Raw genomic sequence first — 144,179 nt, forward strand, 5'->3', positions numbered from 1 at the left:
TGGGTTTTTTTTTTTTTTTGTGTGTGTGTGTGTGGTACTGGGGTTCCTGGAAGCCCTTCTACCTCCGGGCTACACTCCCAGACCTATTTTTACATTTTTATTTGGAAACAGGGTCTCCTAAGCCCGTGTGCGGCTGGCTTCGAACCTGCGTGATCCTCCTGTCTCTGCCTCCCAAGCGCGGGGATTACAAGCATGCGCCACCACACCCGGCCTAGTTGATGATCTTAACTTGAGGTTATAATCAGGACTTCTGAGTCCTGCCCAGCTGCTACTGCAGAAGGGACACTCTAGGTAAAAGAGCCCTGGTCTAGAACCATGTACCTCCATTCCTCTACCCCATCAATGCAGACATCTTTTCTCCCCCATGCCATTCTTTCTCATGGGTTCTATGTGCAGTCTGAGAATCTCTCCTAGCATGGTGGTTCAGGTAGCTGGTTTCAATTGATCAGGGTTGGAATTATGCCAGGCAAGAACCCGTCCGTCACCCTTGAATTAGAGCTTTGGCCCCCAGTTCAAAAGCTGAGCCAGACTGAGCGGAGCCTTCAGAACTTCTTTTTCCCTTACAGTTGGCTTCAGGAACTTTTCCTAGCTCGTACAGGCAGCTGATCGCAGGCCTGGGACTCAAAGCCATTCAGCCAGGCTCTTAGACACTTGACGGCGGCTTCTCACTTTGACCTCCCTCGTGCCCTTGGCACCCAGGTCACAGCCTGACAGGCAGTGAGTGCTGTCCTCAAATATGTGCTTAAAATTGTTAAACAAAGTCAAATTCTACCAGTAACTTTCTCCCTTTTCCGGTCTCCTTTTCTAGGAACCCTGCCTTGGTTTTTTGGGCCCTCTACTCAAGGCCAACCTTTGACCCAGCTGACCAGCAAAACAGACCAGAGAATGATCCTAGGTAAGTGGCTGTGAATCCAGGCTTTGTTAGTCTCTTTAGAATCTGTGGCACTTACCTCAAAGCATTGGGCTCAGAGCCAATAACTTGGCACACACAGTACATTCATAGTCTTAGCTTTGTTGACTTTAATTGTTCTTATTACAAAACATAGTGAGTGTCAGCAAGGGGAGCGTCCCCATCCCAGAAGCAATCCCTTCGCTCGTCCAAGTTCCCTCCCCTAGCCCAGGGTTCTTTTCTGGAGTCTGGTTCACCTTTAGCTTCTGTCCCTTTCTTCTTCCTGGAGTGAGTGGAAAGAGCACAATCCTTGAGCGCCCTCTAGAGGACAGAAGTGCTCCTAACCTTCAAACTTGCTAGGACATCCCAGGGCCCACAGGCATTTTCTATTGGTTTCTCCAAATGTTCATCAATCTTCCTCTGCTGAGGAGCTTCTGTTTGTCCCTCTGGGTCTACTTTCCACTTTTTACCACTCTGCTCCAGGCTGCTGACCCTTGGAGGCCTGCACTGGTGGGCTCCTTTCCCCTTGAATCTCGGTCTGAATTTAACCAGTGAGTCACCAGTACTGATGAAAGGGAGAGAAGTTGGGACATTCGTTCCCCACGCTGCTCCCAGCCACGCTGCTAAGAATGGGCAGTCACCCTGTACCAAAGCCAACAGCCCCTACCTTGCAGAGCCACAGGCTTCGTGATTTCTGATTCCCTGCGTTGGCTGTGTCACCCCTTCAGACCTTGGGAAGGAATTGGCTCCTGCTCCTGCCAGCATCGTGGCACAGGACCCTACCTGCTTCGTGTCCCTCAATCCTGCCCACACCTTTGTAAATAGCACCTCGATTAAGCTCTCAATTGCCCTGCCTGGCTGTGTTGCCTCATCCTGCTCCTGCCAGGTTCTACTGATACTGTGTCCAAATCCTTAACAATCTTATCTCTCCCCCACCTTCCCAGCACTCTGGGTTCTAACAAACCAACTCCTTATATTTTCCACAATGTAATCACCCCGCTCATGGCGCAGATCCTCCCACGGTTACTTCATTTGCAGAGCCCTTATCGACTCTGTGTCCCCATTGCTTCACAGCCCACGCTGAACTCTGGCCCCTACCCAATCCCAACCCCTTTCCTCTTTTGAGTCCAGTGATAGAGCTCTTACCTAGCATGCACAAAGCCATGGGTCTGATCACCAGCACCAGAAAAAATGGGGAAGGGGGGGCTTTAGCTACGAGGCTGTGTCTTCCATCCTCCGGCCCTTCCTGATGGTTGGCTCTATTACATAGAGAACTATCCAATCATACAAGACGAGTAAAAGGTAACACCCGCTTGCTGCGTGTATCTTCAGTAAAGACTGCACATTTGTGATTATTTAAGGGGCATCTCTGGCCTGGAATTCCGGATCCTCAGCCTGAAGGTTGGGTCTGTCACTGACTAGCTGAATAGAGTTTGGTTAAGTATGTGAGCCTTCATGGACCTCTGCTTTCCCATCTCTACAAGGAGGAATTTGAATAATTCTTAATTAATTTTTTGTTTTGAATATTTACGATAAAGATTAGCATGTGCAGAAATTGACAGTGCAGAGAAGAAAATCCAATTAATTATTATATAACTGATAACATATCAGACAATATATGAATAGATTACTTTTTCATAGCTCCAGGCAATATTTCAAAAATTTCTGGTCTAATACAGAAAATAGAACTCTAGAAGTTTAGAAGAGTGTGTATGCAATATACTACTTCCTTAGGATTTTTTAAAGCCAGAGGGGCACAGTTGCATGCCTGTAGTCCAACACTTGAAAGGCTGAAATGGGAGGAACACTTGAGTTAAGGTACTTTCCAGACCAGCCTGGGCAACATATTATGACTCCATTTTATTTATTTGTTTTTATGTATTAATTTTTTCTGTATGGTAGTGCGGAGGGAACCCAGGGGCATTTTAACTTTGAGTTATACCCCAGCTCTGTTTTATTTCTTTATTTTGAAATAGGGTCTCATTAAGTTGTGGAGAGCCTAAGTTGCTGAGGCCCATTGCGAACCTGCAATGATCCTCCTGTCTCAACTTGCAAAGTATTGAGATTGCAAAAAAAAAAAAAAAAAAAAAAAAAAAAGTATTGAGTGTGCTGTAAGACTCCACTAAAAAAAAAAAAAAAAAAAAAAAAAAAAAAGTTGGATGTGATGGCACACACTTGTACTTGGGAGGCTGAGACAGGGGTTTTTAGGTTCATGACCAACCAGCCTCAGCAACCTAGTGAGGCCCTCTGCAACTTGGTGAGATCCTGTTTTAAAAGAAAATTAGGCTTGGGTATATAGCTCAGAGGTAGAACAGCTTGGGTTCAATTCCCAGTAACACACACACACACACACACACACACACACACACACACACTCATCAACTGATATGAGCCATGATTTGATAATAGCCTTTTAAAAGAAAATACACCAGGCGTGGTGGCGCACGCTTGTAATCCCTGCGCTTGGGAGGTGGAGACAGGAGGATCTCGCTGGTTTGAAGTCAGTCCTAAGCTGGTTTAAGAGACCCAGTTTCCAAATAAAATATAAAATAGGTCTGGGAGTGTAACCTGTAGATAGAAGGGCTTCCAGTAACCCCAGTACCACCAAAAAAAAAAAAAGAAAGAAAGAAAGAAAGAAAATACATAAATGATCACACCTTGTGCCAATCCAAGAAACAGGATACTTTAAAAAAGCTATTTTTAAGAGGTATATCTTTGCAGGGCATGGTAGTATATATATATCTATAATCCTGGTCCTTGGGAGGTTTAGAGAGAAGGATCACAGGTTTGAGACCAGCCTTAGCAAGTTAGAAAGACCCTCAGCAATTTAGTATTCTGTTTCAAAATAAAAAATAAAATAAAATAGGGCTGGGGGTATAACTCAGAGGCTGAATGCCCTTTGGTTCAGCCTTCAGAAACACACACACACAAACACACATACACAGTATGTCTTATAATGAAAAACCCTTGATGTACACTGTGAGTTTAGGGAATTGCCAATTATTTGGACAACCTTATGGACACGAGATCAACCCATGGTTCACTGATATTCAGGGAGCACTTAATGAAAGCCAGGCAACTCCTTAGGCGCTTTCATCTAAATCAGGTTTTCTCAGCCCAGTACCGACATGTGGGGCTGGATGGTTCTTTGCTGGGGGGCTGTCCTGTGGGCTGAGTATGATAACAGCATCTGTGATCTGTATCCACCCGATGCCAGTAGCACCTGTGCCCCTCGTTGTGATAGCTATAAATTTCTCTACTCACTGCCAAATGTCCCTAGGGTGGGAGGTGGTGGTTCTTGATTAAGAGACAGTGAATTGGATAATTCACAACAACCCTACCAGGTAGAGCCTCTGCAGACTTTACCCTGCTGTGAGCTGTGTCGACCTGACAGGGAGGCAGTCCTTTATCACTCTGTTTGCTACTTTGCCTCCTGGATATCCAAGCGGTGTAGCCTGAGCCTAGATGTGTCACTGGCTCCATCATAAACAACAGCTGCTGCTTCTTCCTGTCCCCCCTTTCTCCAAGCGACTCAGACTGAGCTATTGGACTGGAGATCCGCCTTCTCCTTCCTCCGGGCAAGAGTGTTTATTTAAACCTCAAGAGATGAGGAGATAAAGACCTGTCTCTTGTCAAAACAGTCTTTCAGGAAGTCGATGGCAAAGATACCTATATTGTCTCTATGGTGCTGAATTTATTTTATGGAAACGAGTGGAAATTTCCAGGCTACTCTTCAAGGCTTCCCTTCACCCAATTACTTACTCATCTTGACTTGAAAATGCACTAGTACTTTAACAAACATAGGCCAAGTTCTTTACTCATCTTTTACATCTTGGTTGCAAAGTTTTAATTCTGATCTTTAGTTGTTTGTCTGAATCTCTGGTTCCTAGGGAAGCAGTGGGCCTCCAAGCTTGAGGTGATGAGGTCACCTCAGCAGTCTGTCAGAATAGCCTGGGAGGAGAGGCTTTATTTAAAAATAAGAATTCCAGCTGGGCCTGATGGCGCACACTTGCAATCCCAGTACTTGGGAGGCTGAGACAGGAGGATTGCAGTTCACAGGCAGCCTCAGCTACTTAGTGAGGCCCTCTGCAACTCAGTGAGACCCTCTTTCAAAATTAAGAATAAAAAATAGGGCTGGGGATATAGCTCAGAGGTAGAATGCCCTTGGGTTTAATTCCTAGTACTGCAATAATAACTAATAATAATAAATAAAAATAAGAACTCAAGCTTATGCCTCCTGCCTCCAACCTCCAGCCCCCAAAATGAATATGACTCTTCTGTCTCAACTGAAAACCAAAGGTTAATCTTTAGGTGTGTGTGGAGGGGGGGGGGGTGCATAAATATAGTGGAGAAACTGACACACATTTCTTAATTTTCATGTAGGGAAGGTTTTTATAATGTCAAATTAATAAAATGTATTTTTATATATTCAAGAGTCAGTGTAAATTCCTCCAAGCCTATGTTAGACTATCTGACACCAGTAATTTCTCGTTGAAGGAGATTTATGTTTCTTTGCCAGACACAAATTTTTTTAGGTCAATGACACCTTACAAAGCCACCATGGGCCAGGCATGGTGGTGCACTCCTGTAATCCTAGTACTTGGGAGGCTGAGGCAGGAGGATTGCAGATTCAAGGACACCCTCAGCAATTTAGCGAGGCATTCCTCAACTTAGGGTCTGTTTGAAAATAAAAATAAAATAGGGCTTGGGGTAGAGCTCAGAGGTAGAGTACTCCAGGGCTTAATCTCTGGTAAAACACACACACACACACACACACACACACACACACACACACTGAAAGAAGACAAATGCTATCTTTTGTAGTTGCCATTCACCAAAAATGTTCCCAGTTGTGGCTTTCCTGACATCCTTTTTTGTGAAGAAAAGAAGACAAGGCGTGGAGCGGAGCCTCTAGCTGACTTCGTGATGGAGATATAAACAAGAAATGAGCTCTTGTTTTAAGCCACTGAGATTTTGGGTTTATTAGTGACAATGATATAACTTAGATATTCTTGGCTGATACAAAGAGACAGAAATAATTGTTTAAATGTGTGAAAACAGTCCAGGTACAATATTAATAGAGGGTAGTATATTGAGTTGAACTGAATACTTGCTCACCAGAGATATAAGTGTGTATGTGTGTGTGTTCCTGGGGATTGAGCCCGGAGCATTCTCTGTATAAGCTAAACCCTTGGCCCTTTTTATTTTTTATTTTCAAACAGTCTCACTAAATTCCTACGGGTTCACTAAATTGTTGAGGCTGTCCTCAAACCTGTGACCATCTTCTCTCCGCCTCCCAAGCAGTGGGATGTATTACGGTTGTGTGCCACCAGGCCTGGATAAGTGTTTCAACTTTTTAAAAATATTTGAACACTTAACTGCCTAAATAAAATATATCTGTGTGTTTGCCTCAGATAGTGGGCTACCAATTAGAAACCGGGTTATGAAATAAAAATTTTTATAAGAACATGAATATAATGAAAATGGTCTTGTTGTAAGATCATTGATTAGAGTAACTGACAATTGGGAAGAAACCTAGAATGTCCAAGTTTGAATACATTCCTAAAACATATTAGAATCTAAATTCAGGATTTTCTTCTTACATAGGTGAAACAACACTTTAAAAAGACTAGTTTCGCTGGGCGTGGTGGCGCACGCTTGTAATCCCCGCGCTTGGGAGGCTGAGACAGGAGGATCGCGCAGGTTTGAAGCCAGCCTCAGCTGCTTAGTGAGGCTCTCAGCAACTTGGTGAGACCCTGTTTCCAAATAAAACATAAAATAGGTCTGGGAGTATAGCCCAAAGGTAGAAAAGCCTCTGTGTTGCATCCCCAATACTAATAAATAAATAGTTTGTAACTGGTTTGATATTTAACATAAAGCCTGGAACACAGACTAAGAAAGAGAGTCACTAAGTATATACAAGGTCATGTGACACCAAATTAAAAATATGATCATTTAAAATACTGCCAGTACCACAAACAAAAAAAGACTAGTTTCCCTCTACTAAAATTCCAGCTCTATAGTAATACACAGTTTAGACTGAATTTAAAAAAACATTTGGACATGGTGGTACATACTTGTAATCCCAGAATTTGGGAGGCTTAGACAGGAGGATCGTAGTTCATGGGTTGCTTCAGATACTTAGTGAGGCCCTCTACAACATAGTGAGACCCTGTTTCAAAATAAAGAATTAAAAAAATAGGGCCGGGGGTGTAGCTCAGAGGTAGAATGCCCCTGGGTTCTATCCCCAGTACTGCAAAAACCAAACCAAAACAAAACAAAAAAACAACTTCCTAATCCTACACAGAAATCTCCTTCTTTGTCATTTCTTCGCTAAGTAACACAGTTGTATTGGATATCTACTGCGCCCCAGACATTGTTCCTGCATTTGGTGGATGTCTTAGAGTCCATTTTCCGTTGCTGTGACTGTTACCGCAGACTGCGTTATTTATAAAGAATAAAGGTTCATTTGCTTTACAGTTCTAAAGGCTGGGAAGTTTGGATGGATACATCTGACATCTTGCTCATGGGATCTGTGCAGAGTCCCAGGCAGCACGTGGCAAGTCAGAACTTCTTGCTCAAGTGTCTCTTCTTATAAAGCCAAGGTCGCCCACTGAGTAAGGCCTCCCTCTCAGCCTCATGTAACTATAAGTACATCCCAGAGATCCTGTCTCTGAATAGTTTATTCGGATTACGTTTCTACCCCTGACTCTCTCGCTTTGTGGGTTACATTTCAAGGAGGGTTTTGGTGGAGTCAAATCTTAACAATGAATTAACAAAAGAATGCCTTTTCCTCATGAAGTGTACGCCCTGGTGATGGTCCCGCATGTGACTGGCACGCTGTCTCATATTTCCATGCGGATTACCAACAGTGTGTCAGCTTCCTGTCACCGCAACATGCCTGAGACAATCAACTTCTAAAGAAAAATGGTGTATTTTGGAAATTTAAGTCCAAGATCGATTGGCCTTGTGGTTTTGGGGTCTGTGGTGAAGCCACACATTATGGTGGGGATTATGTGGTAAAGCAAGTCATTGATCCCATGGTCTGGAAAGAAAGAGAGAGATAACCAGGATCCCACAGCCCCCTCCGAGGACACGCCCCCAGTGACGCAAGCTGTTCTACCAGGCCCCGCCTCTTAAAGGTTCTGCCACCTCCTGACAGTGTGTTGGGCTGTTGACCAAGCTGTTAATGCATGGCACATGAGCCTTTGGGGGACCTTGCAGATATAAACTAGAGCCACAAATATATATTCTGTTAGAGATAAGTGGCTATTTGTGTTTGTTTGTTTTACAGGAAAATTCTTTTTATTTTATGTGTTGGAATCAGTGGGTTTTGGTATATTCATCAAGTTCTCTAATTCCAGAATGCTTTCATCACCACAAGAAGCCCCTTTCTCAGTATTTACCCTTCCTTCTTTCTTCCTTCCTTCCTTCCTCCTGTCCCTCACAATCACTAATCCATATTCTGTCCCTAGGATTTGCCTGTTCTGAACATTACATATGAAAAGTCTGATACGTTATGTCTGGATCTCGATTCAGCATAATGTTTTCAAGTTTCATCCACATTGTACTACGAATTGGTACTTCATTTATTTTTATTGGCACATAATATCCCACTACATGGATGCACCAAATTTTGTTTATCCATTAATCAATTCATAGACACTTGGGTTGTTTCTACTTTTGGCAAATTAGAGTAATGATGCTGTGGCCATCTATGTCCATGTTTTTGCAAGGATATATGTATTCATTTATCATGGTTATATACCTATGAGTAGAATTACTGGCTTAATAGCAACTCTATTGTTTAAAAAAAATGTTTGAATACTGTAGTGGCCAAAGAAGACATTTGTGTGGATTTCCAAACTGTCCCCACCCCCACATAAAAAAAAAACACATAGAATTACAATAGGGTCCAGGAATTCCATTCCTAAGTATAAAGTAGCTGCATCACTTTACATTCCTACCAGAAACATATGAGGGCTTCAGCTTCTCCATGACCTCACCAATCATTCTTATGATCTCTCATTTTGATTATAGCTATCAGTGTATGGTTTTGATTTACATTCCTCCTGGTGATGGTGGGCATCTTCTTCTTATTTGGCATGTATATATCTTCTTTTATGGAATATCTATCCAAATCATGCATCTGTGTTTTTTTCCAGCTGGGAGGGCCATGCATATGAAGAAAAATAAAAGTGTGGTATGACGGTAAAGAAACACTCACTTTAGAAAAGGCAGCGAGAACCACATGAGGCAAAAGAGAAAAGTCCTTGCAAAGAGTTTGGAGAAGTTGGATGACATTAAATCCCTGAGGCAGAGACAGCAGCAAGGGCTATGAAGAAAATTCCACCTAGCAGTGGCATAGGGAGCAGCTGGAAGGAGGAGGCACTGTATTTTTTGTCTGTGTGTGTGGTATTGGGGGTGGAACCCAGGGGCTTTTCTACCTCTGGGCTATACTTCCAGACCTATTTTATACTTTATTAGTGAGACAGCGTCTCACTAAGTTGCTGAGAGCTTCACTAAGTAGCTGAGCCTGGCTTTGAACCTGTGCGATCCTCCTGTCTCAACCTCCCAAGCACTGGGATTACAAGCGTGCACCACCATGCCCGGCTTGGAGCCACTGTAAAGAGGGTGGCTTGGGAAGCCTCTTTGAGGAATGACAGTTTTAGGAGAGACGGGCAGCCATGCCCCTCGTCTCTTGTACACAGGCACTGGATAGCCTAGTGATGCTGCACATCGGTAGTCTCCCAAGGCATAATCTTATGATTAGGATAGAAAGGGTGGCAGGCATGTTTTCTAGGGGGAAAAGAGAGATAAATTCTTTTAAAGAGAAACCCTAACACAACTGTCAAAATATATGACACTGGCTGGGTGGACTGTGAACTATCATTGTGATTTTATTTTTCTGAAATAGTAAAATCTCCAACATTTTAGTAAAAGGTTTGAAATTAAGTGCTTTAGAAATGAAGTTCTCCATTTCTCAGGATAGGTATGATTACCATTCACCAACAAGTACTATTGGTTCAGGACCAAGGACAGCATTGCTGTTTTCCTGCCCCCTCCCTTCATTTTAAATATGAGTCTCTTGCAGGGCGTGGTGGCACAAGCTTGTAATCCCTATGCTTGGGAGGAATGCAAGTTCCTGAAACAGGAGGAATGCAAGTTCACAGCCTGCCTCAGCTACTTAGTGAGGCTCTTAGCAACTTAGTGAGACCCTGTTTCCTGCCGGAGCCAGCCGGCAAAAGTACGGGTTCTGAAGAGAGGCGTGAGGATGAAGAATTTATCTCTAAGAATTTGATTCTCAGAAAATTTAATTTATTTTAACATGGGGGAGCCGCCAGCCTACTATCTCTACTGGCCGACCCCTGTTCCTGGGTCAATATTTCCTACTGGTCAACGACTACGCCTGGGTCAGTATTCTCTATTGTGCCGACGCTGGGTTTGTTTTTCCAGAGGTATTTATACAGTCACAGGTCAATCGATATCCTCGTGCTACCACCACCAGAATACAATAAAGACCAATCCAAAACACATACATTACAGATAGGTTAATCAGTACCCTCGTGCCATCACCATCTGATCTTCTCCCCAAACCTTGTTGATTCTGGGTGAAGGACAGTCAGCTGAGTCAGAGACACTAATCTAGGGGAAGGCCTCCCCACAGTTTCCATATAAAAAATATAAAATAGGTCTGGGAGTATAGCCCGGAGGTAGAAACCCTCTGGGTTCCACCCCCAGTACCACCAAAAAATGAAAAAAATTAAAAATTAGAGAATAAATATGAGTCTCTTTCTTGACATTCTTACTACTATTGCTCTAATAAAGTCAGACTCCTTCATCCCCACACTGTTCTTCATTGTACTGAAGTTCACCCCATGAAGAACATCTTTATTCATGGGCTTTCTTCCTTTTCAGCATCTCCCCTTACTTTGGTACAATAGTAAAATACACATAATACAACATTTGCCATTTAACCTTCAGTAACATTAAGTATATCCACACTGCTGTGTAACCACCACCACCATCCACCTGCAGGACTTTTTCATCTTCATATTCTGAAGCACCAAACTCACTGAGTGATAAGTTCTTATCCCTTGTCCCAGGCACTAGCAAACGCTATTCTACTTTCTGTACCCCACCCCATACATACTTTTTGTTTAGTCTTCTGGTTGTGATAGATGTTTCACCAGCAGTACGTGTCACACCTAGAAACTTGTATTTGTTATAAACAAATTATTGGATTCTAGTTCAGATCCACTACAACAGAAACTGGGTGGAACGCAGAAATGTGCATTTTTAACGAATCCTTCAGAAGATTCTAATACCCACTAAATCAATGCTTTCACCACATTCATGAAACTGTAAAATTATTACCACTTAATTCAGAATATTTTACCACCCCCAAAAGAAGCCCATTTCTCAATAGCAATCATTCCTTATCCCTTTCTCCCCAGCCCGTGGCAACCACTAATCCTAATATTTAAGAAACTTATTAGACTCAAAGGCCCTTTTTTCTTATAAAAATCTTTCCTAAGAACATCTTCAAAAATGAGACAAATATCTCGAGTGTATTTGACACTATAAAATATAATGATATTGTCACTATACAGATATTTGGGTCTTTTCTACAGTTACTGTGGACTTACTGCTTTACATAACTTTGTTTTCCTACTTATTTGTTTCATTTGTTTCATATACTGAATCCTATTTCCCCAATTCTATTTTTTTTTTTTTTTTTTTTTTTTGGTACTGGGGTTCCTGGAAGCACTTCTACCTCCGGGCTACATTCCCAGACCTATTTTTACATTTTTATTTGGAAACAGGGTCTCCTAAGCCAGCGCGCGGCTGGCTTCGAACCTGCGCGATCCTCCTATCTATGCCTCCCAAGCGCGGGGATTACAAGCGTGAGCCACCACGCCCGGCTCCCCAATTCTATTTTAAACTATTTGAGGACAATGTTCATGTTTTCTGGTTTTTTATTTGTCGGCCTCTTCAGTGGATCTAGAGCTGGCTAGCCATGCTGTAGGTCAGCAATCAATACAGAAAACATTGATTGCACTGCTACTACATGTCAGGGGTTGTGATGGCTGCAGAATGATACCTAAATGAATATGACACAGTACTTGTCTTCCTGCACTGAGGGCTGCTAGATACATAATATAAAAGCAACACCACAACGTCAAACAGTGCTCAACCAACACTGGGTAGCATACTATGGAGACCCAAGGAAGAAACAATAAGTTAGGATACTTTTTGTGGTACTGGGGGTGGAACCCAGGGGCTTTTCTACCTCCGGGCTATACTCCCAGATGTATTTTATACTTTATTTGGAAACAGGGTCTCACTAAGTTGCTGAGAGCCTCACTCAGTAGCTGAGGCTGGCTTCACATCTGTGTGATCCTCCTGTCTCAGCCTCTTAAGTGCTGGGATTACAAGTGTGTGCCACCACACTTGGCTGTAAATTATGATTTTATAAGAATGAATAGGTTCAGAGAAAGAAAATTCCACATTAATATATCTTTTTGAAGCTAGACATAGTGGCATACCCCTATAATCTCAGTACTTGGGAGGCTGAGACAGGAAGATCACAGGTTTGAGGCCAGCCTTGACAATTTAGTTAGGCCCTCAGCAACTTAGTGAGACTCTGTTTTAAAATAAAAAAATAAATTAGGGCTGGGGGTGTAGCTTAGAGGTAGAATGCCCCTGGCTTCAATCCCCAGTAACCCCGTCCCCTGCAACACACACCACAATATATCTATATCTATCTATATATATTGATATATATCATATATATGATATATATGTATATATATGCATAATATATTATATATATCTATATATGTATATAATATATAAATCATATATATGATATATAAATCATATATATATATATATATATATATTCCTGAGATATATGGATCCAAAGTTTCTTTGTGTGGAAGTTGGAGGAAGAGAGGCTTGGACATTCATAGCTATAGGAACAGATCTAAAAAGGCAGCAACGTGTAGCTGTGCATAACTGGCTGTGATGGTTTAAGTACTGGCCCAGGCAGGGTTGTGGGTAGACAGGAAATAAGACTTGGCTTGAGTCAGTCTAAAGTAAACTTAGAGCACATTTTAGACCTGTGGCATGATAGGCCCAGTGGTTCCCAAATACTGATGCCTTTTATAATCACCTAAAAAGCTTGTCTAAAAAAAATACAGATTTTTGGTTTTCACACCAAATTTTCTAAGTCAAACCTCTGGCATAAGGCACAAGAATCTGTACTTTTAGCGAGTTACGTTGTTTGTTGATGGTAGGAAGAGTAGGCGGGCAGGGAGAGTCTGGAAGTCAGAAAGCAGGTTCGGAGTTACTGAAACACTCTAGAATGCAGAGGAAGAGAGTCTGTGGCAAGAGTCATGAGGATGGAAAAAATAGAAGTTAAAAATGTACTATGAAGAGCCGGGCGTGGTGGCGCACGCTTGTGATCCCCGCGCTTGGGAGGCTGAGACAGGAGGATCGTGCAGGTTCGAAGCCAGCCTCCGCTGGCTTAAGAGATCCTATTTCCAAATAAAAAATATAAAATAGGTCTGGAAGTGTAGCCTGGAGGTAAAAGGCCCCTGGGTTCCATCCCCAGTACCACCAAAAAAAAAAAGTACTAAGAGGAGATAGTTGATAGGATTTGGAGACCAATTGAAATAAATTATTTGTACATAAAAATATGATAATCCAAGTGAACGTCTCACTTTTCTTACCTTCACACTCTCCTACACTTGGGAGCCATTGTATGCAGAGTTCACTGTAACCGTGTTACAGGATTCAATCCACATGCCATGTGGCAAGACGAACAGTAGGTGGCACCTTTGAGCTACGCCTGAATTTCCAAATTTGAAGATACTTAATCTAGGAATGATCCGAGCTAACAAAACAAAACAAAAACACTTCAGAGGGGTTCAGGGAGATGAATTCAACGTCTGATTTGAAGGGACCCCGGAGAAGAAGAGCTACTGTTTTTCTTATCTACTTCATAGCCTTCAACGATACCTTGTAGGTTTTCAAATATTGACTGTGCCTTAGCTGCTCACACGTTAATGATTATTTGCAGTTTGGGGAAGTCCAAATTTATCTTGGTAGCAAGTGGAATTACGTGATTTCAAGTAGGTTTGAGGTTGAAAAATACTTCCTCAACTTTGGCCACATTTCCAAAGTCCACCTCTGAGCTTTTGCTGTGTGCGGAGGCAAGGAAAGCCAGAAAAGAACAAAGTCATATGTGAGAAAATAATAAAAGAACTGTAGGAAGGGCAGTTTGGAGTAATAAATGTGATCTGTGGGGTGAACATAAAAGAGGTATTACCCGGGCTACACTCTCAGACCTATTTTATACTTTTTCCTTTTTTCTTTTTAATTTGGAAACAGGGTCTCTTACGCCAGCGCGGCTGGCTTCGAACCTGCACCATCCTCCTTGTCTCAGCCTCCCAAGTGCGGGGATTACAAGCGTGCGCCACCACGCCCGGCAAGAGATATTACTTTTTATTTTTGAAAAACTTAGCCTGGCGTGGTGGCGCACGCTTGTAATCCCCGCGTTTGGGAGGCGGAGACAGGAGGATCGCGCAGGTTCGAAGCCAGCGTCGCTGGCTTTCCAAATAAAAATATAAAAAATAGGTCTGGGAGTGTAGCCCGGAGGTAGAAGGGTTTCCAGGAACCCCAGTACCACCAAAACACAAAACAAAACAAAGAAACCTTATAATTAAAGCCTTGGCTAGGATAGACATAATATATATTTCCAGTACACTTGCGACCATGCCAAAGGCTTCCTGAGAGTTATTTGAGTGAAGTCTGGGGCAGACTGCCGGTGTCTTCATGTTTTCAGCCATTTCCTAGATGTGTATCTTGGGCAGGTCACTTAATGTCTCTGAATATTGTTCTTTTCTTCTTTGAAATGGAAATGGTAATACTATCACCTCTCTGATAAGATTATGAGAACTGTCAAAATGTATAAGTACTTAGAAGAGTGCTTAGTGTGTAGGGAGCGCACCATGGATCTATGATACTTTTTAAGGTTAACTTTAGTTGATGGGACAATAGGTAATCCCCCCATCTATTCAATTAAAAACATGTGTTTTTCCTTACTAATGAGCTAAGCAACTGTTTATTTGTTGTATACTACTGAAGTCTTATGGTTGTTTTTTAGATAGCATTATTGTGGCATGAGACAAGTAATATAACAAGGACTCAATAAAAACCTGTTGGATAAAAACAGTGGAGAGATAAATGCTTTACAGTGAGTGTGTAAATGTTATTTCACAACTGCTCTGCCTCTTGTCTTCATGGTTTGACTATCTTAAACACATGTATTTATTTATTTATTTATTTATTTATTTTTTATTTATTGGTGGTACTGGGGTTCCTGAAAGCCCGTCTACCTCCGGGCTACACTCCCAGACCTATTTTATAGGTTTTATTTGGAAACAGGGTCTCTTAAGCCAGCTCTGTGGCTTCGAACCTGTGCGATCCTCCTGTCTCCGCCTCCCAAGCGCGGGGATTACAAGCGTGTGCCACCACGCCCACAAACACATGTATTTTGGGGGAAAAAAAAAACTTTTGTTAAAACACTTAGAGAAAAAATCTATACTTATATTCTCTTTTGAGATAATTTCTGCATCTCCAAATTTTTCTTCCTTTTTCTCTTAATTTGCTGGGGCAAATATTAGACATAACAAATCCTGAGGTCTTGATCACTCCTCAGATTCCAGCATTGCTTGTATTTTTATTGTAGTAAAACATACATGAGCCGGGCGTGGTGGCGCACGCTTGTAATCCCTGCGCTTGGGAGGTGGAGACAAGAGGATCGCGCTGGTTTGAAGCCAGCCACGCTGGCTTAAGAGACCCTGTTTCCAACTAAAAATATATATATATAAAATAGGTCTGGGGGTGTAGCCTGATAGAAGGGCTTCCAGGAATCCCAGTACCACCAAAAATAAAAAAAACATACATGAAATATAATTTTCCACCTATCAGATTTAAGTTTACAATTCACAGGCATCAAGTTTATGAGCAATGTATAAACATTCCCACTATTTCTAAAACTTCACCTCAAATGGAAACTCTAATAACATCAAATGATAACTCTCTATTATCCCTTACCCCTAGCCCTAATCCCTATTCTACTTTCTGCCTCTATGAATCCACCTCTTCTGAGAACTCATATAAATGGAATTGTATAATCTAAGAGGTTCCTTGGTGTCTGGATTATTCAGTTAACATGGTTTTTTTTTTCCGAGGTACTGGGGATGGAACCTATGAACATTATATCTCCAAGCAACACCCCCAGTTCTAATTTTTAGTCTTTTTTATTTTTGAAACAGCGTCTCACTGAGTTGTGAGGGGCCTCGCTAAATAGTTGAGGCTGTTCAAGAACTGCAGTCCTCTGGTCTCAGCCTCCCAAATGCTGGGATTACAAGTGTGCGCCACTACATCCAGCTCAGTTAACATATTTTTAAAGTCTCTCTATGTGGTGGTATCTATCAGAATTTTATTTTATAGCTGAATAATATTCTCCTGTGTATGTATGTATAATATTTTGTTTACTTGTTCATCTGTTGGAGGCTTGATTGTTTCCATTTGGGGCTGTTGTAACAGCAGTAATACTGCTATGAATGTTGGTAATAGCAATAAGTAATACTGCTATGAATGAAAATACCCATCTGTTTGACTCCCTGCTTTCAAAATTTGTGGGATGTACCTAGTGGTGCAATTGCTGGATCAAGAGTACTCCTATAGTCGGGGGTGGTGGCGCACGCTTGTAATCTCCGTGCTTGGGAGGCAGAGACAGGAGGATCGCGCAGGTTCAAAGCCAGCTGCGCGCGCTGGCTTAGGAGACCCTGTTTCCAAATAAAAATGTAAAAATAGGTCTGGGAGTGTAGCCTGGAGGTAGAAGGGCTTCCAGGAACCCCAGTACCACAAAAAAAAAAAAAGAGTAATTCTATGATTAACTGAGGAACTGCCAAATTGTTTTTCACAGCGGTATGCCATTTTACATTCCCATCAGCATCCAGAATTTTTAAGTATGCCAGGCTATTTTTTAAGAGAAAAAAAAAAAACTGAGAAAAGTAGCTAAGTGTTGGGAGCCATTGAGGCCTTCCCCTAGATTGGTGTCTCTGACTCAGCTGACTGTCCTTCACCCAGAGTCAACAAGGTTTGGGGATATGGAAAGTTCAAAGAGGTCTGAGAGAGGATCAGGTGGTGATGACACGAGGGTACTGATAGGCCTATTTGTAATATGTGTTTTGTATTGGTCTGTATTGTATTCTGGTGGTGGTAGCATGAGAATGTTGATTGACCTGTAGCTGTGTATAAATACCTCTGGAAAAACAAACCCAGCACCGGCACAATAGAGATGAGATTGACCCAGAAGTTGCGTTGGCCAGGAGCGTCGGCGCAATAGAGAATACTGACCCAGGCATAGTCGTCGACCCGTAGGAAATAATGACCCGGGAACAGGGGTCGACCAGTAGAGATGGTAGGCTGGCGGCTCCCCCACATTAGAGTTAAAAACTCTTCATCCTCACGCCTCACTTCAGAACCCGTACTCTTGCCGGCTGGCTCCAGCAGCTAAGACCAGAGTCCTGCCAGTTGGCTGACAGATCGCTTTATTGACAGAACCCAGGGTCTTGTGCATGCTAAGCAGATTCTCTCCCATTGAACTCCATCTCTACCCCTGGTTTTCCTACTCTGAACACATTATCCTCCAGATCAGAGCAATGTTTCTTAACTTCATAGCTGAGACTCCCATAGCAATCAATGATCTGAGTTTGTTATATACGTAGAGTTCTACATCTCACACCATGTATATTCAATCGGCATCTCTGGAGATGGAGCCCCAAAAGTATTAGACATATTAAAGTATCAGACTCGTCAACCTAGATTGCTGAGTTCCTGAGGGCAGGGAAAATATTTCCGTCATCTGTTTTCCTCAAGGATAAACATACAGAAGATATTTAACAAACACTTCAATCAAACTAATACTACATTGCAATCTAAAGTCATTTTCTATCTGTCTGACTGTTGTTTATAATACTCATTAAAACTAAACGCAGGTCCAGCAAGCTCTGTAATCCCAGTGACTAACGCAGAGGCAGAAAGATAGCAAGGTAGAGGCCAGCTAAAGCAATTTAGCAAGTCCATCCCAAAATAAGAAGATAAAAAGGGATGGGGATGTAGCTTAGTCTTAAAGAGAGATGAGTTCTGAGTTCAATCCACAGGACTGAAAAACAAGAATGGCAGCAGCAACAATAAAAACACTTAACCTCAGCCACTTTGCAACTAGTTAGAAAACTAAAGTATGCCTTATACCTTCTATTTGCATAGAACATGTATCTTACAAAAATAACCTACCTGGCCACTTGTTGCTAAGAATCCTTATTCTGTATGGAATTTTTAAATTTTATTTTATTTTTCCCTTTTTTTTTTTTTTTTTTGGCCCTGTGATGGACCCAGGGGAACTCTACCTCTAAGCTACACCACCAGCCCTATTTTTCATTCTTTATTTTGAAGCAGGGTTTCAGTACGTTTCTGAAGGCCTCACTAAATAGTAGAGGCTGGCCTCGAACCTGCAATCCTCCAGTCTCAGCATCCCAAGTCCTGGGCTTGCAAGTGTAGGCCACCATGCCTGGCTCTGTATGGAATTTTCAGCTGTGCCCTTCCGGCTTTAAAATAGGATATGAATTTGCAAGAGCTATCTCTGTGTGGCCTTGAAGATCAGTGTCTAAGAATTAAGTTTTACATTTGCAAAAGTTGATAACACTTTGCAACTGTACCAACTTCATAAAGTTGCTGAAACACAAATAATACTATGTGTAAGGGAGCCTGCAGCAGAAATGGTTATAGTTACCATGTGGTCTAGTAACTTACAACAAAAACACGTTTATAAGTCTTCCAAAAGACTTTAACTATCTGTAAATTTACTACCCCAAAGCATACACAAATGGGATGAGAACAGAAACATACTGCAGAAAGACTAAATAGGTGTTTATTTGAATAAAATGTTTATTCATCACGTGTATCCAGCCTGTCTTTACAAGTAGGGCATGAGTGAGAACAGCAATTAAACACATTCAAATCTGTCCTCTAGGAATTTAGTTCCTATGAATATATGAAAAACTAGCAAGCGTACCCTCTCGGTATCAGATTCCTCTTCATTATAACCAGCAGCAGGGGCAGGCAGAGCCAGACGCCCGTGGGCGCGGTCTCTTTAACGTGTAATAGAACTCCGATTGCATCGATCGCAGGCTCACGCCGCGCCCCCCGCTTCCTCCCATCCTTCTCATTCCTGTCCCGGTTACTATCTTTCCTTGGCCTCGAGCCCCGGGGAACCCCTGCGTGGGTCCACGTTGGCTCTGAGGTGTGTGGTCGCACCTGGCCCGCAGAGGCCGGCGCTGCCCGGCGCGGACGGAGCTCGGGGCTCATCTGGCCACGCCTGGAGCGCGGGGTTTGACTGGGCCGCCGTTGTTGTAGTGACCGGGAGGCGCCGCCGCTCCGGGCGGACGGTTCCGGGAGCCTCACGGTCCCCCCTCCCCTCCCCCGTCGCCCCCTCGGCCGGAGCCGAAAGGCGGCGGCTCCTCATGGCCTCCGCCCCGGTAAGCCCCGGCTGGCGGCCCTCCCCGGCCCCCGGGGGCTGCGGGCGCCTGGCGGGAGATGGAGGCAGGGGTCCGCAGCCGGCGCCGGGGCGGCCCGCTCGGCGACCCGCAGCTCCCGCAGGCTCAGGACGAGCCGGGCCGGCCCTCCAGGGCGTCCTGGGCGCTGTGGAAGCCCGCCCAGCCCCGCGCCCGCCGGGGCCGCACTTTCCCACGCCGCGGGCGGGGCGTGCTCTGCCTGCTCCCGGTTCCCCGCTGGGTGCTCCCAGCCCCATGCTCCCCGCTAGGTGCTCCCCTCCCCATGCTCCCTGCTCCCCGCTAGGTGTTCCCGCCCCATGCCCCTCGCTAGATGCTCCCCGCTCCATACTCCCAGTTAGATACTCCCCCTCTAGGTTCTCCCGGCCCCATCTCCCCGCTAGGTGGGTGCTCCCTGCTCCCAGCTAGGTACTCTCCGCCCCGTGCTCCCCGTTAGGTGTTCCCTGCTCCCCGTCCCATACTCCCCGTTAGGTGCTCCCCGCTCGCCGATCCCCGCTCTCCACCGTGGGCAGCGCGGATGGAGGACTTGGCCGGCTCTGCGGGTCCACCTGTATAGGGGTGCTGGGCGCCGAGTACTCTCGCTCTGCAAACCCCAACCTGGGTGGCGGTGGCCAGACGCCCCCCCACCCCCCCGAGATGCAGCATGGGTCCCTGACTCCCAGAGTTCCCGGTCTACACCCACTTTCAAAACTTGACGTCTTTTCTTCCTTCTCAGGAGGACCCGGTTCTGGAGCGTTATTTTAAAGGCCACAAAGCTGCCATCACCTCTGTGGACTTCAGCCCCAATGGCAAACAACTTGGTAAGATGTCTTCTTTCTCTGTATGTTTTTTTCTTTTCTTTTTTTTTTTTTGTGACGAAACAGCAGCTCGATTGGCCGAAGTTCTTTCCTTCCGTCCTTGCTGGCCCCCAGGGCCCGGGAGGACTGTGTGGGGAGGAGGGCGGCCGGGTCGGGGGCGCAGCCTGGCCGCTCGGCGGAGGGTCGGGGACCAGTCTGGGGCTCGCTGGCAACTTTCGCGAACTAACCACCAGGAGGAGTGAGAGGGAAGGGGAGGGGTTTGTCCTCGGCCCGAGAGGGTGGGGTGCTGGCTGCGGAGTTTGTGAAAAGTTCTGAGTAGAGCAGGAGGAAGTGGGGCGAGAGGCGTCAGGCTGAGCCGGAGGCCGAGGACCCGGGGGTCGCAGGTGACCTCAGGGGAGCCCTGGCGGCTGGAAAGGAGCCGGGCGAGCGCCTGCATGAAAGGAGGGACCTGCTGGGAAGTTCATCCTCCCTGAGCAGGGAGCGCCAGCTGCGGGCTTCCAGCGCCTCCCAGCCTCCCCGGCGTGGCGGTTCGGGGGCCGTCTACACCCTAGCCATGAGGATCCGGATGGCCGCGAGGTGGACCTGGGCAGGCAAGAGCTGCCTGCTACTGACACTTTTAACCGCGGCTTATATCGTGGTTGAACTCTCGTTCTCCACTTTCCCTGCCTTCGGAGGAACCAGCCGAGCCAGAGAGCAGGGGTCAAGAGGGCTCACAAGCCTGGAGAGAAGGGCAGAGGATTTGTCTCGCCCTCTTTACGAGAAGCCTCCTGCGGATTCCCGTGCCCTTGGGGAGTGGGGGAGAGCCAGCAAACTCCAGCTCAGTGAAGGCGAGCTGAAGAAGCAAGAAGAGCTCATTGAGAGATATGCCATCAATATTTACCTCAGCGATAGGATTTCCCTGCACCGCCACATAGAGGATAAAAGAATGTATGAGTGTAAGTCCAAGAAGTTCAACTACAGGACGCTCCCCACCACCTCCGTCATCATCGCCTTCTACAATGAAGCCTGGTCCACTTTGCTCCGCACCATTCACAGTGTTTTAGAAACGTCGCCCGCCGTGCTTTTGAAGGAGATCATCTTGGTGGACGACTTGAGCGACAGAGCTTATTTGAAGTCACAGCTTGAAACTTACATAAGCAATCTCGAGCGAGTCCGCCTGATCAGAACCAGTAAACGAGAGGGGCTGGTGAGGGCCCGCCTGATCGGGGCCACTTTTGCCACGGGGCAGGTCCTCACTTTCCTGGACTGTCACTGCGAGTGCAATTCCGGCTGGCTGGAACCACTTTTGGAGAGGATTGAGAGAGACGAAACCACAGTCGTGTGTCCAGTGATAGACACTATCGATTGGAATACTTTTGAATTCTACATGCAGACCGGGGAGCCCATGATTGGTGGGTTTGACTGGCGTTTGACGTTCCAGTGGCATGCTGTCCCCAAACATGAAAGGGAGAGGCGGGAATCGAGAATCCACCCCATCAGATCGCCCACCATGGCTGGAGGACTGTTTGCAGTCAGCAAGAAATATTTTGAGTACCTAGGAACCTATGACACTGGGATGGAAGTGTGGGGAGGTGAAAACCTGGAGCTGTCTTTCCGGGTTTGGCAGTGTGGTGGCAAACTGGAGATCCACCCGTGTTCTCACGTGGGCCACGTGTTCCCTAAGCGGGCTCCTTATGCTCGCCCCAACTTCCTGCAGAATACTGCCCGGGCAGCAGAAGTGTGGATGGATGAATACAAAGAGCATTTCTACAATCGGAACCCTCCAGCCCGGAAAGAAGCTTACGGTGATATTTCTGAAAGAAAATTACTACGACAGCAACTGAGATGCAAGAGCTTCGACTGGTATTTGAAAAATGTGTTTTCTAATTTGCACGTGCCAGAGGATAGGCCAGGCTGGCACGGGGCTATTCGCAGTTCAGGGATCTCTTCTGAGTGTTTAGATTATAATTCCCCAGACAACAACCCCACGGGGGCTAACCTTTCGCTGTTTGGATGCCACGGTCAAGGAGGCAATCAGTTCTTTGAATATACTTCAAACAAAGAAATAAGGTTTAATTCTGTGACCGAGTTGTGTGCAGAGGTTCCTGAGCAGAAGAATTACGTGGGAATGCAGAATTGTCCTAAAGATGGGTCTCCTGTTCCAGTTAACATGATCTGGCATTTTAAAGAAGATGGAACCATTTTTCATCCTCACTCAGGACTGTGCCTGAGTGCTTATCGCACTCCCGAGGGCCGACCTAATGTACAACTGAGAACTTGTGATGCCCTAGATAAAAACCAAGTCTGGAGTTTTGAGAAATAGAGGAGCACAACAGCACTTTCATCAGGAGCTGACAACAGCTTCAGGAAAGTCAGAGTCTGGGTGGAGATTCTGTTTTAGCAGGATCCGCTGTGAGCGAGGGAGGAAGCGCTGCTTGGTTTGGGGATAGTCCACCAACACGGGGTGCACAGGGTGCTGCTCTTTCGTATTTCAAAGTGCCTTACTTATGGTTTTATGGTTGTCTTATTTAAGAGATTTGTTCATGTGATCTCTTACTTCTCCTTAAAGAAGTTGACTGTGAATTGATAAAGACACTTAAGTGCCAGACTTAATCTTAAAGAATGTAAAAGTCCAAGCAAAATAAGGTGTGATTTATGCTGATGGGTAAGTTCACTGCACATCCTGTGTTTTGGTTTTATCAAAACTTATAAATGTGCAGTTGGAGCTGTTGCTATTTTGGTGACATAGAATTTGAATTTCTTTTAGTTTTTTTTTTTTTTTTTGCCAGCCCATTAAATTTTAGGCTTTTTTATTTTCTTAAGTTAATTTTTCTTTAATCAAATAAAAGTCAAAGAAAGCTGACTTTTAAGAAAAAAAGCTTGATTTAGATATGTGTGTCATTGGAAGAGGGCATTAGTTTAAATGTGAGTTTGGAGGTCTTTTTAGAATGGAGACGTCTCAGAACCCACAATCGCATGAAAGGGGAGATATTTACATTCCACACCCTGTAAACTTCAGCTTTTGGATTTAACTGACCTATGTATTGATACCTCAGATCCTTGCGTTTGTAAACTGTCCTCTCTGTGAACTTGTTGGTGACTCTAGGACTCTAGGGCATTTTCTGATTGCACTTCCTTCAGTTATGAATGTACTAGAAAGGGGCTCATTCAGAATACTGTACCTCCCTTTGTTAATGCTTAATCACTTAGAGTAAACACAATTGAGGCCTCTCTGAAGTTAAACACAACTGTGTTTACTGAAATGTGTGAAACTGAAAGTGGGCCAAGGCCTACAAAGGTTGTGGAACTCTTCTAGGAGTTCCTGATGCTCTGGAAATTGAGGGGTTTATCTCAGGAGCACAAGTTAGAGACCATGGCAACTCTGAAAGCTGCCTCCTAGCTGCTCTCAGCACCTGCAGCCTGGCACTTTGGCAGCCGTCAGCACGTGGGCGAATGAATGACCGAATGAATGAGTGATTCAGCCAAGTCACTTACCAGGCATGGGCCTCTGTTTCCTCATTTTGAGGAAACCCTTTCAGCTCTGAAATGCTGACTGTACATTCTCCCCTTCTCAGACACAGACACGGCGCCATTTCTACAGCACTTTTGATCTCTCCACGTAACATAGGTGATACTGAGCAGCTAAGTAATGTTCAGTGCAGCCGCGAAGCTGGAAAAGGGAAGTGGTTTGAAAAGTTAGGTGAACTGAGCTCACCTGAAAGAGCATATTTCTGGGGAAAGAAAGTTGTTATAACTCATGTTTATAGTTATTTCATTTTGACAGTTGGGGAACCAATTTTGTCTAAAACCTTTGAAATTTGCCTTTTGACTAAGAATATAAATCTTTTTTTTTTTTTTTTTTGGTGGTACTGGGGTTCCTGGAAGCCCTTCAACTTCCGGGCTACACTCCCCAGACCTATTTTATATTTTTATTTGGAAACAGGGTCTCCTAAGCCAGCACGTGGCTGGCTTCGAACCTGCGAGATCCTCCTGTCTCCGCCTCCCAAGCGCGGGGATTACAAGCTTGCGCCACCACGCCTGGCTAAGAATATAAATCTTTGAAAAATTATTTGAGAAATATTCATACTTTTAAAGAAGTATTTTTATTGGTTTTATATAACACTATATCCAGGAATCACTGCCTAAATTTAGAATTAAATCTCATTTACTTCATTTTGGTGTGGATTTGTAAGAAAATGCACGTTCCATAAAGAATTAGTGCACAGTATTCACAGGTGCAGTGGCTTCCAGTGTTCACTTGATGACTTGGCAAGCAGAAACTTTGTTCATCTAAATTTAAGAAAATTATTCAGGGTGACCATTTCAAAATTAAAACTGCCTTGTAATTATGACTATTTTGTTTCTTTTCTGCCTCTTAAAATTAAAATGTGTTAGTAGTTTCTGTAAGTTTTTCAGCAACCTTAAAGTTTGTCAAAGATTTGTCAAGATTTCTTGTGCAATGTGCTTGCTTGCCCCTGCGTTTAATTTAAGTAGGATTTATATAATGCTCTGCTTTATTTTTCAAGAGTCTCTCAAACCCACCCTCTTCCCTTGCCTCGTCTCATTTTAAAATTAATTTTCAATTTAATACTTGATTTTTAAATTTTCTCCTTCTTGTTGTTCTTTCTAGTCCCTTATCTTATAGGAGAACTAAAATGGATATATTCTGAAAGTGCTTATTGGAACTTTTTTTTTTTTTTTAGTATCTTGATGATCCTGTCAGAAGGGAAAAGGAGACTTTTCAAAGTAAATTATTTAATTTTTTATTTATTTTTAACCCCAAATTGGTCAGTATAACCCAGCCATCTTTTGGGAAGAAATTTTAGGCTGGTCATTAATTTATATCAGTAATTCAGAATAGGTAGGTTGTTCATTTCTCACAATATTATGTATAATCAAGAACACAATTTCTTGTTTTTTTTTTATAGGCATGTTCCAATTTAATTCCAAAGATATACTCTAAGGCTACTTATAAAATATATTATGATTCCCTAATTCTAATTTATTAGTACCAAAGCTCTCTTTTGCAGTAGACAATTAAGAATTGGCTTTTAATTTAATTCACATGCTTAATAATAGTTTTATGAAAATATTTAGTGGACAAGGCATTTCCACTTAAAAAGTTCACTCTGTTGTTTAGTGACCAGTTCCATGAATAGGCTATCTAAATAAACACCTTAGCAGTCATCTTTATTTTATTTTAAAAAATGATAGTGTCGTCATTGGAAGGATCTCTGTAACTCAGAATAACTTGTTTATTAAAAAAGATTTGTTTACTCACCCAGCAGAAGGCTTTTGCATATGTATTTTTGTTAGCAAACAAAGTTTTTCTAGTTTGAAGATAAGAAATTATTTTTAAGTTGTAAATTCTTAACTATTTTAGGGTCTCAGTTTTTATTAGTAAGATATTACTTTGTTTTGACTTGTCTTAATGTTTTTGAATGAGCACAAAGAATGTTGAGGTTCAGATTAATTTCTTTGGAACAATGAATTTTCTTCTGTGTGATGAGCAGTTTCTTCTTTTCCTTTTGTTAATGGTATTTGTACTGTTGATTAAGACATAAAATAAAATGTGTGCCTAATTATTTTTACAAATGGATTCTGTTGGTTTAGTCTATCAGATTTCCAGTCTTGTGTGCAAATTTATGATGGTAACAGAGGTAAGTTAACCTTTTTTTTTTTTTTTTGATGGTACTGGGTATTGAACCCAGGGGCATTCTACTTTCGAGTTATACCCCAGCCCTATTTATTTATTTATTTATTTATTTATTTATTTATTTATTTATTTTTAAACAGGTTCTCACTGAGTTGCAGAGGGCCTCACTAAGTAGCTGAGGCTGGCTGTGAACTTAAAATTCTCCTGTCTCAGCCTCCTATGTACTGGGATTACAAGTATGGGCCACAATGCCTGGCTTAAGTTAAGCTTTTAATTCTTTTATTTATTAAAAAATGCAGAGTGGATATAAAAAAAAAAGTCAAGCTTCCTTTATTATTTTGCAAGGTGACCTGACCTGGCAAGTGTTTTAAAGTGTTAAGTACTCATGAACAAACTAGAAGTGATCTCTGGGGTCACTTAGAAGGAAGAAAATGGGCATGTGGCACTTGGGCAAACCCCAGCTGCAAAAAAGTGTCCTAGAAACCACGTAACCTCACCTTTTTTCTGTTCTTAAGTACAACTCCCTTCCACCAGTAGCATCTCTTTCTTTTTCATGATTTTTGACTAACACCCCTGCCTGTCCCTGGGTAGGCACTACCTAGGACTGGTTATCCTAAAGACTCTGCTTTTATCACATGTCTTATAGCCACATTTACTACAAGGGCTAAACATTTTTTGTATTTATACCCCTAAAAGTCACTTTATCCGTGCTATAACCCTGCTCCCTTACTAAGTGGCTCTTGCAACTCTGCAAATTACTTCATTTCTCTTGCAGTTTCATGAAGGTAAAAAAAGACTGGAAAGACCACAAAGACAGTACATGAGTGCTTGCAATGGGCTGGTGAAAGAGAAATAGAGTGAATGTTGAGAAAGATGTTTTTTTGAGGGGAGGGGGAGATGAGAATCTTCTGGAGTTAGTGACAGTGATTGCAGAACTTTGGAAATGACACTGAGTTGTATGCTTTAAAATTACAAATTTTATGGTTGTGAATTATGTCTCAATTTCTAAAAATGCTTTAGGAAAAGAAAAAAGTCTGGGAAGTTTCAGGTATCCCAGAAGATATTTCTCTACGTGTCTCTGTGCATGTTATACTTTAGAACGGCCAGTAGAGCTTATTAGAATTAATATTTGAGTCACTGTAATCTGCAGCATTAAGACAGTTTGATGTATCAGTGAATCTTCCAGCTTATTAACAGATGGATCATGGAAGTCAGTTCATATTAGAGTTTTTCCTAAAATTTCTCAGAAGCCTCCATCAGTCTTCTGGGATAGAAAGTAGAAATAATTGTAAAAGATAAAATGAATACCTGAGTTGCATAGTCCATGGTAGAATGGGAGACTAGAGAAGTCTTTCTAACTTGCTAATAAGCAGGTTCTATTTTTTCCCCAGGCTGGGCTGGGACAGATTAGCTGCTGAAGCTGGTGCTGTCCTTGGTTGTATAGTCAACATTCTAGCCCTTTATTTGCATTTATCTAATCCTACCCCAAAGGGGAAAGGGAGGTACTCTATTTATTTAGCTAACGTTCCTGTGAACCAGAGGCTGTCCTGTGCTCTGGGTATACATACAGAGAGAACAAAATGGATGTGCCTTCTAAGATGGTATGAAGAGTTCATGGTCCAGTGGTGCAAACAAGTTAACCCACAAATCCGTGCGTGACTACAGTGTGATAGAACAAAGGAAAGCAGTCAAATGTGATGAAGGAAAGAAATGGCATTGTGAAGGGTGATAACAATGAAGACATACTTAAATGACGGTGGACACGGAGAAATTCTCTGCCAAAGTTAGATTTAACTGAAGACTTCACGGAGGAGTTAGCCATTTAAGGACTAAAGAGAGAGTCGAACAAGCAGAGACCAAGGGTGGAAGAGAGCTTGTCATGGATCAAAAAAGTTAAGGATGCCAGAAAGGGTAGGCTAATAGTGGAAGGGACAGAGAGAGAAAGTTGCAGGGGTGGGCAGAAGCAGCTTGGGCAGGGCCTGAGAGACTGGTGGGTTGAATAGTGACCCTTCAGAAGATGTGTCTGTGTCCTAATCTCTGCAGCCTGGTTTTTTGTTTTTGTTTTTGGTGATACTGGGGTTCCTGGAAACCTTTCTACCTCCAGGCTACACTCCCAGACCTATTTTATACTTTTTTTTTAATTTGGAAACAGGGTCTCTTAAGCCAGAGAGGCTGGCTTTGAAACTGTGCGATTCTTCTGTCTCCACTTCCCAAGCATGGGGATTTTAACCATGTGCCAGCCACGGCAGGCATAGGGACTGTATTTGAAGAAGAAGAAAAAAAAGGTCTTTGTAATCAGAATTGAGGATTTTTTTTTTTTTTAATTGGGGATGGAACCCAGGATAATTCTACCTCCGAGCTATACCCCTAACCCTATTTTTTATTCTTTATTTGGAAACAGGGTCTCACTAAGTTGCAAAGGATCTCGCTAAGTAGCTGAGGCTGTCCATGAACCACAATCCTCAGGTCTCAGCCCCTGAATGCTGGGATTGCAAGCAAGTGCCACCACATCTGCAGAATTGAGAATCTTGAGATGAGATAATTCCGAATTACCTGGATGGGTTCTAAATCCAATGGCAAGTGTCCTTAAAAGAGGCATAAAAAGGAGATAGGGGAGGCTGTAGGAAGCCAAAGGGAGACAGATTGATTCAGCCAACAAGCCAGGAAGCACCTGGAGGCACAGAAAATAGAAAGTAGCACATACCTGTAATCCTAGTACTTGGGAGGCTGAGATGGAGGATCACAGGCTTGAGGCCAGCCTCAGTAATTTAGCAAGGTTATCAGCAACTTAGACCCTATTTCAAATTAAAAAAAAAAAAAAAAAAAAGGGAGTTGTGGGTATAATTCTGAGGTAGAATGCCCCTGGGTTTCATCTCCAGTACAAAAAAAAAAAAAAAAAGAAGGAGAAGGAGAAGAAAGAAGGAGTAGTGGTAGAGAAAGGAATCTCACCTGGGGCCTTTTCAGGGCATTGTCTCTGACTTCTAGACCTGTGGAAGAAGAAGTTTCTGTTGTTTGGGGATTTTGAGACCTAGGGAAGTTGTTGAAGCATTGTCAAAAACTCTTGGGCCGTGTGGAGACTGAATACACACTAGGATGGTGGACCTCCAACTAGAACCGTGTTCTGGGGCAAGAGAGACATGTGGAAATTGGAAGCAAATAGATGGTATTCAGAGTCATGGGAAAGAGTGAGATCACGGGGGAAGGAGCAGAATAATGAGAGGAAATGGCCCAGGGCTGAGTGCTAATAAAGGAATCTAAGAATAATCAGAAAGATAGGAGAGTGTCATGAAAGCCAAAGTCTGACTAGGGTAGAAATGTTGAAAAGGATATTAAGTAGTCTCAGAGAGTAGTGAGTTGTTGAGGGGAAAAGTGCTGCTGAACTAATGGAGAATTGTACACTGCTTTGCAGTATAGAAGACCCATATGAAGTCAGCAATCATGAATTTATAGTGTTTCTCATCTTTTTTTGGGGGGTGGGGGAGAAGGGGTTTCCAGCAATTCATATTGGGATAACTGTAGTCTCAAAAAAAGGCAGAGTGACTGGGATTTTGCCAGGGGAATTAGAAGAAAGAAAGGAAAGTGAAGGGATTGAATGTATGTGTAAGAGGTGCGTTACAAATGGTTGTGAACCGGAGTTGGCGAGAAGCGAGCCTCAGTGGAGAGCACAGGCCAGTGGACTGGAGTTCTGGGTAAGATGGCAGCTACTGAGCAGGTCATGGAAAAGGAAGGCAAGTTATTAGGGTGAGTTTCAATTAACGTTCATTCTTCTGCTGGCGATAAGGTCCAGGGTATGACTGCAGAACGGGTTGCTGAGGAGGCATGGGAGGAAAGCTCTTTGGGGGATCCTGTTTTTCTCTCTCAAATGGTCATCACCTCATTCTTTGCTTGGCTAACGCCTTGTCCTTCATGCCCCCCTTAAAATACCACTGATGACTATTTAACTATCCCACCACCCCCCAAAATTCTCATGACTTCCTGCTTTATCTTTCACGTCACTTGGTACAATTTAAAATAATAAATAGAATATTTCAAAGTAGCAATAAAACAGATTTTGAATGTTCCCAATACAAAGAAATAAGTCTGAGGTGGTAAGTATGCCACTGTTACACATTGTATACATGTATTGAAATACCTCTAAGTACTTAAAATTACCAGGTATCAATTTGAAATTAAAAAAAAAATACTCTCCAAGCCGGGCGTGGTGGCACACTCTTGTAATCCCAGCATTTAGGAGGGTGAGACTGGAGGATCGTGGTTTACAGACAGCCTCAGCTACTTAGTGAGGCCCTCTGCAACTCAGTGAGACCCAGTTTCAAAATAAAGAATAAAAAATAGGGCTGGGGTTATAGCTTGGAGGTAGAATGCCCCCGGGTTCCATCCCCGTACTGCACACACACGCAGATACTCTCCAAAAACAAGTTAAAAGTTATATATATGTGTGTACTTGCATATGCCCTACTTGTGTGCTTCTCCACTTGAATTTATGTTTCCCATTTAGAGGTTTGCTCTTTTTGGAGACTGAGCACTACCCTTTCTCTCCACAATGTCTTTTACATGTTTTAGAAGTTAGATTCTGTTGAACGAACTGACAATGCTACCAATTAGAACAGAGAGGAAGACAGTGACCTGAAGTAGTGAGGTGTGAGGAGAAAATGCTGCTGAGCAGGTTGCAGGAAAGCGAGTTTCTGCTGTCCCCAAGTAGGGCCAGAGTCTAGATTTAAGTAGTTGAGGAAGAGGAGAAACTTTCAAACAGGAAGATGATGGTGCTTAGGTAAATCATCAGCAGGGTTCCTCTGCCCCGGGGAGCTTTGGGGAAGGAGGGAGGCATGGGGCAAGACTGGCCTTTGTCGGGGGTGCACAACCCTGTGGAGTGCAGGTTTGCATGGCCACAGCGGCTTACCTTAAACTCCTGATTGTGACTGGGAGACAGGAAGCGTGGAGCTTGGTGGATGTTTTCCCCCAGAGCCTCTTGGGAGCTGTGGGCTTTTGGGTTTCCCAGGCTGGGTTAGAGGTGATGAGAGCGAGAGGATGGGAGAAAATGATAGTCTATGAAGTGTCGTCAGCCCTCTTTTTGGATGGAGAATTACAAATTCAGTAGTTTGCCCAACAACCTATGACTGCTTAATAGCAAAGGCTGCTTGTACCAGGTTTGGATTCTGATTCTGGAGCCATACCCTTTTCTATGAGGCCAGTCACTCTTTCCAGAGCTGCATTTAAGTTTAAATGAGCATTAAAAAGGATTAAAAGTATTTTTGCATGATTTGCAGAATCTGACTGAACTGTGCTTTAGATAGATTCAGTTTTAAAGCACATAACTTTAACATTGAATTTTTTCCTTAAAAGTTTTATCATCATTGATGTAATCCCTAATTAATGTATGGGATTTGTAAAATAAATGATGGTAAAGGATAAGTTATTTTCTGTGTGTGTGTGTGTGTGTGTTTTTTTTCCTGGATAGAAGCAGAGTTATATTTAGGATTGTTAAAGTTATTTTCCCTGAGGTGAAAACATAATAAAATTTGTTGAAAATTCTTTTTCAGTTATGGCTCTCAATGGCAACCTAAGTCATGGCTTTGTTGAGCTTCTCCTGTTGTAGCTTTAAAAAAAAAATTAACCTCAAGTGCTAAAGATATGTAATGTATACAGTGAAAGACAGTCGCAGAGCACGGTGTATCTCATATTTCAGTGTAAAGCAGAAAAAGTGAGAAACTTGTAAGAATTCATATTTCTGGTTCTCATCTCAAAGAATGTATCGGTCTTTCTAGAAATATGCATTTTAACAAGGTCTCAATTTTGGTGGAGATAATCCACAAATCCTCCATGCTCTGAGCAGCGGTGGCTTATTGGTGGCTTTGGTGTCTGCTAGAACTCCGTTAAAAACTGAGCGCTGCCACGCTCCTCCGCCCCACCTGGCCTGATTCCTAGCCCCACTAAGTCTCATTTCTTTATATATAAAATAGGGAAAATGCCATTTACCTTCCTTCTTGTGAGGATTAAGTACAAGAATGTATATATTTGAAAGTATAAGGCCTATAATAGAAACTCAGCCAAAGTTTGTTGTTGATAGTGCCATCCTCAATGACGTGGAGAACTTGAAAAGTTCACTTCAATTTATCGAAGTCGTCATTTCTAAAGATTATTTTTTAAAGCATCCACAGCTTCTTTAGACCCCACTTAACAATAGGAAGCTAATTACTTAGTATCAGTGAGAAAGAAAATGTGCTTAATTATTTCCTCATTTAGGGTGGAGGAATTTTAAATTAGTGCCACTAGTTAATCATATTATTATACAGAGCTCGGATAGTTTAAAAAAAAAATAATTCTGATGAATTAAAGTGTTAAAATCTGTGTAGTTCAGATTAGAATATTATCATTTTATTGTGCAACTCTCCCTTACTTCCGCCTAGGTTTACAAATGTGTGTGCCTGGGCATTAAATTTTATTTTCCTTTTCTTAAAAATAATTTGTAGAGCCGGGTGTGGTGGCACACGCTTGTAATCCCAGCATTCGGAAAGCTGAGACAGGAGGATCGCGGTTCGCGGACAGCCTCCGCTACTTAGGCCCTTTGCAACTCAGTGAGACCCTTTTTCAAAATAAAGAATAAAAAAATAGGGCTGGGGGTGTAGCTCAGAGGTAGAATGCCCCTGGGTTCCATCCCCAATACCGAAAAATAAAAATATTTGCAAAGAGCTTTTTCTCATAAATTTCTCTAGATTTCCTTGTGTATTTTCCCCCACAAAGCAGTCCAGTGTGTGTGTGTGTGTAAGGATATCTTTATAGTTCTTTGGTTGAAGGCTGAGCAGCATATGTGTAGGTCAGATTAACAAATCCATGACTTAAGTCATGATCTCTCATGACTCCAAATGCTGCTTTTTTTTTTTTTTTTTTTTTTGTGGTGGTACTGGGGGTGGAACCCAGGGGCTGTTCTACCTCAGGGCTATACTCCAAGACCTATTTTATACTTTTTTTTTTGAAACAGGGTCTCATTAAGTTGCTGAGAACCTCACTAAGTAGCTGAGGCTGGCTTCGAACCCGTGCGATCCTCCTGTCTCAGCCTCCCAAGCGCGGGGATTACAAGTGTGCGCCACCATACCCGGCTCCAAATGCTTCTTAAAAGCCCTCACCACCTTCTCAACATTTGCATTGGTGACCAAGCCACAGTGTGCATATTGGTAGGGACAGGCTACTTAGTAAAATGGCATTATGTTTCTAATTTTACTGCAAATGGTTAAGAAAAATGTGCATATACAAAAGTATATTGCAGATGTAAAAGCATATGGTAAGAAAATGATGGACAAAATGTAAAGAATGGCAAAATCTAGGGTAAAGAATGTATTGACTTTCTTATCCTACATTGTAACTTTTCTGTAAGTTTGAAATTATCAAAATAAAAATTTACAAAAAAATGGGGAGCAGAATAAGGCATCTCTATTTGTTAATAAAACATGACTTCTCCCAAAATATATTCTACTAAGTGGGCTGAGAGAGGGGAGAATGGAGAAGCAAAAGCAAATGAGCAAGGATAGTATATTACTGTATGTATAAAAAGCATATGAAGCCAGGCATGGTGGTGCACGCTTGTAATCCCAGCATTTGGGAGGCTGAGATAAGAGGATCACAGTTCGCAGACAGCCTCAGCTACTTAGCCTCTACTCCACAACTTAGTGAGACCCTGTTACAAAATAAAGAATTAAAAGATAGGGCTGGGGGTTTAGCTCGGAGGTAAAATGCCCCTGGCTTCCATCCTCAGTACTGCTAAATAAATAAATAAGAATGGACACCTGCATTTTTATAAGCATATATGAGTATTCCCAAGAAAATGGTAATGTGGGTTGCCTATATGAAGGGGAACCAGGTGGCCAAGGAGAGTAAGAAGATTTCCTTTATTTCCCTTCTGTGATAGCAAAGTTGTGTATCAGGTACATATTTTATCAATTGAAACAACAAACTAACTTAGCAAAACCCACAAAAACTGAAGGCAGTACCATTTCTTTTTATAAAACAATACTGGAGACAGCAAACCTTTAAGTAACTGCAGTTGATTCTTTTTAAATCAATGAGTGAGAGAGCTTGGGTTGACTAAAGGAAATTTTTCATACTTAAGGTGGCATGAAAACCTCTAGCTTTGGGACAGTATAGAAAGGAACATGTTTCTCATTAGTATGTTCCATGCTGTCACCTCCAGAGACAGAGCAGCAACCTAGGGGGCACCAGCTTTGTTCACTCTACGTCCTAACATACAATGGTTATCATTGGGAAAAAAAAAAAAAAAAAAAAAAATATATATATATATATATATATATATATATATATATATATATATATAGTGTGTGTGTGTGTGTGTGTGTGTGTGTGTGTGTGTGTGTGTGTGTTACTGGGGGTGGAACCCAGGGGCTTTTCTGCCTCCGGGCTATACTCCCAGACCTACTTTATATTTTATTTGGAAACAGGGTCTCACTAAGTTGCTGAGAGCCTCACTAAGTAGCTGAGGGTGACTTCGAACCCGTGCGATCCTCCTGTCTCAGCCTCCCAAGCACGGGGATTGCAAGCGTGCGCCACCACGCCCGGCTGGTTTTATATATTTATAGGTGTATTAGTTAAACCTTTTTTTTTTAACTTCCTTCTTTTGACATTTTATCTCAAAATAGACCAGTTGGATGATGAATGCTACAAGCTTTGACATTTTAAGTTAGGTGGTAATGTTTATACAGGGTGTGGTTTCATGGAACTCTAAAAGTAAATTCCACGTTGACAAAGTATAACATTGACATCAATAACCAAACACCTTTTATTAAAATGGCCTTGAGATTTGGTGCAACAAACAGTTCTTTTATAAGAAGGAAGGATAAGGAACTAAGGAAAATTCAGCATTGGTTTTCATAATTTTTTAGTAGGAATGCATTCATGGAGTTTTTATACATTTAGTAGTGTCTTTCTGTCTCTTCATTTTCCTAAAATGTAGAAGAATGAATGTATCGAGTATTCCCTGGGCTATACTGTGACAATGTATGGCTTGGGTGCCTCTGAAATGCCACCTCTTACAAGCCTAATTCTACAGAGCATTCTTTTTTTTTTTTTTTTTTTTGGTACTAGGGAAGGAACCCAGAGGCATTCTACCTCCGAGCAACACTCCCAGCCCTATTTTTTATTCTAATTTTGAAACAGGATCTCACCAAGTTGCAGAAGGCCTCGCTTAAGTAGCTGAGGCTGTCCGCAAACTACGAAACTCCTGTCTCAGCCTCCCAAATGCTGGGATTACAAGCGTGTGTCACCACGCCCAGTTTACAGAGCATTCTTTTAACCACCTCACTGTGTAGTCAGACTTCTCTCCAGTAGGTGTATACACCTTCCTGCCTGCTGTTTCCACTTGTATGTCTAATTCACATCTCACACTTATTATGTCTGAAATTTAACTCTTCCGCTCCATCCTCCCTCTAGACACTCTTCTCTTGTGTTTTTCCCACATCTTATTAAGTGGCATTAAGATTTGCCTGGGTGCCGGGCGTGGTGGCGCACGCTTGTAATCCCCGCGCTTGGGAGGCAGAGACAGGAGGATCACGCAGGTTCGAAGCCAGCCGCCCACGCTGGCTTAGGAGACCCTGTTTCCAAATATAAAATGTAAAAAGAGGTCTGGGAGTGTAGCCCGGAGGTAGAAGGGCTTCCAGGAACCCCAGTACCACCAAAAAAAAAAAAAAGATTTGCTTGGGTGCTTGATCCAAAAGCCTGGTGACTGTGCTGCTCCTGCTTTTCTTCTTTCTCATCAAATCCATTCACGGGACTCATCATCTCTACCGTTCAAGTGTGCCTTGCTTTTGACTGCTCCTCTTTCCATGGCTTCGGACCTAGTGCAAAACCCTACCTTCTCCTGACTGGAGTACTGTCAGAAGCCCAAGTAATCTTTATGCTTGCTTCTGACTTTATAGATTAGTTTTCCTGCTTCTTACACATCATATAAATGAGCCAGGTATCATGGTATACTCTTGAAATCCCAGTACTTGGGAGGCTGCAACAGGAAGAGCTCAGGTTCATGGCCAGCCTCAGCAACCTTGTGAGGCCCTCTGCAACTTAATCAGACCCTGTTTAAAAAATTAGGTTTGAGGGTATAGCTCAGAGGTAGAATGCCTATGGATTCAATCTCCAGTAACACACAAACACACACACACACACGCACACACGCACACAATCACACAATGAAAATTATACAGGAGGTATACAGCATGAATGTATCCATTTTATTTTGCTAAATAGTTGGCTTTCTAGTTTTGTTCTATTTTGGATAGTATTGTCACAAATATTATTGTACATGCTTTTTGCTAAACATACATATGAATTTTTGTTTTGTCTGTATCTAGGAGTTTTAAGTGTGGAGTCAAATGATAAAATGCATATTTAGCTTCAAAGATATTTCAAAACTGATTCCTAAAGGAGTTACAACCACACTGTTATATGAGAGTCCTAGTCATTCCGTATCACCAAGATTTGCATTTAATTTAATCTTTTTTATTGTAACCATTCTGATGAGCTTGTAATTATACTATATTGTAATTGTTTATTAGCCTGGGGATGGAACCTAGGGGCATTCTACCTCCGAGCTACACTCCCAGCCCTATTTTTTATTCTTTATTTTGAAACAGGATCTCACTGAGTTGCAAAGGATCTCACTAAGTAGTAGCTGATGGTGTCTTTGAACCACTGTCCTCCTGTCTTAACCTCCCAATTGCTGGGATTCCAAGTGTGTGCCACCACACCCAGCCTTCATTGTAATTTTAATTTACATTTTCTTGATGACTAGTGGAATTGAGCACCTTTTTGTATGTTAATTGTCCATTGGGTATCTTCTTTTATGAGGTGCCTAGTGTAAGCCAATTGCCTATTTTCTTGTTGGGCTGAGTACTTTTTATTATTAAATTATAGGATATTCATAGTTTCTGTCTAAGCACACTTCATTATGTGTTGAGTGTATGTATTATAAATATATTTTCCCACTCTGGCTTTTTTCACTTGGTTAGCAGTATCTTTTAATGAACACAATTTTTTAATTATAGTGCAGTACAAATTATCATTCTCTTCTTTTATGATTAGTAATTTTTGTGTCCTTAAGCAGTCTTTGCCTACTCTGAATCATGAAGATATTTTGTTCTCCTCCAAATGTTTATTGTTTTACCTACCACATTTTGATATATAATCCACCTATAATTATCTTTTGTATATAACATAAAATGTAGGCATCAAGATCCATTTTTTTCTTTATGAATATCCAGTTGGCCAAACACAATTTTTTGAGAAGACCATCTCTTCCTCATTGTCAGAAGGACTTTTTTTTTTCAAACCAGATCATGAGATTTTCTTCAGAATCTTCAGTGGCTTCCCATTGCATATAGAACAAATATGCACTTCTCACCATAGCTCCCTGCCTACTCTCTGCTCCCTCCAGACTTCCTCCCCTTCTCCTCTCCTCCCTCCGTCCACTGAGGCACACTGGCCTCCTTGTGTTCCTCAGGCTTCCAGGTGCATTGCTGTCTCAGGCTCCTGCCCTCTCCCAGCCTGAGTCACTTCTCTTTACTCAGCCCTCTGCTCAGATGCCCTTTCCTCAGGACCACCTTATCACCTCAACTAACATTAAAAAGTGAGTAATAATAAAAATCCTCTCTGTGTCTATATTAGTGACATCTCTTCTACTCTACCATGATTCTTTGAGAGAAAGGATTGTGTCTTCTTTGCAATTGTAGATCTTGTTTGCGGCCTAACACCTAGAACTCAGTAGGGGTCTACTATTGCACCTGTGCACAAGTCATTGTTTGCACCGCTTTATCTACCTTAGTCCTGGATAATTTAGACCCTGGTGTAAATATTTTATAATTTGTATGTGCTGTGATGGAACATCAACTCTTTGTAATTTTTAAAAAGGGGGTGCTAAGTAGCATTGTACCTTAAAATTTATACACTCACTGTAACTGTTGTGCATGGAAATAATGCCTAGCCAAGTCCAGATGAATTCTTCGTATTGGCTAAAGAACATAGAAGGCTTCAGTAGTTTTGTAAAGTCAGGCCCTACTGCTCTTCCAGTAGTGATATTAGTTGTATTTCAAGTTTACAAAGTTTCTTTGTTTCCAAACATTCTAGAGTCTAGACTTAGTGTTTCTCATTGATCTGATTCCCATTATTAGGGACATTCTGAGACAAAATGCATATATATAATAAAATGTGAATTTTATTTTGCAAGAATTAGACCTGTCAGGTCACATCCTGTCAATTAGACCTCCCAGTGTATTAAGACATGCTTATGATTGCATTTTAACAAACAATTGTTTTGTTCTTCTATTTTTTGATAGCTACTGCTTCTTGGGATACCTTTCTCATGCTATGGAATTTGAAGCCACAAGCTAGAGCTTTCAGATATGTGGGTCACAAGGATGTGGTAACCAGCGTGCAGTTTTCTCCACATGGAAACTTATTGGCATCTGCCTCACGAGACAGAACTGTTAGACTCTGGATTCCTGATAAGTAAGAGAAATCAACACTTGAAATATTTTGGATTTGGAAATGTGAAGGAATGCTGGAACCTGGCTGCTGCTAATGTCCTGCTTGGGAATGCCTGAACTCCCAATTTCCTGTACTTCATCTGGGTCACATACAAGGGTGTCCCGCCCTTGTAATGGCAAACTATTTCAGAAAACTTTTCCTCATCTTGAACTCATAACTGTCTCCTTTTTGAAAATTGCTCTAATATGAAAATAGGCACAATATGTCTCAAGTGTTTGGGCGGTGGTGGTAGTTAGCAATCTCTTTACAAATCTGATGTAAGCTTTAGATTATCTCCCCAGAAAGATATACATCAGTGTATAAAAAGTTACTAACACCCTAAACCCTAACACTCATTCACAGGTACTTCAGGGCCCTTGGGTCCCTATTGGAAACCCTTGTGCCAGAACTATTCTTCAGTTAGTATCATTCATTTTAGGGCCAGAATTTTCTTGTTAAAGAAAACTTCTGACCAAAGTGTAGACTGTAAATAATTGTGTTCAGTATGGTCACATCCTGTCATACAAAGTATCTCTTTATAGGAGAGACTTTTAAATCATAGCTGATAACACATCTACTTTAGACAGTTGTGGAACTATGGTTTCTTTTTAAAGTTTTCATACTTTTGAGTATATTAATTTTCAAATGTATATGAAAAATGAATATCAGGACTTCGCCATTGTATTTATCAGCCAGTTCCAGACGTTATCAGTATTCTACAGATCTCGTTTAATCTACCTCCCTTCTTTTCTGGGGTATTTTTTAGAACAAATCTCATGTATCATATTATTTCCCTTCACATGATAGGAATTTGAGTATGTTCCTTGAATGTTGTAGCAAGAGTTGATTTGTAGCCTGTGCCTGAATAGGCCCAGGCTCTCCCAGTGGAAGAGAGCTCACGGGGCATTCCCCTGTCCACTGTACTTTTTCCTGCCACCATCCACAGGAAGTTCCGTGCTGATGGTAGTAGAAGATACCGAAGTGCTGTGCTATAATGGTGGTGTGGCTGGCCCTGTAAAAGGGAGAAGAGACTGACTTGCAGTCCAAGAGGAGAAGCATATTCCAGAATCCTTAACCTTTGGGAATTTAGGACAAGTTTTATTATTGCAATTATTTTGTTTGTTTGTTTAGTTTTTGCTGTTTGGGATCAGACTCAAGACGTTGCACATGCTAGGCAAGTGCTCTACCACTGAGCTATATCCCCAGCCCTGTTTTTTTTTCTTTTCTTTAATCTTCAGTACAGCGTAGCCTCAGTCACCCATTACTGATTGAAGGACATCTAAGTAAACAGACTCTGTAAGGTGAATAAGCTAAAAATACATCAGTTCATTGGCTTTTAGTATCTATAACCTAAAAAGAGAAATTATGTTTGTGTAAATGTCTCCAGTTTCTCTCTCTCTCTCTCTTTCTTTCTTTCTTTTTTTTTTTTTTTGGTGGTACTGGGGTTCCAGGAAGCCCTTCTACCTCGAGGCTACACTCCCAGACCTATTTTTTATAGCTTTTTTTAAATTTGGAAACACGTCTCTTAAGCCAACAAGACTGGCTTCGAACCAGCGCGATCCTCCTGTCTCCGCCTCCTAAGCGCGGGTATTACAAGCGTGCGCCACCACGCCCGGCGTCCAGTTTCTCTTTCTAAATCATGTCATGGGTGGATGAGGGCAGCATGGGTCATGGCTGTGGGATGCTGGTATATCAGTGATCAGTTCTCTACATCTGCCTAGTAGTCCCTGAAACACTGTAGAATAACGCAAACACTATCCTTTCTCATGGTACTGTGGGCCATCTGGGCGGTGCTCCTGCACACTGGTGTGGGCCAAGACTGCTCACTGCCTCGCTGGGCTGGCAGCTGGGCCGTTACATGATGGGGCTGGGCCTTGGTGCTGCTGTTGACTGGGTGCCTCGGTTCTCCCTGTGCCCTCCCTCCAGCGGCATAATCTGGGCTCTCTTGTGGAGTGACAGCTGGAACTGGGCCTGGAACTTGCACAGTGTCACTTCTGCCACATTCTGCTGGTCAGAGCAAGTCACAGCACCAGCCCGGGTTCAAGGGGAGGATGAGCCAGTTACATATACAGCAAGCACAATGCAGTCCCATCTTGGCTGCTTGTATGCTTCCTGCTGAGACAGGGCCGGTGGTTAGGCCAGCCTGCAGTTGAGAGCCGGGCCTAGAAAGAAAGGAAGCAGCAGACTGCTGGGTGGAGGGGAACAAAATCGGCAAATTTGATGGCACCGACTGGCTGCCGCATGACTTCCTGGCCGTTGCAGATTTCCAGTCTTGTCTTTGTTTTCTCTAGGATTTATGCTTGAACTCGGGCCAACTGTATTTCTCCTTGGTACTCATAGAAATTACCCTTGATACCTCGCTGAACTGTCCCGGCATGCTCTCTCCTAGTTTTTGTTTTATACTAATTTCAGTTGTCTAGATGAGGTTTATTTGTTTGTTTATTTGTTTGAGGTACTGGGGATGGAACCCAGGGGCATTCTACCTCTGAGCTATACCCAACACTTTATGTTGCTGAGAGCCCTATTTTTAGTTCTTTTATTTTTAAAACAGGGTCTCACTGAGTTGCAAAGGGCCTCACTAAGTAGCTGAGGCTGTCCACAAACCTCACTCGATCTTCCAGTCTCAGCCTCCCAAATGCTGGGATTACAAGCGTGCACCCCCATGCCCAGCTTTGGTGAGTTACTGTATGTCAGCAATGGAGCTTAATGATTAAGTTGTCTTTGCCTTCTACAAGCTACTGCAGGAGCAAGCCAGGTTAGATCTGAGAACCTTTAAGTGTCGATTCTTGCCACTGGAATTCACCAAAACCCAGTGCACTCTTTTGATATGTCTGACACTAGGCTAGGTGCTAGTCTTACAGGGATGAATAAGTCATCATTCCTGTCTTCAGAAAACTTACTGCTGAGCAGGTCTCTTTGTAAAAATAATAATAATAATAATAATAATAATAATAATAATAATAAGTCACTATATAATGGAGTAAATACAGTTGCTGCGGCAGGCTCTCTTGTGGCTCTCTACTCCCTAGAGTGGCTGAGTCTATGTGGCCTGGCCAGGGGACTCGGGATGGGGAGGTAGTGTAGCTCCAGGAGGCCCACATGCAGAGGCAGTGGTGTGTATGAAGTGCTATGACTTCTATGAGTACAAAGTCCAGTGTGGTGAGGGCGCCTTGCCTCAGAGCTGGCGGTGCACTCTATGTTGCAGAGAGCCAGTGCCGTGTTTACACTTGGATTTATATGCTTGGAATTACACTGTTAGCAAGGTAATACACACAGTATATAGGTAACTGGAGATTAGAGCACGGAGACCAGTTAAGAGGCTTTCCAATAATCTAGGTGAAGGATGTTGAGGATGTCTGCAGAGCTAGGATGGAAAGAAGGGGGGTGTTCAGAGGATACTTAGGAGGTGGCAGCAATAGGTTTTGCTGACTTACTGAATATGGGAGAAGGGAAGGGGGAGGAGTTGAGTGCGATTTCCAGGCTTGTGGCTTAGAGACACAACTAAGTTAGCAAATACAGGATGAGGTGCAAGTGAACATTTGAAAACCTAAGACAGATGTATTGGTCTGACTAAATATGTAACCAGGTCTTTTTCAAGTAGTTAGGATAAATTTCCCCATAAGTTATTATCATTAGAAATATGAATTTCTAAATGGAAAAAAATTGATCTACATCCTGGATATGGTGTGAGGGGAAGGTACCTCATGAACTTAGGAACATTGGTACAAAGTAGTTTGTTCCGAATATCATTTCCTAACTCCTATACTACTTAGTCTGCTTCTATTTTGACAGTTTTTTCTGCTTCTCAAAAGAAAGACAGGACAATCACGGCTCTTGGACAGCCTCTGCTACTTAGTGAGGCCATTTGCAACTCAGTGAGACCCTGTTTCAAGATAAAGAGTAAAAAGTAGAGTTGGGGGTGAAGCTTGGGGGTAGAATGCCCTGAGTTCCAGCCCCAGCACCACACACACACACACACACACACACACACACACACACACACACAAAGTACCTGGAATTTCAGAGTGTTGGAGTATGTCATTTATCATTTATTCTTTGCTTTGCCTGTGAGTGCAAGCTTGGAGCTATAAGAGGAGCAAGGCCTTAGGGACACGCCAGTGTCTCCATTTTTGTTACAAGTGGATGGAAGTTGCATGGAAGGGAGAGGCGGGCTTGCCTAAGGAACATGCTGAATAAAGGCAGATGACATAGAGGGTGTCTCCGCTTCCTGTCCCTAGACACCAACACCAAGGACTTCCATGTGACCCAGTTTTATTTTACTTATTTTTTTCAATTTTTATTGGTGCATTATAGTTATACATCTTAATGGGATACAAGATGGTGGAGACATGCATGCACATATCACCCAGTTTAGCCCTTACCCAATTCCCACCCCATTCCCTCCCCTCCCTCCTTCTCATGTGTGGCATGGTGATTGACATTGATATGTTTGTTAATGTACGTCATGTGCATTAGAGAATTTCTTTCTTCCCCCTTCCACCCCCTCAGGTAGGTCTCCTTATTTGCTCATCTATAAAATCTTCTATGTCTAGAGTTCCTCCTACAACCCATTTTCTCCCTAGCTTTCGCATATTAGGGAAAGCATCTAATTTCTTATTTTTTTGTGACTGACTAATCTCACTTTGCATAGTGTCCTCCAGTTCCATCCATTTCCCTGTAAATGACATAATTGTGTTTTTCTTTATGGCTGAGTAAAATTTCAGTGTATACATATCCCATAGTCTTGTAATCTATTCATCTACTGATGGACATCTTGGTTCCATAATTTGGAAGTGGTGAATTGTATAGCTATGAATACAGTTATACATGCACTAGTTTGGTAGTTTGTGACCCAGTTCTAAAATACTGCTTTGCAGCTATTGATTTAATCAATCAATAGCTTTTTCTAGGTTGCAGCTTCTTAAAACTATTGGTTTTTATTTTTAAAGATATAAGAAGAACTTAAAACTCATTGTAGAGGTTTATTCCAAATATTTTTTCTAGCTTCCAACTAAGGGGAAAGCAGCAAATGCATTCTGAGTGTGGGACAGCCGGGGTTTGTCGTGTTAGGCATCAGAAAGGAACCAGAAGGAGACGGTACTGAAGAAGAGACGGTATAGCGCAGTCTTCTCAAACTTGTGTTGAGTTTTACAAGAGTTAAACCACTTTGTATGTCTCCGAGTCTATATGCTGATTACTGATTACAATAAATTGATGTTATTATTATATCAAACATTTTTTTTTCAGGAGAGGGAAATCCTCAGAATTTAAAGCTCATACAGCTCCAGTTCGAAGTGTGGACTTCTCAGCCGATGGCCAGCTTCTAGTTACAGCTTCTGAAGACAAATCCATCAAAATATGGAACATGTTCCGCCAGCGCTTCTTGTATTCCTTGTACCGACACACACACTGGGTACGCTGTGCCAAGTAAGTGCAAAGGTTCCATAGTGAGACTGCTGCTCCTTTTTACTTGTCCTGCCACCCATGTTGCCCCCATTCCCCAGCAGCTCCCAGCCTCCTTCACTCATCAGCAGGCATTTACTGTGTGCCTGCTAAGTACTGCACCCGTAGTGAACACAGCAGCCAAAACCCCCTGCTTTTCTGGAGCTTCCATCCTAGACAGACAGTTAATAGATTCTGTAGGTCAGATGGTGCTCCATATTATGGTAGAAGACAGTGCTGGGATGGAGGAGGGGTGTAATTTGAAACAGGGTATTCAGGGGCTGTGGCACAGAGAGGGGAGGTGCTTTGTGCAGAGACCTAATGGAGAGGAGGGAGGGAGGCTTGAAGACATTTGTGAAAGAGGGTAAGAGCCTGGTAGCTGTGTGCCTGGACCGTGGAGTGGAGTAGGGGAGGCCCAAGGGGGACTGAGGCAGGTCAAGACAGCACTAGCATGTGCTCCAGGGACAGGAGATGCACAACTTGCTCCTCCCTCTGACTTAGGTTTCCATGTGATGGGATCAGCCTGGCTGCTGTGTGGGGAACACACTGCCGGAGTCAGGCCAGAAGCAGGGAAATGCAGTTAGGAGACTACTGCAGCACAGGTCCCACGTGGAGCAAGGCAGGGCAGCGGAGAGTATAAGAAGTAGGGACCCTAGGTAGAGTGTGCAGTCAGAGCCTGTAGTACTTGTTATCTTGCTGGATGTGATGGAGAGTGAAGGACTCCGGAACCTTTGGCAGTAGTCTGTGGGTAGATGGATGCTACTGTAGGCGTTATTACTCCCTGTCAACTAACAGCCAAAGCTCCCTTCCCAATCATAAAATACACTGCCAGAGTACTTCCAGTGCCTATCATATTTTTCCATCAGAATTACCCGAGAAGGAAAGGCTCTTTAATAATTTCCCTGATTTTGCAGGTGAGAAAAATGAATTTCAGAGAATTAAAGTTAGGACATGTCTAGCTAAAAATGTCAGGAACTCAGATAAATTCATTTTCTCCCCCTAAGATAGTTAATTGGCTGGTATGCTCATTGTCCCCGGAGGGGAAGGTGGACATTAGAATTAGGGATTCCCATGCTGTCAAACAGCAGTGCTGAGGCCATCGCCAGCACAGGCTTACATCCTGGCAGCGTGGTGGCTGGAGAGAAGCGCCTCCCTCTTTGCTCCTGGTAGAAAAGTGTCAGGGCTGACCTAGGCCCAGCAAGGGTCCTGTGCCCATTTCTTCACCTGACACTGAGATGCCAAGGTTGCCTTTGTTCAGATAGCTGCCTGGCTGAGATGGTTACCCTGGCAGGAGCACAGGGGACACCCACCATCTGCTGGGTAAGTGATGAAGGACAGTCCTCACAGAAGGGGCATGGCGCAGGCATGGTGGACCCTGTGCCCTCCACTTGTGCCTGCTGTATGAAATAGCGTGCCAGCTGTCCCCTGGGATGTGGTACAGCGGGAGTTGAGCCCAGCCCTGTCTGTCCTGCCTTGCAGCCCTTTCTCGTTACAGTTGTTATGATCTCAGTGGGACATTATTGGCCAGGAAGTGTTGATTATGTCTACGGTAATAGCCTAAGATAGCAGAAAGTCATAGTTTAAGCCATTAGCTTTTTTTTATTCTGAAGATCTCAGACATTTTGGCTCTGGCCATCTTAGCATTATTTCATGTGGTTAAGAATGTGGTAAACATATAGGTTGAAATCCCAGCCCTGCCACTTATCAACTGCACACCCTTTGGGGCAGTTCCCTAACTTCTCAATGTCTCCATTTTCTTTTTTTTTTTTTTTTTTTTTTTATTTGGTGGTACTGGGGTTCCTGGAAGCCCTTCTACCTCCAGGCTACACTCCCAGACCAATTTTTACATTTTTTTATTTGGAAACAGGGTCTCCTAAGCCAGCGTGCGTGGCTGGCTTCGAACCTGCGCGATCCTCCTGTCTCTGCCTCCCAAGCGCAGGGATTACAAGCGTGCGCCACCACGCCCAGCGATGTCTCCGTTTTCTTACCTGCGAAATTAAGATGATATTAGCAACCTGTCACATAGATTCTTATGATATTTAAATGAGCAAATAGATTGCACCTAGAATAGTGCCTCCTACATAGAGATCACTGCATAAACCTTAGCCATTGTTGTCATCACATCTTACTGAGTTCTTAAAAATACTATGCAACTTGAATTGATAACTACTTCCTACCTAAGGAGGTGACTTGTGTGATGGTCTTAAAAGGCTGGTCAAGTCATTTGCATCTATATCTAAAACAATGTTGGGAAAAGAGGAGTACTAAGGAGAAGCATTATTTAGCTCCCCTTGTGAAAGAGCTCAGGCAAAGGAAACATTGCTCATCAGTGAGCCCAGTAGTAAGAAAAAAATTGGATACCAATTCAAGTAAGCAAACGGAATGTTTCATTTACACATTGACTAATAACAATAGCTGTTATTTGTCAGGTGTGTCCCATGTGTTTCTGTGTCTTTCCAGAATGAATAGAGCTGGTTTAAGAGAACTGTCAGGCCTACATATACATCAGTCATTGGAAGGGGTGGGGAGATGGTTTCTGTCCAGAGCCGTGTGCCCTTAGCACAGATTTGGCATGCTGTTTAGCCCGAGTTTCCTGCCTCTAAACTGTTAATGGAATAAAGGGGGATGGTTTTCATTTTCTATAACAAAAAGGGATACTATCAAGTTCATGTAAAGAGAAAGTTTTTATTGGAAGTAAATACTATAAGGTGTATTTTATTCATTGCTCTTGTATTGCATCATTTATAAACAATTATAAATGGAAGAAAAAAAAGGTAATACTAGTATAAAGCAAAAACTTGTGAAAATATTCCTTTAGTCAGCATTGCTTCAGTTTGTAGATGTAAGACAGTCTTGGCCTCAAAGAGCTTATAGTCTAATGGAAGAAAAATGATCCTTAAGATGATGAGGGAGTGTGTGAGTGAGGCATTAAATTCGATTTGTGTGAGAAAAGTTAAAAAAAAAAAGACATTCCAAACCCAGACCTGAAGGAGGGGAAGGAGGAGAGGAAACCACACTCTTTGTCAGGTGGAAAGAAGGTAGAGGTGGGAGGGAATCTAGTGTGCTCAGTAATGTTAATTATTAAGCTGTGGTCAGAATGCAGGAAGTGGAGAGGGACAAGATGGTCTGATATTCACATGCTTACTCACACCACCTTGCTGCCCATGGGCAAGTTGGTTCCCTGCTGTGGGCCCCTGTGGACGTAGGGGTAATAAGTCTTCCCTCCTTGGATCAATGAGATGTTGAACGACACAGATTCACAGTGTTTGGGACTGAGCAGTTCATTCAGACTGCCTTTCCTTTATTCAGACACCATTAATTAGGAAGAAATTCTGGAATCAGGAAAAAGCCATTGAAACTCTTGTTCCTTCTTGTCAGATGGAGAGAAGAAAGCTGCGGTGGAACTCTGAGCTTCCCTCTGAGTGGCCTTTATTCCTATTTCCTAGTAGTGGAAAATACAGTTTTCCCTGAGAAGCCAGCTTCCCCCCTCCCCCCACGTACCCTCGGTATGTTTTAGGCTGAGATGGCTCCACCTCCTTCACCGCAGTGTACGTACAGCTCAGGCTGGCCAGCGGGTACATAGCATCTCCCACCAGTGGGAGGGAGTCTTGTTGGAATAGTAGGTCTTTCTTCTTTGGGCATAGTTAAGTGCTCACTAGCACGTGATCCTGGACATAGGACTTGTCTGGCCTCCGTCTGCTCCTTTATAAAAAGGGTATGCTGAAGGTTCTTCCCTCCTGACGTCATTGTGCAGATTAAAGTTGATGAATGGGAGGTGTCAATTAGTGTGACTATTAGTTGCCCTCATACTCCAGTTCTTTCTCCTAGGGTTTAAGTTACAGTTCCTATAGATAGTGTTCAAAAGTCATTTTACACATTTGCATAGAGTTTTGGGTTTGCTGCTACAGGTGGTTACTATTACCTCTTGAATGCATTTGTGTATTTGACTTTCAGCGAGTAATTTTACTTCTAAGTAGTTGGGTGTCTAATCTCTATCTGTAACCGATGCATTGGAGTTCATAGTCCATTTAAATGTATGTAACTAGTCCTGTGATTGGATTGAAGTCTACCATCCTACTGTTTTCTGTTTGTCCCATTTGTTGTTTCTTTTTTCTCCTTTTCTTTGGATTGAATTTTTCTCAGTATTCAATTTTATCTCCTCTACTGACTTTTTAGCTTTACTCTTTGTCTTATTTTTGTGCTCAATGGTAACCTCTAGAGGTTATAGTATTCATTCTTACCTTATCACAGCCTACTCTTGAGGCAATTTTATGACATTTTATATATCATGTTCAAACTTACAAAAATAGATCTTCACTTACCGACTTCTTCATTTTGCTTATACATATAATCCCATAATACATTAAGCAATCAGTCTTCTCTTAAAACACAAAAGTATCTTTTATATTTCCTCCCATATTTACCAACTCTAACACTCTTTATTCATTCGTGTAGATCCAAGTTTTCATTTGATGTAATTTATTTAGCTTGAAAACTTTATCATTTCTTATAGTGCCAGTCTCCTGGTGATATTGTCTTTCAATTTTTTGTTTAGCTTTTATAAATAATATTTTTATAAGATATAAAATTCTAGGTTGTTGGGTGATTTTTGTTTTAGTGCTTTGAAAATGTCATTTACAGCTGTGTGTGGTGGCACACGCTTATAATCCCAGCATTTGGGAGGCTGAGACTGGAGGGTCATAGTTCACACACAGCCTCAGTTACTTAGCGAGACCCTTCACAATTCAGTGAGACCCTGTTTCAAAAATAAAAAAGAGTAAAAAATAGGGCCAGGGGTGTAGCTCGGAGGTACAATGTCCCTGGGTTCAATCTCCAATACTGGGGGGAAAAAAGTCATTTTCTGTGGTGTATGTATTATTAGCGTTCTCCACTGAGACAGAGCTGGTAGGATATGGATACGCATGTGAGAAGAGATGCATTAGGGAATTGACTCATACAATTATGCTAGCTCTAAAGTCTCATGACAGACCATCTGTGAGCTGGAGACCCTGTGATACTGATTCTGTGGCTCAGTCCAAGTCCAAAGACCTCAGAACCAGGGACGCCAATGGTATAAATTTAGATTTAAAACTGAAATCTCAAGAACCTGAGAAGAGGGCTACTGTTATAAGTCTAAAATCTGAATGCTCTCTGGATTTATGATGTCCAAGCACAAAATGAGTGTGCCTTGCTTTCAGGGGGAGAAATCAGTTTTCATTCTGTACTTGTTCTGTCTGGGTTCGATACTGTCTGCCACATTGAGGGTGGGTCTTCTCTACCTAGTCTACCCAAATTCATATACCAACTTCCTCTGGAAATGCTCTCATAGGCACACTCAAAATACTTTTCCAGATTTCTAGGTATCCCTTAATCTATTCAAATTGATACCTAAAATGCTGTCACAATCTGAATGTTTGTGACATTCTCCCCAAATTCATATTTTGAAGTATTGATCCTCAAGGTGATGGTATTGGGATGTGTTAGGTCTTGAGGGCAGGACCCTCGTGAATGAGATTCATGTCCTTATAAGAGAGGTTCAGGGAGACCCTGTGTCTTCCACCATGTAAGAACACGGGGAGGAGGTGCCGCCTCTGAACCAGGAAGCAGACCTTCACCAGACAACAAATCTGCCAGCGCCTTGAGCTTGGCCTTCTGGCTTTTGGACTGTGAGAAAGACATTTCCATTGTTCATAAGGCACCGGCTGTATGGAATTTTTGTTATAGAGGCCCAAATGACTAAGACATCATTCCATCTTCCTCTAGCTTGCACTCCTATTTTTGTGAAGTTAGCAGTCATTTTTACTGTTATTTTCCTACACGCATCTTTTTTTCTCTGCTGCTCTAAGATCTCTTGTTTTTAAAAAGTTGACCATGATGAACCTAGAAATAGTTTAAATGTTTTTCTTGTTCAGTGGACTATTTAGGTCTGTGGCTTGTTACTCTGCATCATATTTTGAAGGATGTTTTATTTTCTTCCTTAATTTCTCATCTCCTTTTGGGAGTCTAGATGAAATTTTGGCTACTTGATATTATCCCATAGTTAATTGGGATTATGTTCACCTTTTCAAACGTTTTCCCTCTCTCTGTGCTTAGTTTCTCTTGCTTCTCAAGCTCACCAGTCCTTTCTTTTGCAGTGCCCAATCTGCTGTTAGTCTTACCCACTCATTTCTCTAGTAAGATTCCCATTAGTTCACTTATGATGCCCATCTTTTTATTTAAATTCTTGTACATTTTTGTAATATTTGTTTCGTAGTCCTGTCTGCTAATTTCAACATCTATGTAATTTCCAGATGGCATTTTTTTCTTCATATATGCTGTGAGTTTTTTATTGTATGTCCAAACATTACAGAATGTTCAGAAGTTATAGATTCTGCTATCAGTTACCTAAAGAATAATGAGTTTTCAGTGGACTAGAATAGAAAATACAGAAACAAATCCCCCACACTGATAGCCAGCTGATTTTCAACAAAGAAGTCAAAAACATATGCTGGAGAGAAGACAGACTTTTCAACTGTGGTACTGGGAGAAGTGAGTGTCCACATGTAGAAGAATGGCCTTTGACTCTAGTCTCTCACCCTGCACAAGGTAAGCTGTAGACAAATCAAAGACCTAAAATTTAGATCAGAAAATTTACACTTACTAGAAGAGGACATAGGACCAACTCTCTAGCATATAGGTACTAGTATAAACTTTCTCAGTAACACAAACAATCTCTAGAAATAAAACTGGGAACCAATAAGTGGGATGGCATTAAATTGAAAAGCTTCTGCACATCAAAGGAAACCATCAAGAATCTGAAGAGAGAGTCTACAGAACAGGAGAAAACTTTACCAGCAACTCCTCTGAGAAAGGGCTAATGTCTGGAATATATAAAGAACTTTAAAAACTTAACACTGGGAAAAAAACCCTATAAAAATGGGCAATTGAATTGAATTGGAAGAAATATGGGTCCATTAAATATATGAAAAATTAGCAGTCAGAGAAATGCAAATCAAAACAACACTGAGATTTTATCCAACTCCAGTTAGAGTGGCAATCATCGAAAAGACAAATAATAAATGCTGGCAGGGATGTAGGGAAATAGGAACACTTATACGTTATTGGTGAGACTATAAATTAGTACAGCCACTATGGATATTAGTATGGGAGTTCCTCAAAAGACTAGAACTAGAACCACCATATGACCCAGCTATACCAGTCCTCAGTATTTTTTCAAAAGAATTAAAATTATAGCTGGGTGTGATGGTGTACACTTGTAATCCCAGCATTCAGGAGGCTGAGACAGGAGGATCGTGTGTGGACAGCCTCAGCTACTTAGTGACCCTGTCTCAAAAAGAAAGAATAAAAATAAGGCTGGGGGTATAGCTCGACGGTAGAATACCCCTGGGTTCCATCCCCAGTACCACAGAAGAAAAGAAAAAGAATGCTAGAATGATACATGCATATCTGTATCCATCTTATAACAACACAATTCAAAATAGCCAAACCAATGGAACTAATCTAGGTGTCCTTCAACAGATGAATGGATTAAAAAAAATGTGGTATATATACACAATGGAATTTTAGTCAGCTACAGATAAAAACAAAGTTATGTCATTTGCAGGAAAATGGAAGGAAGTTAATATTATGCTGAGATTAGTCAGTCTCAGAAAGTCAAAGGTGGGATGTCCCTCTCATATGTGGAGGCTAAAGAGAAAATCAGAAACAAAATGGTCTTTAGGTAATTGAGAAGGATGACTAGTAGAATAATGGAAGGGGGTGGGAGAAGGAGGTGGGGAGGGGAAAGGGGGAACTGGTAAAAGCAACAGTTCAGATGATGCTCTGCCTTTGTATGAAGGTGTCACTACCAGCCTCACTCTGTGTACACAGAAGGGTGGGTAATGGATGTGACCTAAAGAGAAACACACCAGGACCTGAGTGCATGTTTGCCTGACTTTGAACCTCATTGTGATGTATAATTACAGCATACTCTTTCCTCTACCAAAAAGAGAAAGTATTGAGTTTTGTTCTGAACCAACAGAAAGGAACTCTGTTGAGGCTTGCGTCATCTCACTTTTGTAGGGCAGGTTTAGAGTAGCCTTTACTCGTGGGTTGTGATGTCATTGGCCTTCCTAGGGTTTCGCCTTGAATACCTGGAGTGTTTGGCACTTGTGCACAGGGCTGATGAGGTGTAGCTCAGTGCAGAGTGCTTGCCTAGCATGGTAGGGGCCCTGGGTTCGATCACCAACACCATTTAAAAAGCAAGAATAACAGCAAAAACTTGACATCTCTCAGTACTCTGTAACCCCTGTCCATCTCAGCTTCTTAGTAGTTTCTCCCCATTAAGCTTTATTATCCTGTGTGTGTGTGACTGTATTTAACCAAAAGCTCAAGGAATAATCCTGGAAGAATTGGGGGAGGGGGGTGGATCTATTTTCCAGAGTTTCTCGCTCAGAGCCTGTCCTCAAAATTCCAGGCCTTTAGCAGCCCTGATTTTTTTCTGCCCAGTGAGACCATTGCTTCCTCTGGCTCTACTTCCTTCTTCCATAATTTGGAAAGTGCTTTCAGGGAGAAATTTGGAAAGAATTTTATACTCATCTTAAAAGATTCACAACCTTATGTTAGATCGTGTCCAGTGCCCCCAAACAATTGCTTCATGTATTTTGCCCATTTGTATGATTGTGAAGTAATTCTGATAACCATTACTCCCCGCCCCCACCAATGGCCAGAACTGGAAGTTTGTTAAAAGAATCTAGCAAACCAATTTCAAATTCACATGGATGCAATATATGTGTAAAAATAGTCATGAAAAATATTTACAAGAAAAAGGAGACACTTTTCCAATCAATTCTTAAAATATACTTTAAAATTATAGTAATTAAAATATGATGTAATGTTACGGAATTAGGGAAGTAGGTCACAGGAATCTCAGAAGCAGAGACATGTATGTCTGAGGCATTACTTAATGATAAAAAATGGCATTTCTAATTAGTAGGAAAGTATATGTGGACTATTTTTTTTTCCCCTTGGTGCTGGGGATGGAACCCAGAGGCTTTCTACCTTTGGGCTACAATACCAGACCTATTTTGTATTTTTTATTTGGAAACAGGTTCTCACTAAGTTGCTGAGAGCCTCACTAAGTAGCTGAGGCTGGCTTCGAACCTGCGCAATCCTCCTGTCTCAGCCTCCCAAGTGCGGGAATTACAAGCGTGCGCCACCACGTCCGGCTTGTGTGGACTATTTAATATGTGGTTAAGATCACTGGATTTCTATTTTGAAAATATATAATTGAATATTTTATACTATACATCTTACAAAATTAGAAATGAATTAAGCAACTGAACATTTAAAATTATCCAAGTGACACTGCTATCCTCCCAACACATGGACAGTGCATTTAAAGGAATGTAGAGGATCAGCAGAGCAATTGTTTCTCCATTTAGCATGTGAATTTTAAATGCATGCTATGGAGTTATAGAATTAGGATCCAGTGTCGGGCTCTGTGCCCAGCACTTTCTCTGAGTCTGTTCCTGGAGTGGGACTCATTCCCAAGGCCAGAGATGGTGCCCATTAGTGCCAGAGGACCTGAATAGCTAAGTTCTCAACTGATCATTGTTTCAGACTATGCATCTTAATTTAGAAAAATATTTTAAGATAGGTCATCTACGAAAAAAACTAATCATTTATATCTTAAAAGCATAGACATATTTTTTAGAAATCAGTTTTACAAACATATCAGGAGTTTTTGTTGCAGTCATTACTCAACCAGGAATTTATCCTAAGTAAATACCCTTTTGTATTAAAAGTACTGCTTTCACTATGATTTTTTTCTTTTTGTTTAATTGGTGCATTGTAATCATATATCATAATGGGGTACAAGATGGTGGAGGCATACATGCACACATCACTCATATACATACATACACACACACACACACACACACACACATATGGATAGTGCGGGTTATGGCATGAAAACATGTTTACATAGGGGAAGCAAAATTCACAACTCATGATTATAATGTAAAAGACCTATGCCTGAACTGGGCGTGGTGGCGCACGCTTGTAATCCCAGCGTTTGGGAGGCTGAGACAGGAGGATCACACAGGTTCGAACCCAGCCTCAGCTACTTAGTGAGGCTCTCAGCAACTTACTGAGACCCTGTTTCCAAATAAAATATAAAATAGGTCTGGGAGTATAGCCTGGAGGTAGAAAGCCCCTGGGTTCCACCCCCAATATAAAAAAAAATTATAACCCTATTTATTTTTTTTAAAAATGATATGTTGTGGGAGATACTGCGTTTCTTTATTTTGTTCTTAGTAAAAAAAAAAATAAGTAGAGATTAAGGGTGACAGATCTTTTCCAATGTTGTTGTTGTTGTTGTTGTTGTTGTTGTTGTTATTATTATTATTATTATTATTATTATTATTATTATTATTAGTGGTGGTACTGGGGTTCCTGGAAACCCTTCTACCTCTGGGCTATACTCCCAGACCCAATTTTATTTGGTGGTACTGAGGGTAGAACCCAGAGTCTTTCTACCTCCGGGCTATACTCCCAGACCTTTTTTTTAATATATTATTTGGAAACAGGGTCTCACTAAGTTGTTGCAAGCCTCACTAAGTAGCTGAGGCTGGCTTCAAATCTGTGCGATCCTCCTGTCTCAGCTTCCCAAGCGCGGGGATTACAAGTGTGCGCCACCACACCTGGCTCCAGACCCAATTTTATAGTTTTATTTGGAAACAGGGTCTCTTAAGCCAGCGCGGCTGGCTCTGAACCTGCACAATCCTCCTGTCTTCGCTTCCCAAGATCAGGGATTACAAACGTGCGCCACCATGCCCAGCTTCCAATGTTAATTTTATGGAGGAAATTATCTTTAATTTTCAGTTCATAATATTGCAAGTTATCTTCAAGTACAAAGGTTTTCTTGGGGAGATAGTAAATATATACAAATACTTCTAGACTTATGATGGGGTTACATTCTAACAAACACAGGATGAAAATCTTAAGTCGAAAATATGTCTAATATACTTAACCTATTGAATAGCCTAGCTTAACAACACTGTACTCTAGGATAACATCCTAGCCTAGCAACACAGTATACAGTAGATAACCTATCCTAGTTCCACAATGTGGTATACTATAGATAACCCATCCTAGCTTAGCAGCTCAGTAAACGGCAGCGTGTCAGTTGTTTTTCCCCCTGGTGATCACATGCCTGACAAGGAGCTATAGCTCCCACTGCTGTCCAGCATCGAGAGACTGTTAGACCTCATAACATCAGACCCCAAAGAGGTAAAAATTTGAAGTATTGTTTCTTTCCTTTTTTGTGTGTGTGGTACTGGGGATGGAACCCAGGGCATTGTACTTCTGAGCTACACCCCAGCCCTATTTTTTAGTCTTTTTTTTTTTAAGATTTAAAGAAGTTTATTAGAAAGATAGAAATACAGGAAATAGAAATACAGCCCCATGCCAAGATGGCATGGTGGGGGGATGACTCGAAATGAATACACCCATCTTTTAATTTTGAAACAGGGTCTCATTGATTTGCGAAAGGCCTCACTTAGTAGCTGAGGCTGTCCGCAAACCGCAAACCACAATCTTCCAGTCTCAGCCGCCCGAATGCTGGGATTACAAGCGTGTGCCACCATACCTGGCTTGAAATATTGTTTCTACTGAATTCATATGGCTTTCCTGCTAGTGTACAGTTGAAAACTCCTCCATCATAAGTCAAGGACCATTTGTGTAACATGAAATTTGCTTTCATTACCATTTTTATTCATACCATTCTATAGCATTAAGTAGATTCACATTGTTGTACAATACATTGACAATATTTTAAAATCAACATTCATTGGCTGTATATAATATTAAATTTTGTCTTGATTCCCTTCAAAATTTTTTATTTCCCTAAATGTATATACAGAGGACCTATTTAGTTAGTGCCATCATTATATTGAGATAGAACAGTGAAGAAGATAGATGTGGTTTCTCTCTTCTTAGAACTTACTGTAAGCAAACAGAACTCTTGGTGGTGAGTGTGATATAGGTGTGAACATAAGCTACTGTCAGTCAGACCACATCCCAGGGAGCTGATTTACTCGGGAGGGGGTATTGAGGGAGGCCTTTTTTGAGGAAGTGCCGTTGAAACGGAGAACTTGAATGATACATAAGATCCTTTTATATTTTGAGTAAGATAAAGAGTAGAAGACAGGATTTGAGGCACCAGGGTCGGCACTGAGGAATTACACGTGGCAAAAGCAAGGACTACAAGAAGCTGAGAGCAGAGCCAGCAGGATCAGGGTGAAGAAGACAAGGCCAGGGGCAGGTCCTGCAGGAGCTCCTCTGAGTGGTGGTAAGGGTGTCAGATTTTGCCCAAGGCAAATATAAAGCCACCAAAGAGTTAAGCAGACAAATGACCCAGTTGATGACTGAAGATCACTTTTGTTGCTTATGGTGAATGGAAGAGTGTAGGGCTTATTGTGGATGGAAGAGACAGGACCTGATAATGAACTTAAATGTGGGGAGAGGGAGGGAAAAGAGGAATCAAGCAAAACTCCTAGGTTTCTGGACTAAAAAAATAATTTGCTGGGAGAGAGAAGGCTGGAGGAAAAGTAGTTGGGGCATGCAGCCTTGGACACACTCAGAGGCGTTTGTGGGGTACCTGAGAGAGGGCGCCCCCTAGACATGGATGGAGATCCACCCATGGATGGAGATCCAAGGGGGAAATCTGGGCTTGTACGTGGTACCTGACCCAACAACTAAATAGCACGTTGCCTGTCACACTTGATCTTTTTATAAAATCATTTTCATGTGCATTTGGTCTCTCATAGTTGCAAGAATAAATTCTGTTACTGCAGTTAACAGATGGTTTCTCTTCTAATGCTGACCAGCACTTAAAAAAAACATAAACATTTAGTTTATTGCCTTGAACTTCACCTTCAGTATGTAAACACCATTTCCTATCAAAGCAAACACAGAGACTGCCAATGTTTTTTAATTGCGTATGTAAAAATTTTAGGTCTGAATGCAATCCAAGCTCCCTCATTATACAAATAGGGCCAGTGTGGTTGGGTTTCACAAGGTTACATAGCAGGGCAGCTGTAGAACTAGTCCTAGAAATCTGGATTCTGTAGTTATTAGAAAGTCTCACTTCACTGCTCTGACTGCTGCCCCTCCATTGAAGAGCTGCTGGCTTTAGACTTCCTCATGCCTGAGATTTGTTTCTTAGGGAACATGTAACAGCAACTATCTTATTTGGTCTTAGAACCCTAAGGGAATGTGTTATTTAGAAAATATATTTTGATGATAAGAAATAGCCAAAGAGATCTAGGAGTGTAGCTCAGGGATAGGGATCTAGTCTGGCAGATGGGAGACCCTGGGTTCAATTCTTCAGCAACACCAAAAGGGAAAAAAAATAGAGAAGGAAAACTTGGATTTCTTATGAATGCGTTTTAGAACTTTTTATGGTCGTGTACTCTTTAGCTCCCTAATGAACAAAATCACTCTCTTACTATGCATGTAAGTGAAATTTATAGGCAATTTCAGGAGCTTCATAGACTTCAAATTAAAGAACTCATGTTAAGCTGGTGTGGTGGCACACACCTGTAACCCTAGTACTTGGGAGGCTGAGATACGAGGGTTACAGGTGGGAGGCCAGCACATGGTAACTTGGCAAGACCCTGTTTCAAACTAAATAAAAGGGCTCAGGGTATAGCTCAGAGGTAGAATGCCCCAGATTCATTCCAAGTACCACCTAAATAAAGAGAAAATAGAGAGAGGGAGAGGGAGAGGGAGGGAGGGAGAGAGAGAGAGAGAGAAGAAGAAGAAGAAGAAGAAGAAGAAGAAGAAGAAGAAGAAGAAGAAGAAGAAGAAGAAGAAGAAGAAGAAGAAGAAGAAGAAGAAGAAGAAGAAGAAGGAGGAGGAGGAGGAGGAGGAGGAGAAGAAGAAGGAGAAGAAGAAGGAGGGAGGAGGAGGAGGAGGAGAGAGGGAGGAGGGGAGGGAGGGGGGAGGGAGGGGAGAAGGAACTTCTGTTACATAATCTGGCCTACTCTCAAGGATATATGAACTAGTTTTTCTAGAATGAACCTTAAGAATTTCCTCATTCTCTTGAAGGAGTACCCATAAATATTAAGGGATCAGTAGTAGTTCAATTAACTTTGCAAGTGCCTTTCAGGCAGGTCCTATCTGCTGATCCATTAGTCACCACTGACTAGCATCCACCTCAGTGACATTTTCTCTGAAGTTTTAGATGGTGGTTGGATGGCACTAAATTAGAGTGTCAATTCTATGAATTTTCAGTACAGATGTTATAGCCTCTTAACATTCTTGAAATTAACAGGCTTATTAGACTTTGTTTGAGTCCTGACTATAAAGAAAGGGCTAACTTAAAGTTAGGGCAAAGGGAAGCCCATTCTTAAAAATGTGTATTGGTGCATTGTAGTTATACATCTTAATGGGGTACAAGATGGTGGAGACATACATGCATACTTCACCCAATTAGCCCTTACCCACTTCCCACTCCATTCCCTGCCCCTCCCTCCTTCTCATGTTTGGCTTAGAGAATGACATTGATTTGTTTGCTAAAGTACATCATATGCATTAGAGAATTTCCCTCTTTTCCCCTCCCATTCCCTCAGTTAGGCTGCCTTATTTGCTCATCTATAGTATCTCTTTCTTTGCCTAGAGTTCCTTTTATGACCCATTTTCTCCCTAGCTTCCACATATTAGGAAGAGCATCCAATTACTTATTTTTTGTGACTGTGACTAATCTCAATTAGCATAATGTCCTCTAGTTCTATCCATTATGGAAGCCTATCTCTAATGTTTCTAAATAAAACCAAGAGGAAGAGATACAAACCACCCATGTTTTCTTTCAACCCCTCCAAAGTCAGGAAACACATGTAAGAATTATAATAGAGCCTCTGAAAGAAGGAGGCCTTCACCCCAGGTGTCTCTTTGGTTGTGGTGCATTAGAGGTGGAAACTTCACCTCCCTCCAGCACCCATCTCAAGCTGACTATCCAAGGTACACAACCTCTTCAATTCCTATAGTGCTGGGAAATTGCTACCAGGCTCTGGACCCTTGCTCAAGATGAGTTTTAAGCTGACTAAGATAACCTGCATTTCTTTGCTCACAAGTTCCTTTAAATTTCTTTTATGGAGCTTCTGGTCACAAATTGGAACCTTTTTTTTTTTTTGGTACAAACATTTTTCATATCCACTGTCTATAATTTTATAACTTGTGTGTTCTCTTTCCTTCCTTCTTCCTAGAAGGAAAGCCTCAGGAGGGCAGGGATCTTCTTAATCTCCTTCACAACTGTAGGCCTACTTTCCAAGGTAGAGCAGTGCTGGCTGCTGGCAGATGTGCTATAACCCTGTGAAAGGCTGAGCTCAAAACAGAGGGGCCCTGCTGGTTTCAGTTACAGCTTATGGCAGCACACTGAGGTTTTTACTAAAAGATGGCCCGTGCCAGCTAAGAGCGCCTCCTCATGGTTCCCTCCACCTTAGACCTTTCTGCTTACCCAGAACCCCCCACTTCTGACCACCTTTGGCTCAGGCAGTTGCTGATGCAGTTTCTCCTTACTTGCTTCATCTGTATTCTGAGGTGAGCAACAGTGTCGGTTCATAGGCTTACTTTGAAAATGAAATTATTTACTATAGGTAATATCTTAGGAACCATTCTAAGATCTATGCGCTCAATAAATTTGGGTAAGTGATTTTATACTGTTACCATCTAATCATTACATTTTATTAAGCAAATTTCTTTTCTGCTTTCTCAAAATGTAAAAAATAGGTCATCTCTCAGGAATATTTTTGTCATTTAAAGTATTCACATTAAATGATTTTTTTAAAAGATATGTTGTTAAGAAACACATGTTGACTCTGCATCAGTTGCTTACAGTTCCTCTACTTGGTGCATTTCTGTAACATTATCCTCCATATCATACTCTTCCTCACATATTTTCTGAAGGAAAAAGTTAATAAGGATATTACCTTTTATTATAAAATCAGAAGAAACTACCCAGCACGAATGATTTTAACTTATAAGGTTATTTGCATGAACTTCAAAAATTATCTCATATAGAAGTTAATTATATATTTCTGTGTGTCTTTTTCCACATGATAAGTCCATAAACATCAGCTTCAGAGTTTTTGTCAGGAAGAATTAGTTTTAGTTCAGCTGTAAGAATAGGGTGGTGAGTGTAAAGAGCAAATAGAAAACTTTCAATTATATTCCACACCCTTCATTACTGACAGTAATCCTGGGTGGAGAGGGAAACTACAAAGGAAGTTAAAACATAATTGGCATATGACCTGAATCTGTCTTCTTGTCTTTGGTTATTGCAAAAATGTTAACAATAAATACTATTTATAGTATCCTAATAGTCTAAAATTTGTTTTATTTTCTAGCTAGCCCTCTATTCTTCTATTTTTATTTATTTTTTTAATTAATTTATTTTTTAAATTGGTGCATTGTAGTCATATATCAATCACATTGGAGTACAAGACTTGAGAGGATATACAAGCACACATCATCCAATTAGCCCTCCTCCAGCCCCCATCCCATTCCCTCCCCCTCCCTCCATCCCACACTTCTTTGGTGATTTACTTTGATACATTTGTTTATGTACCTCCTGCGTTTTAAAGAGGCTCCGTCCTCCAGTATTACATACCCTCTGATTGGTCACATTAGTTGCTTCACTATAGGGCCCTTTCTATAGCTCAACCTCTTCCTGTTGCCCTTTTCCTCCTAGTTATTGCTGATTAAGAGAAGCGTCTGATTTATATTTTCTGCGATATTTCTCTGTGCATGCTGCGTTGCAAGTACCAATCCCACTCTTGATGGGGTCCCAGTAGTGGTCTGGCTACTCAATGGACTGATCCAGACCTCGCTGGCTCAAGCAGCGGCCTTGCCTCATGGGAGGCCCCAGTTCTGGTCTCGCTGGCCCCTGAACCGGTCTAACCCCTAAGCTGGCTTTGGTCCCGGCCTTGGAGGCCGCAGGAGTGAACTTGCCTCACGCCAGGCTCCGATGCTGGCCATTGGCCCCTGCACCAGTCTAACCCCTTGGCAGGATTCCAATCCCGGCCTCGGAGGCCCCAGCACCGGCCTAGCCTCATGGCAGGCTCCAATGCCGGCCTCGCTGGCCCCAGCACCGGCCTAACCCCTCGGCAGGCTCTTATCCTGGCCTCGGAGGCCCCAGTACCGGCCTTGCCTCACGGCAGGCTCCGATGCCGGCCTCACTGGCCCCAGCAGCGGCCTAACCCCTCGGCAGGCTCGATCCCGGCCTCGGAAACCCCAGCACTGGTCATGCCTCACGGCAGGCTCCGATGCCGGCCTCGCTGGCCCCAGCACCGGCCTAACCCCTCGGCAGGCTCTTATCCTGGCCTCAGAGGCCCCAGTACCGGCCTTGCCTCAAGGCTGGCTCCGATGCCGGCCTCACTGGCCCCAGCACCGGCCTAACCCCTCGGCAGGCTCTTATCCTGGCCTCGGAGGCCCCAGTACCGGCCTTGCCTCAAGGCAGGCTCCGATGCCGGCCTCACTGGCCCCAGCACTGGCCTAACGCCTTGGCAGGCTCCGATCCCGGCCTCGGAGGCCCCAGCACTGGTCATGCCTCAAGGCAGGCTCCGCTGCCGGCCTCGCTGGCCCCAGCACCGGCCTAACCCCTCGGCAGGCTCTTATCCTGGCCTCGGAGGCCCCAGTACCGGCCTTGCCTCACGGCAGGCTCCGATGCCGGCCTCGCTGGCCCCAGCACTGGCCTAACCCCTCGGCAGGCTCTTATCCTGGCCTCGAGGCCCCTGTACCGGCCTTGCCTCAAGGCAGGCTCCGATGCCGGCCTCACTGGCCCCAGCAGCGGCCTAACTCCTCGGCAGGCTCCGATCCCTGCCTCGGAGGCCCCAGCACTGGTCATGCCTCAAGGCAGGCTCCGATGCCAGCCTCGCTGGCCCCAGCACCGGCCTAACCCCTCGGCAGGCTCTTATCCTGGCCTCGGAGGCCCCAGTACCGGCCTTGCCTCATGGCAGGCTCTGATGCCAGCCTCGCTGGCCCCAGCACCGGCCTAACCCCTCAGCAGGCTCCGGTCCCATCCTCGGGGGCCCCAACACTGGCCTTGCCTCACGGCAAGCTCCGATGGCGGCCTCGCTGGCCCCAGCACCGGCCTAACCCCTCAGCAAGTTCCGGACCCGACCTCGGAGGCCTTAGCACAAGCCTTGCCTCATGGCAGGCTCCAATGCCAGCCTCGCTGGCCCCAGCATCGGTCTAACCCCTCTGCAGGTTCCAATCCCGGCCACGGAGGCCTCAGTAGTGGCCTTGCCTCACAGCAAGCTCCGATGTCGGCCACTGGCCTCGGCGCCCGCCTAACCCCTCAGCAGGTTCCGATCACTGTCTCTGTGGTTATTATTTGAAAGGTTCCAGGTGTAATGTATCAGATCTCTGCCTCCCCTGAGTATTGGCCACTGGCATTGCCACTGCCTCCACCGTTTCAAATCCTTCCCAGGCTCTTTTTCCACTCTGAATGTTGTCCAGTGTTCCTAAGCATGCGTGATGGTAGCATTCGACATTTGGTGTAATTTCTCCAAAAAAATAAAGTTGGTAAGATCCGGTTTCTGCTTCTCCTGAATACAAGTCTCCACCACCATCGCGGAGAACTCTTTCAACACCGCATTTCTCCTTGGTCTCCGCTAAACTCTCTCCTTATATGTGATGTCTGAGATTCTTAACAATATAGAGAAATAGCAGTCCTCTTTCACGGCAAATTTTTCCATAAGTTCCAGTGCATTTAGATAAGTTTTGTCTGCATCTCCAGTGTCCTGGCATCCATAACGGCTTTCTTACCTCCTCTCCGATATTTTTCTTTATCTTTTTCTGTTCTGGGCCTGGTTTCTCCAGGGGTCTGGCGTGCTACGCGCAGTTCGGCCGGGACCCAGAGTCCCGCGACCTGGGCCCCAGCTGGCGTGCCCTGCGCTTGACCCCCGCCCAGAACCCAGCGTCTTACTGGGCCCGGTTTCTCCAGGGGCCTATTCTTCTATTTTTAAAAGGCATTTAGAAGAAGAAAAAGCAAACCTGGAAAGGATCTTAAAGAACAGATGGCAGCAGATGAGGTGTCCTAATAGCAGTAGATGAGGTGTCTGAGACCTTTCTCATTTGTTTTCTAGTGCACCATGTGGATGATAGGTTTGTTCATGAAGAAACTTGTCTAAATGAGTTGTCCTTTTTTTCCAGGAAGTTACAAGCTTGGAAAATTGGGTTCTTTTGTTGGTGATGTGACTTAAAATTTAAGTGTCAACTCTTACAAAAAGCCTCACTATAGGATTGATGAGTAGAAAGGATCTCTCAGGTCATATCGACGGATGGATACTGCTGGAAAATGACAGAGAACAAAGCAATGTAGTACTTTCAAAAGTGCAAGGTGTTTGGCTTGGAAGATGTGTGGAGTGGAACAAAACCCCAAATGCCATAAAACGAAAAATTGTGAATAAAAGAATAAAAACAAATTTGGCTAGTCTTTATAGCAAATTCTGATTTTTTTTTTTTTTTTTTTTTTTTTTTTTTGCGGGTCTGGGGATGGAAACCAGGGACATTCAATCTTGGAGCTACACCCCCTGCCCTATTTTTTATTCTTTATTTGAAACCAGGTCTTCACTGAGTTGCAAAGGGCCTCACTAAGTAGCTGAAGCTGTCCGCGAACCACTATCCTCCAGTCTCAGCCTCCCGAATGCTGGGATTACAAGCGTGCGCCACCATGCCTGGCTAAATTCTGATATTTTAATAGTCTATCAGTGTTGTTTGTCATGATGATGTTGTTTGCAGAACATAACTTTGCTGTGCGGTGTGGTAGCAATAGCATCTGGTATTTAATAGATACAACCTGACTTCTAAGAGCTGTGAAGGGATAAGGGGGTGGTGGTTCGGAGTCTTTCACAAATAGAATCTTCTTTCTTCTGCTTTCTAGATTTTCACCTGATGGAAGACTAATTGTGTCATGTAGTGAAGATAAAACTATTAAAATTTGGGATACCACAAATAAGCAGTGTGTTAATAACTTCTCGGATTCTATAGGGTAAGTTCATTCTCTTGTAAAAATTTTTTTCTATGGGTCAGTTTGCTAAGGAGACATTTTATTGTAATTTAAATAAATGATGGTAAAGACATTGAAATATTAGGTTATCTTATTCTTTTTTCCAGATTTGCGAATTTTGTGGACTTTAACCCTAATGGTACATGCATAGCTTCAGCAGGTTCTGATCACACTGTAAAAATCTGGGATATAAGAGTGAACAAATTACTCCAGCATTATCAAGGTAACAATTCACTTAACAGAAACATTCAACTATTGAATGCCTGCCCTGGGAAGGACCCACCCTCCTTGGTGTGGTTTGGCCCTCTATATTTCAGGTCGCGGGCTTTTTTTTTGACCTAGCTAGTAAGCAGTATGGTTAGCCCCCATCAAAAACAGAAGCAGGGAGTAGGGGAGGTAAAGGGACCTTAAAAATGATGTCAGGTTTGCGTGTGGTGGTGCACACCTGTAATCTCAGGATTTGGGAGGCTGAAACATGAGGCTCACAGGCTTGAGGCTTGCTTTAATAACTTAGACCTTCAGTGACATAGCGAGACCCTGTTTCAAAATAAAAAAGGACTGGGGGTAGGGCTCAGAGGAAGAATGCCCCTGGGTGTAATCCCAACACCCCCAAAAAATTATGTTAGGGCTGCAAAACACTAAAAAAAAAAAAAAAAGTTAGGAGGAAATTTTTATACTTGTTACCTGTATATATGAGAAGTCAGGGATAGAAACTGACTCTGCAATCTAAATCACAGGAATTATGTGAGGCCAAAGAGAGGTTATAACTAGCAGAAATAATCTTCCCACTGTGCCTATATATTAAAACTAAAAGAGAGTTGGTTTTCTTGGTTTATGTTGAATTTGTGTTAAATCTACATTGTTATTACACATGAGTACATTAGTAGCTATCACTCAGTGTTTACTATGCAGCAGACATCCTCAGAATATTCCTAAAATGTATCATTATCTTCTCCATTATTTTAAAAAGGTAATCCAAGTTTAAAGAGGATGACTTGCTCAAATAGTTGACTGAAGTCTTTCTGTTGACAAAATGCATGGAAGGACAGACTTCTGATCCCTGTATATACTGCCTCCTACTGGAAGGATGGTGTCCAGAGATGCATTTTCAAACACCAAGGCAGGACTGTGCTGGTCACATACATCTCCATGCTCTTCACCCCTTTACCTCAAGACCCTAACTAATTATTAAGTTTAACGAGAGGCTAGGTTGTATACCTTATGTGAGCTGTTAGTAATCAACTATTATTTATGTAGTAATATAATCAACAACTTTATAGTGTGGTCAATAAGACTATTGTTGTATGAGTCTAATTTTTAAAGTTATTCTTTGATTAACTGGAAGTTTAATGCTGTATAATGCCAAAATATCTAACTGTTTTCGTGAGCTACAAAAAATGTTGGCGTTACGTGGGAGGCTGAGACAAGGAGGATCCCAGAATTGAGGCCAGTGTGTGGTAACTTAGCAAGACCCTGTTTCAGAATAAAAAGTAATTAGGGCTGAGAGTGTAGCCTGGAGGTAGAATGCCCTGGGCTCAATTCTCAGTATCAAGATAAAAATATTTTTTGATGTTATTGGAGGCAGTACCTCTAATTGATTCTTGTTTTCAAACTAAAATTGAAATTATTAAGGTAAAAGATCATCCTCAGAATTATTAATTGTAATAGTTATTCTCTGAAAAAAATTATATGTATTGGGTTATAAAGAAAGTCAATTCTATTAAAATGTAGTTATAAAATATTAAAGATTATGTGATATAGTAAGGAAATGTTGTTCTGAAATTTTTATATTGTTCTCTACAAATTAGTTCACAGCTGTGGAGTCAATTGTTTATCATTCCATCCTTCGGGCAACTATCTCATTACTGCCTCTTCAGATGGGACTCTTAAGATTCTGGATCTCTTAGAAGGAAGACTCATATATACACTTCAAGGACATACGGTATTTAGGCTGAGATTTTTTGCTTCTTAAGTAATATGTAAGATTACTTAATATGTAATAAGTAAGATCTATTTTATTATATGCCTCTATTATTTTTCTAGGTATAGCACACAATGCTGCTGAAACAAAAGTTTTCTTCTTCTGGTACTTTCAGGACTATGTTTCTGTGTTTTGGAAGCAGCTCTTAAAGGTGCTATTTAATGCAGTGCTTATCAAAATCAATGACTTTTAGTGGCCCTTAAGTTAAGTACTACAGTCTTCAGAGTATGTGGTGTGGACTGGCTGGCTAAAGGTAGACCTTTCCTCTCATGGGGAGGCTGCCTCTCCGGCTTCACCTCTCAGCCCCTCAAACCTTCCTGCATTCTGACTGGGAGTTTAGAAAGAGAATGTGGTCGGTGAGTTCACTGATTGAATTGGTGAGTTTAGACTGAAATTCAGCAGACGTGACCTGACACCTTCTCCTCTCCTGCCTTACATGTGAGCCCAGCTCACTGAGTTCCTCTGATACTTTGGGGAGGGACTTGCCTTACCCAGGCAGTCCAATCCCATTCATTTGGAGCGTTCATTGGTTCTAGAAAGCCCATTGGCCTTACAGATAAACTGTGTTCTCTTTCTGTAAGCTTTAATTAGTAAAAAAAAAAAAAAAAAAAAAAAAAAAAAAAGGTATTTTTGGCTCTTATATGCCTTATCTTTGCCTTAATCTTAATGCTCAGTTGGTATATAAAATATTCTTCCTTTGTGGGTAAATACTCAAACTTCTCTGAATTTTTTATAGCACATCTTTTTTTTTTTTTAGATGTGCTAGGCACTTCCTTTTAACCAAGTATAAACTATTAGTATCTAGAAATAGAATGTGTTAGGAGAGAAGGGCCCTCACTACCCTCAGCCATACCCCTGCCTCCGTCCTGCTTCATCATCTGGGGTGTGGCAATCAGGGTGCAGCAGGAGCTGGCTGGTTGGCTCAGATATGTGCCCGCAGACAGCCAGTGAAAGTGGGCAAGAACCGAGATAGCCATGAAAGAAGCAAGATATCTTAAGAGATCAACTATTTTAGGAGAAAACATTGTAAGAGAAGATGGAATCTTTCGTAGTCTGGAGGTGAAGGTGTTCACGAAGCTGTAATCACCAAAGTCTGTGGGATGACCTACTCGAAAAACACAAAATGTTTTTCCTCAAACCTTTTCTTGTGTAGATTAAGAACACATTAAAAATAAACAGAATATATGAATTTTTTAGATGAGAATTAATCCCTCTTGACTGAGAAATTGGCCTAGAAGCTCTGCATCTTGTGACTGTGCCCAACGCGGTATGGTCCAACGGCATGGTAATTGCCCACTGGCAAATTCTCCTTAGCTCATACCTAGTCAACCACAGTTGCTTCCTCACTGGGCTGAAACCATTCCTTCTCACTGCAGTTCACCATCTTCACAGCTATGATACTGATGTTCGTTCATAGCAGCACTCCTCCTCTCTGTCAGCTCACTGTTCCTGACTTCAGAAGGGAGAGCTCAGCGAAGCCTGTTAGTCAGGGATGGCCTTTGTAGTCTTGTTACCATCACCTACATACTCACCATTCAATTCCTGCTAGTAACTGGCTGGTAAAATACAGAATAGAATGGCCAAAAATCTTAATAGACATTCTTATCCACTTACACATGGGCAAACTTGTCTTTAAAAGATATGAAGTTTAAGCCAGGCATGGTGACACACACTTGTAATCCCAGCGCTTGAAAGGCTGAGACAGGAGGATCGCACAGGTTCAACGCCAGCCTCAGCTACTCAGTGAGGCTCTCAGCAACTTAGTGAGACCCTATTTCCAAATAAATTATAAAAAATAGGGCTGGGGTGTAGCCTGGAGGTAGAAAGCCCCTGGGTTCCACCCCCAAGGACCACACACACAAAAAAAACATGAAGTTTATTTCTTTATGAATTTTTAGTGCTCCTTTTTTAAATGTTTAGTGTCATTTACTTGTGTTTTTAATATAAATGGGTTGTTTTTTTAATTATCTTTACTCTGCCATAATTAGTTGCTGGCAGCAGGATGTGTTCTGTCAGGCTTGCTGCACAAGTAGTCTACAGATGTTAAAATTCAGAGTTGGTGCTCACAGGCCTCTAAGCCATGAGAAAGCATCACCAAGTACCTTTTTGTTCTGTTATCTCCCTTTATTTCTTAGGGACCTGTCTTTACTGTCTCATTTTCAAAAGGCGGAGAGATGTTTACATCAGGAGGTGCAGACACACAGGTTTGTACATTTTCAACCCCTCTTTGATTTTGTAGAGAAATTATCCCATTGGATAAAGGAATCTTTGACCTCAGTTAAGAGTTTTTCAACCATCTAGTCTGTATATGTTAAGATGCCTAGGAGTGGGTTTATATTTAAGTGTACTGACAGGAAGTTTGTGTCAAGTACCTGAAATAATTCCAGTTCTTATAGTTTTTCAAGTTTAGCAGTTATTTTCTTTTGCTGATTTTTATGCTTAATTATGCATGTAACTGGCACTACTGAATGTCCAGTTTCAAGGCATAGCATTTTTGCTTGAATTATTGCCTAATCTCTTGACTATATATTTTGTTTCTTCAAATGTTTAGCTTCTTGAGGATGTAAATATCAATCATTTATGAGACAAATATGCATTATTTAAATTGATCAAAAGTCATGCATTGTTAAATTTATTGTCCAAAGTGCATGACCAAGCCAAAAACAGAATTTGGGCTTTGTGGGAAGAAAGAGAATTTTAAGGTAATAAGGTATTATCTTACTATAAAATTTAAGCCAAACTATAAAAACAATTTGAAGCTGGGCATGGTGGAGTACGCTTGTAATCCCAGCATTTGGGAGGCTGAAACCGGAGGATCACGGTTCGTGGACAGCCTCAGCTACTTAGTGAGGCCCTCTGCAACTCAGTGAGACCCTGTTTCAAAATAAAGAATAAAAAAATTCGGCAGGGGGTGTAGTTTGGAGGTCACATGCCTCTGGGTTCCATCCCCAGACCTGCAAAAGAAATGCTAAATCTCTTCCTTCACCATGTCTTAAATAACTGTTGAGAAGTAACAGTATTGAAATGTGTGTGTGTGTGTGTGTGTGTGTGTGTGTGTGTGAGTGTGAGTGAGTGTATGTTTACTTTCTGACTCTTTTGAAGGACAATTATATATAATTATATATCATTATATATAATCAGTTTTATTGTTACATGCAAGACTAACAGCAACATCATTGGATTTTTTATAGGTCTTATTATGGAGAACTAATTTTGATGAATTGCATTGCAAAGATCTAAATAAAAGAAACCTCAAAAGATTGCACTTTGATTCACCACCACACCTTCTTGATATCTACCCTAGAACACCACATAGCCATGAGGGAAAAATTGAGACTGTTGAAGTAAGTATTTTGTGTCTATTTGTCCTACATTTTATGTACATTGTAGGAGTCAACTATGTGCTTGAAATGATGAACTAGTTCTGTCCTAAAAGAGCACCATTTTGAAAAAGTCAGTTGTTCTCACTAATAAAATAGAACTATATGCATATGATAATGTGTAATGATGTTAAAACCTCTTATAGTCATTTCTTGAAGATCCAGAAGTCAGACTAAAAAGTTACATTGATAGTAATAGGAAATGAGAAAAGAGACTTCTGGTGACTATGAACTCTGAACTGTCTAGACATTTTAGAGAGGTCATATAATGGGTATCATGAGGACAGAGCTAAGGGACAAGAGTGTGTGTGTGTGTGTGTGTGTGTGTGTGTGTGTGTGTGTGTTACTAGGGATGGAACCCAGGGGCATTCTACCTTCAAGCTACACCCCCAGGTCTATTTTTTATTCTTTATCTTGAAACAGGGTCTCACTGAGTTGCAGAGGGCCTCACTAAGTAACTGAGGCTGTTCTCAAACCACGATCCTCCTGTCTCAGATCTCCAAATGCTGAAATTACAAATGTGTGCCACCACACCCAGCAAAACAAGAATTTTTATGAGAGTTATATTGAAAAAAGTATCTTGAAGCCCTTTTATACTAAAAAATATCTCTTGGGCAATGAAAAGAAGAAATTTAGGAATTAAATCTAATAATTGAGACTTTTATTGCTTACCTACATATATATTTTAGATATATAATTATCTGTTTAACTGTAGGGTTTTTTTGTTTTCTGTGCAGGGCGTTGAACCCAGCACCTTGCATGTGCTAGGCAACGGCTTTACCTCTGAGCTACTCTCCTACCCTGTAACTTAGATTTTTGATGACACTTTGTTTAGGTCCTTTAGACCTAAGTATTCTCTCTTCAAAGAGAAAAACTGATCTTTGCTGGACGCTTAAGTGGTGTGGCCTTTGCTTGCCATTTTGTATAGTTCTTTGACAGTCCTTTTCTCTCCCAAGAGCTGACATCAGGAATCACTGTTTCTTATTCATCTGCTCCTCGGGCTCTTCAGTTCTGAGACTGGTTCCTGGGTGGGGCGCACCGGGCCTTGCTTCCAGGCTGCGGTGGGAGCCTCTGATCTTCCCATTCCCTCTCAGTCACTCTCGTCATTCTTACCTTCTCAGTCTTGATCCTTTCTCTTATTCAGGCACTTCTGACAGCCTCAGGTCAAATGTGTGCATATATGCAACTGTTTTTCTTTTATAATTGGACTGTTTTAAAAGACTTGTTCAGTGCAGCCATAATTGGGGTCTCTGTGATATGACCGCTCCTCCCTGGCAGCGCTGCTGTTCAGTTCTTTGCGGTAGTTTGTGACATGTCTTACTTCCAGGACTCCTGCAGCTCTTCGAGGTACCAGCCGCTTCGCCGGCTGCCTCTTCATGGAGCTTCCTGTGTCATCACTTTTTCTTTTATTGTTTGAAAGGATGTAATCCATTGTTTGTTTCATTTTTTTCATCAGTTCCTACAACTGTAGGTATATTAGTTGAGCATGTTTATGTAAAATAAAGGTGAAACAGATTTTAATCTAGTCGGGGTATCCTTTGCTCGTGTTACCAAAGCCGGCCCTGTGGACTCGTGGCATTTTATTGCAGCATTTCTGTGGCTGGGCTGGGCTTGCTGAGGAGGAAGACACCCTGTTTGTTTCCCTGTTACCCTCTGGGAGCCGCAGGCCAAGCCTGCGCCCTCTCACTCCCAGTTCAGTGATATTTCCATGGCACCACGCTGCCTTAGCACAGAGCCTCGGGCTATTTTCTCTGTGATTTACTGTCAGCCCTGCTCCTTTTAATAAGGCTAGACTTTCTTTAAAATGTCAACAAGTTTTCTAAGTAACTCACTCTGACTGTACAGCCAGAAAGCTGTAAAACCAACTGGATTGCTAGGTCAGGATGACCCACTCTTCCCTGTCTTTTTCACATATACACTTATAAATTCTATTAAAAACGGATTCTTTGTCGTGGAATTAGGGTTCAATTACACAGGAGTGCTGAGCACTGTGTGACTGTGTAGTTACACTGTGACTGCTTAAGGAAGTATGCAGTTTAAATGGTCTGTAAGCACTTCTGGTTGTTTAAATCAGTGCGATAGTATGCCTTGTTTTTTTTAAAACACTTTCAGATCCTGTGTTATGAAATGTCAGAAGTAATAGGATTCTGTCTACAACCAACTGCTAGGGATTGTTATAAAATCTGATAATAGAAAGTACAAAGTTTTCTGGATAGAATGCTTTTTTTTTTTTTTTTTTTTTTTTTTTTGCTGTACTGGGGATGGAATCCAGGGGCATTCTACCTCCAAGCTACAGCCCCGGCCCTATTTTTTAGTCTTTTATTTTTGAAACAGGGTCTCACTGAGTTGCGAAGGGCCTTGCTAAATACCTGAGGCCATCCATGAACTGTGAATCTCTGGTCTCTGCCTCACAAATGCTAAGATTACAAGCGTGCACTACCATGCCCAGCCGTAATTGTTAGTATTATAAAAAATGATTATTAAATACTAAATTTTTTTTTTTTTTTTTTTTTTTTTTTTTTTGCGGTACTGGGGTTCCTGGAAGCCCTTCTATCTCCGGGCTACACTTCCAGACCTATTTTATATTTTTTGTTTGGAAACAGGGTCTCTTAAGCCACCGAGGCTGGCTCCGAACCAGCGCAATCCTCCTGTCTCCACCTCCCAAGCTCAGGGATTACAAGTGTGCGCCACCACGCCCGGCCTCTAAATTGTTCTTAAAGACTTTCTTGCAAGTGAATGCATAAGGATACCTCACATAACCCAAAACTACCTCCGATCCATACCCTCAGCCCTATTTTTTATTCTTTATTTTGAAACAGGGTCTCACTGAGTTGCAGAGGGCCTCACTAAGTAGCTGAGGCTGTCTGTGAACCAGGATCTTCCTGTCTCAACCTCCCAAATGCTGGGATTACAAGTGTGTGCCACCATGCCCAGCAGCCCAAAACTATTTAAAACTTTCACTTAGACTAGTATAAGTTGGAATAGAAGTAGTGCAGTGTTCATTGTGATTAATAAATTGTACTTTAAAATACGAAATTTCATAGATTCAAAATGTTTTGAGAGCTTTAGGCAAGGTGAGCTTACATATGCTACTTTGGAAATATTTTAAAACCACAAAGACTTCTTGAGTATTCGTGATTTAAAGAAAATAAATTGGTATTATTAAAATATGTGGAATAAACATAAAGTGAAGTAATTAATTTTCTTCTCTTTTTGCAGTAACCATGAATGTTTCGTTTCTGAGTTTTAAGCAAGAGAGGATTCTTATGATTTGTGTTTTATTTTATTGTTTTTGAGGCTCATTTGCATTTGCAGTCTTAGTGCTCCATTTTCTGGGTGAAACTTTTTGGCCTTTGGCAAAAGCCACCCATTTGCCAGCCTTAAGTGACTTGTTTGAAAATGGGGAAATTGCACAGTCTTAGATCTTGAGTACCAGCTGACTAAATATATAAATTACTAATTCTTCCATGGACAGAGGGAGTGATAGCCAGATTTCTCTTAGAATATGTATGAGTAGCCGGGCGTGATGGTGCATGCTTGTAATCCCCGTGCTTGGAAGGCGGAGACAGGAGGATCTCGCAAGTTCAAAGCCAGCTGCGCTGGCTTAAGAGACCCTGTTTCCAAATAAAAAAAATATAAAATAGGTCTGGGAGTGTAGCCCAGAGGTAGAAGGGTTCCATCCCTAGTACCATAAAAAAAAAAAAAAAGTATGAGTAGAAGGTTAAGGGCTTTGAGCCCTTGCTGTGTGGAATGGTCCCCTCCTGGATTCCTTCTGGTCTCCTGCAAAGCCTTGCTAGCGCTCCTGGCCTTGCCAGCACCCCATCTTAATTAAAAACTCAAGAGCAATGCCTCTCTCTTTCCCTGATGGGGTAGAGGCCAGAGCTCTACTCCAGGCATCTTTTGTGTGTGTGTGTGTGTGTGTGTGTGTGTGTGTGTGTGTGTGTGTGTGGTACTGGGGGTGGAACCCAGGGGCTTTTCTACCTCCAGGCTATGCTCCCAGACCTTTTTTATAACTTATTTGGAAACAGGGTCTCTCCAAGTTGCTGAGAGCCTCACTAAGTAGCTGAGGCCTGCTTCAAACCTGTGCGATCCTCCTGTCTCAGCCTCCCAAGCGCTGGGATTACAAGCGTGCGCCACCACGTCTGGTTACTCCAGGCATCTTAACCTAGCCTGTGCTGTGCTCTCTATGCCCCTGTTCATGCTGACTGTATCTTCAGACTGACTCTGCTGAAGTGCTCTGCCCTGCCCCAGACAAAAACAACTGCCCTGGCAAAGGGGGACTTTAACCATGTTCACGGCACCTTTCTCCTGTGCAGTCGCCTCCCCTCTTGTGTATCCAAGGGGAGAGTAAAACTTTTGTAAAGGACAGTGATGGAGCTACGTGACAGTAAGGCATCAAAATAGCTATTCTAAAAGAATTCAGAATATTATAAGAAGTTAAATAGAATTTATTAACAGAATAGTTGTTTCTGTGGTTCTCAGTTTTATAGTGGCTATTTAACATTACCTTAATCTCTAAATTGCATGTGGAATTCTGTTGATATTTAATGGGAAGGAACACATCTTTTTAATTTAACCCTATATTTGTACAGTGATATTTTGTGGATTGACCATGATTCATGGTTGAAAACTACAGGTAATCAATGTAAGTCTTTAAATCTGAGATCAGGTTTTTAATCTCAGTCTTTGAATAAAGTTGAAAACATAATTGAGGAAAAAAATGGCCACCTGTCTGCCAATTTCATGTTTTAGTTCTAGCTAAGACATATGTTTATGCCTTGGGGGGCCTCAATAAATGACTTTTAGAGATTATATAATAATAGTAAGTATCTGAAGGACAAAAACTCCACTGGAGACAACCATACAGCCAAGAGAGATTCTTCTTTAATAGCTAACCCTGCCCTTTGCCTCTCCTGCTCCCCAAAAACTGTTCTGGCCTGTCAATCAACGTAACTTTTAAAATGAACAACCCTACTACCTGGCAGAAGCCCTTCCGGGGAACCAGCCTGACCTGTCTATCAGTATCTAACACACACAGCATTGTCCTAAGTGCTTTCGGAAAAAAAAGAATATTTCTTAAATGTTTACAAAAGGAAATTGAGGCAAATGGGAGTTAAAGGGAAGAAGCGGCAGCCCTGGATTTCAACCCCAGCACCCTGGTTCCATTCTGTATCACTAATCACTCTGGTACAATGCTTCCTTATACTAAAAATCAAATTTGGTCCCGTTGACAGATACTCAGGTGTCTGTGCAGGACGTGTCCTCAGCTTGGTCTGTGCAGCAGTGATGGGGGCGGGGACTTGGTTAGCACAGGGGTTTCTGTAGATGGACTCTCAGTGTGATGGAGGCGCAGGACCTCGGGCCGGGCTTGGGCTGGGTCACTTCGCTCAGGTAGGCTGGCCTGTCCCAGTCACACAAGGAGGGGAGCACTCCCCTCCTTGAGCTGGGAGTACTCCGCCTCTCTGGAAACAGACCCTCCGTTTCAAGGCTATTCTAATGACTTACTGACTTACTTTATGTGGCTCAGTGCACTAAAAGACTCTCAGTTACATCAGAGACTTCCAAACTCGTCTAAGTCAAGGGTTTTTCTAGGAGAGGGGCTTTACTCTCTCCATGTGATTTACATTTTTTGAGCAGTTCAATTTCAGATGGTGAATTAGATTTCATCCTGTTTTAGCTGGTAAACATCTTCCTGTCTCCACTAGGTGGCAGTAGATAAAAGAGAATGGAAGGTCTGTGAGCCTCTCAGGATAGCGCATGTCTCTGCCTTAGCTAAAGGCTCAGAGCTCACAGGAGTGGCTATGTGTGTTTTCTGCGTTATAGAACAGCCCAGAAAAGAGCAGAGGCGCAGATTGCCCTCATTCTCACCCTGCAGATGTACCCTCCGTCCTGACACGTGGCAATGCACACCTCACAATGGGCTGCAGAGTGTTAAGATGTTCTTCCCGCCTTACAAACTGCTCCAGTCCTCTCAGGTGGGCTCCGCCCCATCAGAAAGTCCTATTGTGTTCTCCCCATTCTAACACCTCACATTCACCTTCCTAAAGCACACCTCAGACTTCAGCGTTCCTACCTTCCCCAATTCCTTCACCTTCAAAACTGGGCCCTTGCCGGGCGTGGTGGCACACACTTATAATCCCCCCGCTTGGGAGGCAGAGACAGGAGAATCACGCAGCTTCGAAGCCTGTTTCACTGGCTTAAGAGACCCTGTTTCCAAATAAAAAATATAAAAATAGATCTGGGAGTGTAGCCCAAGGTAGAAGGGTTCCATCCCCAGTACCACCAACAAACAAAAAACTGGATCCTTGCCAGCCTCTCTAATCTCTCTTCTACCCTTGTGCAAAAGTATCATGTACCATGTTAGCATCCTGCCACTGTGCGGAGGAATGCTCTCCCCGTGTCTCTATGTTTTTATGTTTTCTAAGGTTTCTGTTGAGGAACCGTGTTGCTTTATGAGACAGGAAGGCTTGCTCTCTGCCTAACACCCAGTCAGATTTTTTCTTTAGGCGTCTTTAGTACTCTTGCTCTTGGCACTATTCATTTGAAAACAAGTCCTGCTGTCTTTCTTGCCCTTTGTTTACTTCTTTGTATTCATGATATTTGAATTATTTTTGTTTCTGATCTTTTTGAATTTTGAAATAACTTCCCTCAAAGGTAGTCACCTTTCTGAGTAATAATTTCCTTACTTTTGTAATTTTACTATATATACATTTTATTTGTGCTTATGGGGTCTCATGATTTTGAATCTTACATATATGGAATCATATTAAATATATTTTTGTAACTTTTATATTTAACGTTAAATCTTGAAATTTGTATGCAATACTTCTGAATTTATACACTCATGTGGTAGAGTTATATTTTGTTTTCGTTGCTGTCTAGTATCACAGTGAATTTACTGCAGTTGTTCCCCATAATCTACTTTACTCTTGATAGATATTTGAGATATTTTCAGTTTTTTTAGTTTGGGCCATTATAAACAGTGCTGGCATTGTTGAACTTTCTAGTTTTTTTAGTCTGACAGGTATTAAGCAGTATTTTCTTTTAATTTTTACTTTTTTTGTGGGATGAGGATGGAACCCCTGGGCTTTCTACCTCCAAGCTATACCCTAGCCCTATTTTTATTCTTTATTTTGAAAGAGGGTCTCACTGAGTTGCAGACGGCCTCACTTAGTAGCTGAGGCTGTCCACGAACCGTGATCCTCCAGTCTCAGCCTCTCGAATGCTGGGATTACCAGCGTGTGCCACCATACCGGGCTTTAATTTTTACTTTTCTCATTAATATTTATGAGCATCTCTTCATTTGCTGAATAACTGTTGCAGTGTTACTGCCATATTTTTTCTCCCTTGAGTTTGCTACTCTTTTCACATTGATTTTTAGGGTGTTTTTTTTTTTGTAATGTTTTATATATATATATATATATATATATATATATATATATAACATTATATATCTGTTCCTTTTCTTTTTTTTGTTGTTTGTTGTTTGTTTGTTTGTTTGTTTGTTTCTGCAGTACCAGGGATAGAACCCAGGCGCATTCTACCTCTGATCCACATCCCCAGTCCTATTTTTTATTCTTTATTTTGAAACAGGGTCTCACTGAGTTGCGAAGGGCCTCACTAAGTAGCTAAGACTGCCCATGAGCAGTGATCATCCCATATCAGCCTCCCAAGTGCTGGGATTATAAATGTGTGCCACCACACCCGGCTTCTTTTTCCATTTTAGCATCATAATATTGACACGTCCTATTCCATTATCAGATTGTTAACTTTGTGGTATCCATTATTAAACAATTCTGAATTTTTATGTAAGCAGCTTCTTTTTTTTTTAACTTTGTGGGGTTTGCTTTTTTTTTGTCATTCTGAGACTCTGGATACAAAAATATTTTTTATTTACTTACTTTTATTTGGTAGTTTTAATCTATCAATTAGGTTACTAGTTTATCTGCTGCCTACGTTGTATGGGATCTAACACTAGTTAGACGGGGATCCATACAGTGATGCCGTTTTCTCAGCTACAAACTTTTCTTTGTTCATTTGTCTTCCCATTTGTTTTGCTGGACTTACTTTCCATATCTGTAGCACTCTGTGTCTGAACTCTTTATAGTATGACTTTCTTTTTATTTGACTCTTCTTTAAATGTCAATATAAGTATTGTTTTTTTTTCATATGAGGTCTTACACATTTTTGTATATTCTGATATATTTTTAGGTTTTTATGATTTCATAAATGGTGTCTTTTTAAAATTTATACTTTCTAATTGTATGCTCAAATGCAGTTGATTTTTTATCTTGATTTTTGAGTGTGGAAAATCTGTTGAATTCTCTTATTAGTTCTAATGATTTAACAATACATTTTTTTAGAGATTTACTCATACCTAAACATTTTACAGATGAATATCAACTTTATTTTAAACTTAATTCTCCTTTTTAACTTTAACATCTTAACACTTTCATTTCACTTTTTTTGTCTTTATGAACTGGCTAGGAGTTTTTCTGCATCTTTTGAGGTGGGTTATTTTATTTTCAATATTCTTTTATACATAAATTACATCTTTTAATGTAACAGCAACTGTTATTTCTGGGATAAATTCAACTTTTTCAAATATTTTCTTATATGTTGATAGACTTGGTAGGCAGTATTTTGCAAATATTTTGTTTGTATCCATGCTAATGAATATACTGGCATACTTTAATTTTAGAATACCCATGCCCTCTTAATATTTTACAAATAAAATTCAGTTTTTTATGCTATAAAAATCTCATATTAACTTTTTTATGTACATACACAGATTAATCCAAAGCTTGAGGTAATCGATTTGCAGATTTCTTCTCCCCCTGTTGTGGACATCTTTTCTTTTGATTCTACCACAGTAAGTCTTTTTTAAACATTTAAATGGTATTTAATTTTTGAGTTTTGAGTATAGTCTATTTCTTTAAGAAGTATGTGATGGAGAGGATAAAATGGTGGCTGAGTAGCCTAACATATTAGCAGAGAAAAAGCCATGTTGGTGTTGTATATGTTCAGCCACACAGGGGAGCAGCCCAGAACAGATTTTACTCTGAAGGCCCCCACTCGGTCCAATCCACCCTCACGGGCTCATCTGATGGCGCTACACAGGTGACGGTTCACTTTCTGTTCCAGAGCGGATTCCCTGCTTGTTACTTGTCAATCAGTGGTGATAAACTTAACCTCTAGAACTCTCCTTAGAAGCTATAAAAGTAGCAGTCATTTCCCTTTGTTAATCTCTCAGTGGATTTTCCGAAAATTAAGTATTTCTCATTCTTGGAGTTTCATTCAGTGTCCAAAGGCGGCTAAGATTTCTTTCTGCTTCAGCTTGAAATGCAACTGTACTAAATATTTCTTGGTGTGAACTTGTGTGTGTGACTTTAATACCCCAGAGAAAAATTGGGAATTAAAAGCAGTATTTAAAGTATTTTGTTATTGAGGTTACTCTTTCCCTCCCTCCCTCACTTACTTCCTTCCTTCCTTCTTCCTTCCTTCCTTCCTTCCTTCCTTCCTTCCTTCCTTCCTTCCTTCCTTCCTTCTTTGTGGTACTGGGGTTCCTGGAAACCCTTCTTCCTCCAGGCTACACTCCCAGACCTATTTTATATTTTTATTTGGAAACAGGGTCTCTTAACCCAGAGAGGCTGGCTTCGAACCTGCACGATCCTCCTGTCTCCACTTCCCAAGCGCAGGGATTACAAGTGTGCGCCACCTCAACAGGCAGAGGTTACTGTTTCTTTTAGGGGTTTGTTTGGGTTTTTTTATAGACTAGAAAAATGTTTCTTAGAAATTTGTTTCATCAAGTGGGGACTAGAAAAGATACATTTATTTAACCAGGCATGGTGGCACATACCTGTAATCCAGCAATTTAGGAGGCTAAGGCAGAGGATTGCAAGTTCAAGGCCAGCCTAGAAAACTTAGTGAGGCCCTGTCACAGAATAAAATTAAAAAGGGTTAGGAATGTAACTCAGTAGTAGAGTGCCCTTGGGTTCAATCCCTGGTATAGCAGAGAAAACAAACAACTAACTCCAGGTTACTTCTTAAGCCTTAATTTGTCAAATTCCTTTAGAGGATTAAAAGCAGGTATAAGAAACTATTGACTTCAATTCCTGCTTTTATATGATTTAATATTCATGGTGCTTTTTTTGGTGGTGGTGGTGGTGGTGCTGGGGATGGAACCCAGAGGCTGTTTACTTTTGGACTACACTCCCAGACCTATTTTCTATTTTATTTGGAAACAGGGTCTCACTAAATTGCTGAGAGCCTTACTCAGTAGCTGAGACTGGCTTTGAACCTGTGTGATACTCCCAAGCACAGGGATTACAAGTGTGTTCCACCATTCCCAGCATTCATGGTGCTTTTGAAACCTAAGTGTATAGATACCTACATTCTGATGTCTCTACGTAATATGAAGGAAAAATTGCGGCATACAGTATGACAGTTGGTATCTTCGTGTCTTGCACTTCTATCTCTAGTGCATGGCAAGAGATTTGATATCATATTTGAGGATTAAAATAAGACATTACTGCCAGGCATGGTGGTAAACACTTGTAATCCCAGCATTCGGGAGGCTGAGACCAGAGGGTCGCGGTTCGCCGACAGCCACAGCTACTTAATGAGGCCCTCTGCAATTTAGTGAGACCCTGTTTCAAAAATAAAGAATAAAAAATAGGGCAGAGGGTGTAGCTTGGAGGTTGAATGCCCCTAGGTTCCATCCCCAGACCCGCAAAAGAAAAAAAAAGAAAAAGAAAAAAAGAGTTTACTAATCTGCAGTTTAAAGCTTTGTTGTAGAAATGTTTCTATAACAGAATATATTGTCTGTCATATAGACATTGTTTTAAAATGTTGAATTTCTAAAAAATCTTTATTTTTATTAAGTGGCTTATTATATACTGTACTGTTCTATAATTAGCATATACTATACTAATTTTCTAAAGAATTACTTCAAGACTTAATTTGCATCTTTTAAGGTTTTCTTTTACTTAGTTAGAACTGAACTAAGGTTCTGTCATCGATATTGAACTATGACAGGCTGAAGAAGACAGCTCAGTGGTAGAATGCTTGCCTAGCATGTGAACAGCCTGGGGTTCCATCTCTATTATAATAATGATAGTAATAACAGTAACAGTGACTGTATTGGCGCATTTAGCATTAGTAATTATGTGGCTACAGAGTTTGTTCTAGACCCCTTTCTCCACTCCTTCCAAAAATGGAAGGAATATAAACCGGTTTTGTATTTTCTTTCTAGTGTGTGCGTGTGTGTGTGTGCGTGCGTGTGTGTGTGTGTGTGTGTGTGTGTGTGTGTGTGTGTGTGTGTACACATATACTCACATGTGTTTCTGTGAACCCACAGTTTCATGCATGCTAGGCTAGGAAGTGCTCTACCACTGAGCTATACCCACAACTAAAGAATATTTTTTAACTTACTATAAATAAAATTTGTTTTTAAAATCTCTAGGACTACTAAAATTTTTGTTATCTTTAGGTAAATTACAAAGTTAGATGTGTTAATTTTAGTGTTGTCTTAGAAATAAACCAACAGAGTTAGTGATCTTGCGGCTCTTCCCAGGACTTGACGACCCTGGGCTCTCCTCAGAGAGCTGCTGAGTGTTCTCTTCTTTATCCTGGCACTGTGCAGAGTATGAATGTAATGCATGTGCTTTTCTTTAGAATCAGAGATAGTGTTTCATGTCGCATTCATTATTTACAATAACCTGAGAACTGACGTTATAGAAAAAGTTCCGAGACATACAATCTATTGTTACTCCACTAGCCAAAATAAAAAACATACTGTGCAAAGGTATTGCGTGAGATGCTGAGGGGAGGCAGGCTGGTTGCCTGACACTGAGAAACCCAGAGCCTCACCAGATAGACTTGCCCACATGGGAAGAAAAGCCAATGTCCAGGCACTTGATGCCGAGTGCGCACGAATGTCCGGAAGGTCCTGTGGGAGTGCTCACAAGAGGTCACCGGTGGTCTGCGGAAATGAGAGGACTTCTCTAGAAGAAAACCTGTCCTTGGTCCTTGACCTGACCATAAGTGAGCAGAGCTTTGACAGGAGCATTCCAGGGAGGGAAAGCAAGATGTAAGCAGACACCTTCAAAGACCAAAGATGCTGAAAGTATACCATGGTAATAAAGTGCCTGGGTCTAGTGCGAGGCCTTTATATCGCCAGCTCCATGGTGGAGGCAGGTGTGATAGAACCCAGGGAGGGCACACACGTACACACATGCCTCTCTGAATATTTTCTGAGTAGTGGTTTTGTGGCATTCTTAGCTTTAAAGAAATAAATAAAAACTTTTGTCCCAAAGAAGCTTGTATTCCACATTTTTAGTCAGGGAAACAGGCAATTCACAGTTGTTGTTGTTGTTGTTGTTGTTGTTGTTGTTGTTGTTGTTTTAAAGGTAGTATGATGGACAAAAATTAAAAAAAACAACCTTATAAAGGTTTTATTTTTATTTTTGTGGTACTGGAAGTAGAACCCAGAGGCTTTCTACCTCCTGGCTATACTCCCACAACAATTTTCTATTTTATTTGGAAACAGGGTCTCACTAAGTTGCTGAGAGCCTCACTAAGTAACTGAGGCTGACTTCGAACCTGTGTGATCCTCCTGTCTCAGCCTCCCAAGCACAGGGATTACAAGCATGTGCCACCACACCCGGCTCTTTTTTTTTTTAATTTTATTTTTTTTAATTTATTTTTATTGGTGCATTGTAATCATACATCACACTGGAATAAAAGACTTGAGAGGATATACAAGCACACATCATCCAATTAGCCCTCATCCAGTCTCCATCCCATTCCCTCCCCCTCCCTCGATCCCATGCTTGTTTGGTGATTAACTTTGATACATTTGTTTATGTACCTCCTGCTTTTTAAAGAGGCTCCATCCTCCCCTATTCCATACCCTCTGATTGGTCACCTTAATTGCTTCACTATAGGGCCCTTTCTATAGCTCAACCTCTTCCTGTTGCCCCTTTCCTTCTAGTTATTGCTGATTAGGGGAAGCATCTGATTTTTATTTTCTGTAATATATCTTTGTGCATGCCATGTTGCAAATACTGATCCCACTCTTGATGGCCCCAGTTGTAGCCTGGCTACCCGGTGGACTGATCCAGACCTCGCTGGCTCAAGCAGTGGCTTTGCCTCATGGGAGGCCCCGATTCTGGTCTCGCTGGCCCTGACACCGGCCTAACCCCTCAGCTGGCTCCGATCCCAGCCTCGGAGGCCCCAGCACCGGCCTTCATCACGGCAGGCTCCGATCCCGGCCACGCTGGCCCTGGCACCAGCCTGACCCCTCGGCAGACTTCGATCCCGGCCTCGGAGGCCCTAGCACAGGCCTTACCTCACGGCAGGCTCCGATCCCGGCCTCGCTGGCCCCAGCACCGACCTAACCCCTCGGCAGGCTCCGATCCTGACCTCGGAGGCCTCAATAGTGGCCTTGCCTCACAGAAGGCTCCGATGCCGGCTGCTGGCCCCGGCACCGACCTAACCCCTCAGCAGGCTCTTATCCCGGCCTTGGAGGCCCCAGCACTGGCCTTGCCTCACAGCAGGCTCCGATCCTGGCCACGCTGGCCCTGGCACTGGCCTGACCCCTTGGCAGGCTCCGATCCCGGCCTCAGAGGCTCCAGCACCGGCCTTGCCTCATGACAGGCTCCAATCCCAGCTTTAGTGTGTCCATCGCTGACCTCACCCCTCGGCAGGCTCTAATCCGAGCACCCTCTTTGCCCAACCATTTGTCCCACGTTCTCGAGGGTGCGTGGTGGTAGCATTCTGCCTCTGGGGTCATTACTTCAAAGGATCCAGGTGTAATGCATCAGATCTCTGCCTCCCCTGAGTACTAGCCACTGCCATTGCCACTGCCTCCACCATTTCAAATCTTTCCCAAACTCTTTTTCCACTCTGAATTTTGTCCAGTGTTCCTAAGCATGCACGACAGTAGCATTCGACCTTTGGTGTAATTTCTCCAAGAAAAAAAATAAGGTTGGTAGGCTCCGATTTCTGCTTCTCCTGAATACAGGTCTCCACCGCCAACGTGGAGACCGCTTTCAGCACCGCCTTTCTCCTTGGTCTCCGCTAAAGTCTCTCTCCTTACAGGTGATGTCCAAGATTCTTAACAATGTAGAGAAGAAGCAGTCCTCCTTAGTGGGGAATTTTTCTGATAATTCCAGTTCATTTGGATAAGTTTTGTCTGCATCTCCAGTATCCTGGCATCTGCCACGGCCTCCTTGACCCCTCTCCGATATTTTCCTTTTTTCTTTTTCTTTTCCTTTTTTTACAGGGTCCTTCCAGGTAGAAAGGGGGTCGCCTAGGAGTGACCTGCCAGCGCCTGCCCACCCACCCAGGGTAGGCGCCAGAGGCCTGGACCACGGGGTCCTTCTGGTTGGGGAGGGGGTCGCCTAGGGGGTGCCCTGCCAGCACCTGCCCACCCGCCCAGGCTCGGGGCCAGATGCCCGGACCACAGGGTCCTTCTGCACTCCCGGCTCTTAATAAAGGTTTTAAAAGCACTGAAGGCAGATGGGAAGAAGATAGGAAAGGTTTGTGATGTTAGACAGGATGGCCAAGACAAGAATCACAGGTGACAGGCGACGGGAGTGAAGATCCACAGGAATGAAGGGAGCAACTAAAGCGGTGTCTGGGAAGGTTCCTCCAGGCCAGCGGGGCAGCGACACAAGGCCTGGCCTGGGTGACATAGGGCCCACTGTGGGAACAGGCTACAGGTGGGCACGGGGGACCTGGCGGCTGATTAGTAAGCTAGTGACACCAGGCAGCGGGCTCCACCCAGGACAGCAGCAGAGAAGAGGTGGAGATGAAGGATCTGATCCTGGATGTATTTGAAGGCAGAGCCAGGAGGATTTCCTGACGGGTCGGATGTCAGCTGTGGGATTCCCTAGCTCCTTTCCCCAGGGACAGCAAGGTGCAGCCCTGAGTAATCTCCGGGTAGCTGAGGCTACCTCCTGGCTCGCTGGCCTCATTTTGGCAGAGGGGCTGCTGAGAGAAAAGGAATCAGTTTTCCTGTCTTCAGTTTTAGGATCAAGAAAAGCAGTCAACAGAAACAAAGCGAGAGACACTGCCATCGCTGTGACCTTGAAAAGCACACTCCCTCCCAGATGTCCTTTAGATTTACATTTTTCAGCAAAGTCCCTTGGCTTCCTTTTGGGAAAGTTTTTTTTTTTTTTTCAGCCTATTTTTAGAAAGAAACAGCCTACTCACGTTCATAGTCTGTTGGGTGCTATCTGCTACCTGACAAATCTGAACGCACTGATGGGCTGTGGACACACCGAGGGTGGACTTGGGACACCCCAGGAGACCGCCATGGATGTTGTGGCAACGGCGCATCCTGGTTACCAGACAACATTGCGTAACCAGTTCAGAGTTATTTCAGTCCTGACTGCTTATGTAAGCAAAGATTTGGAAAGACTTGCTTGAAAGAACACAGTGTATGCAAACTTAAATGTCTCAAACTAAAATTTATAACTTTGAAAGTATAAATGGCATATGTAGTTTATTGTCGCTAGATTACCCCCTTTTCTAGGAAAGTTCATTAAAACCATGTTGCACTAGCCTCCTGCTTTCTCTACTTTTCTATATGCTAGCTTTCTTAAATTTACATACAGACATCTTCTAAACCTGGGGTGGGCGAATTCTTCTTAAAGTTTTTAAACTTCACAACATAAAATGTTGCATTTGAGTTATATAAAAGTTGAGTGCATAAGACTTCTGTAGCTAGGTATGCTTATGGCTTTGTGGCTGCTTTCTAAGCTTTGGGGGAAAGGCGTTTCTGTGGAGTCTTCACGTGTTGGCTCAGTGGCCTTGCAGTATCTTCCTCCTGACCCTGCTACTGTAAACTTTTGAAAGAAAATGCACAGACATTGGTAGGATCCAGGCTTCTGGACTTTTTAACTGGTGCCTCTCTCATTTTATCCCCCTTTTATTAAGAGAGGGTTACTCTTAACTTTATTTATTTATTATTTATTTATTTATTTATTTATTTGGTACTGGGGATTGAACTCGGGGACATTCTGCCTCTGAGCTACACCCCCAGCTCCATTTTTTATTCTGTTTTATTTGAAACAGGGTCTCACTAAGTAGCTGAGCATGGCCGCAAACCTGCAATCCTCCTGTCTCAGCCTCTCAAGTGCTGGGACCACAAGCATGCACCACCACGTCCAGCTACGTCCAGCTTATTCTTAACTTTAAGTGATAATAAATATGTCAAGTGGGATATAATAATTTTTTATCCAGGAATTCAAAAATAAACTGGGTGTGATGGCTAATATCTATAATCCTAGTACTTGGGAGGCTCAGACAGGAGGATTGCAGGTTTGAAGCCAATCTCACTGATTTAGCAAAAGCTTCAGCAACTTAGCAAGACCCTATTTTAAAATAAAATTTTTTTAAAGGGTTGAGGATGTATCTTGGAGATAGAATTCCCAGGGTTTAATCCCTATTACCTCCTTCCCCCCAAAATTAACTGCTAAACTCTAAAAATGCTTAATATGAAAAAGAAAGGAATTTCTGTAATATTTGAGAAATGATCTAAAAACATTTTCCTTTGAAAGGAAAATATGTGAAATAATTAAATTGTTAAAGGCAGCCGGGAGTGGTGGCACACACTTACAATCCCCACGCTTGGGAGGCAGAGACAGGACAGGTTCGAAGCCAGCCTTGCTGGCTTAAGAGACCCTGTTTCCAAATAAAAATGTAAAAAATAGACGTCTGGGAGTGTAACCCGGAGGTAGAAGGGTTTCCAGGAACCCTAATACCACCAAAAAAAATAAATAAATAAAAAGAAATTGTTAAAGGTGGTTCAAAAAACGGCATACAGCCGGGCATGGTGGCATATGCTTGTAATCCCAACATTTGGGAGGCTGAGACAGGAGGATCGTGGTTAGCGGACAGCCTCAGCTACTACTTAGTGAGGCTCTTTGCAACTCAGTGAGACCCTGAAATAAAGAATAAAAAATAGGGCTGGGGGTGCAGCTCGGAGGTAGAAAGCCCCTGGGTTCCATCCCCAATACCCAAAAAAAAAAAAAAAAAAAAGCAAAGCATACATGACATTTACAGAAGTAAATGAGGAAAAGTACAATATTTTTACAGCTCTTCTGCCAATTATACATAGAAAACATATTTTATACTTTAGGTATAATATTTAAATGGAGAAGAGAAAATATTAGAGATGGGAAAAAGATTATTTCCAAATTGGTTAGATCCTTGCTTTTGAAGCACAGTATGACCCATATGTTATAAAAGTTACTAACAGTTGTGAATGTTACACTGACCTTTTTTTAAAAATATGCTTTAAGATTTTTTTAAGCAACTAAAATTTAGTCTAAAAGGAGCATGGCTTTTTTTTTAAGGTAGAGTTCTGGATAGGTGTGGGTAGGTGTGGATAGTGTCACTGAAAAAAGAGATAAATAACGTAGGTTGGAGGATTTCTTTTTTCCTTCAAGTTAAATATGCTCTTTAATAAAAATCAACAATAGCCAAGTCCTAAGTTTGATTAGGATATACTGAAACATTTACTAATTTGAGCTTTTTTCCCCTCTAAGTTTTATGTCATGGAGAAAGAAAACTTAATGAATTTACCAAAAATGTTATACTAATTAAATTTTTATGAATTATTCTAGTTAAATAATACTTTATGCCTGAATCTGGTCCTATTCCTGCTGACGAAAGTGATGTAATACTTAAACTTTTTTATATGAAAAGTGTAAATTCGCCGGGCGTGGTGGCGCACGCTTGTAATCCCCGCGCTTGGGAGGCGGAGACAGGAGATCGCACTGGTTCGAAGCCAGCTGAGCTGGCTTAAGAGACCCTGTTTCCAAATAAAAATATAAAATAAGTCTGGGAGTGTAGCCCGGAGGTAGGAGGGTTTCCAGGAGCCCCAGTACCACCAAAAAAAAAAAAAAGTTAAATTTTTTTTAGAAAGCAAACTCTACAGAAGGATTATATAAAACATGTTATTTGTGAGCCCGACAGAGTGAGTACTTATAATTTCCTTTCGAAAATCAGCACGTTTCTGGGAACTGGAAGTGCTGAAGTTCCAGGTATCATTTCCACCTTGCAGCTCCTGAGATAAGCTTCTAGACCTGAGCCCTGGCTGCAGCCGGGGTAGGACAGCTCCAGGCCTGGGAATCTAAGCTGCATCCCGGGTTCCCACAGCTGAGACGGAGGCATGCCGAAAATGTGTGGGCTCTCAGCCCACACATCCAGCAACAACTGGTTCCTTCCTCTTCCTGTGGAAGAGCAACATCCTCCCTGGAGAGGAGAAGAAATGCACCCTGAGGAATGCGGGGCAGCAGTGCGCTTTTCACACAGGAAGTTCCGAGGCTGGCACTCTGCAAAGTGCTGGTCGCCTGGACCAGCCGCAGGAGCTTCCTGCTGACCCGGAGCAGAGTTTCTGAGGTAGCTAAATGCCACAAGGGCTGTGGAGTTCCAGGGCAAGTAGTGAGGTTAGCCCTTGGCCCTTCTGCGCCTCCCTGCCCATCTGTGTTTCGTTATTTGTTGCTTCTTAGATAGCAAAGCTAATTGGCTCCACTCTTTTTATTTGCCCACTTGACAGTGAATTCTTTGGTGGAAGCCGTCGTTGGCAAGTCCGCTGAAGTCAACTTTTCATTCAGTTCTTTGTGTTTCTTGAGGTCAGGTTCTGCAAAATACCGTAGGGCTTCAGAGAGATTAAAAGCTCATAATCTTGGTTAACTAGCTCTGAAGATCCAGTGTCAGTCCTTGCCTAGTTCTTTCTCTTTAATTTCCTTGCTTTTACTTTTGGAGACAGACAACATCAGTAGAAGATACCACACTGTGTACACAGTCATACCTATTGAAGCACAGTAAACTATATTGCTTTAAATTAACCAACTAGCTTGGTGTTGAGACTCACGCTTTTTATTCCAGTACTTTGGTGGCTGAGAAGAGAGGACTGCAGGTTTACGGCCAGCCTTAGGAACTTGGGCCCTCTCCAACTTAGTGGGACTCTGTTTCAAAATAAAATAGGGCTGGGGCTGTATCTCAGAAGTAGAATGTTCCTGGGTTCATCCCCCAGTACTACAATGTAAGTAAATAAAAATAAAACATCAATTGACCAACCAACCCATCACTTAAATTTTAGATTGATTCAAATTGACTTTTGTAAGTAATGAATATTTCAGGATAATTTGATTTCCTATTTTTTACTAATTCCTACAGTATTTTTGTTTTTCTTTTGCTTGAGATAATGATGACTACTATAAAATCAGATTATGTATTATATGTAATTGTTCAGCTTTTTCAAATCAGGTGGGAATAATACCTATAATTTTGGTAGGTTTGGGTGTTTATGGTGGTAAAATTATTTTGTTTTTTGTGTATTTATTTGGAGTACTTTGCTGAAGCACAGAAGAATTACTTGTTTGTTTCAAGTTGAAGAAGAGATGGGGAAAGAATGCCAAGCATTTCCTTCTCCTTTTCACAATGTCTTTTTAATGAACATTCCTCTTTCCTCCTTATGAACAAACCATTTCAGTTTAGCAGGGGCCCTCTAGTGTCTAGCTTGTAATAATCTTTTGTTCCCCAGCCTTAGGGAGGTAGCTGCTTCATGTACTTGCTGCCTCTTCTTACCTTGCGGCTCCCTGTTAGCCTTTAGAGCTTTCTAACCCCCTTCACCAGTTCCCTATGTTAAAATTCTCTGTGCTAAAATAACTGTTGTTGTTCCTGCCCTACTCCTGAATCCTGAATGACACAGATATTAATTTAGTTAGGAGGTACAAGTTTAAAGCTAACAATACCCCTTTAATTTATATTGTTTTTTTCTTCATTGATTAGAATTTGTCTTCATTAAACATCATTTTTCTATTTGGAGACTTTATCTTCTCATTGTTCCGTTTATTCTTGATTCATTCTTATAACTTGTAAATTATTGTGACTTTAGAATATTGTTTAGAACATAATGCAATTTCGTGTTCAATTTTTATGTTCTTGCCATTAATCCATTCTATATATTTGTTCCCAAATCACATCCCATTGGAATGCTAACTGGCTTGGTATCAGACTTATAATGTGAGAATTGCCACCTTCACCACCTTGAGTTGTCTTCTAGAAATGCAGTTTAATAAATAAATATTTTAAAGGTCACCGCATCAGATTTAGGAGAATTTTCAATACATTCCCAGGGTTCCCGTAAAAATTGCCACCGTTTTCCACATACAAAGCACTTTACCTCTGTTTTTAAGCAAGAACAGAGCTTCTCTCATTCTACAAATTTGCCTTAGTGAGGTTAGGCACCTTGCCCAGAGTTACACAGCTGGGAAGTGCGGAAGGCGAGCGAGGCTGGGACTGGAGGCCACCTAAGTGCTAACGCTGGACCCGGCCCAACCCCCTCCCCCAAGAGCAAGCTGCCCAGCCCGCAGCGGCCGCCCACTCTGAGTCCTGGCTCTGGCTTCCTTGTGTTCAGCGTGGTTTAGCTAAGTAAAGATGCCCTCGTTGCAGTGTTTCTGGTTGGGGAAAAAAGGGAGAAAGAAGAGTGACTGCAGAGGACCTCCCATGTAGGGACAGGCACGGGAATCAGCCCTGGAGTCAATGCTCTCAGTAACTGGTCTTCCAGGCTACTTTGAGATTTTACTTTTCTCAGTTCCCACTTGCTCAGTGCATAAATCCCAGGCATGCACCGTCCGTACACACTTATCTTTAGATGAGTGTTAGACTCCTCATCTAAAAGAGTTGTTTCCCATACTATTGTCCCTTAAGATTACCCAGAAGGCTCCAAGCTGCTCGGCAGAAGTCATTCAACCCTAATTGTGTGAATATGGCTTCCTGACATGGATAATTATTGAAGCTCTTTTATCATTTTTTTCCATAACAAGATACAATATTTATTATTATAACCAGGCAAGGAATGAATGAATTATTCATTTTAAAATAAGACTACATCATAATTATTTCAAAGGCAAGTAAGTTTCCTCAATGAAAACATTTTTTTTTTTTTTTTTTTTTTTTTGCGGGTCTGGGGTGGAACCCAGGGGCATTTGAACTCCGAGCTACACCTCCTGCCCTATTTTTTTATTCTTTATTTTGAAACTGGGTCTCACTGAGTTGCAGAGGGCCTCCCTAAGTAGCTGAGGCTATCCACGAACCGTGATCCTCCGGTCTCAGCCTCCTGAACGCTGGGATTACAAGCGTGCGCCACCACGCCCGGCTCGAAATCATTTTCTTAATAGTCACATTCGTATAGTTTTGTCTTTCAAATTGAAGCGCTGTATTCTCTCATTTTAAATACTCGTTGTATTTAAAATAATAGGATATGCTGATTTTTTTCATTGAAGTAAAATTTTCCCTAAGGATTTTCTAATATTTGAGGATATCAAAACACAGGGTCACTATTCATATTACATAGAGTTCTATACATCTTCTATTCTAAAAGAAGAGAAAAGAGTTTACAACATACTCCGGCAGGTACATATGACCCATATGATGGGCACAAGGAAAGAGCCCAACCAAATTCTAGGCCCTAGGGTAGGGCGGGCTTCTCATCTGGACACCATGAGGCACTGGCTGCCCCACCAGCAAATGGAGATCAGCCAGTTCTCTGAAGAAATCCAGCTCCCCAGAACAAGCGCTGTCGGGATATAACTTTAGTCTCAACTGATGGCTCACGTCATTAATCCGCTTCATCACGGGGTGATGGCTTTACCTCCCTTGGCAGGCTTCAGTGCTGCTATTGTACTGCTCTCCTAGGCCCCTACCCCTGCCCACCATTCATTTTCAGTTGTCTATTCTTTTTTTATGGTAGGGATGGAACCTAGAGACATTCTACCTTTGAGCTACACCCCTAGCCTGACTTTATTTCTTATTTGGAAACAGAGTCTTTACTAGGTTGATGAGAATCTTACTCACTACTTGTTGAGGCTGTCCTCAAATCTGTGATCTTCCAGTCTCAGCCTCCCAAGTACTGGGATTACAGGTGTATCCCATAATGCCCGGCTGAGTTTACATCAGATTTGTGATTTTTTTATAAAGTCGATTCTATTTTCCACTGACTTTTATTCTTAAACAGAACTACATTTTCTTGGTAAATATTTTGTTTACTGTTTTGGAAATGTTGGCGGCAAGACTCGAAAGCATACCCAAGCCCAAATCAGAGTTTTCCCTTTACAGCTCTGCCTCTGTTTATCCAACCCAGGACATCTCTTCCAACCTTTCTCCCTGTTGCTGCCCTCATTCCTCACACTACAGTGTCATTGTTCTGGGGCCTGACCTTCACGTCCACAGCTGTTCAGTCTTCACTTGCATCTCTTGGACTGATTGTGTGGCAGCTGTGTGTGTTTCTGCTCAATGCCTGTCTTAGCTGGAACTTTCAAAGAATTTTGTAGTTCGTGGGGACAGTTCTGTTTGAAGCTTCAGGTCCAGTAAAATGGATTCGTACTCTACTTTGTCGGTTCTCTAAGCCTGATAATATGCAAAATAGATTTATTTTATTTTATTTTTTATTTTTGGTGGTACTGGGGTTCCTGGAAGCCCTTCTACCTCCGGGCTACACTCCCAGACCTATTTTCACATTTTTATTTGGAAACAGGGTCTCCTAAACCAGCACGCGCGGCTGGCTTCGAACCTGCACGCAGCTGGCTTCGAACCTACGCAATCCTCCTGTCTCTGCCTCCCAAGCGCGGGGATTATAAGCGTGTGCCACCACGCCCAGCAATAGATTTATTTTAAATGATATCTGGTGTCAGGTATAGGGCCAGTCTGAGTAAATAATATTCTAAATTCAAAAATACGCATTTTGGGGGTAATCGTTTATTAAAATTTCAGGATGATACATATTTAGAATAATTCCTTATTTTAAACAGAATTCTAAGTTAATCATTAAGATCAAGAGAAGACAATTGTATGATTAGGAAAATCAGTTGAAATCTGAAGAATTTGACTAGGAAATGTATTCTTCCAGATTTATACCTTTAGAAAACTCTATGTACTTTTTATATAATTTATATACACACAATTACTAAGATAGATAGGCAGACAGATATATAGACTTTTTATTCTAAAGATTGAACCCAGGGGCATTCTTCTTCAGAACTATACTGCTAGCCCTTTGTATTTTTTTTTTTTAAGTTTGAAATCAGGTCTCTTCTGGGCATGGTAGTGCATGCTTGTAATTCCAGCATTTGGGAGGCCGAGGCAGGTGGCTCGAGGACAGCCCCAGCTACTTAGTGAGGCTCTTTGCAACTCAGTGAGACCTGTTTCAAAATAAAGAATAAAAAATAGGGCTGGTGGTGTAGCTCAAAGGTAGAATGCCCCTGGGTTCCTTCCCCAGTAACACACACACACACACACACACATACACATACACCTTTAAAAAAAAAAAAGAAATTGGGTCTCACTAAGTTGCTGAGGATCTCACTAAATTGCCAAGGTTCTAAATTTCTGAGGCAAACCTTGAACCTGTGATCCTCCTATCTCAATTGTACCAACTTGGTACAACTATAGGTATGTGCCACAACATCTGGCAAAATTTAAGATGGTAACACTATTTTAAAAGTTATTTTGTTCTTTCATTTTCTAGAAATCATTGATATAAAGTGTTCTGTGAATTAAAAACATAATAAACATATGGCCTTCTTACATTTGAGGCACTAATGTGTCAGTTGACTATACCCTCCTCCCTTTACCTGTGGAAAAAGCAATCAATTAAATGACACAGAAAGTTCAAACATAAAGATTATGTCTAAAGTGTGTGTGTGTGTGTGTGTGTGTGTGTGTGTGTGTGTGTGGTATTGGAGGTCAAACCTGGAAGCTACACCCTCAACTTTTTTTTTTTTTTTTTTTTTTTTGGTGGTACTGGAGGTGGAACCCAGAGGCTTTCTACCTCCGGGCTATACTCCCAGACCTATTTTATATTATATTTGGAAACAGGGTCTCACTAAGGTGCTGAGATCCTCACTAAGTAGCTGAGGCTGGCTTCAAACCTGCGCAATCCTCCTATCTCAGCCTCCCAAGCACGGGGATTACAAGCATGTGCCACCACGCCCAGCAATTTTTTTATTTTTTATTTTGAAACAGGGCCTCACTAAATTGCTGAGTTTGGGCTCAAACTTGTGATCCTCCTATCTCAGCCTCCCATGTAATGGCATTACAGATGTCTACCATCATGCCCTGCTCTAAAAATATTTTTTAATTGCGTATACTAACAGGTTTACTAAATAGAATTGAGGGGGAAAGTTTCAATTTATAAATAAGCTATTACTCACCATAAATGTATTTAAAACTTTTGATCTGGAGAGCAACAGTTTTCTTTAAGATATTAATTGAGTGTTAACGTCTATTGTTTGTTCTAGTGAGTGCTATTTTATGTATTTATTAGTTAAAGGAAATGACAGTCACAGGGTTTATATCCCAAACGAGCATGTTAGTGAATGTGTTTTGCTTATTTTTAGTTGGTGCTTTAGCTCTTTCCAGGCAGTTCTCTTGGCAACGGTGATACTGCCTCTGCCTGTCATGTGTTTTGTACAATGAAGCACTTTTATTATATACCCCACTATGATTTATTTCATGCAAGTGTTCTAAATGTTCCATCCAGCTATTAACTTATATATTTTCCCTTATACTATTTTAGTCATTTTTTTCCTAGATGTAAGGAAAAATTATTCTTTTAAGAATTTAAGCAATGATTTTTTAATGGAAAAAAAATAAGAATGTATTAACAAGTTGTGTCTTTCCTCCTGCCACCACCCTCCCCAAGCCATTCCTCGCACAAGGGCTGGGTTGGGTCTGACCAAGCGGCTGGCATGTGCTTCTTTTCCTCTGCTTCCCGGATGGCTGGCACCAGAGTTGGGAGCACTTGGGCGGCTGTACCTGGAGACAAGGGCCAACCAGCGTGTTAGAGTAGAAAGGCCAGAGCACAGGGAGCAAACTCCTCTACTGGCCATTGCTGTGTACACCTCAAATAGTGAGCCTCAGCAAGAACAGAAAATCTCTTGGGGCGCTAACCCAAAAGGAACAGGATTTCTGCAGGAGCAAAGCTCAGGGCAGTCAGCCTTGCAGTGTTAGCTCATGAAGGAAAGTGACTTAGCCTAAATCACTGGTATGTATGAGGTAGGATCAGAACGGTTCCTGGAGAGGGGCACTGGAGCAGAGACCTAAAACCTGGCTGCTGCAGATGTGACCACTGCACAGTTTACTTGGGCAACTCCTGGGAACTTAGTGGAAATCTAGGTCCTCGAGTCCCACACCATACTTACTGGAGTCAGACTTTGCATTTTAGATCCCCAGGTGATCTGTGTACATTAAAGTTTGAGAGCTGGGCGTGGTGGTGCATACTTGTAATCCCAGCATTCAGGAGGCTGATGCAGGAGGATCATGGTTTGTGGACAGCCTAAGCTACTTAGTGAGGCCCTCTGCAACTTAGTGAGATGCTGTTTTATTTATTTTTATTTATTTTTATTGGTGCATTGTAATCATATATCACATTGGAATACAAGACTTGAGAGGATATACAAGCACACATCATCCAATTAGCCCTCATCCAGCCCCCACCCCATTCCCTCCCCCTCCCTCGATCCCATGCTTGTTTGGTGATTAACTTTGATACATTTGTTTATGTACCTCCTGCTTTTTAAAGAGGCTCCATCCTCCCCTATTCCATACCCTCTGATTGGTCACCTTAATTGCTTCAAAATAGGGCCCTTTCTATAGCTCAACCTCTTCCTGTTGCCCCTTTCCTCCTAGTTATTGCTGATTAGGAGAAGTATCTGGTTTTAATTTTCTGCGATATTTCTCTGTGCATGCCACGTTGCAAGTACCGATCTCACTCTTGACGGCCCCAGTAGTGGCCTGGCTACCCGGTGGACTGATCCAGACCTCGCTGTGAGGCAAGGCCAGTGCTGGGGCCTCCAAGGCTGGGATCGGAGCCTGCCAAGGGGTTAGGCCGGTGCCGGGGCCTGAGATGCTGTTTTATTATTTTTTTTAAATTTATTTATTTATTTATTTATTTTTGTATTATCCATGTAACCGTTGCTTTTTTATTAAATTAACAGATTAGAATCACAGACATACAAAATAGTTACTAGTTACATCAGTATTAGATAAATATCTTAGGAAATGTTATGCATACATACATATATAGGTCAAGAGCTATATATACTTCTTTTTAAATATTTGAATCAACCTTTGAGCTAATGTCGTGTGTGTGTGTGTGTGTGTGTGTGTGTGTGTGTGTGTGTGTGTGTGTGTTGAGTGTTAGAGATTGAATCTAGGGCTATTCTACATTCGAGCTTTATTCTAAGCCATTTTTTTAAACAGTGCTATGCTAAATTGCTGAGATGCTGTTTTAAAAAAATAAAAATAAGGCTGGAAGTGTAGCTCGGAGCTAGAATGCCCCCTGGGCTTCATCACCAATACTGCAAAAAAAAAAAAAAAAAAAAGTTTGAGGGGTGCTGGCCTAGAACTTCTGTAGGCATTGAAGTTGGGAATATTGGAAAGTTCTAGGCAGAGAGAACAGTACAGGTAAAGCTTGTGCTGCTTGATATAGTCTGGGGTTTGATAAGAAGACCTGGACACAGGGATGGGATCGGGTAAGATATAAGTGTGAGCTGAGCATGTAGAGGATTGTAGGGGCCAGGCATGTAAGCCCTTTTACCTATTTGTCCTACACAGCTTGAAAATAACCTTCCCAGTGGCTAAGTAGATACTGAAACCAGTTAAGGGTGCATGTCAGTAGTCCAGATAAAAAACTGAAGAAAACTGGGATGAGGATCATCTTAGTGGAGATCAAGAGAGTGGAATTCATTTTAGAGATTTGTAAGTGGTATAATTGATAAGATTTGTAATGTGTTGGGAGAAAGATGGAGATTATTAAAGATAATTCATAGGCTTCTAGTTTGGACAATAATGTTATTCATCGAGGTGAGGAATTTCCTAAAGAGATCAGGTGTTTGATCACAAATTCCACTTTGGACATGCTGGATCTGATGTGTCTTTGGAACATCTAGGAGTGCATGGGTAGGTATACAGTGGTGCACACATATCTGAAGCTTCAGAATATCTAGAATGGGAATAAGAATGTGTAAGTATTCTGCATAGATGTGTTAACTGAAGCAGCGGGCTTAGTTAGAGGAGATTGAGAGCATAGTAAAACAAAGGCTTTAGCAAAACAAATAATGGCTGTCCAAGATAACATATATAATTAACCTGATCTATTATTATACATCATAAAAATATACCAAAATGCTAAATTGTACCCCAAACATGTACAGTTACTATATGTCAATTAAAATATGTATTTGATAAAAAATACTTAGAGATTTTTTTTTTACAGTATTGGGATTGGAACCCAGGGACATTCTACTTCCAAGCTATAACCCCAGCCCTATTTTTTATTCTTTATTTTGAAACAGGGTCTCACTAAGTTGTGGAGGGCCTCACCAAGTAGCTGAGGATCCTCCTGTCTCAGCCTCCCAAATGCTGGGTTACAAGCATATGCCACCATGGCTGGCTTAAAAAGAGATTTAGGACTGGGCTTTGAGGAATTTTAATAAAATAGTTGATGAAAAAAGATAAGCCTGCAAAAAAGGCAGAGAAGGTTTGGAGGAAGCAAGGAGAGCCAAGAGTACATGTCATGACCCCAAGGCAGGAGCGTTTCAAGGGTTGTAAAGTCCACAGGGCTCAAAGTCCAGAGAAGCAGTGAAAAATGCTGAATGAATGAATCTAGCTAGGATTATTGATGACTTTCTTTTTCCTTATGGTATTGGGAATTGAAACCAGGAATATTCTGCCTCTGAGCTATATCCCACACTTTTTACTTTATTGAGACAAGATCTCTCCATATTATACATGTTGGCCTTGAATTTTTTATCTTTGTGCCTTAGCTTCCTGAGCAGCCAGAGTGTGCTATTGGGCCTGGGTGTTAGTAACCTTTTGACGAGCACTTCTCATGGAGTAATGCAGATATAAGCCAGTAGACATAGGTTAAGAGTGAGTAGAGGGGGAAGGGCGAGCAAAGGAGTCAGCTAGAACAGATGTGTTCTTTTACTCAGTATGCTTGTTGAGCACCTATTATATACCAAGCAATGGAAATGCATATAGGAAAGACTTAAGTCCAGTAGTAGTGACATTTGCTTGAATTACTATGGAGTGATAGTGGAGTACTGAAGGAGAATGAGTGGTATGCTTGTGTGTGTGTGTGTCCATGCGTGCCTGCACTCGTGATCCCTGGAGAATTCGGGTGGGGGCAGAAAACTGAATCAGAGATAGCTCCCTGAAGTCACTGATACTTAAGCTGATTCTTTGAGAATTTGCTTGATGATAAGGGTGACAGGGACAGAGTTCAGCAAGTGCAAAGGCAAGAAGGCTGGAGAGGGGAATGAATTCAGAGATCTGTGGACATTTCAGGTTGGCCCCAGCACTGGCCGGAATTGAGCCATACCAAGAGAAATGACAGGAGGGAAGATGAACAGTAGCTGCCCTAAATGCCATTTGAAGGTGTTTGGGTTCACCCTAAGAACTTTAGGGGAACCCGTGAAGGATTTTAAGCCAGGAGGATGATGAGCAAACTTGTTTCAGAAACTCTAGAGAAAAAAGAGGGCTTAGAGGAAGGGAGCTTGGCGGTGTGGGGGTTGGGGGCAGCTGCCGTGTTGATCCAGTTATAAAGTGCGGGTGCCTGATCTAGAGCGTAGCGTAGGGAGTAAGGAGGAGGGTGCCTCGTGAGATCCAAAGGGAAAGTACACCAGTTCTGTCTTGTGTTGAGACACGGGAGGAGAGGCAAGAATCTAGAAGCTTTCTCACATTCAGGGCTGCTGGGAGATAACGGCACTGTTTACCAAGGCAGAAAGAGACAGGGCTTGGGGATGGAGCATCCGGTCTGGAGATACAGAATCTAGAATCTTTAATTGATCAGTCAAGCCCTGAAGTCCCAGGGGTAGCCCCAAATTACAGCTCTATAGTAAATGTGATAATGGTTATGATAAGCAGGTCATTTGCTTCAGTCACATCTCATGGATGGGGAAGGATCATTGGAAGACTGTGTATTTGAGGCTGAGATAGGAGGATCTCAGGTTTGCAGCCAGACTCAGCTACGCAGTGAGGCTCTCTGCATCTAAGTGAGACCCTGTTTCAAAATAAAGAATTAAAAAATGGGGCTAGGGGTCTAGCTTGGAGCTAGAGGACCCCTGGGTGTAATTCCCAGTACTATGCATGCACACACACACACACACACACACACACACACACACACACACACCGTGTATTTGCTGCGCGTGGTGGCACACACTTGTAATCCCAGCATTTGGGAGGCTGAGAAAGGAGGATTGCAGTTCAAGGACAGCCTCAGCTACTTAGGTCCTCTACAACTCAGTGAGACCCTGTTTCAAAATAAAGAATGAAAAATAGGGCTGGGGTGTAGCTTGGAGGTGACATGCCCCTAGGTTCCATCCCCAGTACCTCAAAAAAAAAAAAAAAGACTTTGTATTTGAGTACTATTGGTTATTTGGTAAATTGTGGGACTGAAATATTGACATAGGAAAAATGCATTTGATGGCTGTGTGTAGTGGACATGCCTTCATGGTACTATGACTTAAGAACTTCTTTCTGTATGTGTATGCATATGCACATGTGCACAATACATCAGTGTAGGAATGAAGATAAATTGCTATGATTCTATAACTTTCCAGTTCATATCCTTTTTGTCTCATCATATCTATGAAAAGAATTCTTTGAGTTTCATAGCGATATTCAAGTGTTATTTTTTCCTGGACTATTTTTCCCCATGGTAATTGTTTAACAAAAGGGATTTAAAAAAATAAACAAAACCACCATTTATATTGTCTTTGGTTTCTGAGTTTTTTCCAAAAACAAAATAAGAAAGAAAGAAAATACCCATAACATTTTACACACAAAAATATAGAGGATCCAGGCACAGCGGCAGATGCCTGTAAATCCCAGCTACTCAGAAAACCGTAGCAGGAGGATTCCAAGTTCAAGGCCAGCCTGGGTCGTTGAACAAGACCCTTCCTCAAAATTTAAAAAGGAGCCAAGCATGGTGGTACACTCTTATAATCCTCATACTTGGGGGGCTGAGACAAGAGAATTGCAGGTTCAAGGATAGTCCCAGCAACCTAGCAAGACCCTGTTTCAAAACAAAAAAATAAGCCGGGTGTGGTGGCGCACGCTTATAATCCCCGCGCTTGGGAGGCAGAGACAGGAGGATTGTGCAGGTTCGAAGCCAGCTGCGCTCACTGGCTTAGGAGACCCTGTTTCCAAATAAAAATGTAAAAATAGGTCTGGGAGTGTAGCCTGGAGGTAGAAGGGCTTCCAAGAACCACAGTACCACCAAAAAAAAAAATAATATTAATAAATAAAAATAAATAACAAAACAAAAAAAATAAAAAGGGCTGGATGCCGGGCATGGTGGCGCATGCCTGTAATCCCAGCATTCGGGAGGCTGAGACCGGAGGATCTCAGTTGTAGGACGGCCTCAGCTACTTAAGTGAGGCCCTCTGCAACTTAGTGAGACCCTGTTTCAAAATAAAGAATAAAAAATAGAGCAGGGGGTGTAGCTCGGAAGTCAAATGCCCTGGGTTCCATCCCCAGACCCACAAAATAAATAAATAAATAAATAAATAAATAGATAAATAAATAAATAAATAAATAAGGCTGGAGTATAGCTCAGAGATAGAACACTACTGGGTTTAATACCCAGTACAAAAAAAATAACAAAAAGTTTTCATTTTAAAGGGCTGGGGATGTAGGGCAGGGGCAGAGTACTTTCCTAGCATGTAAGAACCCCAGGGTTCAATCCCTAGTACCACAAATAATAAAGGGTATGGAGGGAAAATATCCTGTCTCTATCAAACAATATAGCATTATCATAACATGTTATTTTTATGTTATTTCTGATTGTTTCTTGCTAATATTTTTTTACTCATAAGCCATTTAAGAATACTATTCTTTTTAGAGACTTTTATCCCACAGTTTTTTGATTGTCCAGTTACATAATCTTTACTCTTTATCAAAGGGATAAGCATTTGAGATGAAGTTCTCGGCTCTAAATTGCTCAATGTTAGAGTGTTTTCCTGTGTTGTCAGGAAATCATTTTCATCCACTAAAATAATAATACCAGAATTTTTATAGCTGTTGGAATTTTGCCATATATATATATATATATATATATATATATATATATATATATTGTTGTTGTTGTTGTTGTTGTTGTTGTTTGTTTGTTTGTTTGTTTTGTGGTTTGGGGGATTGAACCCAGGGGCATTCTGCCTCTGATCTACATCCCTAACCCCATTTTATTTTTATTTTGAAACAGGGTCTTGCTAAGTTGCTGAGGCTGGCCTTAACCCTGAGATTCTCCTGTCACAATCTGTTCAAGTGCTGGGATTATAAACATGTACCACCAGGCCCAGCTCCAAAACTGCGCGATCTTCCTGTCTCCACCTTCCAAGCGCAAGGATTACAAGCGTGTGCCACCACGCCCGGCAAAATATCTTTAAGTGTCATATTCATATATGGTAAAGGACCATGAATTAGAGTGTTAGGCACCATCTTCAAGATGGGGATATTCTTTAAGAGGAAAAGGAAAAGATACTGATGAGAGAAAGGCAGCATTTTTTATTTGTTAAACTCGAGGGTTGCTTTGTTATTTTTGATACATTTTTATTGGAATTTTAAAAGTATGGTTGGAACTGAAAAACTATCAGCTGTTACCAGTTAGATAAAGAGACAAGGATTACTGATACGTTGAAAAATGTTAGTGTTACAGTGCGGTTGCCTTTCTTACTGGGGTACTCATTTCACTGGGTTGCTGTTGTGCATGCAGAAAAGGAACAGCATTCTCAACAGTGCACAGATGGCTTTCCCGAGACATATGTGGGTGAAACGAACCCCAACATGACTTTCCAAGTCAAGTCCCCATTTTTTCCATAATAAAATACATTTGAATTTAAAATCTCTTTTAAAAATATTTCATTTTCTAATATAAGCTATTACCTACCTCCTGATTTAGATTTACATACACACAGAGGGAGACTATTTTTATTTAGTTAGTTAGCTTTGAGGTGCTAGGGATGGAACTCAAGATCTCATGCATGCTAAGGAAACATCTCTACCACTATACTTCATGCCTAGCTATGCACATATATTTTTACTAAAACAGGAGATTATTAATAATATTATTATTGTTGTTATTATTATTATTATTATTATTATTATTATTAGCAGTACTGGAGATGGAACCCAGGGGCATTCTACCTCTGAGCTACACCCCCAGCCCTATTCTTTAGTCTTTTTTATTTTTGAAACAGGGTCTCACTGTGTTGCAAAGGGCCTCACTAAGTAGCTGAGGCTGTCCTCAAACCGTGATCCTCCTGTCTCAGCCTCCCAAATGCTGGGATTACAGGCGTGTGCCACCACGCCCAGCTCTACTGTTAATTTTTGCCCCAATCATGTAGCATGCTACATAAATGATTCATGTTGACTTCTGTGTAAGAGTTAACAAGGGTGACTCTCTTACTCCAAATATCCTTTAAAGTGTAACAATAGGGTTCACAGCAGAAGAAATGGCTACTTATTTTCCTTTTGAATTTATGGAAAGTTTTATTGGTGTTATATTTTTCCAGAATATTGGGAATAACTTAGACTAGAGCCTTTTTAGTTCAGTATTAATTGAGAAGAGAGAACACTAATTCTATCTCACTGGCTGCCTGCTCCTGCTATCCCACCAATGGCTATAATCAGTACTTTTCACTAATGAAAATATGTCTGGGGTAGTGTGCTGTTCTAGATATGTGTAGGGCATTAGGAGACAGATCTTTCTTTATGGAACTGGTAGTTTGTGTTTTCTTAATTATACAATAGGTGAAACTACAGGGACATTTTTGTATAGGTTTCGTCATAGTTCACAGACAGCCTCAGCTACTTAGTGAGGCCCTCCGCAACTCAGTGAGACCCTGTTTCAAAATAAAAAATAAAAAATTGGGCAGAGGGTGTAGCTCGGAGGTCGAATTCCTCTGGTTTCTATCCCCAGACCCGCAAAAAAAAAAAAAAAACAACAACAGTATGTAACTCATAATATGCAATAGATAATTTATAATAGCAATGAGGTGGTTTCTTTCCTTCAAACAGGCAGTCAGATGAATTTTTGGATATGATGTTTTTATTTTTCTCACAGTGTCCCTGATAAGTCACCATTCCAAGTCTATTTTAAAACCTCTGGTGATTTGGAAACTCAGTTTGGCTGAAAGGGTCAGGGCCACTCTTGGGTTAGACTTTTCTGCCTTCTCTCTGTTTTGTTCTCCCCTTACAGAATTAAAGCAAGACTACAGATATCAGTTATAAGCAAAAACTGATGTATTCTAACCAGTTTATTGAAGGTCTATCTGAAGTTTGAGTCAAGGATAATATTTACGAATGAAATGCCTACTTTTGTGTTCACATTTGTTGGGAAATCTTTAGTGTCATTCCGCCAGAAGCCCTCAGATACACTTCAGGTGGCCAGACGTCTACACAGCTTATAGTGAGGAGACAGCTGTGGCCTTGCTTCCTCACCACGCTTCGGAAGTGCCCAGGCCAGTCATTTTCAGCACAGAAAAGCCCTGGCTTTACCTGAAGTTTATACTTCTCTCCAAATGCTGTCAGACGGTTAATACTTTCTTTGTGCGAGTGGCTCAGCTGATTCAGGAGGGTCAACAGAATTCAGTTTAACAAACAAACGTTGGGCCCTGGCCTGCGTCTCAGGCACTGTGGGAGACACCTGAGGAAAAGAAGATGGTGACATTACGGCTCCTGTCCTCAAGAGGGGTCAGAGTCCACTAGGGAATTCCAACTTATAGACCCAAACTTAGCCAGGAGTGAGGAGTGCTGTGCTCAGGGCAAGAGGAAGTCATACAGGATGAAGTGGCGCCGGTGATTAGTGCTGACTTGCTGGCCCAGACGGATGAGTGGGTGGGGGTAGAAGGAGAGGAGAAAACGGTCCACAGAGAATGTACGAGCTTTCATAAGAAGCGAGCACTGTGGTGTCTTGAATATTACCTTGTTAATTATAAAACTATCAGTGTAGGTGTGTGGGTTTGTTGTTGTCCGTGTGTGTGTGTGTGTGTGTGTGTGTGTGTGTGTGTGTGTGGTTTTTTTGTTTAGTTTTGTTTTGGTACTAGGGATTAAACCTAGGGGCATTCTACCTCTGAGCTATACCCCCAGCTCTATTCTATTTTTTATTTTGAAACAGGGTTTTGGCAAATTGCTGAGGGCCTTGCTAAATTGCTGAGGCTGGTCTTGAACATGCAGTCCTCCTTTCTCAGCCTCCCATGTACCAGGATTACAAGCATGTGACACCATGCCCATTAGCCCAGAGTCTTAAACATCGGTTTCTTTTTAATATTATACATGAAGACATTGAAATTTTCCCACATTAGCTTCTTACTCTTTTCCTGTACAAACAGGTTTCAAAGGCAGGGTTAATTGGTATAAAAGAGTCTGTAACACATAGGTTACAATACCTTTGAGAGTTAGAAGGGCAAATATATGAGACCTCCTATGCAGGTCTGGTATTTGTTTGTTTGTTTGATTTTCTGCTAATATCCTTTTTCCTCTTGTATTCATCTCCATGTGCCATGTGATGATAATGTATTTGTTTGAAGGTCCCATACAAGGAAATTGTTGCTAAGCTATTTTGGAGCTTCTTTTTTTGCTTAGACTGTGCTTTTCCTCCTATTTTCCTCTTGCCTTTTGTTCACTAACCACCGTGACGACCAAGTCCCAGAGTTTAATGAATAATTTGTTAGTTAGCTTGAGATCTTTTCCCAGAAAGTGCTGGATCTATTATTACTCTGTGACTAGTGATATTTTGTGGCCTGTATGTGCATATAGGTAAGTTGTGATCTGTGTTAAAGGAAAAACAAAAAATAAAGCTCTCTTGGTTATAAATAATTTGGTTAATTACTATGGGAACAGTAATAAAATATGCATGTAAGTAGTTGACAGAGATGTTCAAATTCCTGCCAAGGACCAGACATGGGTATACAGTGATGAAAAGAATTGGCATAGTGCAATATACTGCAGAAGATGGACAGTCTGCAAGGAACACATATAAAGACTCAGACCAGTTATGGAGGAGGGCATTCTAGCAAACAAAATCCAGTTTCAATAGGTGGCCAGAGGTTTCTTTTCTGAAGCTGTCACAATTAAGCTAAAATTTGGAGGCTGAAAAGGACTCAGCCATGCTAAGATAAGGTCCTTGCATGCAGAGCAGAAGCAATTAAAAAATAAAAGAAGAGACTGTTCTTTGAGCTAGAATTATTGGTTTGGGGAGAGGGTGGTTGTACAAGGGCATCTGTATGTTGTCCTTGGCGAGGACCACAGATCAGGGATGCATACAGACTGCAACCATGAGACAGAGTGTCCTGCCCTTTGTGAGGGTATTTTCATACTCATCCTTAACCCTTCAGCCCAGTCTGCCACCAGTCAGGAGCTGACTCTTTTATGGAAATGGAATCCTACCACATGTGGCCTTCTGTTTCGGCTCCTTTAACTTAGCCTCATGTTTTCAAGACTCATCCATTTTGTGACATTTTTCAGTATTTATTTTCTTGTGTGTGGGGCAGTAATAACCCAGAGTAATGATAAATCACATTTTGTTTATGCATTATTATAGCATTTGGGGCATTAGAGTTTTCATTTTCTTGGATACTATGAATAATGCTGGTGGGAACATTCATATACAAGTTTCTTGTGGATGTAAGTTTTCACTTTTCTTGGGTTTGTACTTAGAAATGGAATTGATAGGCCATATGGTAATTCTGTGTTAACATTTTGAAGAATTTCCAAACTGTTCCTCTAAAATGGCTGCATTTTACAGTACCACCAAAAATGTATGAGCTTTCCAGTTTCTCGACATCCTCATTAACACTCATTATTATTTTCCTTTTTTATTTGAATCATTCTACTGGGCATGAAGTAGCATGTCATTTAGTGGGGTTTTTTTGGTGCATTGTAGTCATACATCTTTATGGGGTACAAGATGGTAGAGACATACATGCACACAATCACATTGCATTTATCTCTGTCTAATGATGTTGAACATAATCTTATGTGTTTATTGGCTATTTGTAAATCTTTGGATAAATGTCTTCAAATCTTTTTCCCATTTTTAATCAGGTTGCTTATCATTGAGTTGTAAGAGCTCTTTGTATGTCTGATATGAGTCCCTTATCAAATTTGTTATTTATAAATATTATCTTCCATACTGTGGGCCTATTATTATTATTTCTTGGTGGCTTGCTTGTAATCACATTATTTTTTAATTATGATAAAGTCCAATTTATTCTTTTGTCATATATGCTTTTGTTGTTGTAATATAAGAAGACTTTGTCTAGTCCAAAGTCAGAAAAGTTTACTTCTATGTTTTATTTTAAAGGTTTTGTAGTTTTATCTCATTTTGTATCATGGTGTGAGGTAGGGACACAAATTCATTCTTTTGAGTATGAATATTCAGTTCTTCCGATACCATTTGCTGAAATAACTATTCTTTTCTTATTAAGTTGCCTTGGTAGCCCTGTCAAAAATCAGTTGAACATAAGTGGATGTGTTTGTTTTTGGATTAGTAATATTTATTTATTTATTTATTTATTTATTTATTTAGTGGTACTGGGGTTCCTGGAAGCCCTCCTACCTCCGGGCTATTCTCCCAGACCTATTTTATATTTTTATTTGGAAACAGGGTCTCTTAAGCCAGCTCGGCTGGCTTCGAACCTGCGCGATCCTCCTGTCTCCGCCTCCCAAGTGCAGGGATTACAAGCATGCGCCACCACGCCCGGTGTTTCTGTTGATTTATATGTCTGTCTTTATGCAGTGTCTCACTGTCTTTTGTTTTTGTTATTACATTTCTTTTTGTTTTTGACAGTGCCTGGGATTAAACCCAGGGCATCATGTATGCTAGGCAAATAGTCTACCACTCAGCTCTGTCCCCAACCCTTGTAGTTAGTTTTACAATTTGGAAGTGTCCACCTTTCTGCCTCAGTGTTATTTTTGCTTTTCAATGCTCTTTGTATTTCTATATGAATTTTATGATGACATGAAAAATCCTACAATAAACAAGGCAGCTTGAATTTTGATAGTGACTGCATTGAACCTGTATATCAACATAGGGAGTATTGCCATCTTAATAATATTAAGTTTTCTGATCCATGAACATTGGCTATGAGATATCTTTGCATTTAATAAGGTCTTTAATTTCTTTCAGTGATGGTTTAAGTTTTCAATATTAAAATCTTATATTTCTTTGGTTAAATTTATCTCTAAGTATTTTGCTCTTTAATGCTATTGTAAATGAAATTGTTTTCTTAATTTTCTCTTCATATTGTTCTTGGCCATATGGTTGGAGACTTTTTAAAATTTTTATTGTGGAGCCGGGCATGGTGGCGCATGCTTGTAATCCCCGCGCTTGGGAGGCTGAGACAGGAGGATCGCACAGGTTTGAAGCCAGCCTCAGCTACTTAGTGAGGCTCTCAACAAGACCCTGTTTCCAAATAAAATATTTAAAAAATAGGTCTGGGAGTATAGCCTGGAGGTAGAAAACCCCTGGACTCCACACCCAGTAAGCACAAAAAAAATAAAATAAAATTTTATTGTGGTAAAATATATATAACATAAAAGTTATCATTTTAACCATTTTTCATTTTTTATGGTACCAGAGATTGAACACAGAGGAATTTTATCTCCAAGCTATACTCCCAACTCTATTTTTTATTCTTTATTTTGAAACAGGGTCTCACTAAGTTGTGGGAGAGCCCCACTTAGTAGCTGAGGCTGGCCGTGAACCTGCAATCCTCCGGTCTTAGCCTCCCAGGTACTGGGATTACAAGCATGCCCCACCACACCCGGCTATTTTAACTATTTTTTAAGTTACAATTTGCCAGCAGTAAACACATTCACAAAATTCACAATGTTGTGTAACCAATCACCACTATTTATTCCTAGAACATTTTTATCATTCCAAACAGAATCTGTGTACCCATTAAGCAATAACTCTCCACTATCTTCCCCCTCGGCTCCTAGTAACCTCTACCCTACTTTCTATCTCTATGAATTTACCTATTTCAAGTACCTGATATAAGTGAAATTATACAATATTTGTTCTTTTGCTTACTTCACTTAATATAAGGTTTCAGGGTTTATCTGTATTATAGTATATATCAAAATTCCATTCAGTTTTGGGAGCTGAATAATATTTATTATAAGTTAATACCACATTTTGTTTATACACTTATCTATGATAGACCGGCTCTTATGAGTAAGGTTGCTGTGAATTTTTATTAATGTACAAGCAGCTTTTTAAGTCTCTGTTCTCAGTTCTTTTGGATATATGCTTATCATGGAATTGCTGGAACATATGGTAATTCCATGATTAATTTTTTTGAAGAACTGACAAACTGTTTTCTACAATAGCTATAGTAATTCTACCAGCATACATGAGAGTTTCAATTTCAGTTTTCCCACATCTTCACCAATACTTGTTATTTTTCATTTGGGGACATAATTGTCTTAATGGATATGAATTTTTTATGTTTTGTTTTGTTCTGTTTAGGGTACTGGGGATTTAACCCAGAGGCTTTCAGCCACTGAGCTACACCCCCAGCTGTACCAAGACCCTATTTTATTTTTTATTTTGAAACAGGATCTTGCTAGCTTGCTAAGAGTCTCACTACTTCTTGAGGCTGTTTTTGAACCTGCAGTTCTCCTGTTTCAGCCTCCCAAGTCCTGGGATTACAGGCGTGTACTACCACATCCAGCTGAATGTGTGTGTTTTTGTTTGTTTGTTTGTTTGTTTGTTTGTTTGTGGGGGTTTTTTGTGGTACTGGGGTTCATGGAAGCCTTTCTCCCTCCGGGCTACACTCCCAGACCTTTTTTTATTTATTTGGAAACAGGGTCTCTTAAGCCAGAGAGGCTGACTATGAACCTGTGCGATCCTCCTGTCTCCGCCTCCCAAGCACAGGGATTACAAGCATGCGCCACCACGCCCTGCTGAATGTGTTTTTAAGTTAATAATTTAACTATATCCAATAGTCTTTTTATTTTTATGGCACTAAGAATTGAACTTCATGCACGTCAGGCAAGCACTCCACTGCTGAACTCACTGAGCTATGTCCCCACACCACAACAACCTTTTAAATAACAGAATACCTATTTCCCTAGACAGCCATATGAAAGTATATTTAGGTAATAAAGAAATCAAGGACAGTTATGAATTTTCTGTTCACTGTTAGCTTTATTGCCTTTTTAATGTAAAAATTATTATAATTGAGGATAAATAATTCAATGTAAGGTTCGAATGTTTAGAGGAAGAATATTTAAAACTGTGTGTGTGTGTGTGTGTGTGTGTGTGTGTGTATGATTTTAAAGTTTAGAAAACATAACTCTTTCAATCTTTCCTATGATGTAAAGACAACAGAAACCACTGGTAGAACTCTGCCAGAAAAGGGTGAAGATACCAGTGGTTATTTCTTGAACCCTTCCTTAATGTCACCGGAATATTCACCAACTATGAAAAAGAAAACAGAAGACCTGAGCGACCTGCCCTCAGAGAGTCGAAGCATCCCGCTCGCCGTGACCGACGCCTTACAGCACATCATGGAACAGCTCAACGTTTTGACACAGGTGGGTTGGGCTTCCCCCATGGTAGGTTATACGGATATACAAAACAATCTTGGTTTCAGCAGGTTGCAAAACTAATGTAGCAGGCACAAGTTTTTCCTTACTAACTAGATAAACTCAAGGTCGCCATCACATGACAAGACATACTGAGCTGAGCTCCTCCAAGCAAGATGTAGTGGTCAGAGACCGTGTGTGTGTGTGTGTGTGTGTGTGTGTGTGTGTGTGTGTGTGTGTGTGTACATGTGCGTGCATGCCCATGCATATACAGATGGTGTGCATGGACACACACACACACACACACACACACACACACACTGCTACCTCTGACATCCCTGGGGTGGAAAACAGCAGCAGTACTCCATGCTGTGAATGTGTGCGGTTCCAGGCAGCAATCGTCTGCCCTTAGAATTTAAAGTGCAATATGTTCCAAATGGGCCACTCATAAAGGTATCTCAGGACCATAAGAAGAATGTACTAGAAGCTAGAAGTGAACATTCTGGTTAATATGAGATAATGCCAGTGTTTATAGTTTTTAAATCTTAAAATATTCTGACTGTCCAATATATCACTTCTCTCATTCCAAGATGTCTTATGAAGAGACAGTATTCTTCTAGAGGCGATAGCTTTGCATCCCCATTTTAGCATTGTCACTAATCCTTTCAGGCCAACATGTGTTTGCAAAGAAAGGACAGAATGCATTTTAGTTGATGCTCCAGAGTCTTCCAACTCTTAGACAAGAACTCTAGACAAGGAAAATATTATGTGGAAATGGACACCCTAGGGGAGTCTCTCCAACTCTGCTTATTCAGGGTTTCCCATGAGGAAGTCTTCTCTTGTTCCTCCTTGATGTGTGTAATTTCTGTGTACAATACTTGTCAGAGCAGACATTGTTGCAAGCTATACAAAAGAAGCTAAAATATCAACTAGAGAGATATTAACTGCTTCTCCAGATTAATATTTCAAATTGAAATACTTCTGTAAAGAGAAATCACCTGGAAAAGAGCCATATGAGAACTTGAGAGTCATTGTAGAAATTGCTCGATGAAAATCATATTAAAATCACCCATTTTCAAGCTGGACATGGTGGTAGCATGCTTGTAATCCCAAAACACAGGAGACTGAGTTGGGAAGACCAGAAGCCGAACCAGTTTGGGCAACTTAGCAAGAACCAGCCTCAAAAAATAAAATTAAAAAAAAAAAGATTGGGGCTATAGCTTATTGAATGCCCCAGTTCAACCCCCAGTACCACAAGAAATGAAATTTGTTTTAAGATAACACACCTTTACTTAATATTGTGGTAGAGTTGACTTTCTCTGTACTTACCAGACATTGCTTTGCTAAGGCTGGTGCCCTCACAGCTTCATGCCACCGTTAGTTGGCTGTTTTTCCTGTTGCTATGACGTCCTCAGCTCAGCTGTCACTGGTCAGTGTTACAGCCTCATGAGAATCTCCTCCAAATGGAGCTCTCCTTTCTCTGCTCCTTCTGCTTTATGACCCACTTCTCCTTAGTACCTGATTCAGGGTTAATGAATCACTTTATGCTTTGTTAAATTTCTCTGTGATTTTTGTTGTTGTTGTTTTTAATTTTGGAGGGTCATATTGCTTTTTACATACTGAAGAAGTGAAAGCAGACACAGCACATCCGCAAAAAGGGAACGGTGAACCTGTGAGCAAATAGCAAGTAAAGCAAATATATTCTGATTCACTTTCATTATAGATGGCTTAACACCACCTAAGTTGCAGAGTGTTTATAACTATCTGCACAAAGCTATAATTAGAATCCAGTTACATTTTAGATAGTAGATAAATGAAGTTAACCAGTATTAAAGTTGATAATATATGTATCAACAGCTTTAGCATGTGAAACTGTAATAACATATGTAAAATATCTGGCAAATTGCTTAGCACATAATAGGCACTCAAGAAATGGTAGAAAGTATTCTCAGCATCACTGTGGTATTTAATCAGCCATGATCTGTACTGTGTAAAGTGAAAGCAAAAGCTTTTAAATACTGATAAAGTGGCTACCTCCACTTCAGTGGAGTATGATTAAAAATCAGTTCATCCTGAATTTGTTGACTGAAATAATTAAGCACTCATCCTGCCTTCTTTTATGTGAACTCAACTACACAGCAACCAAATAGTAGGTAAGAGGACTGCCTTTTATTTATAAATTCTCCCAACTGATTATTTCATTTTATTTTCTGTGGTACTGGGGATTGAACCGAGAGCCTTATGCATGCCAGTAAGTGCTCTACCACTGAGCTACATCCCAACTCCTTGCATTTCACTTTGAGACAGGCTCTTGCTAAGTTGCCCAGGCCAAAACATATTTTATGATAGAATTCTAATATTATCATTTGCATTCCCCCAAAACTAAGGTTTAGGTATTGAGTTGTTAGTAGAACATCACTGAAAGGAAAAGGACAAAGCCTTTCTAGTGTGCCCTTTAATGAAAGAATAGACTGTCAGTGTAGTCTTACCAAGGGATCTAACCTGCTCAAGCCTTTGGGCCCATTTGTCAATGTACAGAATATCCAGAGAGTGGAAGAGATGGCTGAACTGCATGAGTGAGTGTTCAACCCTTCAAGTCCAGATTAGTGGGCACTTCACAGGTTAGATGGCCTGAGCCTGTCAGTAGACAGTCTGTCCAGAAAAGAAAGGAAGGTGGGTACCTGCAGACTAAGAGCAATATATCAGGTCTTGAAACTCAAAAGAGAAATACCAGCATCTAGAAATGTATATATGAGAGAAAAAAAAACCATAAATACATATTAAAAAAAAAAAGTGACTCTACAGTCAGGGCAGAGGCTATTACAGAGGGAAGACCAGGGCGGTCATCAGGGGAGGCTTATGGAAGTTGCCCTGGGTGGCTGGCAAGGTTCTGCTCACTCAGTGATAGTTATGAGGGTGTTGTCTTAATGAGTATACGTTAGGTAACACACGTGTTTTATGTGGCTTCCTGAATAATCTCTTTTAATTTATAAGAAAAAGTGGTTTTTTAAAAAAAGATACAAAAGACTGAAGGCAAAGCAGTCAATATCACAAAAAAACGTAATTGTCGCCATCTGTGACATAGACTGGAGGAACCACGTCCACGAGCTGCATTGTAGCGCTTCTTTATTCCGCGCTCCGGCCACTGGCAAGTGCCAGCTACCTTATCCTGGCTGAGAGAGCACACTCGCAGAGCGGTCCAGTTACCCGCCTGTCTGGGTGCTGGAGGTGCGGTTTGCCATGGGCTGGACAGTGACAGGGTGACGAGTGGTGGCATTTCAGTAGCACTGGGCAGGCACATGGAATTTTGCCCCGCTCACTCACGTGGCTGGCAGCACCACTTAGAACGCCGTCCTCTCCCTCTCCCCGGCAGTGAGGCTTCCGAAGATCAGATGTTGGAACTGCCTGCAGAGGACTTGTCTTTCTTTCTTTTTCCTCCTGTGCATTGGGTTTGTTTTGTTTTGCCCGTGTAAGGGCCAAGCAGCAAAGCAAGTGTGGGGGCTCATTTCTGAGCCAGTGTTTTGGCAGAAGATGGGCACTCCTGTCCTAACAGGGATCTCCTGCGCAGAGATCATGACGATCATGCCCGTCCTGAGTAGCCAGGCATTGACCGTTTTGTCTTCCTGTTTACAGACCGTTTCCATTTTGGAGCAGCGACTGACTTTGACAGAGGATAAGCTGAAAGACTGCCTTGAAAACCAGCACAAGCTTTTCAGTGTCGTCCAACAGAAGAGCTGAGCAGGAGAGCGGGAGCAGAGAGTCAGTGAGCTCGTGGACTCGTCCCAGGCCTGCAGCGCAGGACGCGCACCATACCCCAGTGCTGGTTATCATGGCATTTCCTCAGAGGATGAGCACCAGAACAAAAGCCAGCAAAGGCACAGTAAGGACCGATCCAAACACACAAATCAATGCCAAGGACTAACTCAAGGCACCACCAAATATGATTGCAGTAATAAAGTGGTAAGCATCGAAGTAACTCTGTGTTTCCCCCCACGTTATTTTAAATGTCCACTATTATTTACATCCAGATCCTGCCAGCAAAGCAACCAAATTTCTAGCTTTCATTGTTAAGTCGTTTCAGACTGACCATGCCCAGGCAATTCCTTAAAGTAATTAATGTATGTCTTGAGTGAATACACTCTATGAGGTGAAATGATTCACTTGCTTATAAAATAATATTCTGAATGTAGAGGATGAGTTATTGATCTGATTGCTTTTCTTCCAGTTTAGAAAAAATGTATATTCTTACAAATTTCTTGAAAAGACAATCTAATAAAAATTCCAAGACCACAAAATTTTCACAGCAAAATGTACTTATTTTAATTAACGATGGCACACCTGTGTCATGGGGTAGTAGGCTTTCCCTTAATTTGTGGTGTAGGTTGTTTATCTTCTGACCAACCTGAGGGAAAGTGAAGAGCTGGAATCACAGACATCTTTTCTATCACAGACGAATGCAGTGGACAGTTTGGTTGTACTAGGATCACAGCTCACAATAATCATGTTAGTGTGAGTTCAGCGTTGTAAAAAGCTGAATGGTGCAATGCCTGTTCTTAAAAATATACATGTGTGTCTACACAAAACTTCGGAAATATCATTGTTTAGTGGGATTTTGGCAGCTAAAAAATACTTTTTATTAAAAATAACACATTTGCATCATGTTTCTATTTTTTATTTATTTATTTTTGGTGTTACTGTGGGTGGAACCCAGGGGCTTTTCGACCTCCGGGCTACACTCCCAAACCTATTTTATACTTTATTTGGAATCAAGGTCTCACTGAGTTGCTGAGAGCCTCACTCAGTAGCTGAGGCTGGCTTCAAACCTGTGTGATCCTTCTGTCTCAGCCTCCCAGTGCTGGGATTACAAACGTGCGCCACCACGCCCGACATCTTTCTATTTTTTAATGAATTTTATCTGAAACAAAGTGAGAATGAGCCAGGAATTCTAAAAGATCTTGGTTAAAAATTAAGAATTTTTTTTAGTCATAAACAAAATGAAGATTAAAGTGAAAAACAGGCAAGGTTATTGTGACTTGCTTTTCTGTTAACCTGTATCCAAACAAAGGTAGGAGAAGGCAGACCTATTGGGGAAAAGATGATAAAGCGAAGTCTTACTTATGTGAGAGTCTACAGTTAAGACATTTTTCCCAAAGCAATTTCAGTTGCACCTATGAGTTGGTTTTATTTTTTCTCATCTCCTTGTGTGTTGTACCTTTTTATATCACATGCAAGTGTGATCTTCCAGACACTTTCAAGAGTTTACAAAGACTAAGAGACATTGTATTTTTATAACTTCATTGAGACTAAAGAAATGAAACATCATGCCAATTTTTGCTTATCCTTTGTTATGTGTCAAACAATAAAGATATTTTTTCCTTAAAAAAGGCAATTTCTTTTGTGTTTTAAGTGTTCAAAACCTGAAGTCCTAAGCTGCTCATTGTCTAGCTCATCCAGTCTTTGGTACAAGCAACAGTCTGCTGGAGAGCTTGTCCAAACAGATTCCCAGGCCTTATCTGAGAGTTAATCAGAAAAGCCACGCATTGGGCCTGCATTCTTCCCTGACAGCATTGAACGCGAGCCTGGGTGGCGTCCCCCTGTGGGACAGGCAGGCCTCGTTCCCGTTGTCTTTACCACCACCCCCAAAGCTGGATATTACCCATCTACCCCCTGGACAGCTGTCTTTTGTATGATATTTCCAGGCTGTCAGCATCTGCCCCAATCAGCACCCTTCTGAGGTTATTTCCTGCTGTGCGTCTCTTTCTCCACATTTCTTCCCTCTCACCCCATGCCATGCATCTTATCCTTAGTTCTGTTGGATTTGTCACCATTATCAAGATGGAAAATGCTATTTCTTTCCCACCTCCTGTAACATTCAGCATGCTACTCTCATCACCTTGCCCAACGCCTCTCTGCCTTGGGAACTCCTTCCCCCCTTAGAAAGTAGATGGTGTATCACTGCAGGCTTTTCCTGCCCTTCTTCCACAACATTCTGTGCATGTCTCTGATACAACACAGGTTGCAATACATTTGCGCTCTGCCTCCTCCACCTTGACTTGACCTTCTCAAAAGGCAGACACTGTTAACTTTTAGTTTACCCACCTCACACAGTTCAAAGGAGAAACTCAACAAAGTGTTATTGAATAAAGGAGCATTTACATTTCTGCAAGTGTGTGTGTGTGTGTGTGTGTGTGTGTGTGTGTGTGTGTGTGTGTGTTACTGGGGATGGAACCCGGGGGCATTCTACCTCCAGGGTGGCTATACACCCAGCTCTTTTCATGTTTTTGTTTTAAAACAGGGTCTCACTAGGTTGCTGAGAGTCTCACTACATTGCTGAGGCTGTCTTTGAACCTGCACCCCTCCTGACTCAGCCTACCAAGTCCTGGAACTACCATTATTCAAATTGTTCTTAAACGGTGCCTTTCACTTGGGGCCAAAGCAGGTAAACTAGGGTAAGTAGACCGAAAGAAATAGCACAGATGAAAATTTAGACTCGTGATACAAGGCTGAGTGGGCATTGCCATGACCTACTGTTTGTTGTATAGCCCAGTAGTTACCTACTTAATGCCATGAAGACGTAGGTGCAAATTCTGCCTATGCCTTCCGCTAGAATGTGACCTTTAGGAAAGTTGTTCACAGGGCTTAGTTTCTCCACCTTTATTATAGAAGGTGAAGATAATCATGTGACTTGTTCTGGAAATGATCAGTACAATCACAATAGAGTAAGTGAACAGTGTGTAGTAGCTGTGACTACAACTTAGTAATCATTGTGTTTCTCTGGACTGCATTTCCAGGGAAAACAATTCCAACTAAAAAACACTGAAGAGACACAGAAGCTCATATTCAGTGGTAGCACACAATAGCCTGGCATTTAATCTAAAAATTAATCTTGCATTTTAAGAAACTCAACAAAAAATATTATACAAAAGAAATAAGCTTTTCATGTTCAGAAAACCTCAGGGTTCTGGCCAAGTTCTGGCCATTGAGCAATTCCTGAGGAATTCAGCCCGAGAATACTAATGGAGTGATTATCCTAAATAAACGGGAGGCAAACACGGGAAGTGTGGAGGAGGGAGCTGGAATGTGAATCAGTAAGTGTCATGAAGAAAGACTTGCATGGAACTCCTACTCTTCTGGCCTTTTGACCATGTGGAGAACAAGTGTTACTTAACTTTCTGCCTTTTCTCTAAAGACCAGACAGTCCTTGTGGGACGTTTCACTCACGTGTGGGACACACTCAGAGCCCTTTACTCCTAGAATGGTTCTATGCATCTAAGAGGATTGGAAGACAAACCATCTGTCCCTGGGTAGAACTAGTTGCCTGCTGAGAGAAAAGAGCGATTCTAATATTTGGAGGCTATTGACAATAGTGATTAATCCATGAGCAAATGTAATAATAGAAGTAGATGGTTCTCTCATAGATCTTTAAGTGAAATTATACCACAGATAAACCATAGGCTTCATTTTCCCTGAGAGTTTAGACTTGGTTGGCAAGTCATGGGGCTTTAGACTTCATGCACCGGAGGATTTATGAATGTACGTTGACTCCAGGAACAAAGTGTAATCGCCAGGTTGTCCTCTGTAAATGCCAACTGTGACTCACCCAGGTAACACAATTGCAGCCTGGGCTTACTAGGAAAATAGGTCAGTGGCTTGCCAAGAGACGGAGGTTAACAGGGGGCAGAGGTAAGGAGTGCGGGTGATGACTGTCATTCCAAAGTACATCAGTGGTATTTTCTTTTGAGTCAAATCTCAAACACATTCCTATTAGAGGCCCTGAGAGTCTTATAAAAAAAAAAAAAGTAGATTTTACCACAAAAGCAACAGAAAACCATAACTTGACCATCTAAAAATTCTAAATTTCTAAAGCAATATATAGCCAGGCGTGGTGGCGCACACTTGTAATCCCCACACTTGGGAGGCGGAGACAGGAGGATCGTGCAGGTTCAAAGCCAGCCACACTGGCTTAAGAGACACTGTTTCCAAATAAAAAAGTATAAAAATAGGCCTGGGAGTGTAGCCCGGAGGTAGAAGGGCTTCCAGGAACCCCAGTACCACCAAAACAAAATAATAATAATAATAATAATAATAATAATAATAATGCAGTACATATATATTTATATATATTTATATATATGAATATAAAAATGGGCAGAAATGCAGTACATAATATAGTTTGGAATATCAGTATTGCAAAAATAGAATTATCCATGTGATACAAAATTAATTAGACAATATTTGCACAGACAACCACATGGAAGTATAAGCTAATTGTCTTTTTTGCCCAAGGGTATCTTAAAGATTGATCATGTTCTGAACTATAATATGAAGTTTTAGTCAAAATCCCTAATGCTATGTATTCAGAGTGTAAATAAGAAAATTAGAAATAACAAAATAAAGTGCTTATTTGCACAGGATATGTGAAAAAGAAAATGTATACTGGAGTAAGTTATATTTAAGCCTGAAAGGAAACTCCACAATTAGGAAAGAGAATTTTTAAATGAAAATATTGATGCAGTATGTCAAATTAAATGGGATACTGCCAAAGCAATCAAAGCCTGAACCAACCATCTCCCTAAAAGTGGAGCATGCTCATAATAAATGAGGGGAAAATATAGCAGGGCAAAAATAAAAAAATGTGGAAAAATGATTGGCATGTTAATTATCAATCCAAGAAAATCTAGTTTAACTTTGAAAATAATTAAAAACATAGTTCCTTTAAAAATTTGTCACTCAGGTTATCATTCAAATTTTTAAAAAAATATCACCACAAATGAAAAGGTAAAAATCTGAAAAACAAATCTAATAGAAATGTGATTTATGTATTGGTTCAAGAATGTGTAACTGGGTACAGTGGCTCATGCCTATATCCCAGTACTTGGGAGCCTGAGACAGAAAGATTGAAGGTTTGAGGTCAGCCTCAACAAATTAGTGAGACTTTCAGTAATTATTTAGGGAGACCCTGTTTTTTAAAATAAGAAGGGCTGGGGGTGTAGATCAGAGGCAAAATGGGTTCAATCCTCAGTACAATTAAAAAAAAAAGTGTAGTGGCTTTGTCTCATGTTGACAGGAGGTAGACATGTTAGGCTGCCTTGAGCATAGCTGTTTGGACACATTCCTATTCTTTACAGTCATCCTTAACCCCACTGCAGACTCTTGGTTTGCAATAAAAAGTACGAGTAGGACAAAACTGTATGATTGCACTTTGGATGCCTGGAAAAACTTGAAGACCTCTGTGGACAGGAACTCTCTGCTCTCACCTCATTCTTTGTACAGGAGCATCTACGATCTACCGTGAAGAGCATTGATCATCCATCTCCTGCTCCCTCTCATCTCGTCATCGACCTGGAACTGAGACACTGGCAGGATAAAAGAAGCATCTATTGATTTTTATAATTATTCCCAAACAATTTAGTGTTAACAAAATAATACTTGTGAAAATCACTGAAGAATACCAAGGTTGGGGAGCATGGTCCACTTTTGGATGGGACAGTGTTTTCCAAATGACACACTATTGGAAAGACCCTGTCTCAAAATCTAAAGTGGACTGGGCACTGTAGCTCAGTAGTAGAGTGCTTACCTGTGTGCGGTCCTGGGTTGAAGCCTCAGAAAAGTTAAAAAAGTAATACAAAGAAAAAGGAAAGAAAACAATATCCTAAAGAGAAATGATCTCCAGTGTCAGTTGGTAGGTGAGCAAAACCCAACGAGACAGAATCAACAGGATGCTGCCATTTATAGGGTGGGGGGGGCTTAAATCCAGGCACAGTGGTACAAGCCTATAATCCCGATACTTAAGAGGCTTAGACGAGGATCCTAGGTTTCGAGGCCGATGCACAGTAATTTAGAAAGATATTGTTTCAAAGCAAAAATTAAATAAATATGGATGGAACTGTAACTAAGTGGTAGAATGCCCTAGGTTCAATCCCCAGCACCACACACACAAAAAAAGAACGTTCTAAAAATTCAAAACGAAGAAGGAAGGAAGGCAAGAAGGCAGGCAAGCTATATTTATTGTGTCAGATCTACAGTATAAGAAATCAGTTGTAGTGGCACATTCCTGTAATTCCAGTACTTTAGAGGCTGAGATAGGAAAATTGAAAGTTTTTATCAAGGAACTTACCTCAGAAAGAAGGGTGGGGGGAGTTTGAGGATATAGCTCAGTGGTACAGTACCACAAGAAAAAAATGAAAAGAAAAGTAAATGAAACCACACAAGTTCAGGCCAGCCTGGGCAACTGAGCAAGACCCTCTCTCAAAGTTTTATTTATTTATTTTTTATTTTTTGGTGGTACTGGGGGTGGAACCCAGAGGCTTTCTACCTACGGGCTATACTCCCAGACCTTTTTTTTTTTTAATATTTTATTTGGAAACAGGGTCTCACTAAGTTGCTGAGAGCCTCACTTAGTAGCTGAGGCTGGCTTCGAACCTGCACAATCCTCCTGTCTCCGCCTCCCAAGTGCATGGATTACAAGCGTGCGCCACCACGCCCGGCTGTCTCAAAGTTTTAAAAAAGGACTAGGATGTAGCTCAGTGGATGAGCACTTGCGGAGGAGGAAGAGGAAGAGGAGGAGGAGGAGGAGGACTCCCTGTCCAAGATATTCGTCTGGCAAGGGGTGCTGGGGGCTGGGGCCTGGGCGCTGGATTCTGGATACTAGAACAGTCCAGGGTTGTGGAAAATGATTTCTTACTGAGAAAGGCTTCAGATACTTTCAGGACTTAATCCTAATGAAACTCTAACCCTACCTCAGGTTGTTTCCTCTGCTTAATCCCCTGAGGAAATCCCTTTGCTTTTCAGAGATAAAAAAGTTGATAGAACAAAGAGAACGTCAGGGAAGCTCCTGGCCTTCTGCTATAGAATTTCACTGAAGCCTTTCCAAGCCGGGACGGAGCCCAGGGCTGCGCTGTTCATTCCTACACCTGGACCGAATGCCAAGGTCTGCCAGATGAATCATTTAGACAACCTGTGTTCTCGCAGGGAACGGTGCTTCTTCAGATCTCTAATAACAGCTGTGTCAGAGGCGAAAATCACATGAAAAGTTCAAAGTTGTTAAATCCCCTCTCTGCGCCGCTTTGAGCAAGTGAGTCAGAAGCTTGCGTCTGGTAATGTTGATCATCCCTTGTCTGAAAAGGCGAGATTAAAGGCCAGGAGGGACGGAATAAACTGCTGCTGCACGTGGTAGTTCTCACTCAAGGGAACACCTGCCTTAGACTTTCATCGTTTTTATTTTTATTTTTGGCTTAAACTGGGTGATGGAGAAGGCAGAAGACATAGGATTTTATGTGAATCCATATGTGATCATGAAAAATACATAGAAAAGGAGCCAAGGCTGAGGAGGGCCCTGGGTTAGTTCTTGGCAATCCAGTGCAAATTTATTCAAGAGGGCACACGAAGCCCAGCTCAAGGCATTTGGGAATCCACAGGGGAAGTAATTATCCTGCCAATGTAAAAAACTAAAGTTGATAAATCCCCAGACTATATTTATTCACCACTAATATCAGTATTAGGTGGTTTAGACTCATTGTGATAATTTTGTTATGTAGCAAAATGTCTTATGAAAAGCCCCCCCCCTTTTTTTTTTCTGGTACTAGAAACTGAAACCCAGGAGCATTCTACCTCCAAGCTACACCCTCAGCACTATTTTATTTTTTATTTTGAATCAGGTTCTCACTAAATTGCTGAGGCTAACCTTGATGTTGCAATCCTCCTATCTCAGCCTCCCAAGTACTGGGATTACAGGCTTGTGCAACCATGCCCAGTTGAGCAAGTGTGTGTGTGTGTGTGTGTGTGTGTGTGTGTGTGTGTATGGGGGTGGTGGTACTGGAAATTAAATCCAGAGGATTTACCTCTGAGTTACACCCTAGCCCTGTCCTTTTTTTTTTTTTTTAAACAATCTCACTAAATTGCCTAGAGCCTCCCTAAGTTGCTGAGGCTGACATTGAACCTGCAATCCTATCTCAGCCTCCCAAGTACTGAGATTCAAGGATGTGCCATCATGCCCAACTGAGTAGCTCTTCTTAACACCTTTTAGTCCACTCTTTACCCTGCCTGTTGCTATTAGAGATACAAACTATTACTCGCTAGACACATTTTTATTTGGTCTCTACAGTGTTTCTATTTGTTTTAGTTTTCAAATTAAGTACTAACATTTAAAGATCAAATTCACATGAAAATCTAGAGTTCTGGTTTCTGTTGAAAAAAAAGAAGATCTGGTAGTTTGTGTCATATTTTGTTATTTTATATTGTTCATATTGGGCATCTGATTTCACATGGCCACAGACTCCAGTTCACCTGGCCTGCCCATCTTTGTGGCGCTGGCCTACCGGAAGGAATTAGTATCCCAGTGTGTCTAAAAGGTACAGTGTTTATGTAGAATGCTCCTGGGTTCAATCTCTAAGTGCCAAAAGAAAAGAAAGAAAGAAAAAGAGCTTCTCATAACACATTTTGCTGTATAACAAAATTGTTATAATGAGTCTAAAACACCTAATGTTGAGATCAATGGTGAATAAACATTGTACTTCTCATCCTCTTGCAGACTTGAGAATGGAAGAGCGGAGGAACTCGCCACTTCGCTTAAATTTATCTCTATTTTTAAGAAATGGAAACAGCAAAGTTTCAATGCCAGGACCTCACAGGGACCACCCTCCTTCCCTCTCCAGCCTGTCCCCTTTCCAGTGTTTTACTAATGTATTTCAATGGTAAACATACTGCACAAACCACAGAGCCTCAAATAACCATCTGTTAAGTGCAGGGGGTAGGGAATCACCTTCTATATGCAGTATGATCAGAACAGTGTGAAAATAATGCGTCGAAAAAAGTCTTTGGGTAGTGGCACTGGGATGTCTTTTTCTTCTGTTTTCCAAATGTTTTTCAATAACCATACATTACCCTTTGTTTTGTTTCTTAGTATTGGGGATTGAACCCAAGGCATTCTACCACTGAGCTACACCTCCAGCCCTTTTAATTATTTTATTTTGAAAACAGGGTCTTGCTAAATTGCTCAGGGCTCTGCTAAGTTGCTGAGGTTGGCCTTGAACTTGTGATCCTCCTGTCTTAGTCTCCCACGTACTAGAATTACAGGCATGTGCCACTATACCTGGCTGATGCATTAACTTTTGTAATAAGATAAAAACCTTATTTTTAACAGTTCCAAACACACTGAGACAGACATTTTGCCTAGTTAGGAACCCTACTTCCCTCTGCCAGACACTTCCTTCTCTGCCTCCCTCTGCCCTGGCTGAGACAGGAAGGGAATCTTCCAGTGGCAGTTTAAGACATTTCAAGACTTTCAGTCTTAAATACAGTGGTATAAAAATGTCATGCAGAGAGCCAGGCGTGGTGGCACACACTTGTAATCCCAGCATTCGGGAGGCTGAGACTGGAGGATCGTGGTTTGCATGCAGCCTCAGCTACTTAGGCCCTTTGCAACTCGGTGAGACCCAGTTTCAAAATAAAGAATAAAAAATAGGGCAGGGGATTTGGCTCGGAGGTCAAATGGCCCTGGGTTCCATCCTCAGACCCGCAAATAAAATAAAATAAAATTTAAAAAATGTCATGCAGAATTCTAGAGGCAGAGTAGCAGATTCTCACCCCCAGTGAAACACAAATCATGAGACTCACACCCATTCTTAACTTCTTCATTAAATATTATCCCTAGGATTGATTGGAGTAAGAAAGTTTACTTTTTTTTTTTTTTTTTTGGTGGTGGTGGTACTGGGGTTCCTGGAAGCCCTTCTACCTCTGGGCTACACTCCCAGACCTATTTTTACATTTTTATTTAGAAACAGGGTCTCCTAAACCAGCGCGCGCGGCTGGCTTCGAACCTGCGCGATCCTCCTGTCTCTGCCTCCCAAGCGCGGGGATTACAAGCGTGCGCCACCACACCCGGCGAAAGTTTACATTTTCTTTCAGATAATGTAAACACATCATCTGGAGTTTGGAACTTCCTTTTGTTTTCCCAGCACGACCTCAGCACCTTGACATGAGAGCTAAGGCTGTCTCTCATCTCATCCAGAGAAGGCAGCTCAAGAGGAGACCCATAGTAGACCAGGCATACCTTCTCCAACAGCATGCTGACAGCATCCATTTTCACAGATTTGGTTCCTCGACCCTTGGGCTCCATGGAGCTGATCAGAGAAGCCTTTACTCTGATCCTCTGCAGAGCAGAAAGGTTTATGTTTGATTATCCAACAGTGTTCTGCTGACAAATGCAGAGTACAGTGCTTAGTTTGGGTTGTCATGTGACTTTTATCACTGGTCATGCTAACTATTGTGGGTAAAGAGGTGAGACTGAAATTCGGGTATGGGTAGTGGGAGGCAGTAGGAGGTAGAGAGGGTGAAGAGCCTGGCAGTCACCTATTATACTAGTTAAAGTGCTGCAGGGCTGGGGGTGTCACTCAGAGGTAGAATGTCCAATCCCTAGTATCAAAAAAAGAAAAGAAAAGAAAGAAATAAAGAGTGTACATGCTTGTAAGAAATAAAACCCCTTCTCATATAATCACTGATTTATCAAATGAGCCAGGCAATAACCTAACAAAGAGCTAACGAGAAAAGGAAGGAGAGCGAGAGCTGTAGGGAATGTAGTTGCCCTGATTGGCAGGAATGTCCCTGGTCTTCCCTCTGGGGCAGTGCTTTGGAGAAAGGAAAGCAAAGGGAAAGGAAGAGAAGGAAGGAGCTGGCACTTTCTGGAGCTCCCCAGTGCACAGGCCTGAGCTCCGGAGCCTCACCTCTACTTTGAGTGGTGGCCTCCTTCACGGCCGTCTGTGGCCACATGGGAGCACTATACTTAAGTCACCGCAGTTAACGCTTTCACAGGTAAAGAGGGGACTTTCACAGGTAAAGAGGGGACGTGTGGCTTGCGTTCGTGTCTGTTCAGTGTTCGCATTATGTCGACCTAAACTCGAGGGCTAGGCCAGAGTTGGAGTTCTCTGGGTCACACCCTGGGGGCCCCATGCCAAGCTACGGATATTGGATGTCACCAGCACTCTTTAGAAGTCATTAAGGATGCATGGTTCGCTTCTCAGCACTCTGTGAGGACCTGTCGAGAGGATTTTACTACAGAATTATGAGGCAAAAGGTAGAGGTTAAGGCCTAAAGAAAATAACCTTTGGAGTTCAGATTCCAGTGAGGGAACCTGGTGAGCAATCTTTGCTCATTTCAGAAATGTTGTGAATGTAGGTCAAAGGTGACCTGTGTGCTCAGAGCCAGGGCTTACAGCAAGTCTGGGTAAGGCTAAAGAAGAGGAAATATCCAATTGTGAGAACGCATGTTAATAAAAAAGAAAAAGGAAGAGGCAACTCGGTATGCTGGGCATCATAGTCCTCTTTGTCCTCATCTCTTCCTCCTCCTCCTCCTCCTCCTCCTCCTCCTCCTCCTCCTTCTCCTCCTCCTCCTCCTCCAGTGGAACTCACAGGCACACAGATGCTTAGGCAAGTGCTCTACCACTGAACTACACCCCAATATTGGTATATTGATTTTTTTGCTTGTTTGTTTGTTTGTTTATGCTGGCAATTGGACCTAGGGACATTCTATCTCTGAGCCACACCCCAACACTCCCAGCATTTTTAACTTTTGTTATTTTGAAGAAGCATCTCACTAAATTGCTAAGGCTGGTCTTAACCCTGCGATTTTCCTGCCTCAACCTGCCAAGCGCTGACATGACAGGCATGTGCCACCACATCCGGCCTTGTCTTGGTCTTATCTTTCCTCAGGGCTCTGGCTGTGCCTCTGCCCTTGTGCTCTATGCTGCACCGCAGGAGAGGAGGGGAACTCTCCTCAGGGGACTCCTTTCTCCCACCAGGACGGGTAGCCAGAGGTAGGGAACGGTGCCATGTTTATGGCATCAGTTGCATCTTGTGGAGGATGTTCTGCTGACCACCCTCCCTTCCCAGAGTGCAGCCACTGTGTATGAAAAGGGCCCTAGAAGCCAGTGGGATGAACCCAGATGGGTCCAAGCCAACGGAGCCTTTCTATTTCCCTTGATTAATAGCCTGATGATAGCCTTTCTATTTTCCCTTGGCTTAGGGGTAGTCTGACCAAAGTGGGTAAATACAAATATGTTCTTCCCCTGGCCGGGAAGACCCAGGCCTTACTCACAGCATCTTGAAATCTCACTAGAACAGTCACTCTGTGGGTGGCACACACAGAAGGCAGAGCTGTAAGGCCAACAAGGGAACTAAGCCAGCCTGACCGAGCCACAGCCGGGCCTGAGCACCCTTGGGTGTTTCCCTCCATTATCCAAAATGGTTGGTACAGCCTTCTAGGGGAAGTAGCCCAGACAAAACAAGTGTCACCAGGTGTTAGGTGACTGCAGTTAAGTGGAGCAAGTGTTTCCTAGCCAAAAATGTTTGCAAAGTACTGAATAAGCCAAAGAAACAGGCAACTTTAGAGCCATTTATAGTGTATTATAAATTCCTCCCAAATAGCTAGCATGTGAAACATTACACTAACTTATTTGACCCAAGAACCACATGGATTTTGTTTCTGTTCATTTTCATTTCTTTTCTGGGGACACCTTAGTGCCTTGAGGAACACAGTTTGGGAAGTGAGTCATCAGGAATCTGGTGTGAAGTATCAAAAGAGAGAAAAGAGCACACGGTGGGAATATGAGATAAACAGGACCAGAGGCAGAATCCCTCCTTCCCAGACCCGCCCCACAGCTCTAGGACCCAGGGCACTGGTCCAGAGGGTGGGCTGCCACCCTGGCTCTGTTCCAGAGTCATCTCTGGAGCATCCAGGAGCTCAGCCATGTTCTAGTTCAGCAAATCTGCAGGGGCTCAGACAAATTGTATGCATATGCTTTCATAAGATACAGATAAAGAAGGTACCTCTATCATCTCCCAATTGATGTCATATGTGTATATGTATGTCCACTATCTGTAGGCATGGATATTTGTCTTTGTTTATATGGAGCTTTTCATTTTAATAGTAAAATGACTTTTGCTTTTAGATGCACCTGACAGTTCTCTCTTTTTTTCACTTTTTACGTTGAAATAATTTCAAGCATAGAGACAAGATTAAAAATACAAAGAACTGCCAGAGACCTTATACCCAGGTTCCCCAACTACTAACATTTTGCCATGTTTGCTCTAACATTATCTGTCTTTCATCTATCTTTCTGTCTTCCTGAAAAAATTGAAAGTTGAAGACATGATGCTCCAGACCTGCTAGAAATGTCAGTATGAATTTCCTAAAAGACAAAGACATTCTCCTATACAGCCACAGTTCAGCTATCAAAGACAAAAATTAATACAGTTTCACCATCTTATGTCACCATCATATCCACTCAGCCCATTTAAATTCACCGACTGTTCCAACATGTACAGAAAAAATTGTTTTTCCATTTCCAGATCCAGTTCAAGATCATGTGTTGCGTTTACTTTTGATGTCTCTTCAGTCTGAGATGACTCATTAATCTTTCTTTGACTTTCGTGACCCCAATATTTTTGATCATGCCAGTTATTTTCTAAGATCTTCCCTCAGTCTGAGTTTGTGTGAAGTTTCCTCATGATTGATACGTGCATTTTCCCAGGAATATCAGAGAATCGGTGCTACATTCCTCTCGGGGTGTTTCAGAGGATATAGAATGTCAACCTGTCTCATCATTGGTGATGTCCACTTCCATCTTTGGTTCGAGTTAGGTAGGTGTACTTAAAATAAAAAACTGGGGGTAAAATGCCACCAACCCAACCATGAAAGTTGCTTTTAATCTAACCCTGAACGTGAAAATAAAAAAGAATATAAAGTAAAAAGAGTAGTCCCAAAAAGCATATTACTGGAAGCAATCAGAGTTTCTCAGCTTAATATTTTCCTTGATTCTGAACAGGAAGAAAAATATGACTTTTTCTCTTTTTTTATAGAAAAGGGTGTATTATAGTCAGTATATTCAGGAAGTATCACATTTGCTGTTAAATAGCTTATAAAACATGTTTATGCAACATCAAGCCATGAGTTTACTCTACGTCATGTTTCCACTGCTTACTCAGATATCTGTCCCCAGAAATCCCCTTTAACCTCGAAAGTTATCCAGTGTAATCCACACATTAATCATGCATAAGTTGCAAGTGAATGAGAGGAATGCCAGCCGAGTGCTGGAAATGTGAATACTAGAGAAGCCGTTGCAAAGGGATTGGCATTTTGTAGAAACAAGGCAGATGGCCCTCTATAGAACACTCAGAACGCCTTGGGGAAGCGGCAGCACCAGTGTCTCTATAGCAGGGACCAGGGGGATCAATCTGGTCAAAAGAGAGACCAAAGGGCTGTCTTAAAGCCATGCCATAGCAGCACAAAATTAAATTATATAAAGCAGATCAATAAAATAAGCAAAATGCTCTTTTTATTTATTTATTTATTTATTTATTTATTTATTTATTTTGTGATACTAGGGGTGGAACCCAGGGCTTTTATACCCCCGGGCTATACTCCCAGACCAATTTTATACTTTATTTGGAAACAGGGTCTCACTAAGTTGCTGAGAGCCTCACTAAGTAGCTGAGGCTGGCTTCAAACCTGTGTGATCCTCCCGTCTCAGCCTCCCAAGCACTCAGATTACAAGTGTGCACCACCACGCCCAGCTCAAAATGCACTTAATATGACTATGCATCCATTCTCTATACTACTGAAACAATGTCCATATATTTATCAAATAATATTATTGTTTTTACCTGCAGCAAATGGCCTAAACTAGTTTGGCCAACAAATGATTATAAGGTTCTTTCTGGAAAATTCCGGTAGTTTCCTCTAATACACCAGTGAATGTGATTTGATTCAAACCAGTTGGGTATGACACAATCTACGTAAGTCTCAGAACAAATAGGTGGGACATATGAACACACGTCAGCAGGTAGGCGGGAACGAACAGGCACACAAGATCGCTCTGGACAGCTTCTACCCCACTATGTGTGCCAGCCAGCACCTTACAGCAGAGACACGGTCAGAAGCAGGCTTGATCATTCATCCCAGACAGGTTGTATAGGCAACATTTGAGTTGGAGCAAGCCAGAAGGAACTCCATGGAGTGAACTTAGCCAATCGGACTTAGCCAATCGATGTCCTTGCCTACAAGAGCACACCAAGTCCATCTCCCCACTGCCAGCTCACAATTCCAGCCATAAAGCATTATTTCTAATACTTCTTCAAGCTAATTAACTACCTTCAGGTGTTGATTCCTGTATGTCTATTCCATATGCTAAGGAATAAAAGGAAGAAGTTGATTTCCATTTGGTCACGTTGCATACTAATGAACCCCTTCTTGAGTTATTCCTACACACATAAACTAGATATGCTAGTGTATTTTCAAATAGTTGGATGCACAAATAAAATATGGGATTATTTTTGCCAGGATGGTTTTAGTGGTGATGGGGTGGCTGACCGCGATACCGCTGCACAGTGACATTATCAGGGCTGCTCTGGCTTTACTGGAACTCAGAGAAGGGTGAGGCATCTGAGAGTCACCAGAACCCAAAGGGGACACACAGTACAGAAACAGGGAGCAGACTTTTAGTGTTGTTTTCTCATTACAAATTTATTTTGTTTATTATTTTAAAATAATCAGAAAATCCAGTAAGCAGAAAGAAGGTACAAACCATAATTTAGCCTGACAAAGATTCCCAATTTTAAACATATAGATATTGTAAATATACAAATATTTTCTTTTTACAAACAGGGGGGCTTTATTTTGCTTATAAATGTATGCTGGACAGTTTTTGAGCCAGGTATGGTGGTGCATGCCTGTAATTGAGAGGCTGAGATAGGAGGATCACAGGTTTGAGAGTAGCCTCACCAACTTAGCAAGGCCCTGCTTCAAAATTTAAAAAAAAAAAAGGTCTGGGGGTGTATTTCAGGGGTATAATGCTCATGGGTTGAATCTCTGCTACCAAAATACCAGTTTTTTATATCAATGTATACACTAAACACATTGGAAAGGCTATACTAAGCTAGGCATGGTGGCACATGCTTGTAATCCCAGCATCTGGGAGGTGAAGACAGGAAGATCCGGGTTTGCAGCCAGCCTCAGCTACTTAATGAGGGCCTTTGCAACTCAGTGAGACCCTGTATCAAAAGAAAGAATAAAAAATAGGGTCGGGGTGTAGCTCGGAGGTAGAATGTCCCTGGGTTCCATCCCTAGTACCGCAAAAATAAAAACGAAGAAGAAGAAAGGCTATACTGATAAATAAGTTCTAAACACATTGGAAAGGCTGTACTGATGAACAAGTTGTTAATATAACCAACTGTGTCTAACTTCTTGCTCTTTCAAAAAGATCTCCCAGTGACAGGACAAGTTCCTTAATCATTGTCTTAAGAAAAATTCCCACATGCTGTTCTGCCAAGTAGAAGTTCATGCCTGTTTTTCTTTCCTTCTTTTCTTGTCCTTAAATAATACCTGTTTAGCTCTCCCACTTCCCAGTAACCCTGTAACATCTCCCTAGTCTCCACTCTTCCACTCCTTTGAGCTTTTGAGCTTCCCACTCTCAACTGATGGTGTTGCACCCTATTTCTGAGAGAATGCTGACGTCAATGGAAGTCTCCTCCATCCCCACCTCCACTCCTGCCCACCTTCCGGAGTCTGCAGCCATGAGCCCTTTTTCCTTCCCTGGAGGTAGAAGCTCTGCCTTTTCTCTGGCATGGAGCCCAGCCCCCATGCCTACCCAGGCACTTTTTTCTTCTTCCTGTACCATCAATTTTTCCCTCTTTCCTGTGGATTATTCTCATCAGCATATAAACATCTCTTTTTCCATACTTAAAAATGAATAGACAGGACCCTTCTTTTGGCCCCATTTCCACTTTTAGCTACAGACTCATTTCTGTTCTCTTTGTGGCAAACCTCTAGGAAAGAGGTTTCTGTATTCACTGTTCCCAATTCCTTCTATTCTTGGTTAAACCCATTTCAATCAGACTTTCACCTGTATACTCCATCACAACCATTTTTGCAGAATTTGCCAATGACATCTGACTCCTTTAGCCAATGAACAACCTTCAGTCTCATCTCACATGACCAATCGTCCGCAGTTGGAGCGGGTCATCAGTGCCTCCTCCTTGAAAACATGTTTCATGCTCTGGGCATGGTGGTGCACGCTTATACTCCCAGCACTTGGGAGGCTGAGACAGGAGGGTCGCATAGGTTTGAAGCCAGCCTCAGCTATTGAGTGAGGCTCTCAGCAACTTAGTGAGACCCTGTTTCCAAATAAAGTATAAAAAATAGGTATGGGAGTATAGCCCGGAGGTAGAAAAGCCCCTGGGTTCCACCCCCAGTACCACACACAAAGAAAGAAAGAAAGAAAGAAAGAAAGAAAGAAAGAAAGAAAGAAAGAAGGAAGGAAAGAAAACATGTTTCATGAGGCTGCATTACACAGGAGTTTGTGGTTGTCCTTTTTTGTCTTAGTTCTCAGCATCCTCAGAGCTCGGGAATCGGGTAGACACAGCGTCACTGTTTAACTCAGCCTTATTTATATCATCCAGGCTTTGGGCTATAATATCAAAGACATGTTGACCAACTCTCCAAGACCAGGTTCCTGCTCTGCCATTCTGTTTCCTGCAGTCACATGTATTTTTGGTACAGTGATTCTATATGTAGTTTTAAAACTTATTTTAAATGTGTGTGTGTGTGTGTGTGTGTGTGTGTGTGTGTGTGTGTGTGTGTTGGTACTGAAGATGGAACCCAGGGTAATTCTACCCTATTTTATTTATTTATATTTTTAAATAGGCTCTCACTAAGTTGCTGGGTTTTTGTCAGTTGCTGAGGCTGGCCTTGAACCTGCAATTCTCCTGTCTTGGCCTCCCAAGTACTGGATAACTTTTTGATACATACATAATTTAAACTTTGAACGCACCCCACTCCCTCCAAGTAGACTTTCAGAAATGCCATGATACATCTCATTTGAGAGTAAAATTGTGCATCTTCTTCACAAAACATGGTCTTTCCTTCTGTGTTCTGTATATAACTCACGTCTTACGTTTGAGTCTGATCTTGAAATCTTGGTTAGCAGACTTCACTTTTCAGCTTCTTTCCAAATTCTCCCTTCACCTTAATCACTTCTCAGTGCACAAGTACATCTCCTTCTCCCCCGTGACAAAGGCAGGGATGCTAGGAATGAAGATTCCTCTTCCACAGAAAACCATTGAACACTCTTCTAGGGAAAATGTCCCACGTCTGAGAAGCCGGCTCATTAAAGGTAAGCAATCCTAATGGTTTGAGTTAGGACTGGTGAATTGGGCAAAAGTGGATCCAAGCTATTATTTGCTGCTGTAGATACTTAGAGGACTGTAAATACTGCTGCTGCCCTGTGTTATCAACTGGTTGTGCATTCCATGACTCCAAGGGGTGCCTTATACACAGATTCAATAAGATGTCACCCCCTGGAGTTGTGTAATGTGACAGCCCCTGAAATGTCTGCTTGGATTCATTCTATTGTAATGAATCATTAAAATTAACATTTTTCCCCCTCTGGCTCTGCCCTTCATCCTTTCCATTTGTTAAGCATTCATCGAATGTGATATTTAAAATTCCGCGCTTGGGAGGCGGAGACAGGAGGATCACGCAGGTTCGAAGCCAGCTGCGCTGGCTTAAGAGACCCTGTTTCAAAAATATAAAAATAGGTCTGGGAGTGTAGCCCGGAGGTAGAAGGGCTTCCAGGAACCCCAGTACCACAAAAGAAAATTTAAAAGTTATCTTTTTATTTTTCTCTGTGATGGGCAAAGGGGGAGATGCCAGTCCTTTGGTCCTTTAAAATGAACTGGCATATCATTGGATGAGCTTGCTTGCTTGCTTTCAGAACTATTTATATTTTATTTGGAAACCAGGTCTCACGAAGTTGCTGAGAGCCTCACTCAGTAGCTGAGGCTGGCTTCGAACCTGTGCGATCCTCCTGTTTCAGCCTCCCAAGCGCGGGGATTACAAGCGTGCGCCACCACACACGGCTTTGGATGAGCTTTCTGACAGCTCAGCAGAGGAGGCTTGGAGGAAAGCACAGAGCTGAGCTCTGAAACTCAGAATCGCTGCTGGGACAGTCGGCACCTCGTCCACCTCTTTAGACTCTAGAGCTCACCTGTTTCATCTATGCACTCTGTCCTCCCAGCCCCTATCTGTGAGCCCCATGCCGCATGAGATGAACTTATGTATTTCAATTTAATCTTTTCATGATGGTAAGAACTTTTCTTACATTTTTATTTCATTCATTTTTTTAAATTTCATACATTTAAAAAAATTTTTAAATTTGAGAACCTCATTCTTCCAAGCAAGGAATACAGCAAACCCATACCCCAAAGTTACCCAACAAAACTGATAAAGGTAAAGCTTTTCTGGAATATTCCTGGAAACAGAACCTGAAAACCGTGAGCCTCTGCTTGGACATATGCATAGGGTACCCCTTTTCTCTCATCCCTCTCATCTCCTGGAGATGAGAGTGTGACCTTTGCCTAGGGAACAAAATTTGGGAGAAAAAGTGAGCCAGAAACTTAGTAATCAAGATAAAGAATATTTTAAGATAGTAATTTGAACAATCAAAAATCACGGGGGGGGGGAATCCATGCTGAAAAACAATATTAACATGTTAAACAAAGGCACAATGGGTGGTAGTATCTTGCTGAATCGTATCAGAGCCTGAGCCTAAAGAAAAATCTCAGTGATGCTGACACTGTCTTTTTGGGATAATATTCTTTTTCTTGGTGGCTGAGTGTTTGTGGTGTCTCTTTAAATTCTTAACTCAATGTGGGTCCATCTCCCTATGTTGCTGTATAGGTGACAATTCTTCTTTTCTCATCCCCTATTAGAAGAGATGCTCCCTGAGTGTGAGAACCACGTCATGCTTTTCTTTGTATTTCAAACCCACTAGGTATGTAGCAGGCGTTTAATAAATACTTAATAAATCAGACTAGAAATCATTAGATGAATGTTTATCTAGCTGGCTCAACCTCTAACGAGGCTTTTGCTCTTGGACAGATCATTATTCCTTTGGCTTTTGCTTGCTCTTCTGTGAAATGAGAATGGATAGCTGGACATGGTGGCACAGGTCTGTAATCCCCGTACTTGGAAGGCTGAGATAGGAGAATTGCAGGTTCAAGGCCAGCCTCAGCAACTTAACAAGACCCCAGTAACTTAGCGAGACCCTGATTCAAAACAAACAAACAAAATAAAATAGGACTGGGTTGTAGCTCAGGGGTAGAATGTTTAGAGGATTCAATTCCCAGTAAAATACACAAAGAAAAAAAGAAAAAGAAAGAGAAAGAAAGGAAAAGAAAAGGAAAAAAAAAGAAAGAAGACTGGGCAATCTAGACTTCTCTTTATCTTTCAATAGACTTCATCTGTCTGTAGAAGTTCATAGAAATTCATATCTCCTCACAAATGTTTTCTGCCTGGTGGTTGATGATGTCAACAAGGCCCATGCAAATAGCTGGTACTTTGCAACAGATTAGGGAACTGTGTTCAATACAACTATGAGGTTATCTATAAAGTACACTCTTGGTCAGGTAACTGCTTTGAACTTATATTTTGCTGAAACCATACTTCAAAAGTCATTTATATGATAATCTTTCCAGGACTCCTGGCCTAGTTGAGAAATTCAGGCATTGTCCTTTATCCCAACCTACAGTAAGAAATACCTTCCTTGCTTCTGGTCCTATTCCTGTTGGCCTGCTGTCTTTAAAGGTGGGAAAAGCATGAGGACTGGAAAAGCATTTGTGGTTTTCCCAACGCCCCTTACATGTGACTGAGAGAGGAAAACTCAGGAGAGAGTGAAGTGGTTTGTTTGGGTATAAAAGCCGGGTCCACGGAGCGCCTGCTACTGTCTGCCTACTGCATGAGGTTCTCCAGGGGGAAAACAGCTCGGAGACAAGGTTTCTGTCCTTGGTGTGTTTTCAATATGCTGCCAGGAGAGAAAACATGAACAAGGAAATGCCAGTGGGTTATATAATCAGCTGCAAAGCTGGTCAGGACAAGGAGTCAGTACTGTGGAGGGAGAAAGCTCATTTCCTATAGACCTCTACTGTGTGAGGGCTTAAGTCTTCTTGTATGTAATCTTTATATCTGCCTCTGACTTCAGCATTTATATCATAGGCTAGTAAAGACTCGGGTTTGGAGTATAAGCCACTCAGGAAGTACTGTTTGCTTTTCCAAAGTATTTGCCTCCAAGGGCTAAGATGTTTGAAATGGATTACTTCACCAACGGGTATACTGTGAAGTTTAAGGAAATCTTTTCTTTTTTCTTTATTCTTTTTTTTCGGTACTGGGAATGGAACCCAGGGGCATTCTACCTCCAAACTACACCCCCAGCCCGATTTTTTATTCTTTATTTTGAAACAGGGTCTCACTGAGTTGCAAAGGGCCTCACTAAGTAGCTGAGCTGTGATCCTCCAGTCTCAGCCTCCCAAATGCTGGGATTCCAAGCGTGTGCCACCATACCCGGCTCAAGTTTAAGGAAATCTTGCTTGCTCTTTCTTCAGCCTTTGTGACGTGGCCATGGGTACAAGTAGCTTTTATTTCACCATTATATCAGGGGACATTTGTGTGTTAGGATGCCACCAGGCTTTTGAAACACTAGTTGGGGAAATTTTAAAATGTTGATAGTTTCGTTTTCACAATAAAATTATTTAATTCCTTCCTTTGGGTCACCAGCGACAAAGCTCACATCTTTTCTTTTCTTAATGTATTGGTGAACTGCAATTCTACATCATGGTGAGGTTCCATGCCTTAAACTCATACACACACACACAGCTCTTTGTGTGTTCCTCATCACATCCTATCCTGCTTTTCTCCCTCTCTCCTCCCTCCCCACATGAGATAGTGAGATTGGCAATAATTTATTCATATCTTGCCATGGTAGTTTTTGAACTGTTTCAATCCCCAGCCCTCCCTCTTGCCCTTCCTAACTCGCACCTCTAACGCTCTTCAACTACTCTACAGATCTTTCTTTGCATTATTTAAAGTCCGGTGTGTGTGTGTGTGTGTGTGTGTGTGTGTGTGTGTGTGTGTGTTTGTGTGTGTATGTGTGTGTGGTATGTGTGTGTTACTTGGGATTGAACCAGGGACCTTTGAGCTACACCCCCAGCCTTATTTTATTTCTCATTTTAAAAGGGCCTCACTAAGTTGCTGAGGCTGGCTTCGAACCTGTAATCCTCCTGTATCAGCCTCCTAAATACCAGGATTACAGGCATGCCCAGTTATCATGTCTCTTATTTGATAGTTATAAAAACGTTGGGCTCAGTAGCCAAAATTCCCTATGCTCCAGGATTTTCCATTCTTTCCAGAGGCAGCCTTCATCCTGGCTGTTTTCATTAAGAAGGGCTCTCGTAGAAGCTGTTTTCTTTGTCATTTTAAACCCATAACATTGAAATGGCTGCTTGGGAGTAGCGGAGCCAGCAAAACTTGCTCTGCAAAACTAGCTCTGTGCTTTTACTGTGTGTGTCCTTTTTCTGTTTGAGGTTACACTGTCATTGTTGTTCTCTCTGTCTTCCCTTTTCCACTCCAATCGACCCCGGGCGATGGAGAGGAGATTTAACCAGGCATGAAAGATGGCAATTTGACAGCCTTGGAATGTGGAGGTCTGTTTACCTAGAGGCCAAATGTGGGGCCAGACACAGTGTCCACACACCCACCCTTGACCTCAATCTCCAGGAGGCCAACCTCCTCGCTGCAAAGCCCAGGGACTTCACAAAGCTCTGAGAGGGTCAGACGGCACTGGCCTGCTGCCCATAACATATTTCCACCTTTAAAGTCAGATGAATAAAGGGAGAACAGTGACTCACCCAGCACCAAGTACCAGTCACATCAATCAAAAGTGCCAACCATATCAATCTTAAGATCTCAGCTTAAAAAACAATTACTTTCTGCTTCTGTACAACTTCCATTCTCATAATTGCTTAGTGACATTTTTTAAATGGCCCAATGAAATCTAAATAGAAATATTGGTGCAGAGTTTTTTGTACATAAAATTTAAATGATCACAACTGTGCCCTGTACAGTGGCACAGTGATCTCAGTACTTGGGAGGCTGAAACTGGAGGAAAGCAGGTTCCAGGACAGTGAGTAGTAACCTAGAGAGATCCTGTTTCAAAGTAAAAAAAATAAAAAGGGCTGGGGACATTGCTCAGAGGAAGAATGCCCCTGGGCTCAATCCCCAGTACCACACTCATGCAAAAAATTGTTATTACAACAAAGGACTAAGGATATGAAATAGCAGAAAGACTTGTTGCATTTCTGAGTGAGTGGTTTAGATGGTTCCTCCACAGAGGATCAGTGTGTTACCCTGGGTCCACGCTGACGGCTGATACAAGGCGCACAGCTGAGCGTACAGCCCATCTCTCCCTGGCTGGAGAGTCTTGTTAGTGCAAGTGGGCAGTGTGGCCAAGATGTGGTCAGTGAGTGGGCACCATATTTTTCCCAGGATAGTGGAATACAATATTTACAAAATCACTGGGAACTATAACAGACTCATGGAGAAGAAAGCAAAATAAGTAGAAAGCACAGTCCTGAAGAAGCTTGTAATTCAATCATAGGAACAGAACCCAAACTCGGAGAAGTTCTCATAAAATCAAAGTCACTCACACACCCAAGTATATCGTGGCACAAGGGCCCATCCCATCTGTTCCTGACTTATGCCACCTACCACGTACCACCTGTGTCTCCACCTTCCTCTCTCTGCCCAACTGCTACTCTTTCCAGAAAACTTGACTCTAGCATCAGCTCTTCCAAGAAGCCGTCTGACATCCAGAGGATGAGGCCTTATCATCACATTTTATTAGGATATGTTTTTCATGTGAACTCTGACCTCCATGAGGGCAGTGACTGGGTTTACTCATCGGCGTGGTCCCAGCACCAAGCCCAATGTCAGGCACAAGTAAACACACAGTTGCAGCGAGCAAATCCACCAACAAACAACTGCTGCGGGATTGAAATGACAGGGGGTGACCAGGTCATCAGGCAAAGCTTCTCGTATGAGTTGAGTGTGCAGTAAGGTCTGAAGGAAGTAGAACTAATTGGATTGGTAGAAAGAAGACTGAATATATCATTTACGGGAAATGTCAGTAGCTGCTCTGAGCCAGCTTGTGCAGAACATCGTACAGGGGATTAATGAGAAATGGGATTAATAGAAGAGGAAGGAGGGTAGCTGAGGGTGAGTGCACTTTGTGTTCTGGATTTGACAGGCAGACCATGTAAGGCTTCCCACTCCTGCAGATGAGAGGGCCAGCCCATGCCAGCAGTGCCCTGATCAAATCCCCACGGAGAGTCTGTACTCGGCTTATTTAAATCCCACAGTGCTTTCAATTTAATGCAGCGTTTCCTTCATTTCCTGTCTGAAATCCTTACACATATTTCAGCGGTTGTGGTTATTTCCACAAAACGACAGTGAGGGCATTCACTCCCACACAAGCCCAAGCCAACTCCAGGTTTTTTCCTTGAGGCTGCAACTTTCTTATCTCTAGATGACTTTAATCTCATATTTATTATAACTCGACCATCGGTTCTCATGTGTTCTCGTGTAATGGAAAGCCTGCTCTTGAGTCCTGCGATCACAACAGCCCCATCAGGAAGAGGAAACAATCAAGGTTCTTAACCAGAACACGCTGTACCTTTTTAAATATTAACCATTATCCAGGTCTGTGGCTCTGGCTGCTAAAAGGCGATGGTGGAAATCAGGAATTAGATGCCAAAAATCCTACCTATGGAAAATTTTAGAGTTCCCATCTATGGAAATTTTTAGAGTTCCTTTGCTTGCCTTGGTCACCAAAGTTAACATTTTTTAAAAACCACTTTAAATAGAAGTATAGCTAAACTGGCTTATCTCTTATCTGAAAATAGCTCTCCTCTACCCCATGTCATGATTGGGAAAGCAAAATCCCTCAGTCTGACAGCATTTCAGCTGGGATGCCATCATGCCATAGAACACTGCTGTGAAGGAGTTTCTGTCCTGTGAGGAACTATGTCTTCCGGACGAGGAGGAACTGATAGTCTTTGCTATTTGCTGGCATGGTCTAGACATATGTGAGGTCTCACTGACTCTTAAAGTTCACGGAGAACTTTTTGTTGCTGTCTTGTTTTTATTTTTCTTAAAGTGTGAATCATGGAAACCAGATTTAAGTGATTCTCTCACAAGTTGGATGACCACAGTCACCATCGTTGCCATCATTTTGGCACTGGGTACTTACTAAACGCCAAGTGCAGTGCAAATGACGTTTGTACATGATCTCACAGGACCCAACACTTCCTTCTATTACAGTACTTCTCAGGGTGACTCAGACTGCATCCTGGAAGCTCGTATCCCCACTAGGTGAATATAACCTCCCAAGTACAGGGCCTCTACCTCATCCCTTTAGGTATTTGCATATATCTGGCATTCACAACCATACCACATCCAAGATCTTAAATAAAAATTTATTATAGCATAACCGTTAACACATAGTTATTTCTGATACCAAAATCTAAATCCCAGCAATAGGGGAAAAGTTTAATAGAAGCCATGGTATAACTAGTCTATGTGATATTAACCTGAGGCCAGAAATGAAGGTTTTTAAAGAAAATACCTGATGCACTGTCAGGTCAAAGTGTTCTAATACTAAGCCAGGCACAATGGTACACACCTGTAATCCTAGCACAGAGGAGGCAAAGACAGAAGGACCACCAGTCCAAGGCTAATCTGGCTAACCAGATAATAAGGTCTATCAAGACCCTATTATAAAGTAAAAAGTAAAAAACAAAAAGGACAAGGTATGTGGCTCAGAGGAACATCTCTGGGTTCATTACCTAGTAACACACACACACACACACACACACACACGTCCTAATACTAAGTTATATTTATAATTTGTTTGCAACTATGTGTGTCAGCTTCCTGTTGCTATGCCAAAGTACCTAAGAAAAACAACCTAAAAGAGGAAAGATTCATTTTGTCTCATGGCTTCAGAGGCTTCCAGTACATGGTCACTTGGCCCCATCACTATGGTTCTGGAATGAGGCAGAACATCAAGGCAGGGAGCCCGTGGTACAGCAGAGTCGCTTGTGTCATGGTAGCTACAAGCAGAGAGAGAACAAATATCCCCTCCTGAGGCCTGCCCCCAGTTTCCTGTTTCCTCCAACTTTGCCCCATCTCTAAAAGTTTCACCACCTCCCAGGAGCCCCAGTTTGGCGATGCCTGTACACCTGAGCCTTTGGGGGCCACTTTGGATCTAACCATAGCACCATGTTATAGAAGGACTATCATTCACAGAGACGGGGAAAGAACCTGAGAAAAAATTATACCAAAATTCTAATAGGAGTTAAGAAGAATGTTAAGAATGTTAAGAATGTTAAGTTAAGGGGCATTCTTCTACCTTTTTATTCCTGTTTTCCACATTTACTATCAAGCTTTTATATCGAAAATGTAAACATAATTGGAAAGAAAAGAAAATATCATTATCAGTAGTGTTGTCCTCGATAAAGAAGAGCACAGATAATATTTATTTATTTAGCTGGCTCTCACTTTCAAAATTTCTCATCATCAACATGTGTACCTGTTTTCTTTAAAAGTTTTCCAAAGGCCTGAGGCTAGAGTTCAGAGGTGGTGCATGCTTAGCATGCACTAGGCCCCTAGGTTTAATATGTGCCACCCTTCTCCCTAAAAAAAAAAATCTAAAATAGTATAGCAAAGAGCTGAGCATAGGGTCACATTCCTTTAGTCTCAGCCACTTGGGAAGCTGAGGAAGGACTGCAAGGTCAAGGCCAGCCTAGGCAACTTAGCAAGAACCTATCTCAAAATACAAAATAAAAAGGATGGGACAATATATATATACAATATAACACAATATATATTTTTTAATTTATTTTTATTGGTGCATTGTAATCATACATCACATTGGAATATAAGACTTGAGAGGATATACAAGCACACATCATCCAGTTAGCCCTCATCCAGTCCCCATCCCATTCCCTCCCCCTCCCTCGATCCCATGCTTGTTTGGTGATTAACCTTGATACATATGTTTATGTACCTCCTGCTTTTTAAAGAGGCTCCATCCTCCCCTATTCCATATCCTCTGATTGATCACCTTAATTGCTTCACTATAGGGCCCTTTCTATAGCTCGACCACTTCCTGTTGCCCCTTTCCTCCTAGTTATTGCTAATTAGGGGAAGCATCTGGTTTTAATTTTCTGCAATATTTCTTTGTGCATGCCGTGTTGCAAATACCAGTCCCACTCTTGATGGCCCCAGTTGTGGCCTGGCTACCCGGTGGACTGATCCAGACCTCGCTGGCTCAAGCAGCGGCCTTGTCTCATGGGAGGCCCCGGTTCTGGCCTCGCTGGCCCCGACACTGGCCTAACCCCTCAGCTGGCTCCGATCCAGGCCTCGGAGGCCTCAGTAGCGGCTTTGCCTCACAGAAGGCTCCGATGCCAGCCAGTGGCCCCGGCACCAGCCTAACCCCTCAGCAGGCTCTGATCCCGGCCTTGAAGGATCCAGCACCAGCCTTGCCTCGCGGCAGGCTTTGATCCCGGCCTTGCTGGCCCCAGCACCGGCCTAACCCCTTGGCAGGCTCCGATCCCGGCTTCAGAGGCCCCAGCACCGGCCTTGCCTCACGGCAGGCTCCAATCCCAGCTTTGCTGTGTCCATCGCCGGCCTCACCCCTCGGTAGGCTCTAATCCGAGCACCCTCTTCGCCCAACTATTTGTCCCACCTTCTCGAGGGTGCGTGGTGGTGGTAGCATTCTGCCTCTGGGGTCATTACTTCAAAGGTTCCAGGTGTAATGTATCAGATCTCTGCCTCTCCTGAATACTGGCCACTGCCATTGCCACTGCCTCCACCATTTCAAATCTTTCCCAAGCTCTTTTTCTACTCTGAATGTTGTCCAGTCTTCCTAAGCATGCGCGACGGTAGCATTCAACCTTTGGTGTAATTTCTCAAAAAAAAAAAAATAAAAAAATAAGGTTGGTAGGCTCTTATTTCTGCTTCTCCTGAATACAATTGTCCACCGCCAATGCAGATACCGCTTTCAGCACCGCCTTTCTCCTTGATCTCCGCTAAAGTCTCTCTCCCTACAGGTGATATCCAGGATTCTTAACAATGTAGAGAAGAAGCAGTCCTCCTTAGCAGGGAATTTTTCCAATAATTCCAGTTCATTTGGATAAGTTTTGTCTGCATCTCCAGTATACTGGCATCCACCACCTCCTTGACCCCTCTCCAATATTTTCCTTTTTTCTTTTTCTTTTCCTTTTTTACAGGGTCCTTCCGGGTGGAGAGGGGGGTCGCCTAGGGGCGCCCCGCCAGCGCCTGCCCATCCGCCCAGGGTCGGGAGCCCAGGGGCCCGGACTATAGGCCACAATATATATTTTGTGTGTGTGCAAGTCTGGGGATGAAACCCAGGGGAATTCGACCTCTGAGCTTCACCCCCTACCCTATTTTTTATTTTGAATTAGGGTCACACTGAGTTGCGGAGGGCCTCACTAAGTAGCTGAAGCTGTCCGCAAACCGGGATACTCCGGTCTCAGCCTCTTGAATGCTGAAATTATAAGCAGTGCCACCACACCCGGCTAAAAGTATATATTTTTAAGTAAAATACAATAAACTCCCTACCCTCAAAACAACAACAAAATAAAAAATAAAAAGTGGGGATGCAGCTCCACAGCACAATGCAGTACCACAAAATTAATTAATTACTCCCTAGCTTCCACACATTAGAGAAAACGTATTACCCTTCATTTTCTGTGACTGGCTAATCTCACTCAACATCATGCTCTCTGGGTACTTCCATTGTCCTGCAAATGACAAAGTTTTGTTCTTCTTAATTGCCGAGCAGAATTCCATTGTGTGGATATCCCATAATTTTGTAATCCATTCATCTGTTGATGAACAACACCTAGGTCAGTTCCAAAATTTGGCTACTGTGAATGGTGCTGCTATGACCATGAATATGCACATATTACTGTAGTTCTCTGATGTCAGTCCCTTTGGAAAGATATTTAGGAGTGGCATAGCTGGATCACATGATGGTAGAACCAGGGAGGTAGTCTAGGGGGAGGGGAAGGGGAAGAGTGAGAATCAATAAAGGAATTACCACCACTGACTTTGTGTACATCTGTGAAAATACCAATGTCAGCCTCAGTACCCTGTATGAAGAAGAGAGGGATGAGGAGGAAAGTAGGGGGCATGCGGGGGCCATGGCCCACCAAGTGCTGTGTGCATATATGTCACTGTCAACCTAATTTACATTATGATGTGAGGCTATAATGCACCAATAAAAGTTTATCAAAAACAAATTAAGTAACATTGCACACTTGGTAGTAATATTACAATTCATGTCTTCTATTTTTTCACCCTCACGTTGAGAAGACCCCTTTGGGTCAAATATAGAAAGATCTCTGTGGAATTGCACAAGATTTCATTTGCTTCAAATGATGGATTACTTCTTAGCAGGTATCATTGTTATGCTATAACAGAGATTATGACTAACAAAAACAGTAATAAAAGTGTGCTCATTTGAATTTCATGCTGGTGTGGCTTATGGAGAGGCAGAAGCTTTCTTACATCAGTCTGATATAACCCTAATTCGACACACCACATTATTCGGCATTAACAGATAAATTTGATCCACTGATTATAACAGAAACACATTTACCATGGATGGAGGCAGCCGCCAAGACTCCTTATCAGAGGTTCGGATCAGAACTTTCCCCAGCCTTTTCACCCCTAGACTGCGTCTGTGAGGGACTCTTCCTGTTTACTCTGCCTGGCCCTTGCTCTATTTTTTGCTGCTGCCTCCCCACCACTCTTAGCCCTCTTAGGCGCCTTGCTGTTGGCTTGGTTGGCCTCACAATTCTCCTGAGATCCACTGGCATCCTCCTCTGCAAAGCCCCCCGTGAACAGACGGTTCCTGTCTTGTTTTAAACAATCCCCTTTTAGTGTCTACTTTGCATAGCTCCTGGGTTCAATTAACCTTAATTGTCTGGCAGGAGAGACTCCTAGACAATTTCTAGTGAGATAAAATTGGACATTTCCAACTGAAAAACAACAAAATAACCATAAGTAAATGTTTACCCTAAAAAGGCATTAAGTTCTTGATTCTGTACGAATCAGAGGTGATTACTTGCAAACCTCAGGATTAATAATCGATGAATTAAAAGAATTCCTGATCCTACTAGAAATGCTAGCCTCATGAGAACAGAGAGAAGCTTTTGTGAGGGGAGCTGAGCTGCCAGGCTGTGCCTGTCCCCACTGCCCTGGCTCTGTGAGGAGGGAAGAGCATTCGCTCCAGGAAGTTAATCCTTTCAGGGAGTCTTCTAGGCAAGATTATGATCAGCCTTGTTCCTGGAGGAAAATTTGAAGATCAGTGAGATTCAGGGGCCTGACCTGGGCCCCACAGGCAGGAAATAGCAAACTGAGAAGTGGGGACTTGAACCCAGATCTTTATGAGTCCAAAGTCTGTCATGGTCTGTCATTATAGCAGCCACAAAGCTTGGTTAGATAGCTGGCAGCAGTGTCTCGGGTTATCAAAGGCCAAAAAGCAAGGAACAGGTCATCTCCCAGCTGGTCCCCATTGTCATGTGCCCCAGGACTCATGCCAGCACTTACCTGTATCGCATACACTAGAGATGAGAAGTCACGTTATTCCGGCTGACTCTGGCAAATCATAATCTGAGGAATGAGAGTTGATGGCCACTGCTCTCTGAATAACTGGCCGCTATAGAAGAGAGACTGGCCCAAAGAAAGCAAGGGCCTTGAGGATCTATAGAACCATTGTCTATTCCTGACTGCCTCTTTTTTGGAAATTCCACCATTATAAAATCATTCCTGAACACCCAATTTCCCCCTCTTTAGAATATCCTATTGAAATACATAAGCGCGTAAAGAGGCAACACTTGGAACTCTTGTTACCCTGCACCCTGGCAGATGGTGATGGAGCAAGGCCCACAAGGCAGGTGCTCAGGTAAAAAGCCATATCTTTAGAGATGCCCTTTGTCACACGGCCCCTCAACCTTGTGTTCAGGCCTATCTTTCCCTTTCAGATTTCCTCTTGGTAAAATAGTAAGAACAGCAAGACACTGCAGGCGGGAGCTGAAACCAACCATAAGTGGAAAACTGAAATGAACTCAAATTATTGGTTTTGCAGACATAGGAGCCAAACTGACTTTGGACGCGTATTTTCCGAGAGATATTTAATTTTCAGAATCGTTAAGGCTCATCGGAAAGCTGTGGCGCTAGCACAGAAGGTTTCTACATTGTCCACATGCAGTTCACCTGTTCTTAACCTCTGACTTGCGTG

The 144,179-nt window shown here is 42.0% G+C and overlaps 2 protein-coding genes across 2 annotated transcripts; both read left to right on the plus strand.

Annotated features, from left to right (window-relative positions):
• Nucleotides 1–20,260: 20,260 nt before the first annotated feature.
• POC1B (POC1 centriolar protein B) lies at nucleotides 20,261–112,708 on the plus strand (the record flags this gene model as incomplete). Its single annotated transcript, XM_080705780.1, has 11 exons — nucleotides 20,261–20,339; nucleotides 38,304–38,475; nucleotides 43,741–43,920; nucleotides 63,866–63,973; nucleotides 64,099–64,214; nucleotides 65,800–65,933; nucleotides 68,108–68,176; nucleotides 69,164–69,316; nucleotides 78,144–78,224; nucleotides 108,767–108,979; nucleotides 112,604–112,708. The coding sequence occupies exons 2-11, from the start codon at nucleotides 38,330–38,332 to the stop codon at nucleotides 112,706–112,708; spliced, it is 1,305 nt and encodes a 434-aa protein (XP_080561906.1). The 5' UTR covers nucleotides 20,261–20,339; nucleotides 38,304–38,329.
• Nucleotides 20,593–22,638, plus strand: GALNT4 (polypeptide N-acetylgalactosaminyltransferase 4; the record flags this gene model as incomplete). The annotated part of the gene is made up of 1 exon (XM_080705776.1): nucleotides 20,593–22,638. The coding sequence occupies exon 1, from the start codon at nucleotides 20,890–20,892 to the stop codon at nucleotides 22,636–22,638; it is 1,749 nt and encodes a 582-aa protein (XP_080561902.1). The 5' UTR covers nucleotides 20,593–20,889.
• Nucleotides 112,709–144,179: the final 31,471 nt, after the last annotated feature.

This window comes from Muscardinus avellanarius, assembly GCF_963383645.1.
Source record: "Muscardinus avellanarius genome assembly, chromosome: 11".
Classification (NCBI taxonomy): Eukaryota; Metazoa; Chordata; class Mammalia; order Rodentia; family Gliridae; genus Muscardinus; species Muscardinus avellanarius.